General features: G+C 41.3%; 1 protein-coding gene and 1 long non-coding RNA gene across 3 annotated transcripts; one reads left to right on the forward strand and one right to left on the reverse strand.

The window, feature by feature from the left end:
• Window positions 1-30,079: 30,079 nt before the first annotated feature.
• Window positions 30,080-91,076, reverse strand: LY86 (lymphocyte antigen 86). Of its 2 annotated transcripts, XR_001509563.2 has the most exons (6): window positions 90,860-91,076; window positions 57,461-57,547; window positions 55,724-55,852; window positions 34,890-34,942; window positions 31,537-31,671; window positions 30,373-30,457 (listed from the first exon to the last, which is right to left on the reverse strand). XR_001509563.2 is itself a non-coding variant. In XM_007073129.3 (5 exons), the coding sequence occupies exons 1-5, from the start codon at window positions 90,984-90,986 to the stop codon at window positions 30,374-30,376; spliced, it is 480 nt and encodes a 159-aa protein (XP_007073191.1). In that variant the 5' UTR covers window positions 90,987-91,076; the 3' UTR covers window positions 30,080-30,373. The 2 variants fall into 2 exon arrangements, 1 of the variants encoding a protein (XP_007073191.1); XM_007073129.3 differs by lacking the exon at window positions 31,537-31,671 and having other exon boundaries at window positions 30,080-30,457.
• On the forward strand, window positions 35,521-68,285 carry LOC122238564. The gene is made up of 6 exons (XR_006217500.1): window positions 35,521-35,662; window positions 42,888-43,049; window positions 53,556-53,671; window positions 55,744-55,859; window positions 66,130-66,323; window positions 68,005-68,285. It is a non-coding gene; the product is annotated as an uncharacterized LOC122238564 (long non-coding RNA).
• Window positions 91,077-144,179: the final 53,103 nt, after the last annotated feature.

The raw sequence follows: 144,179 nt of genomic DNA on the forward strand, positions 1-144,179 counted from the left end.
TATTTGCAAATACCTTTTCCCATTCAGTTGTTGTCTTTTAGTTTTGTTGATTGTTTCCTTCACGGTGAAGAAGCTTTTGATGTAGTCCCAATAGTTTATTTTTGCTTTTGTTTCACTTGCCTCAGGGGACCTATCTAGAAAGTTGCTATGGCCCATGTCAGAGAAATTACTGCCTGTGCTCTTTTTAAAAATTTTTCTGGATTCAGGTCTCGTATTTAGGTCTTTAACCCATTTTGAATTTATTTTTGTGTATGGCATTAAAAAGTGATTCAGTTTCATTATTTTGCATGTTCCTGTCCAGTTTTCCCAACACTGTTTGTTGAAGAGACTGCCTTTTTTCCCATTGGATATTCTTTCCTACCTTGTAAAAGATTAATTTACCATATAATTATGAGTGTATTTCTGGGTTTTCCATTCTGTTATATTGATATATGTGTCTTTTTTTTTTTTTTTTTTTTGGTGCCAGTTCCATACTGTTTTGATTACTACAGCTTTGTAATATAACTTGAAGTCTGGAATTGTGATACCTTCAGCTTTACTTATCTTTTTCAGGATTTCTTTGGCTATTCAGGGTCTTTTTGGTTCCATACAAATTTTAGGATTGTTTGTTCTAGTTCTGTGAGAAGTGCTGTTGCTATTTTGATAGTAATTGCATTAAATGTGTAGATTGCTTTGGGTAGTATAGATATTTTAACAGTATTTGTTCTTCCAATCCATGAGCATGGAACATCTTTCCACTTCTTTGTGTCATCTTCAGTATCTTTCATCTGTGTTTTATAGTTTTGAGAACAGAGGTCTTTCACCTCTTCGAGTTCATTCCAAGGTATATTATTATTATTATTATTATTATTTAGTGCAATTGTAAATGAGATTGTTTTCTTAATTTCTCTTTCTACTGCTTCATTATTGGCATATAGAAATGCAACATATTTCTGTACATTGATTTTATATCCTGTGACTTCACTGATTTGTTTATCAGTTCTAGCAGTTTTTGGTGGAGTCTTTTGGGTTCTCCCTATATAAAATCATGTCATCTTCAAATAATGAAAGTTTTACTTCTTTACCAGTTTGGATGCCTTTTATTTCTTTCTGTTGCCTGATTGCTGTGGCTAGGACTTCCAGTACTATGTTGAATAAAAGTGGTGAGAGTGGACATCCTTGTCTTGTTCTTGACATTGGGGGAAAGACTTTCAGGTTTTTTTTTCCAATTGAAGATGATATTAGATATGAGTTTTTCATATATGGGCTTTATTATGTTGAAGTATGTTCCCTCTAAACCTACTTTGTTAAGGTGTTTTTTTTTAAAATCATGAATAGATGTTGTACTTTGTGAAATGCTTTTTTTGTGTCTATTGAAATGATCATATGGTTCTTATCCTATTTTTATTGATGTGATATATCACATTGATTGATTTATAAATATTGAACTACCTTTGAAACCCAGGAATAATTCCCACTTGAGTGTGGTGAATGATTTTTAAAAAATGTATTGTTGTGGTTTTGATATCAGGATAATGCTGGCTTCATTGAATGAATCTGGAAGTTTTCCTTCCTCTTCTATTTTTTTGGAATAGTTTGAGAAGAATAGATATTAACTCTTCTTCAAATGTTTGGTAGAATTTGCCTATGAAACCATCTTGTCCTGGACTTTTGTTTCTTGGGAGTTTTTTGACTGCTGATTCAATTTCTTTGCTGGTAATCAGCTGCCCAAATTTCATATTTCTTTCTATTTTACTTTTGTAGTTTAAATGTTTCTGGGGATTTATCCACTTCTTTCAGGTTGTCCAATTTGTTGTCATATAGTTTTCATAATATTCTCTTACAATTGTTTGTATTTCTGTGGTGTTGGTTGTTAGTTTTACTCTCTAATTTTTTATTTTATTTATTTGGGTCCTTTCTCTTTTCGTTTTGATAAATCTGGCTAGGAGTTTATCAATTTTGTTAATTTTTTCAAATACCTAGCTTCTGGTTTCATTGATATGTTCTTTTTGTTGTTGTTGTTGTTTGTTTCTATATCATTTATTTCTGCTCTAATCTTTATTATTCCTTCCTTCTTCTGGTTTTAGGATTTGTTTGTTTTCTTTTTCTAGTGTAAAGTTAAGTTGTTTATTTGAGATTTTTCTTGCTTCTTGAGGCAGAACTGTATTGCTATAAACTTCCCTGTTAGAACTGCTTTTGCTGCATCCCAAAGGTTTTGAATCATTGTGTTTTAATTTGCATTTGTTTCCATGTACTTTTTAATTTCTTCTTTTATTTCTTGGTTGACCCATTTATTGTTTAGTAGCATGTTTTTAAACCTCCATTTATTTGTGGTCTTTCCATATTTTGTTCTTGTAGCTGATTTCTAGTTTCACAGCATTGTGATAAAAAAAGAAGCATGGTATGATTTTGATCTTTTTTTTTATTTTCTGAGGCTTGTTTTGTGGCCTAAAATGTGATCTATTCTGGAGAATGTTCCATGTGCACTTGAAAAGAATGTGCATTCTGCTGTTTTAGGGTAGAATGTTCTTAATATATCTGTTCAGTCCATCTGGTCCAGTGTGTCATTCACAGCCTTTGTTTCCTTGTTGATTTTATGTTTAGAAGATCTGTCCATTGCTATAAGTGGGATGTTAAAGTCCCCTACTATTATTGTATTATTATCAATTTGTTCCTTTATGTTTGTTATTAACTGTTTTATGTATTTGGGTGCTTCATGTTGGATACATAAATATTTACAACTGTTATATCTTCTTGTTGGATTGATGTCTTTACTATTATATTGTGTCTTTATTTGTCTTTTGTTATAGTCTTTGTTTTAAAATGTATTCTGTCCAATATAAGTATTGCTACTCCAGCTTTCTTTTGACATTGATTTGTATGATACTTGTTTCTCCATGCCCTCATTTTCAATCTGCAGGTGATTTTAGGTCTAAAATGAATCTCTTGTAGGCAGCATCTAGATGGGTCTTGTTTTTTATCCAGCCTGTCACCCTATGTCTTTTGAAAGGAGTATTTAGTCCATTTACATTCAAAGTAATTATCAATAGATATGTATTTACTGCCATTTCATGACCTGTTTTGTGGATGTCTCTGAGCTTTTCTTGTCATCCTCTCTTTCATGGTTTGCTGTTTTTTTAGTGATCTATTTGGAATTATTTCTCTTTTTTCTTTGCATATTTATTAGTGGTTTTTTGATTTGTGGTTATCATTAGGTTTGTATATAACCTCTTGTGCATATAACAGCTATATTAAGTTGATGGTCATTTAAGTTTGAACCTATTCTTAACTCCTCTCCTCTCCACATTTATGTATATGGTGTCATATTTTATTTACATCCCTTTTTGTGTGTGTGAGTTTCTTGACTGGTTTTTTTTACAGAAATATTCATTTTTCCTGATTTTGTGTTTCCTACTTCATACTGTCATTTTTAGTCTTCTGTTCCACTTAAAGAGTCCCCTTTAATATTTCTTGTAGGGCTGATGAATGGTCATGAAGTCGTTTAGTTTTTGTTTGTCTGGGAAACTCTTTATCTCTTCTTCTATTCTGAATGATAGCCTTGCTGTGTACAGTATTCTTGGCTACAGATATTTCCCATTTAGCACTTTGAATATAACATGCCCCTCTTTTCTGGAATGGAAAGTTTCTGCTGAAAAATTCCCTGATAGCCTTATGGTTTTTCCTTTGTATGTTACTGTCTTCTTTTATTGCTTTTAATATTTTTCTTTATTACTATATTTTGCCATTTTAATTACAGTATACCTTGGTGTTGATCTCCTTTTGTTGATTTTATTGGGGGTTCTCTGTGCCTCCTGGATCTGGGTATCTGTTTCCTTCCCCTGATTAGGGAAATTTTCAGCTATTATTTCCTCAAAAAATTCTCTGCCCTTGTTTCTCTCTCTTCTCTTCTGGGCTCCTATGATCTAAATATTATTACATTTGATGGAGTCACTGAGTTCCTTAAATCTATTCTTATTTTACATAGTTCTTTTTTCTCTCTTTTGTTAGTTTGATTACTTTCCATTACTCTGTTTTCTAGGTCATTCATTTGTTCCTCTGCTTCTTCCAGTCTGCTGTTCATTACATCAAGTGTCTTTCTCATTTTGTTTACTGAGTCTTTTATCTCTGCTATGTTATTCCTAATCTCTGTGTTAATGGTCTCATTGACGTCTTCCACTCTTTTTTTGAATCCAGTGAGTATCCTTATGATCATTGCTTTAAATTCTTCATCAGACATGTTACTTAGATCTTTTTTGCTTAGGTTTCTGGCCATGGTCTTGCCCTGTTCGTCCTTTTGGGACAAATCCTCTGTCTTCTTATTTTGTCTAATTATCTGTGCCTGTTTCTCTGTGTTAGAAAAGTCAGCTACATCTCCTGTTCTCAAGGGTAACGGCTTTATGAAGAAGAGGTCCTGTAGTATCTTACTGTGTAGTGTCCCCTGTTCCCCAGGGCCTGGTGACTCTGGGAGTGTATCCAATATCTGCTGTTGTGTACTGGATACTTTGTCCTTTAGGCCAGTCTTCTGTAGAGGCTCTCTTTGCCTGTTGTGGGTAGTATTTGGTCTCTGGCCCGAATGTGGCATGTTTTAACTAGATATGGTCTGATCTGCTTGTGAAATGAGACCTTGTGTCTGATTTGCTTGTGAAATGCTGCACACTGAAACTGAGGCTGGTTTGGGAGACACAGTGTTGGCAGGGGTTTGGGCAGGTCCTCTGGAGGAAGGGGCCCACCACAATGGGACTGAGGCAAACATGACTGAGAAGAGTGGTTCCACTGGAGTGTGGGAGTGCAAGGCTTCATGTTGTCAAGTTAGGTAGTGAGTGTTGGTGTTGTGCTGGTTCCCACAGGTGGCCCAGTACTTATACTGAAGGCTGGGGGAGGGAAATGGCACCTCCCACTTCTTTTTTTGCCAGAGGGGTCTCTCTGTGAATGCTGCCTCTTTGAGCCATGCTCTGAGATGAACAACTACCTTCTCCACTGTGTGCCCCACATGCTCTTCACGTTGCTGTTTCCACATTTTATGTCTCAGGGGTGTCTCCCTGCTTTTTCTCCAAGAGCAGCCCCAATGTCCTCCAAGTTCTCCCAGAGCCAAGCATGCTGACCTTTTAAACTCTAGGCTTAAACTCTGCTAGTTGCAAGAACTCATGAAATTTAGGCATTCTCTTTTTCCAAGCCAATTGCCATGGAGATTCATTTTCTCTGTGTGCTCCCAGGTGTTAGTCTGTCTCTGACCCTTCTACACAACTGCAGCTCCCTCACTGCTATAGCAGCCATCATCCATTTCTCTCCAAGCCCTCTCTCTGCACTTCCTACCTTCTTCAGTGTGTCCTCTTCTCTACCTTTAGTTGTGGAGTTTGTTCTGCCAGTCTTCAGATTGATTTCTGGGGTCTTTAGGATAATTTGATAGTTATCTACTTATGTTCATGGGAAAGGCAAGCCTAGGGTTCTCCTACTCTGCTACCATCTTCCCCTCTCGCTATGCAATAACAAATACCAAATCTGATATCAGTCTTTATCATTATTTCATAGTGGTTTTATTATTAGGATCTTACTCTTTAGAAATTTAAGTTCTGTGTTAGGTAAAGGCTTATCATAGCACACACAATACATATATATTGTCAAAGGTAGAAATAAATTTTTCTGGTTATTTAAATTTTATTTCGGGGAGGGGGGAGGTTGTATTTTACCTTTAACATAGTATGTGTTGAGGTCCACAGGTCCATAAATACATTAAGTATGCTGGAAAAGACTTCTCATAATCTTTTCTCCCCTTCTTCCTCAACAACAGGAACAGCAGAATCCTATCTGGCTCATGGCCACTTTGTTATTCTGGGTGTTTTGAGAAGCAGATGCCAAGAGGGGATTTATTAAGGGGAATATCTGTTAAAGAAGATGGGAAGGGAGCTAGAGGAAGTCTGGAAGGACCACCGGACTGCAATGCAGGTCTGACCCGAAGTGCAGGAGAGATGGAAAGGAGGAAGGGGAAGGAAGGAAGCAGGCTGGATGGAAGCATATTAGACTACAGCGCAATTCTAAGGAAAGTTAGGCAAAGCTGTAGGGGATCCTGTGATAGGCAGATTCCAGAAATGATTCCAGAACCCCAATGACCTCTGTCTCCTGGTACATATGCCCTTGTGAAATCCTTTCCCTTTGAGGGTGGACTGGACCTAGTGACTAGTTTCTAATGAAGAAAATATGGCAAAGTGATGGGATGTCACTTCCATGATGCTGTTACAAAAGACTTTGATTTCCATCCTACTGGACTCTCTTGCTGATTTTGATGAAGCAAACTGCCATGTTGGAAAGTCCCATGTAACAAGTAACAGCTAAGAAAGAGCTGAGGCCCTCAGTCCAACAACCGATGAGATGCTGAATTCTGACCACAACTGCTAAGTGAGTTTGGGAGCAGATCTTCTTCAGCCAGGCCTCAGATGAGACCACAGCCCTGGCTGACACTTGGACTTCATTCTTGTGAGACTTCTTGAAGCAGAGTGTCTAGCTGAACTACATTTGAATTCCTGGCTCACAGAAGCTGTGAGATAAATATGTGTTGTTTGGATCCACTATGTTTTGGAGTAATTTGTTGTGCAGCAACAGATAATCAATACAGTTCTCAAGCCACTGTTGCCAATAGAGAATCTTAACGACTCCTACACATAAGCCTGCCTTGGTATCTCTGATGCACTCAGTCATTGGCTTGGAGCAACCTGTGGGAAGCACGGCCTCACTGCAAATGTGGTGATGGATTTCAGAGCACAGGAGCTGGGGCCCTCGGAAAATTATGCTTCCTGCCATTACAGATCCAAGAGGCACATTCTCATTGCTGCTGCGGACACCCAGAGCAAAGATTACACTTCTTGTCCTCTCTTGAAATTTGGATGGTCTTGTGTTGAATTCTGGTTCATATGGTATATGTATAAGATGCATAAACAACTTTCAGAAATGGCTCTTAAATGAAGGGGACTGTGCACTCTTTCTCTGCCCTTTCTCCTCTCTTGCTGGCTGGATTATGATGAGATGACTGGCTCTAAACAGCCATTTTGGACCATGAGTCAGAAGCCCTTTGTGGAGGATATGAAGCCACACAATAAAACAAACCCAAGCACCACTGATTTTAGACAGCCTACGTTCATGGGAGAGAAAAATAAACTTCCAACTTGTGTAACTCACTGCTTGATTTTCTGTTCTTCAAAACAGAACTTAATCCTGATTGAAAAAGATATACATTTTGTATATAAATCCTGAAGGTTAAAGAAGTAAATAATTCCCATGTAATGAATGATGGCAAAAAGAAAAGCTTAATCACCCAGGACTATTACTGGGAGATGATATTTATTCCATAGGCTGAGAGTACTAGTAGATCTCACATTCCTGTTTCTAGGACAGCGTCCCTCTTAGTTAGCAAGGACAAGAGAAGGAAACCACTGATGTTCATCATGGAGAGGTCTTTGAAAACAGCATGTGAGAAAGCAGCTTAAACAACCCCACTGTGTACCAGGCTAAAAACATTGGCCCCAGAGGCTAACAGTTTGTTGCATGAGGGGACCAAGAAGAAAACCAGCTTGATTTTAATTGTCTGTCAAATCTGTTGAAAATTAACTTTTTCTAAACTAATTCCTTTTGAAGCTTTCAAAGCTTTAGAACATAATAAACACTACCTTTCACTGGACTTGTCATTGATTCAACTATTCTTTGACCAGGCACATGAGCTATTTTCTAGAAGTATATGACTGTTGTCTCTGATGACTTTCAAAACATGAATTTACCCATCTAAACTTTCTGGCTATGCTATCCATAGAATTTTTAACCCTTATGTGTATTTTCAATGAATGGCATCTGAGGGTTAGCAAATTCCATGTTTATTAAGTGCCCCACAGGTTAGAAGGCAGTAGAAGAGGAGTAAGTACATGAGCCTGGAGATACTCCAGTCTGGTTCTAGCTTTGGCTCTGTCACTGAACCACTTGTGTCAAGAGCTTAATTTCTGAGATCGTTCCTCATTTGTGACAGTCCCTAGCTTGTGGGATTGCTGTGGGAATTAAATTTGATAATGCATAAAAAAAGTCTTAGAGGCTCAGTATGGAGTGCTGGTCATGTTGTAAGTACACATTCTCGTGGGTAAGTAACATTAGCTATTGCTAACAATTTAATACCCAGTCTCCAGTCACAGGTTGTTCAATATAGCATCCATTGGTCACATGTAGCCTTTGAGCACTTGAAATGAGGCTAGCCCAAATTGAGAAGTGTGTGAATATAAAATACAAACCGGATTTTGAAGTCTTGGTATGAACACAGGAATGTCAAATATTTCTTGGATAATTTTTAAAATATTATTTTGTTGAAATGATACATTTTGGATGTATTGTGTTAAATAAAATATATTATTAAAGGTAATTTCACCTGTTTCTTTTTCTTGCTTTAAAAATGTGACTACTAGAAAATTTTAAATTATACCTATGGCTTGCACATCGGATTTCTTTTGTACTCTGCAGGTCTAGGCAGGCAGATGGGGTGGGATGGTAAAGTGAACCCCCAAATCATGTTCCATGTGATTACTATCTGGTGGTTACCAGGGGCTTGGACAAAGGTCTGGGGGAGGAAATCTTCTTCCTAGGGCATGGTGAATACTTATATTATTCAATTCTACAGATAGTGACTGAGGTCAAGGGGTGGACATCTGAGGGAGCAGCACTCAGTCACCTGAGTCTAAAGATGGGACCAAAAATCTGGGGGTTCTGACAATGGAAGTTTGGAGAGGTGCAGACCAGGATCTGGGGTGGAGTCTAAGATCCAGGGTAGGGCATATTGTTGGCACAGAACCAAATGGCAAGGGAGGCAGCAGCTCAAGGGTGGAAAATCAATTTCTCAGGGGCACTGTTGATATGGATACAATTCAATTCCACAGGTACTGATTAGAACATACTATTCTCCAGATCCTTTATTAGAAACTCATGAAAGCACTGTGCCTGTTTTCAAAGTGCTCACACTCTAGCACAGAGTGATGAAGTGCTATGATAAACTACAATGGGAGCTCATTATAGGGAAAACTAATCCATTTTGTAGGTAAGGAACATTTTTCTAGAGAAAGCAATTCTCAACTAAGATCTCTGAGGAAGTAGCCAAGAAAGAAAGGGTAAGCACATTCTAGGTAAGGGAGCAGCATGGGCAAAAGCTTAGGTGGTCAAGAGAGTACTGTGTACTCCAGGAGCTTCAAGTGCTCAGTGTTGCTTCAGTGTAGATTGAAAGGTGGGAGTCGCTGGAAGCTGGAGAGAGGAGGAAAACCCAGATTATAGAGTGGATGGTACCACAGATGGAGGGCTTTGAGGGAACTTTACAGAACATTCAGCACAGGAGTGACCTGGGCATATTTGTGCTTTAGAAAGATTTCTCTGACTACATTGTGATGGTTCCAGTTCTAGATAAGATGAATTAAACATAGCTCATCCAGTTTCTCCCCTTAAATCAGTATAAAACTTGGACAGCTATTTAAGGACTCTGGAGGTAAATAGTAGCAAGTGAATCAGGGAAGAAGACTAGCATTTGAATTGCCACTAAGCCAGTTGTGAGTTTTTTTCCCTTCCAATGTTTCCTGGACTCAGCACAACCTGCAACCTGGAAAGTGGCACAAGCACAGAGAAAGATCTAGGAGAAACTCTCTGGGTCTGACTTGAGGAGTGGATAAGGGATCTCCTAATGCTAATAGAAAGTGGGAAATTCCCCATGTTTTCCCCCATTTCTCCATTCTCTTGCATCTCAGCCCCTAAGCAATTCTTTGGTGGCAGCAGGAATAGTGGCAGCAATGGGGGCCCCAAAACTCTGAGGGAGGAAGAACCCCAGTCAGAAGAGCTGTGGTCCAAGAAGGTGCACTGAACACTTGTTAATGTTTTTTAAACTTTTTTTCATTGCTTGGTCCCAAGCATGGACTCAGTTGCACCAAGTGTGTGTCATAGTGAGTAAATAAGCTCCAACATTCTGGCTGGAGACTGAAAAGACCAGAAAGTATTGGGGAGATCACAGAGAAAAAGGAACTCAGAAAAGCAATCTTGTAAAATTGTTTATGAATTGCTGGGCTCACCACTGGGCTGCAAATGCATGGATCTGACCCTAAACAGAACGGACTTTGAGACTTTGAGACACAGACTTTGAGCACTGACCCATTAGATAGACCACAGCCCAGCACCCAGACTGCCCACTGGGTGACAAACATGGGAGACACATCTGAATAACTCTGCAAAAGCTTTGAAAATGGTATTGATATTTAAACCACACGGACAGAAGGCTGTTCACAACTTGCAGCTGAACCCAACAGAGTCTGTTAAACAAAGCAGTTTCCCTGCCTAAACAAAACCATCAGCATTCCCCATAGGTTTGAAATAAGACCTGGAGTATTATAGCATAATATCCAAAATATCCTGGAAATAATCCAAAATTACTTAGCATTCTAAGAACCAGGAAAATTTTAATTTGCATGGAAGAATAACCAACAGATGCCAAAGTCATGATGTCACAGATGTTGGAATTATCTGGCAGACTTTAAAGCAGTAATATAACAATGCTTCAAGAAGTAATGGCAAACCCTCTTGAAAACAGTGGGAGGATAGAAAGTCTCAGTGAACAAACAAAAGATACTAAATGGTGAAAAGAACCAAACAGGAACTTTAGAAATGAAAAATACAGTAACCAACATTTTAAAACCTAAGTGGGCTTCATGGAAATGATAGAGAAAAGAATCAATGAACTTGATGATTGATAGAAACAATCTAATATGAATAACTGGATGTTCAGCTTCTGACATTCAAAATTGATTGTTCCAGCCTGACAACATGTTTTGGTAAAGGAAACCATTTTCTAATATTTTTATCTCTTATTTAGTATCTTGGGTGGAGGGGTTCTATTCATTCCATAGCATAGAGAAGATGCTTTAGTTGTGCAGCTTGCTGCTCTGGGTAGGAGAAAGAGGGAAAATCTATCCCTTTCCATCCTAGGAGATGATGAGAGAAAAAAATAGTGAAAAAGAGGTAGGAGAGGTTGGTTGGAAGTGTGTTGCAATTTTCTGTTTTTATGCTGAGGAGGATTGAGAGTGTCTGAGTATCAGAAGTGTGTTGGAGCTGGCTTGTACAAACTCTTAAAATTTGACATGGTGGGGATATTTGCACCATGATAATTGCAAACATTTCAAACTCTTGGAGAGTCTATTGCTAAATTATCAGCACAGTACTGGTGACAGATGGATCAAAGGGAACATGGGGAACAGAGGGTGGGATATGCTTCCCCTCTTTACCATTTGGCACCCTGAAGGACAATGCTATGCAGGGACCACACTAGCATGGTGTGATCCAGCATGGTGGTATGACATAGTTGGACAGAAAGCAAATTTGGTTAACATTCTCAACCTTACCTAGTTTCTCACATAGTGTAAATGTTGGGCTGAAAGCTATGGTCTGCTGTGGTAAGGTGGGGAACCCCACGACAGAGCCTGGTCAGGGAACTCAGACTCAGCTGTCAACCAGTAAGAGCTGAAAGAAGGCTAAGTCAGTGGGAGGATCCACCGGAAAGGAACGGGCCTCAGGGTCATGAGGCACAAATGTCATCAGCAGACTGGCAGATCCAACAGACAAAATCAGGCCACCTTTGTGCCAGATTGACCAGGACAAAATGGGGCTGAGGATAGTTCCTGGATCCCCAGACCCCTTTATTCCACCACCATGAGGTCATAGGAGGCCTCTACCCCCATATACCCAGTACATCTTGGAAGGGATGGACATGGAAGTGAGGGCACTGAGATATAATTTTCCCAAGAATGAGTATCAAAGGGATTGTTTAAGTTACTGCATCTAACTAAGGTCAGAAATCAGTCTATAATTAATTATCTTTCCTCTGCTACCTGATAGGTGGGAGATCAAGAGGAAAACAGAATCAGGTACAGGTCCAAACAAAACAGACCACATTCTTTCTTCCTATCTGTCTGGTAGTGTAAATTTGTCACCCAGCAACACTTGTAAAGTAAATGAAGAGCATAGCTTGTGTTTATTTAAATGTACAATTTATAATTCATGAGTTTTTAATTTTTTTTAATTTTTATTTTTAAATATAGGTTATTTTATTTTATTTTATTTTATTTTATTATTTATTTATTATTATTATTTTTTAATATCTTGAGACTTTATTTCAGAATACACTGTATTTCCAAAGTAATTTTCTAAGTAGTCTTTTCTTTGGTTACATTTTACTTATTTATTTATTTATTTATTTATTTATTTATTTAATTTACATCCAAGTTAGTTAACATATAGTGCAACAATGATTTCAGGAGTAGATTCCTTAATGACCCTTACACATTTAGCCCATCCCCCCTCCCACGAACCCTCCAGTAACCCTCAGTTGGTTCTCCATATTTAAGAGTCTCTTATGTTTTGTCCCCCTCTCTGTTTTTATATTATTTTTGTTTCCCTTCCCTTATGTTCATCTGTTTTGTCTCCCAAAGTCCTCATATGAGTGAAGTCACATGATATTTGTCTTTCTCTGACTGACTAATTTTGCTTAGCATAATACCCTCCAGTTCCAGCCATGTAGTTGCAAATGGCAAGATTTCATTCTTTTTGATTGCTGAGTAATACTCCTTTGAATATATGCACCACATCTTCTTTATCCATTCATCCATCGATGGACATTTGGGCTCTTTCCATACTTTGGCTATTGTTGATAGTGCTGCTATAAAAATTGGGGTGAATGTGCCCCTTTGAAACAGCACACTTGTATCCCTTGGATAAATACCTAGTAGTGCAATTGCTAGTACAATTCCTAACTAATCGTAGGGTAGTTCTATTTTTAATTTTTTGAGGAACCTCCATACTGTTTTCCAGAGTGGCTGCACCAGCTTGCATTCCCTAGAGTTTTTTTTTTTTTTTAAAGCTCAATCATACTTTGCAAATCAAGGTTTGACCTCACCTTTATTTTGCAGATGGAAAAGAAGCTGGGGCTATTGCAGTGGAAGACAGAAAGACTACATCTTGGGTGCCTCTCCATGATTAAGGCTTTGCTGTCAGACTGGTAATTCCAGAAACTAAATTTTTATCATTTATCCCTGGAATAACCAGGATCAGAGGAAGTGGTTCATTTTGAACTCAGAAGAGGTGACTTGATAAAGAATACTGAGTTTATTTAGTTGCTATGAAAAATATAATTGCCAGTGGACTAGAATGCTCAAAGATGTAGGATGTTAGGGCCAAAAAGATAGCTGAGATAATTTAGCCCATTGACTGAGACCTGAGGAGGCAAAAACACATACTCAAAGTTAGGCAACTCATTGTCCATGGCAGGATTGGAACTCAGACTCTGGCCCCACTCCCATTTTAGTGAGAACTCTAGGATTCTACCCCACTGCTACATTTGCAGAAGAGTCTATGTGAGGAACCATGTCACAGTTGGAAGGCAGCTTAACAATCATGCAGTTAGAACAAGAACTTCATTCCACTTGCCAAACACATGGGAATCTCCCATGGGCCCATTTTTCAGATACACAGTTGCTGATTCTCTGCTTCTTTTTTCTTTTTTTTTCTAAATTCCATGAAGAAAGACCACTGGGTCTCTCCTGAGGCCATAAATGCTTAGGGCATATTATCTCTGAGTGGCATGATAAGCCCAACACAGTTTTGATTGGATCAAAATGTGTCCCAAGTCATGTAGTAATAGCTAGTAGTGATAGGTCCCCATATTGGGCATTTGCTGTATATATGTCAGGTATTAGTGTTGAGTACTTTACATGTATTACTTTTTTATTGACAGACTTACAAAATATCCCTAAGGGTCTACTATTTTCTACCTCAGAACGTGTTTTTTTTCTCCACACCTGTGGGCCTCCATGGCCTGTGTGGAATAGCGTGGCTTATGGGTCACATCAGCAGCCATGTTTCATGTAGCTTTCTCAATATGCCAACTCTTCTCTCTCACCCCACAGGGATCCCACATGCCTGTGTCTTGGAGGGCTCTGAGAGCCCTGGGAATTCTTGGGGCCAACCCAGGCTCTGTCAGGCACACACTTTCTCTCTTACATGGGTTTGAAACTCCGTGTTGGGTTATGTGCAAAGCTGGTGAGCTTCTTGAGACAGACTTGTGTTATGTTTTCAACAAGAAAGGAAGAATAAAGGTACTGAATGAAAATTGGAAACATTTAAGAGAAACGTAATCTCCCAGAGAAACAAACATAATACAGAGAAGTGCACATAAATAGTTGAGATTTATGGTCTACACCTCAAGATTTGGAGCTCTGTGGGTCCCTTTGCAAGGACAAATGGTAGGCAAATCCCCTCGTGTTCCCCTGGACTCTGAGGCAGGCAGGTGGGTGGTGTGGAAAAGCTATTACTTCTCAGGTACTTGTGGAATAGCTGGCTGTCAAAGAGTTCCTGAAAAAACGGACTGAAATGGGGGATGTGGGGTGGGGGTGTGGCAAAATAAAAAAGAAGGACATCCTAGGTTGGACTCCAAGGCAGAGGACAGCATTCTGGGGACAGCCTGGCCCCTTTGCCGTCTCTACCTGGTCTGACCCTTTAGATCAATGTAAACTTTGGGAGTAGAAGGTCTGAAAAATACAAAGAATTGAGCAAAAGGCTGTATGTACACTTCATCAAAGCTTCTCTGCCTCATATTTCTTTCTTTCTCTCTCTCTTTTCTTAAGTAGGCTTCACACCCAGTGTGGAGTTGAATGCAGGGCTTGAACTCACCACCCTGAGATCAAGACCTGGGCTGAGATAAAAAGTTGGATGCTTAATTGACTGAGCCACCCAGGTTCCCCTCTGTTTGGTATTTCTATTTCATTTTTTAATGATCAAAACTCTATTAAAAATCCACAAAGACCTTTGTTTTATATTGTGGTAAAATATACATAACATAAAATGTATCATCTTAACCACTTGTTCAATGGCCTTAAGTACCTTTATACTGTTGTGCAACCATCACCACAATCTGTCCCCAAAACTTTTTCATCTTCCCAAACTGAAACTGTCCCCATTAGACACTAACTCCCCATTTCACCCACTGCCAGCCCATGGCAACCCCCACTCCACTTTCTTTCTCTATGAATTTGATGACTCTAAGTACTGGATAGAAGTGGAATCATACAGTATTCATCCCTTTTATGACTGGCTTATTTCAATTAGCACACCTTCAAGGTTCATCAGTGTTGTAACTCGTGTCAGAATTTCCTTCTTTTTAAGGCTGAATAATATTCCATTGTATGTACAGACCACATTTTAGATCCATTCATCCATCAATGGACACTTAAGTTTTTTCCACCTTTTGGCTATTGTGAATACTGCTGCTATGAACATGACCATACAAGTATCTGTTCCAGTCACTTCTTTCAATTTTTTTCCAGTTATTTAGGAAGGAAATTGCTTGATCATGTGTTAGTTCTGTTTTTAATTTTTTGAGAAACTGCTCTACCATGCACAAATAGTTTTACATTGATTCTGGCAGTTCAGACAAACACATTATCTCTCCATAACTATGAATGATTCAAGATTATCAGGGTTTTGCTGTTACTTGGTAGCACTGGGATTGAATATAATTTAACAAGGGGTTTATTTCATTTGTTAAAAAAATGGAAAGGGTCTTTCTGAAATCATCCTCTCCTTTGGGAGCCTAGGTATATCCCTCAGTCTGGTTTGTTGAGGAAGACAGAATATGAGCCCCCAAAGGTGTCTCTGTCTTTTTTTTTAAAGTTTATTTATTTATTTTTGAATGAGAGACACAGAGAGAGAGCAGGGGAGGGGCAGAGAGGGAGAGAGAGAGTGAGAGAATCCCAAGCAGGCTTTGCACTGTAAGCACAGAGCCAGATGCAGGGCTCGAGCTCACGAACTGTGAGATCATGACCTGAGCCAAAAGCAAGAATCGGATGCTCAACCGACTGAGCCACCCAGGCTCTCCAAGACGTCTCTGTCTCAATCCCTAGAACCTGTTATGTTATATGGAAAAAATAAAAACTTTGCAGGTGTGATTAGGGACCTTGAGATGTAGAAAGCCTCCTGGATTATCCAGGTGGGTCCAATGTAATCACAAGGGTCTCTAAGGTGGTCAGGGGAAGACACTCCAGGAAGGTGTGACTCTGGAAGAAAGACACAGAGGCAACATTTTGAAGACAGGGAAAGAGATCAGGAGTCAGGAAATGTGGGTGGCTGAAAAGCAAGGGAAAAGATTTTTCCCCAGGACCTGAAGAAGGAACACAGTCTTGTCTTCACCTTGGTATTAGACCTAGAGGCCTATTTCGGGCCTCAGACCTCCAGGCTGAAAGATAATACACTTGTGCAAACCAAGTTAGTGGTGATTTAACACAGCAATGGCAGGAGATTCACACAGGTGGGGACCGTAGGGTCCTGTGTTCACAGTTTGTACTTCCCCTGTTGCTATTGCCCATCAAATCAGAAGTGCCCTAAGAGCAAGTGCTGTGTCCACCTCGTTCACATGGTGACCTGGCCTCTATCCCAGGGCCTGGTGGGATAGACACGATGAACACTCTGTGAAGAGACATGGGTGACTAGGTTGCAAGTATGTCAGCAAAATGATGAGGAAGGGCAAGCCAGCACCAGGCAGGGCTCCGTGCTGCCCTAAAGCAGGAGGCTCTACCCTCGCATAGCTTCAAGAGTTTGGACAACAGTCCTGGTTGGGGGCTGATACTCTGCACAACTCCATATGCTTGGTTTCCATACTTTATCAAAAATGTAGTTCTGTAAGAATAGTTCTACTTTAATTACTGACCGTACTAGTTTCAGTCATGATAATTGGATAATTGATTTTAACCTCTTTGAACCTCATTAAAAAATCTTTTAAATGGGGATATTGGTTTACAGGATAGTGGTGACTTTTAAACTACCTCACTTGTGAGAAAGTATCTAGCACAGTGCTCTTCAAAGCAAGCCCATAATAAGGACTGAAAAAAAACATTGCAGGTAAATCCAAGGTCAAAGTGCTCAAGGCAACTGATTCTGAATGAAGTTTTCTCCCTTTTTCACTCTTTCTGGGATATTTAAACAGAATTGTTTGTTTGCATCAGAGACCTTCCTTTCTTTTCTTTCCTTTGGAAAAAGGGGGGGGGGGAGCATGGGGGCGGGGGAGAAGCTTCTTGAGAATATGGAACTCAATAGGGCCAAGATCTTCCCTCTCTGCACTTCCCTGATAAGAGATATTTTCCTGTTCCATTAAGAGAGTTTGAATCTGTTCCCAGCTTCAGTTGAAGGGATTACTACCCTTACAAAGAACAAAGCATTTTAAGAAAAATCTAAACAATGCCTTTGAACACGTTTTTATTATAGCGTTAATGTCTGCCAAAATTTCAGGATCAAAGAAATCTGAAAAGATTTATACAATAGTCAACACTTTGTGAAAAATGTTAGATTAATGGGGAGGCCATGTCAAGTATTAAACACTTATGGTTCCATTTTCTTTTTCTGGCCCAGTAAGGAATAGACTCAGAATGAACTCATTTTAATTTTTTCCAAATTAAAAAAAATTTTTGGTAAACTATACATAATGTGCACTTTTAGCCATTTTTTAAGTTTGCAGTGGCATTAAGTACATTCACTTGGTTGTTTAACCATCACTGCTATCTTCAAATTTTTTCACCAAACTAACCTTTGTATTTTAAGACACAAGTTGCATCAGTAGATTTAGAGTCTATATTATCTTCCAGTCAGTATTTAGAATTGTTCTGATGTTCTATATAAATATCATGCGTTTGCATATGAGCAATTATAGATGGCTCAAAGGAGGAAGGAAAGAGAAGAGAAAATATATATTGAGTGCCCACTAAGCCCTACATATTACATATTCCACACAAGGATCTGTGAAGCAGAAACTGTTATCCCATTTTACAGAAACCGAGGCATAGAAAAATTAAGTAGCTTGCCCAGGGGTCACATAACCCGGAAGTGATGTAGCTCATGCTCACCCCTGATCTGTTTTCAATGGCACCACGCTCTCAAGTTTAGACCACATTAAGCGCAAAGAAAAGAAGGAAAGGAATTTGGGTGAGATGAAGACATTAGGACTGTTAAGCTGCTGGTTAATGAAAAAACCTTTTAGAAAAGTATAGGTTTTGCTTTGTTGGAGATTTTTAAGGACTCAGGACTCAGGACTCAGGTCTTCTCCTGCCTCCTGTATCCTTTGACTGAAAGATTCTCTGGAGGATCCCCGTGGTTGCATTAAAGTACCCCATTGTTACAAGTCATTGTGAAGTGGTGACAGTAGGGACAAAGATAAGCAAGGAGCAGATTAGAAGGCTAGTGGCACAGCAAGCTGTGTCAGAGGGGAGGATGTCTGGGCTGGGCTGCTGTTCCTGGACATTCCTGTTTTGCTCAGAATACCATATCTGAGCTGGAGGAGGAGGTGCTGGAAAGGAAACAGATGGCTTCTCCGTGAATACAGGATGGGTGGACTTTGCTAGAAAAGTCTCACCCTTCACAGATGAACCGGAGACTCATGCTTCATTTCTAACTGAAATCTGGTGCTGTCTCTGAGGCTGCTTTTCCGGAAGATGCAGTTAGAGTGACATCATGATACAATATTAGCTAATTTTTTTGTCAATTTCTGTGCTAGACAATATATGGTGATTGTTTTACTTGCCCCGCATCTCCAAATGACGTGAACACTTTGGTTCTATTAGTGCCTCTATTTAACAAGTGGGGACATGGAGGCCACATGGCCCAGAGGTCCAGGGGCAGAATTTCCGCTAAGGACCATCTGTACCCCACGTTCATGCTCGTCTTCACCATGACATTCTGTCCAGTGTTAAGGCCACATACACATGGGCACAAAACCTGGCTGCACTAATTACTACCCTGTGCTCTCCCATGGAGTCTCAGTTTGCAATATTATGAATAGTGGGAATTATACTACCTACTACATGGGATTGCTATGAGTATTAAGTAAAATTACCCACGTGTTAAAGTTGGCCAAATAATAGGCACATTATTTGGCCTAGGATACAGATTGAATTGTATCCTCCCAAACAATATGTTGAAATCCTAACCACAGAAGCTTAGGATAACCTTATTTGGAAATAAGGTGTTTACATGGACAACCAAATTAAAATGAGATCATTAGAGGGGGCCCAAATCCAGTATGATTTGTGTCCTTATAAGAAGGGGAATTTGGACATAGAGACAGACATGTATGGAGGGAAGGTGATGGAAAGATACACAGGGAGAGGGCCATGTGAAGATAGGATTGAGGAGGTGTTAATAAGCCAAAGAATGCCTGGGGCTACCAGACTACCAGAAGCTAGGAGAAGCACGGAATGGTTCTTCCTTAGCACCTTCAGAGGGAGTATGGCCCTGCTGGTACCTTGATTTCAGACTTCTGCCCTCCAGAACTGTGAGACAATAAATTTCTGTTGCTCTAAGTCACTCAATTTGTGGTACTTTTGTTACAGCAAGCCTGGCAAACTAATACGGTGTGCAATCCAGATTACTTTTCTTCCTTAGACCATTCATTGATCAGACATTTTAAGCCAAGTGCGAAAGATTTGTTCAAAGGTGAATAAGTCCTTGTTTCTACTCTCAGGTTGCTTATGCCTCAGTATGGCAGACAGAAAGTAAACACGTAATTACAGGAGAATGTGGTTAGTGCAACCCCATGGTCAAGGCAAGGGGAGGGCACTACAGGAGCCCCTGTAACCCAGCCTGGGTATCAGAGATGGAAAGCTTCTTGGAGGGAGTGATACTCTAAAAATGGTGAAGTAGCAGTATTTTCTATAAGGACAAGGCTGTCATGGAACAAGGATGTTAACAACTTTTTTGTTGTTATAATAGAACAAGCTCAGTTCTGAGTTGGAATGAAAAATGACAGGAACAAGCAAGATTAGAGGGAAGCCTATGTATTTGTTTCATTTAGCAGTTTTACCTCCAGAATAACTTTTTAGCTAGGGTGGCTCATTATTAAGGTTGGTTATTGGTAGTGGTGAGTGGGGACTGGGGTAGGGTAGAGTAATTGATGATATCAGGGACCTTTAATCAATAGGCACAAAATGATGTCTCTTTGAGTCAGAATATTCCCTTTATTTGGCTCTTTTTCTTGAACATGTGCTATGTGGTGGGAGACAATTCCAAAGCTAGATATGGACAACTAGGTTAGGTTGTATAGGTTGTGGACTGCACAAACAGAGACAGAGGACTGAAATCCAGTGTGTGCCCACTTACAAAGCCATGTATCTGGGCATAGGCCCATGTCTGTCTACAAGACAAGTACTCTTCTGCTTGGCACAAAAGTGTCATCTTCTTGCCAAGTCATATGACACTGATTCTGGCTTCACCAGGGGTACCTTTTTATAATCACATATAATGTTTTATAATCACATATAATTGATGTTATCTATCCCAGTGGCAGTCCCAAGCATGGAATTTGATCTTGCCGCATGACAAGGCAGCTGCTCCTTTGAAACAAAGCCTATTTTACATGGTGGAAGTCTGCCCAAGGAGTCCTTGTGACACAGTTAGAGACTGGATCCACGACAACTAACTATATTCCCTTCTCATTAGCTAAATTAGCTGAAGTCTGAACCTTTATTATATGGATTCTGGCTCATGTTCCTGACTTTGAGACCATATCTGGTTTTTGTGGAGTCTAGAGGGGAAGGGACATAATAAAGCCCTAAGCCGTTGGCTAATAAATGTTCATTATAAATATTATCTGTGCAATTAGGACAATGTTCTCCACAAATTCCATTCTTGTCATGCACATATCTGTCTAGCACTTTGCAAATTTCCCTGACTTCGGAGTTTATTCTCCTGCAGACCCTACCACGTATTTTCTTTAGAAGTAAAGTAAATGAGTGCTGTGGGGGTTGAGGGGTGTGCTCCAGGCCAGAATATAAACAGACTATAGGCTCTGATGCTATTGTCAGGAGGATGGTGAAGAAGGAACTCTACTCACAATAGAAACAATACACCTGTCTTTCTTCCAGCAGAGGGAAAAACAATAGTATGGGGATGGTGCAAAAGTTATAAGTAGGTCCACATGCAGTTCCAGATGTAAGTGGGGAAACAGAAGGAGCTGGGGTGGGATCACACGATAAGGTAATGGGATTCCCTATTCCCATGTGGCTCTGGGGAAGGGAAATCCTGCCCACTAGTAAAATTGGAATTTCTGTGTTAGTCTGTGGATTCATATGAAGATGCTCTAACAATCACAACTTAAATAAATATCACTGACTTATCATTCCACATGCATGTTACAGAATCTTTCCAGACTCTCTTCTTATCTGAGGCTGGTTACTTCTGGGCACCTCGTGCCAGCTCAAGAGCAGCTCTTTCCTGTTTCATTCTTCACCACCCTCCCCTGGTGCTGTTGTCCAAGCTCTTAAAGCTACTGTTGTGTGTTTTGGAGAAGCATGGAGCCTGTGCCAGGCCTGATTCTCTCCTCCCCCACTTTGTGCTGGGTTCTTCCAAGTTTGTGGAACAAGCCATGCTGTGTTCTACCCACTTGCCCAGGTGCCACATGGTTATTGGACCCTACAAAATGCCACGGGATCCCTGACATTATAAAGTCAGCTTCTGGCTCAGCTTCTCTCTCCTTGAGGCTTTGCCACAAATCCAAGGGGCTGGGTGGGGAGATGGGATGCCTTTTGACTGTACATTTGTGCTCATGAGCTCAGCTACAACATGATGCCAACCTCATGGTTTCCACCCTGAAGATATCCAGCAGAGATGACATGGTGTCCTTTGCTAAGGTGAGAATTTATTTCTTTCCAAAGTTGTGTTGATTTTTAATTACTTTAAAAAATTTTAAATGTTTATTTATTTTTGAGAGACGGGGGGTGAGGGGAAGAGAGAGAGAGAGAGACCCAGAATCTGAAGTAGGCTCCAGGCTCTGAGCTGTCAGCACAGAGCCCAATGAAGGGCCCAAGCATACGAACTGCGAGATCATGACCTGAGCCGAAGCTGGACCTTTAAACAACTGAGCCACCCAGGGGCCCCACTATTATTTTATTTTATTTTATTTTATTTTATTTTATTATTTTATTTTATTTTTTTTAGAGCTGCTTCCCCAGCCTTGAAAGTCCTCTGGTAACAACTCCTCGAGGGTGAGAACAGGTGTGATGCAGCTCTCAGTGGATGACTTTAGTGGCTTGTTTCTGATTCTAAGACTCTGAGTGCACTGAACATGGTTATGAGATTATGATTATGGTGGAAGTTAAGAAGGAAGTCATCGAGAAGTATGAACAAGGTATGTGTGTGGTGGAAATTGCAAGATTTTATAAGAAGTCTACATCTGCATCTCATCTGCAGAGGAGGAGGAGGAAAAAAGCAGAGGAATCCCTCACTTTAAATGAGATTAGGAAGATATGTCAAATATGGGAAGCAGTGCAAAATTTTGTAGAAAAGCACCACCCAAATAAGGCTATAGCAGTGCGAGTGATGAATATGTTTAAAGAGAATGCAGTGTTGCATTTCCATGAAATCCTCAGGAGGCAAAAGCAAGTGTCAATGGATAGTTTCCTTGTTAAAGTTGCTCAAAAAGAAAAAGATTCCATTAAGCCAATAGATAACAGTGATTCCGTTAGTGATGGTGAAAGTTGTCCTACACAATAACCCTTCCTTTCTTGACTCCTTCACACCAGCCATGAAGTTTTTCAAAAGGTAAGTGCAATTTAATTTGTCTTTCTTTATTTTTTGTATTTTCTTTGTGACTTTGTATTATATTACAGTATTATAATTATTTATATATATATATTTTTGGGTTGTGGAACAAAGCATCTAAGTTTCCATTATTTCTTATGGGAAAATTTGCTTTGATAGACAAGTGCTTTGGATTATAAGCATGTTTCCGGAACGATTTATGCTCGCAAACCAAGGTTTTACTGTATTTCCGTTTTGTTACCAAAAATGAGATGAGGAAAGGAAAGAAGTGCTGTGGTCTGAGTGTCTGTGCCCCGCACCCCCCCTCCCCAATTCATATGTTGAAATCTACCTCCCAGGATGATGGTATTTGGAGGTGGGCACTTGGGAGATAATTAGGTCATGAAGGTGTAAATCTCAGGAGTGGGATTAGTGCCCTTAAAAAAGAGACCCCAGAGAATGCCCTCACCCGCCCCCGCCACCTCGGTGAGGATACACTGAGAAGACAGCTACCAACGATCCAGGAAGCAGGTTCTCAGCAGACACTGAATATGCCGGCACCTTGATCTTGGAATTCCCAGCCTCCAGAACTATGAGCGATACATTTCTGTTGTTTATACGCTCCTTATTCTATGGTATTTTTGTTACAGCAGTCCAAAGGGATGGGACCCAGGGGAGAACTTACAAAGACCATGATCTTGGCTCCAGTGAATATCGTGGTACATGAGTATGACTACGTGGGCTCTGGAAAACAAATGTGGGAAGAAGGTTGACGGGCACAGGGCCAGGTGCTATGGGTCTGCCCATCCAGGCCTCCTGGCTTCTGTGGGTACTATGTCTACCCTGAATTTCCTCACACCTGCTGCTTATTACCCTCAAAACAGCTGCTCTCTGCTCCCTGCCCCCCTGCATCTCCAGTCTCTGGTCCCCTCTCACTGCATTTGTTCAGGTTACCATGCTGTTTTCCAGGTGCTTCTCAGGCTGGCATCCCCTCTCTCTCCTTCATCCATCCCATCCTCAGGGAACCTACACAGGACCCTCACTTACTGGGTCAGACCCACACCTCTCAACACTCAGGGATGAAGACAACATGAGTTAAACATGACAGGGGTGAGGGTACACTTGGTGAAGAGAATACCTTCTCACCAGGGAGGGATGGAAAGGAGTTCCTCGAGAGGGAGGCAAGGGCACCCTTTGATGGGGAGATGGGCTCAGACTGAGATGTGGGTTCACAATAAGCTTCAAGAAACGCTTGCTGATTCTTTTAGTTCTGGGGATTGTAACTAAGCATTAACAGAAAAGCTTGTGCTTGGGTGAGAGTGTTTTATTATATACTTCATTTCATCTAAAATCAAATTCATTGCCTAATGATAGCAGAAATACAGTATGTGCCAGTCACTGGGAATGAAACACCAGATTGATAGCCAGGAAGCGAGAGCTGGGACTGCTTCCATCATGGGCACCAGGCTCTCTAATGTCATCCATCCTTCAAGGGCCAGCGTTAAGCCAACCCTGTACACCCTCCCCATGAAGCCAGAGTGTTCTGTATCTCTTTCTTGCTACCTACCATGGACTACCCATCCTATAAGATTTTTGATACTTTGCTTCTTTCCTTTGCCTAACATATAAGACAGGAATTATGTATTATTCATTTCTATATTCTATGTACTATCTTTAATACAGTGGTCAGCAAGTAGGTGGTGCTGGATAAAAAATCTACTGAAGAAAAGAAGGGAAGAAAGAAAACAAGATGGAAGGAAGGGAAGGGAGGCAGGAAGGGAGGGATGGAAGGAGGAAGGGAGAAAGTGAAAAAGCAAGGCTCTCCTGGACTATTCATCCAATTCATCCAGGCAGGTTTGACATGAATGACCAAGAGATTTTTGTTTTGTTTTGTGTGTTGGTTGTTGTTGAAGAGTGTAGCTCTTTCAAATCATGAAACTCAGTAGTTCAGTATATTCCTTAAACATTCATGGTCTTTTTTTTTTTCTTTTTTTCTTTTCTGCTCTCATCAATGGGTTAATAGAACTTTTTATTAGCCCACCTTTGTTTATAGCCTGGTTGCTTCTTGACTTAAATTCTGCAAGCCCACAGCTAAACCCATAAAGTGCTCCCTACTATATGACCTCCAACCAAGCAACCAGGGGCATCATCAGCCAGCAAGAACCTGAGTTTGCAGTCAGACCGATTTAAATCCCAGCCTGCTGGGCTCATGGGAAGCGGGAGTGGGGGAGGGGGGCGGGTGGTTACCTCCCTTCTGTAACACCAGCTTTCTCTTCTACAACTTGAATTACCTTATCACCTGCGCACCGGCTGTTATTGAGATAGGAAAAATATGTGTATATGTATCAATGTCTGGCACATAGCAAATGCTCAAATAATGGTTAGCTTTCAAGCCATGGTATTATTATTTTTATTATTGTTGTTGTTCTGACTTCTCAGATGCTATCTTTCTAAGCCCGCTCATTTAAAATCCTTTTAATTTCTCTTTATGCTGAAGCCTGGTCGTATCCCTTTGATCATTTCTATAATATTCTCTGGCCCCTTCTCAAATTCTCTTCCATTTCTGAATAGAAGAAGGGAAAGCCACAATAAAATGGTACAGCCTTCTGCGGCATGGATGTTTTCTTTTTTTCTAGACCTTGCTTGGGTTTCAGGGAATCCATAAAAATACCAGCTAAGGGAAGAAATCATTGTTTTCAGCTGAAATAACATCCATGCATAAATTCTTTTCCACAGGAGTGAGGAGACCAAGATACTGGGGGAAAGAATTTGGTTTTGTCACACATTTTAAAGGAAAGCTAGGTGAGAGGAGAGCGGAGGGGGGGGGTGGGAAGAAAGTTCAGTCTGGTGCATCCGAAGGTAGCTGAAGCCTTCAGTTCCAAATGGAGCCACTGAAGTTATTTACAAACTGGATGTAAACTAGCTCTTTCCCAATTCTCCTGGAGCCCCTGCCTGCCAGAGAAAATGATCAGGAAATTAGAGGAACTTGTTTTGCTGACTGACAAAAAATGCAGCGGATTCAAATCTGAACTTGAACTGCTGAGACCCGATGAACTGCCTCCCTCACAATTCGGGTTAAAATCAGGATGTGGCCCTTTCCCTTCTCTTGCTAGCTATTTTGGGTTATTTTCGCTGAAGGCAGATGTAATAGTTAAATGTGCAGATGTTACATTTAGTTCCTCCTTTTTGCATGTGTATCCTTTCTTTGCTTTTTTCCTTTTACAAGAAACAAATTTAATTAAGAATTATGCACATTTTCTTTCCTGGGCCTGTTTGGCCTGGTTAGAATGTTTCTGTTTAGGGAAGGGGCGCCTGGGTGGCTCAGTCCTTTAAGCTTCTGATTTAGATTCAGGTCACCATCTCACAATTTGTGGGTTCAAGCCCCACGTCAGGCTCTGTGCTGACAGCTTGGAGCCTGGAACCTGCTTCAGATTCTGGATTCTGTGTCTCCCTCTCTCTCTGCCCCTCCCCCACTTATGCTCTGTCTCTCTCTGTCTCTCAAAAGTAAATAAATGTAAAAAAAGAAAAAAAAAAGAATGTTTTTGTTTGGGGGAAATTTGGACCTGGATATTTCTCTTCAATCCTCTTTGGAGTTCATGGTTCCAGGACGAGGCTCAGTGGACATGCCCCATGCCAGGTCTGATAAAACTAGCTGCACTTAGAAGAAAGATATCTAGATGCCAAGGAATCATCTGAATACTTAAAAAGGAATGTGGGCTTATGGGCAAGGGCAGGGCTGGAAGACTGCCTCAATCACGTAGGAGTGACAGGAGAAGTAAATTAGGGAAAGGGGCTTTAGCTCCTTCCTACCTCTTATTGACAAATGGTTTGTGTCCTTCCTAAGTCACATGTTGAAATCCTAACTCCCAAGGAGATGGTATCTGGAGGTGGGGCCTTTGGGAGGAGATTAGGTGATGAGGGTCTAGCCCTCATGAATAGGCTTAGTGCCCTTAAGAAAAAAGTTCCAGAGAGCTGCCTTGCACTTCCCCCATGTTCAAGAACACAGCTCCTATAAACCGGGAAACAGCATCTCATCACACACTGAATCTGCCAGCACCTTGATCTTGGGCTTCCCAATCTCCAAAATTCTGTAAGAAATAAATGTCTATTGTTTACAAAACATTCGGGTTAAGGGACTCTTGTCATAGCAGCCCAAAGGGACGAGGCACCACCTTGACATAATAATAACTCCCTTTTATTGAGTCACCTGCCAAGCTCTAAGTGTCTGCCATGCATTCTTTCTTAAGTCTCAGTACTTCTATAAGGCAGGTGTCACCGCTGACACTTGCAGGTGAGCAAGCCAAGGTTAGAGAATTAAGTCACTCGGTTAGCAGCTAGGGGAGGGTTAGGACTGCAGTGCTGATCTAATTCCAGACATGCTAGGGCCTCCTGGCATCTTTCCCCCCTTTCTCCTTTTACCCCTGTCCAACTCCCCCAGTTTACACTTAGGGACAAGTGTGGTTCCAGCCGGGTTGAGGCTGATCCCGCACAGTACCGGGTCACATGACCTAGGTTAAGCCAATCAGTGCAGGGCCAAAGCAAAGGGCCCGGAGAGGTCATGTGACCCAAGCCTTTGCACGTAGAAGGAATGCAGGGCTTTGGGAGAAGGGTGTCTCTTTCCTTTTGTACACTGGACAAAATAGTGTGAAACTATTTGCTGTTATAGGAAAGACTGAGAGTGAAAGCAGTATTCAGAGGGCCAGAGGTGCAAGAACCATGGAGAAATAGAGGTGAAGCACCATGAGAAGTGTTAGTGTCTGCGGCAAATCAAAGCTGGTGCCAGAAACACGTGGGGGCTCAGCAATCAAGGGGCCAAGGAGGCCCCTGTATGTCTAAGACTGAGTTGAGTCTCTGTTCCTTATGCTCAAACATTCTAAGTGACCTGGTCACACTGCCCAAATGGATCTTCAGCTTTGTGCTTGAGTGCTGGCCTTGGGCCCTTCCCACCAAATATATAGATACACACCCTGGAACAGCATGCATATGTGTAATTGAAAACGGAACATGGGTTTGAACTGCCAGTGCCCATGTCTTTGCTGATTTTTTTTCAATAGAGTGCAGTATTGTAAGTGTATTTTTTTCCTTATGTTTTCTTAACATTTTCTTTTCTCTAGCTTACTCTGTTGTATGAATACAACATTTAATACATATAACATACAAAATATGTATTAACTTATTGTGTGGTAAGGCTTCTGATCAATAGTAGGCTCTTCGTAGTTGAGTTTTTGGAGAGTCAAAAGTTATATGTGGGTTTTTACTTGCATGAGGGGTTGGTGCCTCTAATCCCCATGTTGTTCAAGGGTTAACTGTATATGTAAACACAGAGATTTAAAATATAAGGAGAGGCCTGTGGGCACCAAAATGCCTAGAACTGTCTTGTTTCCACAAGAGTTCTTTGGAAACATAGCATCATCTTGAATCAAACTGATTTTTTTTTTCAGGGAATTTTATTGAGAAGTTTATTTAGGATGTTTTATAGTGATTTTGAAACAGCAGCAAACTCTGTGAGAAGATGAGACACAACTTAAGTTCTTTGTCAGTGTACCCCCCTCCCCACACGTGGGGGGGTTACCCCAAGAGAGCTTGCCTTGGTATTGCCCAGCCCCCTCCCTGAATAACTCTTGCTTCCTGCAGGGGCAGTTCCAAACTTCATCTTAGTTATTAATTTTCTGCCAGAGTGTTTAATAGTGATAATTATTCTGGCATTTCTCTGACCAAGATGGTTTGTATTTTATTTTACTATTTTTTTAAATGTTCATTTACTTATTTATTTTTGAGAGAGAGAGGGCGGGGAGGGGCGGAGAGAGAAGGAAAGACAGAGAATCCCAAGCAGGTTCCACTCTGTCAGCACAGAGCCCGACGTGGGGCTCAAATTCACAAACTGCGAGATCATGACCTGAGCCGAAGTTGGATGCTTAACTGATTTGAGCCACCCAGGCGGCCCCAGTTTGTGTTTTAATAGGAGACGCGGAACCAGTGAAAAACTTTCTCAGCTTGCAGGAATGAAACTCATGGTGAAATTTAAGGCCCGTGACAGGACACAGAAACATTTTGGTTTCCTCTCAAGTCAATCCTTTAGTGCAGCCTCTGTGTATTCATGTGTACTCAGTCATGGCTAGGGCCAGCCCCGTACACGGAAGCCCCCGTTTAACCCAAACCCAGAGATCTGAACCTCTCTCTCTTTCTCTCTCTGTCTCATGCTCACGCGCACGTGTGCACGTGCACGTACACACACATTGTCAATGAATTTTAAGAGGACAAAAGAATAGGAAGGGAAATTGCAGAAAAATAAGAAGTGAGATTGTTTCTACTTGTCCCTGCCTCTGGAAGGCTGTGACCACTGTCCTGAGCTGTTGGAACATGTGAGTGCCCAGAATCTCCACACGACTTTTACTGCGTGTTATGGGAAAGGAAACAGGGGCATGTCTCTCTTGAGGGAATGCCATCTGTGTACATAACAGGATCACCCCCTTGTGTGGATTCAGAGGTTTGCTCCCCAGCGGGGCATAACCACAGTATGTCTTTTCTCCCGAGCATTTATGGGTGTAGGTGAGGACACTGCTATAATTTTGTTTCTCCATAGCCAAAAAAACCTCAGATGCTGGTTTTAAAGTTTTAATTCCCCAGGCATTTACAGCCTGCTATCCTGGGTAGTTTAATTATGTGCGGATGGTAATTAATAGCAATGAACATTTTTAAACTCTGTAGTTTTCCTGTCTTAATCTCTAACATAGTGGCATTTGTGTGGATATCAAAGACCTACAAAGTCACCCAGTCACCCTATGCCAGTTCCCCAGTAGGAGCAAGAGGGCCAGATGCTGGGCTGAGGGACACTGGAAGGATTGGGGTAGGGGAGGAGGGCACAGGATGGTGTCAGGGATGTGGAGCCCACCGTGCGATTCTGCACATCCTGGGACAGAAAAACACAGGGCTGCCAAAACGGCTCTAACAGCAGACAGCAACCGGCTCCTTTGCAGAGGGCATTGAAGGAGAGGTTTCTGTGCGTGAATGGATGTGTCCACACCGATCAACATGACTTTTTAATATTTCAAGGGACCGCACACTTGACGAGGCAGGGACAGTGTCTGTTTTGCTCCCTGGAGAATCCTAAGTGCTGAGCACAGGGCCTGGTACTTAAGTGTTCAGTAGTTACACATGGAGAATGAATGAATGCATTACTGAGAGCCATGGTGTGCTGAGGCCAGGGGTAGCCAAGGCTTTTGGGGTGAAGATGTAATGAGGTTTGGTAGGTGGGACTTTGATGTCACTCTGTAGGGTTTCATCGGCTCCTCGGCCCTCGCGGCCAAAGGGCCTGGGACTTGCCTGGGAGAAGGAGGAGGAGAAGGGGCATATTTTCCCAATATCCTCAGGACGTCAGCTTCCTGAATCTCAGAACTACTTACGCTGCGCCAGCACCTGGCACCCTGTCTGGAGGAAATTACATTGTAACTCAAGTATGGCACTAAGATCCTTTGAACAGACCATCAGGAGCGACTGTGGGCCAGATTTCTTTATTCTGGGTAACTGAAGAAGTGCTCCCGAGGAGCTGAGAAGCAGGAGAGCCTGGCCGTTTGGAGGAGGGTGGACCCACAGGCTGGCGACCATCAGGAGGCTCCTTTAGAGGCACGTACACCTGTGGAGTCTGGGGACGTCTGACCCCCGGGGCTAAAATCTGCACCTGCACCTCTGGTGAGCCTCTCTGTCGTCGACTGGTGTTTCTTCCAGAGCAGGTTCAGTGTGGGCAGCCTGCAGTTCCCACGAGACAGAGTGTGCTCCGCGTCTTAGCTTCTCAGGAGCAAATGACCGTAGCATTGGCGCAGGCCACGGTGGAGCGCTTCTCATTATACAGTTCCAGCAAGACCTGGTATTCTCCCTGGAAGGGACACAGGGAAAGCATGACGTGTGTGACTCCCAGAGCAATCAGTCAATCATTCAACAGGTAGTCACTGAGCACCTTCTATGTGCAGGCAGTGTGTTAGACGCTGGGGATGAAGTAGAACCAAGGAAACCGAACTCACGTTGTGGAGCTTATGGGCCTCACCAGGACAGGCAGACAATGCATGAGATACTTCACTGTGCATGCATTGTGTGTGCTGATGCCACAGAGAGAATGCAGGCGGGGAAGGGGATGGACAGCAGGGCTGGGCCGGGTGGGGCTGGGCTTGTGCCGGTTGGCAGTTTTAAGTAGGGTAGTCAAGGCAGGCCTTGCTGCAAAGGTGACCTTTGGGCAAAGACCTGAAGTAGATGGAGAGCTACTTTGAGGGCTGGGCCCCACATTCCAGAAACTGCGAGGAAGCCCAAGGGGCTGTAGGGAGACAGAACCACAGGAAGTGGGGGAAGGACATGAATCGGGGATGGCCTCACAGGCCATGGTAGGGAGACACTGGCTTTCACTTGGAAAGGGTCGCAGGTCATGAGAGCCTCCTCCCCAGAGGAGTGGCCTGATCATGTGTACATGTTAAGAAGATCCTTCTGGCCGCCCTCTGAAAAAAGACTGTAGGGACAGAGAGTATAAGCAGTTAAGACCAGGTAGGAGACCACTTGGGCCTGTAGTGGATGGGGGAGGTGAGAAGAGAGATTGGATTCTGCATAGATTTTGAAAGAAGAGCTCATATGATTTACTGAGGAAACCCATGTGGGTGGCAGAGAAAGAGAGGAGCTGTGGGTGATTCTGAAGACTCTGGCCTGAGCAATTGGAAGATCCAGGGAAGACAGAGAAGACCTCCAGACACAAGATTCACCTGCACGAAACCACAGTGCTCTATCAGAAAAAGTACTACCACCTTTTAGGGTTCCTTTCTGGCAACCACACTCCACAGAGGACTCCCTTCGTCTGTGGTTAGCAGCTGGGCTATATATGGAATCGCAGAAAAACCCATGTGTTTGCTCAGTGGCTAAGCCCCGCCCCAAGCCCCCAGAGGCCACACGGTGGTGGCAGGTCTGCAGACTCACCCGTCTGGAGAAGAGGCACTCTGGGTGGCACGACTTAGTGGGAAGCAGGGCAAAGGGCCCAAGAGGGAAGGATCTCAAGAGATTCCTGGCACATCTTTGAAGTGCCTGTCATCCAGAGAAGGAAAGGGGTTTAATCTGTAGAAGCCAGAGGGAAGGAAGAAATCAGAACACTGGATGGAGTTTGCATGAGAGGTAGTTTTTGTTAGAAAAGAACAACTTTTGGGGCGCCTGGGTGGCTCATTCAGTTAAACGTCTGACTTCGGCTCAGTTCATGATATCAGGGTTCGTGAGTTCCAGCTCCAAGTTAGGCTGTCAGAGCACAGCCCGCTTCAGATGCTCTTGTCTCCTTCTCTCTCTGCCCCTCCCCCACTCATTCACACTCTCTCTCTCTCTCTCTCTCTCTCTCTCTCTCTCTCAAAAATAAATAAACATTAAAAAAAATAAAAAGAAAAGAACAACTATCTAGCAATGAGCAAAGGTCCAGGAGCGAGTGGATTCCCCAACAATGAAAATTGTGTTGGGCAGAGCCAGGCTGTGCACTGGATGGTGGCTGAGGGGGGAAGGCTGCTTACAGCCGTCCCGCAGGGCACCATTCAGCTGGAGGATCCTGCGACAGCGACAGCGGGGCTCCCTGAGGCTGATCACCCAAACAGGAGCAGCTGTGATTTCAGAAGCAGTTTAGGAATTTCACCAAAGCAGTGTAAAAGTTAGAGAATTAATTCTGAGTAAAGAGCAATGGGAACCTGCATCTGTTTGTGCCACCATCATTGCCATCATTCCTGTCCACTTTTCTTTTAGAGTCCCTGTGCCTTCAGGTACACACCCTACATAATTATTGAAAACCAAATGAATTTTTCATTATTGCTTTATAAGCCTAAGAAAAGATGTAGTGTTTGCAGGAAGGTTCTAGATGATGAATTACTGCTTACATTACATACGTGCATACCTACCTCCAAGATATGCATAGTCTGGTTTAGGAGGTAAGGGTATTTAGGCAACTGTGCTCATCCTCAGGCAGGTGGAGAGACATGCTAGGAGGACAGGAGGGGCAGAGTAGGGAGGGACAAGGGACAGAGAGCAGCAGCCTCTGTGCTGTTGAGAGCACTAAATTTGCGAGTCAGGAATTTATAGTTATATCCTTAGCACTTACGCAAATTAGAACATCCCTGTAAGCTGTCCACGTACTTTGGAACCCCAAAAGGCCTCTAAATTCTAATTCAGAAAACAGCAGTCCTGGAGATGCAGGGTTCCAGGCAGGACCTCAGTCTGGGCCAAAGGACTGGCTGTGTTGAAAAGCAAATAATACCAAGACACTGCAGATTGACTGCTGAGTGGAAAAGTTTTCAGCCGAACAGGGATAGAATTAGCACAGAGGCCCATCTCTGGGGGATTTGGTGGGAGGAGGGGATCCGGGGCAGGTCTTTTAAAACCAGAAGGCTTCACACTGTCTCTGTCCCATATTAGGAAGTAAAGTCTCTGAGCCTTGCTGGCTGGCTGGCTGCCAAGGAAGCCTGGGCTGGCTGCAGCTGGTCCCCCGCCAGCGTGGGAGCTCATGTTGAGATTAAGGCCTCCAGCTGCCTCTGCTGCATACGTGACAGGTTGCATGTGTCCCACTTGGGTGATGTCCCCTGTTGATTCTGGCCAGGTGTCAGCAGGCTGGGGCACAGTCAGGGCTGGCCAGGCTTCTGCTTCCTAGGCCCCAAAGATGAGGAAGAGGTGGGAGGACCAGCCAAAGGGGACCAGTAGATGCTTAAGCAGCCATGCCCATGGCCAGGACACCTGAGCCTGGCTTTGTCCTCACACCAGGTGACATGCCTGAGCACCGCTTATTGGTTGAGGAATGCAGATCCTGAGCTCACCCAAGCGTCCTAGGGGAATGCAGTAAAGCTTTTTTACATCTCTGCCAGATTTTTCTTTCAAAAGGATTCTGTGCCTCTAGGAAGTTCTTTTCCCCTCCTCCAGGTCATAGCAACTCTCGAGGGGAGCTGCTTTTTTTTTTTTTTAAAGTCAATAATGCAGGTGCACCTGGGTGGCTCAGTCGATTACGTGTCCCAGTCTTGATTTCGGCTCACGTTTCGTGAGTTCAAGCCCCGCATCGGGTTTTGTGCTGACAATGCAGAGCCTGCTTGGGATTCTGTCTCTCCCTCTCTCTCTGCCCCTCCCCTGCTCATGCTCTTTCTCTCAAAATAAATAAATAAATTGAAATAATATAAAATTAAAAAGCCAGGAATGCCAGATGAAAATCAATTGTTTGCAAATTTTAAGCCAATTGCCAGGGGAAGGGGGAAGGGAGGGGTTCAGGAGGAAATCGGGGAAGAAAAAAGAATTCAAGTAGCAAAGACTTAAAGAAAAAACTAACTGGGAGAATTTTGGTTCCACATCCTAGAAGTGAAGAGAGTTTGCAAGACTCTAATATTTCAATGAAATGCCAGCAGAGAAGACTCTGGAGAACCCCAGAGGGGAAGGTGAAGCCGCAGACTTCCCATCTGTGGGAGCAACAGCTAGAGAATGTTCTAGAGACAGTACAGCTTGCACCTTAGGAACCCAGAGCCTGGGACAGAAAGGAAACACACACAAGATAAATGAAAAGTTAAACAGATTCTTTACGCAGAAGGAAACCCTTTCCCAGAGCCATAGATGGGTTTTGGCATCTGGAAAGCAGAGAGGTTAAAGTTGAAACAAACAAACAAACAAAAAAAGAAAGTTATTACAACCTTGTGATTCTTTTTATGATGTCCCATAAGATTCTCTCAGGAGTAGCATATTGAAAATGTATTGCTCATGTCAGAGCTGCTTGAGTTCAGCCATTTAAGAAGGTCACATTATTTTGCGGAAAGGAATTTGTGGAAAACTGGACCCTTAGCTGTGAGCCCTGCCGGTGAATGCTCAGGGCGGGGGCATTTTATTCACCTGGTGACAGCCCACTAATAATAGTGTAAGGCTGGTACCTGTGGGCCTTTACCCTTCACGCTTGCGTGTGTGTGTGTGTGTGTGTGTGTTCCTCTCTCTGAACAGCCAGCCTCACAGACAGCTCACGCCCCAGCAGCTCTAGCCCATGCAGTACCCTCAGATACCAACCATCCTGCAGGACAGGATGAGGGCCTCCCTCTCCGTGGGAGCTGTCTGCCCAGGGGATCCCAGAGGGTCCAACAGACATAAAATGTTATAACCAAAAAGGTAAAACCAGTGTGTTAAGCGTTTGTGAGTACCCATCATGAGGTATCAACTTTACTGAAGAACGGTTTTCTTGGTAGGGGTCAGTGGAAAATGTTTAAACTATTGAAATTTAAACTCAAGAAACTGCTCGATACAATAATTAAGTAACAGAACAGAGCAGAAAACCAAAACCTTACCTCGAGAATTTCAAATCCAGGATTATTGATGGGGCCAGCATAATAAATCTGCTCTGAAACATATACAAAACAGACAAATGTTACTCAGTCATATTAAACAAAAATGATTTGCTCCTATTATCTGTGCTCGCTATTCAATAGGGATCTAAGATTGGGAAAGAAGGTCTCTGTTCACACAGTTGCTCATATTCTAGGAAGAACATCGACAACATGTAAATAACTAAACAAGGCAGTGTCTGGATTGTTGAAAGTGCTAGAAGGAGACATGTAGGTGGTGTAAGAGATGCAGATGGTGAGATGGTTAGGAGGCCAGGCTGGAGCTGGGCTGCCTGGGGTTAAATCCTGAGACCACCTGTGATAACTGTTTCATCTTGGACAGTCATTATCTCTGTGGGCTCAGTTTCCTTGTTTTCAGAATGGGTATAATAATGATAATAACAGTGTCCACTTCCCTGAGCTCTGAGGAACCAAAGGATTAATCAATGTAAAGCTCTAATACCGGTGTCTGGAAAGCACTCAATAAGTAATTTGCTAAAATAACAAACTAGGAGACGCCAAGTTTGGTTGGATGGCTGGTTATCTCTAAGGAGATGATATTTGAGCTAAGCCCTGGGGGAAGGGAATGAGACAACATTCAGTAGCTCTGATGCAATAATGGAGAGGGTAGATGGTTGGGTAGTTTTACCGAGCAAGAATGGTAAGGAGAGAAAGTCAAGACTGTTGGGAATAGATTGGGGAAAGCTTATAATAACAGACCATGGAATCTAAGGAAGGTAAGGAAGAAAATGGAGGTGGGGGTGGGGGTTGATAGTAGAAACAGTGGTAGAGTTCGTTGAATGGAGTTTCCATCATGGCTGTCAAGGTCCTAGAATGGGTGAGCTGGAAGGACATGGTGAAGGCAGATGGCAGAAGGCTTCACAATGAGATTTCAGAAGTGGTGCATTTTCTGATGATGACAACACACAGCATTGACGTGGGAGTCAGGGGTTGAGGTGGAATGATGGAAACAGTAGTTGGAAAATGGTAGTGGAGGTGAATCAGCTGAGACATTATGGTGGTGATGGGCTGTGACTGCCTCCTCTGTGACTCCCCAGCCCCATGCACTTAACACATTATAAGCGGTGCCTAAGAGCACAGGCTCTGGGGTCAGATTGTCTGTGCTGGGTTTGAATTTTGTCTTTTCTTATTACTAATTGGCCAAGTCACCTAATCTTTCTGGGCCTCAGTGTCCTCATCAGGAAACATGGGCAGGTTATAATAATATTCACCTCAGAGTTGTTGTGAGAATCAAATGAGTTAATACAAGTAAAACTCTTTTAATAGATCTGGCACATGGGGAGCAGTCAGTAAGTATTTGCCATTAATATACTCACTCACCAATCCACTCTACAGGGCATCTGCCCAATACAGGCCAGGCACTGTGCCAGGTGCTAGATACAACAGGAGACAAGAATATTATGTGAAACATTTGAATCATTGGCCACCCAGAATTGTAATCGTTTGTTTACAGGCTGTTTCCTGCAGTAGCCCGTGCCTTCTTGTTTGCATAGCTCCCGGTACATTGCAGAATCTAACACACAGCAGGGTGCAATATAGGGTTGTTGTAGAGGTTGTTGAATGAGCAGATACAGAGCCAGGACATGGGTTTGTCAAGCAACTTCATTCTTGCTCCTGCTATTGTAATCCTCTCCCTGCTGGAGGGCTCTGGACCTGGGCTGTTTACATGAGAGACCGGATTAGGGAATGAGCCAGCAGAGCAGCCAATATGGTGGTGAGGGTGGAGGGATGGTAGAGGAGAATGGAGGAGAAAAAAATGCTTATTAGTTTATTGATGGCATTATGTGTTTTTTAAATATATTCTTTAAAAGTTTACTTATTTATTTTGAGAGAGAGAGAGAATGTGTGGGGGACGGGAGAGAGAAAGGGGGACAGAGGATCTGAAACTGGCTCAGTGCTGACAGCAGAGAGCCCCATGCAGGGTTTGAACTCATGAACCATGAGATCATGATAGAAGTCAAAGTCAAACGCTTAACTGACTGAGCCACCCAGGTGACCCTTATTGGTGGCATTAGGTATTCAGCTCTTTTAATGGCACAGTGACTTCTGTCTCATATATCCCCTGGTGCCTAACCACTGCTCAGTAAATATTTGGAGACAGAACAAAATCTCCATGAAATGAGGTTTTGGGCCAAGGGCAGCATGGTTGGTGTGTGAACAGCTGCCCACACAGAATACTATCAGGGGCATGAGGGTAATCCTTTTTTGAAAAAGGCCTCTCCAGGCGATCTGAACCTCAACTTCTACCAGGAGACCCATTCTTTGCATAGACTTTGGCTTCTGTTAAATGCTCGTGCCCCCAACACATCCATCCTTCCTTCCCTTGGTCAATTTCTTGTACCTCACAAGGAGAACGCACAAACATGGTGGATGCCAGATGGACAGCCTTCCTATTTCATTGCACTAAACGAAGTGATCCATTTACTTTTGAAAGGAAACTGATACTTGGTTGTGGATATAAGCAAAACTTTAATTGGAAACTACTTTTCCATACAAGATGATTTTGGAAATAGAGATATTGAACTTCTGGATCTTATCCTTGAGAATCTTCCGGTGCAACTGAGAAAGATACAATGACTAGCTACACTGAATGTTAACTGTGTGAGGAGTGAGTTAACTGTGTGAGGAGAGCTGAATACCTATGTGGGTGGTGTATCTCACAAGTGCAGAGAGCTCAGGCTGCCTAGGATTGGATTGTAGTGCTGGCATACTGTACAACCTGAGGGCGTACCATTCACATTATAATTTATGTGAGTGGTGCCCCCTGGAGTTGTGCAATGCAGTGGCCCAACTACCAGTACACTGTTCCTTTTTAGGAAATTCTTTCTTCCCCAGGGGATGTTATTTTACCCAAGCCAGAATAATCTGAGCAAGAAGACAATGAGACCCAGGACCAATCTATTCTGTCAAAAGATGGTCGATTTCGACTCACTGGTATCTAGAGCTGTTCACTGTCTGCCTGGGGTTGCAGCCTTCTTACTGCGTCTGTGGCTCCTAGATAGCCTTTCAGAAAATCCCTTTGCTTTTGTTGTCTGCTTTTGTTTCTGCTACCCACAATTCAAGGACTGTGAATGCTGTGGGCATGAACCAGTCAAAATCATTCATGCTGGCCATCAAGGTATGGGAATGCAGTGCAGCCCAGGAGCAGAGCCCAAGAATGGAGAGAGGGAGTGTGCCTGTCTGTGTCTGGTCTGGTTGGGTTCCCCTGGAAACATTTTACCCCTGCTTTTTGCTTCTACTGATTGTTCTAAGGTGGCATAGTGCAAATTACTTGACCTTGGAAGCAGACAGACCTGGGTTTAGGACCCAGCTCTCCCATTCCTCACCTGAACATCCATTCTGGAACTCAATTTCTGCACTTGCAAGATAGAAATGGGACTGACTCTCCTGCAGGGCATTGAGAGGACCAGAGAACTTGTGTATAAACTTGATGAGAAGGGTGGGGTCCCCAGTAAGGGCAGAATCACTAGTTATTGTTACTGTTATTAGTTGTATTATTATTCACTGGATGTGAAGAAGGGTGACGTAATGAAAACTCACTTGGATGCTGAGGAACACACCAGGCCTAGGTTTTGGAACCTTTTGGCAGAGCTAACAACCAGTAAATTCTGTGGGTGCCTTTGTTTTAAAGAAATGCATGAGGACAACTCTTTGAAGGATAACATTAGAATGACATCTAACATTCTATTATGCTTATTTAATGCTCCAAGATTTGCGAATTTATGTTTCAAATAAAGGGGTTCTTTACTGGGCCAAGGGGGTTTTCATTAAATCTGTCTCTTACACTTTACGGTTTCAGTTAGAGCTTTTTGGGGGATCCATGAAGTTCCGGAGCATGGCTGCAGGTAGCTCATGAAACTGTCTTCTTTTTTTAACCTAATGAAACAACACCTAAAATTAAATTCTCGCCCCTTCCATTCTCAGATCCTCCCTGATTCTGAGATTCCTTTAATTAACATTCTCACACTCCCGTTCTATAAAAAGAGCCCCAGTATATCTGTACCCACTCCTTCCTTTCCTCCATTTGAAATCTTTATCAGTTTTTAGTGTGCTGTGGATTAAAGAAATCCACCTCCCCGGTTCTGAGCCCATGAAGTCATTTCTGCGAATTGGCTTTGTTTTTGACCCAAATCTTTGTGTGGTTGGCACAGAGTGTCTTTTTCAGAAAGGAAATTGATTTTTAAATTGTGGAAATAAAAGTTCCCAAAGGGTTTTGGATCAGATGGATGAGGGGCTCAGGGCTGCCTCCCACTCTATAGCCTTTTGTCCTCAGCCACCAGTGCGGGTGCTGGCCTGGAAGTGCTCCCTGCAGGCGTGGGTTCTGTGGGAGAAGTCCTCCCCGTTTCCTGGCCCTTGCTAGTGCCTTCTTGCAATTGCCTCCAGTCTTCCAAATTTATTACAAAAATGTCATCAATATTTCAGCATTATTAGGGTGCTCGACAGTGTAAAACTGCTTAGAGTTATAATTTATGATAAGTCGGCCCATTAGTATATTCTGACAAAGACTTAAAAAAATGATCATTTATTTATTTGCTCAGCTTTGAGCCTTTTCTCACCTGCCAGGCCCAGTCGGGGGAATCTTTGGGGGGTTGTGTTGAACTAGGAGGGCACAGCCCTCACCCTGTCCTCCAGGAGTGGGAGCACCTCAGGACCTGGGAAGGCCCCATACAAAGGCTCCTGTGGGCAGTGGTCCCACAGTGAAGAGAACATTCCAAACAGACCAAAAGCCTCGTCTCAGGAATGAGAGGGAGCGAGTATATTACTTCATTTTGGTGAGCTCTAAATATATTGTTCTTTCCTCTCTCTGCCTCTGGGCATTTCTTTAAAGAGGCCCAAGTCTGTAGGTGGCACAGGCCCAGGCACCAGTCCTCATCTCTTCCCTGGTTTTAGCTCTGCTTTTTTCAGTCTCTGACCTTGCAGGGTGTGGAACGTGTTTCTTGGTCCCACAGGGCACTAGCTGCTGGTTAGGGCACTCATTTAAATCGATAATGAGCCTGCCTGCGTGGGGATCTGGAACAGGGTCCCCTGCCTCCAGGTTGAGTGTGGCTGCAGATAGACTCCCTGGGGGCCTGAAAGCCTGGAGGTTTCATCCAGGTTTCAAGGGATGGATTCCAGATAGTTTGGGCAGATAACCCCAGGCTAGGCTCAGGCCCAGGCCCAATTTTTATTTACTATCATCATCATCATTATTATTATTATTAATTTATTTATTTATTTAGTGTGTGTGTGTGTGTGTGTGTGTGTGTGTGGTGTGGTACTTTGTCAGCTTCTCCATCTCCTGGGCCATTTCACCTATTAGTCTCTAGAGCCTCTGCAGTTCTTATGTCCCTCCTGAGGGCTTGCCACCAGGTAAGCATGCCTGTATCACCTCACAAGTGATCTCAGTCTCTGAGTATAGTTGCACAGGCAGCCCTGGCCGAGGGGGTGGGTGATTGGAAGCAGAAACACAGCTCCTACCCCACGGGGCCAGACTCTGCAGGCTGGGGCTGGGCTGGGCCCCACCTGCAGATACTTCTGGTGTCCCGGCCACATCCCCTAGCCAGTTTTGAAATCATGGCAGCCTTGGTGGCATCAGCCATGCCTCTGACATTATCCCAGGTCAAGAGCTCACACCTCTCTACACTTTCCCACTGCACAGCAGCCCATGTAGGACAACCAGGAAGTGCAGGGACGTTATCCTCTGCAGGCCTTCAACCCACAAGGACTGGAATCTGGGGATGTATTCCGCAGCCTCCTGACTTTCAGAGGGGCAATTCTGAGATGCACACCGCGGTTCCCGAAGGATCCCAGTGGGACTGAGCCCCAGTTCTCACACTGGAAATCAGCTTCCCATTTATCCCTTCCCGGCTTTTCCTCCTCTCTGGCATAACTACTCACCCCCAAGTCCTTGTCTCTGACTTTGCGGGGGGACCCCAAACTAGGAACGCTTCCTGGCAGAAGGTGAACCTTTTATTGAGGCCCCATAAAAGCTAGTCCTAGAAAGCTGGCTGCTGATATATTTGGGTCTGAGTCTAATGTTGGAGCCACCCAGCCTAGGAACAATGTGAACACCCTGAAAGCTGCTTTCTGACTGGCTTCTACGCCAAAGAGCAGGAAGAAGAATGAATGCCTTGGTTGTTCCTGAGACGGCTCGGAGCCTCGTGCTTTGGAGAGGATGGGAGTTGGGAGAAAGGGACAAGGAGGTGAAGACCTCCTTGGGTGTGTGGAGGTGAGGGAGCCGACAAGCTCAGGGAAGAGGGAGCAGAGAAGGAGAGGGAGAGGTGCACAGCTAGCCTCTTAGTTTCTGGTTTCTTCATTCAGTCACATGGACACTTCCTGTCGCTGAGCAGTGGAGCATTGTAATAAACAAAGTGTCTTCCATTCACTGATTCGAACTTTTGGGATTCCCTGGCATATCACATGACCCTTTTATTGGGATAATTTTTTCTGTTGCTACTAGGAGCTCAGTAGTTCGAACATGTTCAATTTTATTTCCAAACGTATCTTGAGATGTCCAGCATGTCATTTGGCCCCTTTGGCCCATTATTGTCACTCTGTCTGAGACCCCATAAAGCTCTGGGCATCATAGCTGTGGTTTTTTTCAGAATTAACAGCTGTACTTTGGAGCTCATAAGTATCTGATTAGAGTTTGGATTACTACATCTTAGCTTTGCTTATGCTACTTTGATATCTTTACCTGTTCCTTCAAATGGGCTTATGAGAACTTCCGTTTGGCCTTTTCCACTAGAGAAACTTATTATTATTTACAACTTGAAAACATTCACTGTGTACTTGCAATGGATCACTTATAAAACTATGAAGTGAGAAGCCTTCCAAGGTTTACTCGTTCATGGTCCTGTGATTTACGCTTCTCTGGTGATTCAGAGATGTGCCTGTTGTTATCCCTATTCTTTTTTTTTTTTCCTAATAGCACACTGGCTTCCTCTTAATAATACATTTTTATAAATGTCTCATTGCCATCTTATCTTCTTCCTCTGCCAGAATGATTCCAGCAAATGGGTCATGGAATTGACTTCTAGCCAAATAGCTTCTGTTGTGAGTAGGGTCCTATGACAGGTGGGGGCTTTATGGGGTCTTGGATAGGGTGACAATAATGGCTCAACAAGGCAAACCTTTTCTTAGCAATGATATGGTCCCCTAACAGAAAAACTCTTTATCTCTCCTCAGGTAAATCAGTGACTGTATCATCTGTGAAGTCTCCAAACTGTTTGACTTCTGTGAGGGTATTTTCATTGAAAACATATAGAGTTTGAGTTTTCCTTGGATTATACACAATTATTTGGCTTTTTTTAAAAAATAAAAAGTAAGGTTTTTTAAGATGTTTATTTTTGAGAGAGAGAGAGAGAGAGAGAGAGAGAGAGAATGAGCAGGGGAGGGGCAGAGAGAGAGAGGGAGGCAGAGGATCCAAAGTAGGCTCTGTGCTGACAGCAGTGAGCCCAGTGCGGGGCTCCAACTCACAAACCGTGAGATCATAACCTGAGCCAAGCCGGACACTCAACCACCTGAGCCTCCCAGGCACCCCAATTATTTGACCTTTTCACATGGTATACAGAGGTCAGACAGGATGGATTGGTTTTCCACTTGAAGTTGTGCAGGCTAGGAGTGCCGACTCTCAAGATGTCCCTATCCTAATCCCCAGAATATGTATGTTACCTTCCATGGCAAAAGGGACTTTCTAGATGCAATTACATTAAGGATTTTGAAATGGGGAGATTAACCTGGATTACCTGGATGAGTTCAGTGAGATCACAAAGATGGATAAATACCAAGGAATGCCAGCATCCTCTAGAAACTGAAAAAGTCAAGGAAATGGATTCTCCCCTAAAGCCTCCAGAAGAAACATGGCCCTAGTGACACTTTGAGTTTAGACTTCTGACATCCAGTAGTGTAAGAGAATAAATTTGTGTTGTAAATTACTAAATTTGTGGTCATTTGTTACAGTAGTAGGAAACTTACACAGTGGTCTTGGATAAAGAAAAGAGGCTCCAGGTGATCAACTTGAGAAGGGGTCAAGAGTGATGGCTTGTTTGGATTTGGGTCCCCGACAAAGGGCCCTTCAGAACCATGGCACCAGCATAACCCAGGATTTCAGCAAAAGAGAAGGTACTTGGTTGGGCTTATGTCTTGGGCTAGAGAGTGACATTTCCAACACAAATTCACACACTTGAATTCAGGATAGACTGTTAAAAAAAATTAAAGCAATGTAGAAACTACTAGATCAGTGATGTCTAATGATGTTCTGCAAAGATGGGAATGTTCTACATATGCATCATCAAATATGGTGGCCTCTAGCTAAATGTGGCTAGTGTGACTGATGACCTGAATTTTTAATTTAATTTAAATGTAAATGATTTAAATACAGACATGTGACAAGTGGTGATCATATTGGATAGCTTTAGGTCAGCACCGTCTAATAGAAATATAACGTGAGCCACATACATAATTCAAAATTTTCTAGTAGCCGCATTTGACAAAAAGGAAAAAGAAGCAAATGAAACTAATTTAGTAATGTATATATATTTTAACCCACACCTTAAACATGTAATTTCAATATGTAACCAATATAAAAAGTATTAATGAGATATTTAGAATTCCTTTTTTCATACTTTTTTTTTTTTTTTACAAAGTCTTCAAATTTAGTGTGTATTCCACACATAAAACACATCTCATTCCAGGGGTGCTTTGGTGGTTCAGTTGATTAAGTGTCCGACTTTGGCTCAGGTCATGACCTCATGGTTCGTGGGTTCAAGCCCCACATTGGGCTCTGTGCTGACAGCTCAGAGCCTGAAGCCTCCTTCAGATTCTGTGTCTCCCTCTCTGTCTGCCACTCCCCTGCTCATTCTCTGTCTCTTTGTCTCTCAAAAATAAACAAAAGTTAAAAACAAAGCCCACATCTCACTCTGGACTGGCCACATTTCTGGTGTTCAATAGCCACATGTGGCTAGTGGCTACTGCAGCAAACAATGCCAATATTAAGTCACTGATGAGGAATTGGGGCCCAAAAGGTGAAATGATTTGCTTCCAAGTTTATTTCTCCTGTAAGACCTTTTGGTCTTGGCTGCTTAGCTTCCCTCCAAGAGATACATAACTTCTGACAATCAGAAAGGAAAGAAAGTTTAAGTTTTTGTCCCTACCAACTTATTTCTGAATTCCTGCAGATAAATACTTAATGTAACTCTCAAAATATAGCCTGTGAATTGGCGGGCTGATTGGATTTCCAGAAATGGAAATGAAGAAGACGGTGCTGGGGAGAAAGAGAAGAAATTGAATTGATCTCCAGGAACCTGGGGCAGACTCAGGAAACAGCAGTGTGATGGGAAATAATGAAATAGACATTACAGAGGGTGGCCTCTCTCAGACTGGGGGTCTCCGGGGTCCACACAGATTGGAGCTCTCAGGATGTTTGCTAATATGCAAATGTCAGCCACCCGTGGGATCAGAGTTTTGGAGCAGTCCGGGGAGCTGGGAGAAGGCCTTCTTAATTGGGTTCTTAAATGATTATTACATGAAAGTGTGGGAGTCATTGAGCCAGGTTTATGCAAAATCTACAACAGGCTGAGAATTTGTAAAGGAGCTTGTATTGCCTTAGAAAATTAAAAATGCTTTGGTCCTGGGTCATCATTAGTCTAAATATGCTGGGCTCAACTGAAGGGAAAATGTGATGTCATAGGAGAGTTTCAAAACATTCTTGGCTCTTACAAATGGGCTTGAATTTGTGGATAGAGGGAAATCTCCCAGGCCTATGGGATTCCTTAATAGGCCGTAGGTTTCCTTTCTTTTCTTTTTTCTTTTTTCCTTTCTTTTCTTTTTTCTTTTCTTTTCTTTTCTTTTCTTTTCTTTTCTTTTCTTTTCTTTCTCTTTCTTCTTCTTCTTGTTCTTCTTCTTGTTCTTCTTCTTCTTCTTCTTCTTCTTCTCCTCCTCCTCCTCCTTCATGAAAAAGTCCTCTTTTGCTTGGTTTTTGCTGGTGCCCTCTCCAGGGTGATCATTGTTTCCACTTTGGTTTTTGCGGTGTTAAGAGGGGGTTTTTTTGCTATCACAGTAGCACACTCCAGCTTCTGCAGACTCCCCACCAGTCTGCAGCAGTGGTGGCTGCCCAGCAAATCCACAGCTGCTTGAAGGGTGCAGATGAGGAATACAACATGAAGAGAAGAAAGGCCGAAGGCTGAGGAGATGATGCTCCAAATGTCCAGTTCCATGAGAAATGCAAATGGGTCTGTCTCCCCAGGGGCACACAGGGGCCACGGAGACTCGGCTCTGTCAGCCACCAGAGAATACACAGCTCAGTCATGTTCTTGCCACCTCAGAGAGAAAGGGTCTTAAACTTCCAACCCTCGAAAGCTCTACTGCCTCTGCCTGCCTTGCTAAAACGCAGACTTCCATTCTGAGATGGATGACCTCAGGGGCCCAGAGCCCTGGCTTGAGAAACCCCTTATCAGCTGCATGAAGTAACTTCCATTTATCACTCCAAACTCCGTTCTAAGGGCTTTGTGTGGATCACCCCATCTTATCCTTGTAAGAATCCCATGAGGTGTCTCGTATTTTCCTTATTGTACACATGAGCAGAGTGAGGATCTGAGAGGTTGTGTAATTTGCCTGAAGTTGTATACAGGCAAGTGGCAGTGGTGGTCCAACTCCGTGCAGGTTTAGCTTCAAACTCTGGGCTTATCCCTATCTAGGCTAGTGGTTCTCAAAGTGTAGTCCCTGGACCAGCATCAGCAGCCTCCCCTGGGGACTTGTAAGAAATGCAAATGTTAAACCTCCTCTCTAGATGTACTGAATCGAAAATGGGGTGGACATGTCCAATAACCTGTGGTTGAAAAGTCCTCCAGGTGATGTGATGTATGTGTTAGCTTGAGGACCACTGTCCTGGGCTATGCCCCCCTGCCCCCCTCCAAGCTGGCTCTGCAGTGAGATAAGGTAGGCAGCAGTAAATTCCTGGAGAATAATATCAGGTTTGGTAGTGTGCTCCTGCAGCGAAAGAATGACAGTAGGGACGGCAATGACAGGCTCCCCACCTGGTACTGTCCCTGGTGGCCAAGAAGTATCACCCCTCCATGGGTCTATTGATTTATCCAAATGAAGTGGAACCAAGACACATGAGTTCCCATCTAAGCCAATTTGTCATCGAGGGAAAGAGGACAAAAACCTGGGATCATGAGAGTTTGAGAAGGAGGTACAGGGACAGCAGAGCAGAAAGCCTGAAGCAGGTGGCCTAAAATGACCCACATATCATGGGTAAGCAAATAGGTGGGACAGATGACCTAGAGAAGACATATCTTAAAAGTGAAGCCTCAGATAAAATTGCTTGTTCCCCTTCTCTTATAGCAGAAATCAATGACCGTGCTCCTGGGGCTCACATTCATTAATCCATGTGCAGAGAACCCCAAATGCTTGAGAAGTGAGGCTCATGGTAGGGGGGCCTGGTTGGGAGCATGCTTTATAGAGATTGTCGAGACCATTGGTGTAGATTAACCATGGAAGCACTTGCCTGGAAGGTGCTTTTGCGTCTTCTGCTACAGCAATGCAAGACATAAGGCATTTTGCAGAAAGCATTTGTGGGACTTTTTCCAAATCTAGTTAATTTCCGAATTTCCTCCATTTCATAGACCTGTGAAAAGGCACACATAGAGGGCTAGGGCAATAGAAATCTGATGGATGGAATCAGAATTGCTGATCTAGATAGAATGTTCAGACCGAGTTTTGCATTGTTACAGACAGTGAGATTGAGAAGATTCTGTAATTAATATTAATGATGCTCAGAGGATGGCCAAGTGCACTCATTTGGCATAAACCAGGACAGATGAAAGACACCCCAACTAACCAAAAGGAAGGAGGGCAGGTAGCCAACTTAAGCATCCCCTATGCTTCTGGCTTTGTCTTATTCGTACAAGTAAAATCAGGGACTATTATAACAGAATCCCTTAGCTGCTGTCAGAGATAATATCTACCTTGTGGGAAATGTCATGTCAGACTTTATATACAGTACTCAGGGGACCTACTCTGTGTTTATTGAAATTCATCTAATTACAATGCATTCCTCACTTTGGACAAATACTTAAAGCAGGAACCTTCAGATTTACATAAAAGATAAACCAGGGAGCAATTATGTCCTTGACTAAAGGGTTCTTCAGCTTATAAAAGGTGTCCCTGTAATATTTGTTTTAATTACAAGCTTTCCAAATGCATTTGAAATTAATCCCACAACTACTTTTTTTTATCTGTCTCTCACATATTGCATGAAGTATATCAATATCTGTTGTGTGTATTTCTTTTTTTTAAATATAACTTATTGTCAAATTGGTTAACATACAGTGTGTAAAGTGTGCTCTTGGTTTTTGGGGTAGATTCCTTGTTGTATGTATTTATTTAATAGATTTGCTCTTCCTGGAAGGTGCTAGCCTCCACATAGAGAGACGAGTGCACTGTGCAGATCTTCTGAAGACTGTTGAGTTCTGCCCCTCTCTGGGATTCTGACATGCATGTGACATCAAGTCCTCTCAGCTTTTCATTGTGTTTCAGCCATGTCAATCACAGCTGCCAAGGTCTCCTTCCCCTTGACCTAAGGTGTCCTACTTTATAATCATATATACCCGGTATACACACATGAGTGTGTGCACACACACATGTTGTTATTTAACTTCTTCAAGCTTTTATTTATTTATTTATTTATTTATCTATCTATCTACTTATCTATCTATCTTGAGAGAGAGGGAGAGAGAGAGCAAGGGAGGGGCAGAGTGAGAGAGGTAGAGAGAGAATCCTAAGCAGACTCCTCACTGTCAGAGCAGAGCCTGACATAGGGCCCAATCTCACGAACTGTGAGATCATGACCTGAGCCAAAACTGACTGGGCCACCCAGGTGCCCCAAACCTCTATCTTAATTTCAGTTGGTTTTGGCAAGAGCTTGGGTGCAACTGATATTCACAAGTTAATCCATGAAACAATAAACAAATTAGTTTTGAAGGCCAGTTAGTACTTAGCGCTGTGAAACCAATACCCTTTACCTGGGTTGACCCACCCTGACCAGAACTCATAGAAGTTTGGCCAGAGTCAAGTCTGACAGTTGATGTGTCTTTGTCATCAAGAATGAAAATCCTGTGTTCACTCTATTTACTTTATGGTCTTAATATAAGTTTTTGCCAAAGCTCCAGGTTCATTATCAGTTGAGAATCTTGTTTCTACATAGCCCTGCACACTATATTCTGGACAGTCAAAGCACAAGCCACTCTGTTCCTTTGAGTATCCCCACCTCACATTCTGTTTGGGTGGAGTGTGTCCGGCAGGGGATCCTTCCTACTTCCCAGATTGGTATTTCAGTTTCATGTTCAACAGTAAGTCCTACAATAAGTTTTATTCTCTTCTTTTCATTTTATGCTCATCTTCCTGAGACAGGATATTATAGGAAAGTTGCTGAACAAAGTGAACCCCAGTTTGTTGAGAATGGATATCAAAGTATGTTGACCTCATGATAAATCAGAAGGGGATGAAAGGGACTGAGATGAGCTCAACTCATTTCCAAGCTAGACAAAGCTGTGGGGTCTTGTTCATGGTGGAGATCAGTGCTGACAAATCCAAATTTTGGAAAAATTTTATATGTGAGACCATTGTGGGATAGTCTTGTTGGGGCCTTGGGGACAAACCATACCTCTGTGGGTAGATGTCATGTTTCCAGGAAGGAAGCAGACATTTCCACCACCACTCATTCTGGAAAGAAGTCAAGTCAGGGGCATAAAATGAGAACTTTAGAGACTGACTTTAGACTGACACAAGAAAAAACAAAACAAGACAAAACAAAACAAAACAGAGACACAAGAAGAGACTTCTTCATTTACTCCACAGGAAGTCCTGGGATCCTGAGCAGGTGGCAGAGTGTTAGGTCAATTGCTCCCAGCTTCTGGTGAGCTGATTTGAGTCAGGATTCTTACTAGGTTCATTCCTGTGGGAAACCCTAGCCTGGGTAAACCAGCCATGGGTCCCTCAAGCTGCTCCACCCCTGCCTCGAGGTCCCTCAGGTAGAGGAGGAGGCAGAGAGACATGTCATTGCCATGTTTATTGCTTTCCAATGTGCCAGACATGTTCTTTTTTTTAATATGCACTATTACCTGAAAAAGAATTATGGTTACTCCCATTGCATAGATGAAGTAACTGAGAACTAGAGAGATCAAATGATTCTCCAGAAAGAAGTGGCTTCTATCCCCAGCCTATAAATGGCAGCTGTGGAGAGAGGAGGAGACTATCAGTCCTACTCTATGACTTTTCTTTCCTCCTTTCCTTCCTTCCATTCTTCTTTCCTTCTTTCCTCTCTTTTTTTGTTTTAAAGATTTTATTTTTAAGTAATCTCTATACCCAATGTGGGGCTTGAGGTCACAACCCCAAGATAAAGAGTTACATGCTCCATTGACTGAGCCAGCCAGGTGCTCCTTTGGCTTTTTAAACAGTTCTCTTTCTTCTCTGCAATTGGCCTCTCTCATTTGTCTTCCTGTTATGCCCCTTTCTTTGCCCCAAATCTAATTTGTTGGCACTGGAAAAGCATAGTTTAAAGCAAAGTTGTTACATTTTCGAAAGTAACCTAATCTTAATTTATCCTGAACCTTAGGTGAGTGTTCACCACAGTGAAAGCTAGAGAATACCTGTGCTCGGCAATTCTGGCTAAGAGCCTTGAATCCTTATTTTCCTTACAGCTGTCATTCTCAAGACTTAGCATGCAACAGAACCATCTAGAGCAGGACTGGCAAGCTATAGTCTGTGGGCCAAATACCCCTAATGGCCTGTTTTTCAACAGACATGAGCTAGGATTGTTTTTATATTTTTAAATGATAGAAAAAAAATCAAAAGAAGAATAATATTTAACAACACAGGAAAGTTACATGAAATTTACATTTCAGTGTCCATAAATAAAGTTTTATTGGCACACAGCCATGTCCACTCATTTCCATATTGTCAATACTTTTATCCTGCAGAAGCCAGACGAACATATAGCCTGCAAAACCTAAAATATTACCCTTTACAGAAAGGGTAATTACTACCTCACCCTTGACAGAAAAACTTTGCTGACCTGTGACCCAAAGGGATTTTTAAAATACAGAGTGCTAAGCCCCGACCCTGGAGTTTCTAATTCAATAAGTCTGGGTGAGGCCAAAAATGTGTGTTTCTGATAATTTCCTACCTGATGCTGATGTTTCTGGTCTAGGGACCACACTTTGGGAACCACCACTGTATATAATGACTGGTTATGCCCAAAATGATTATTTGATTCCTATAATTTTGTTGTGCCTTTTAAATCTTGTTTCCAATTCTAGTGGAGGGCTGAAATGAGTCATACTTCTCTAGCAGAGTTTTCTTGATGTTCAAAAAGACTATGTAGCAGACAGGTTTAGAGCGAGTCCCTGGAGCCCAGCTTCTTGGAGAGAAGCCCAGCTCTACCACTTTCTGGCTTTGTGACCTTGGGTAAGTTTCTTAACCTCTCTGGGACTCAGTTTCCTTTTCTCTTAATATGAAGATAATAACAATAATAGCTTCTATACCTCACAAGGTTGATACAAACAGTAAATTGGTTAATATACATAACACATCTGCAAAGGTCCCTGGCATGTATTAAATGCTGTGATAATGCCAGATGTTATGGAGTCATCCCTGCCTGGGGCTAAGGTAGTACTCCTCAACCTTGGCGGAGTGTTGAAACCACCTGCTTTGGGTTGTACCTCTAGAGATTCTGATTTAACTAGTCTGTGGTGTGGGGTGTTGGGATCTTCAAAATTGTAAAGGTAAATTAAAATGGAGCACTGCCCAATAAAAATATAATGGCAGTTGCATGTGTAATTTTACATTTTTTAGTAGTCATGTTTAAGAAGGTGAAATTAATTTTAATAATGTCAATAACAATGTTTTATTGTTGATAAATAATAAGTAAAATAGTAATTATATATTTTATTTAACGTAGTATGTCTCAAATATTATTATTTCAACACATAACCAATATCACAATGATTGAGATATTTCACTTTCTTTGTTTTCGTATTATGTCTTTGAAATTAAGTGTGTACTTTACATTTATAGCACATCTCAATTAGCCTGGCTACATTTCCGTGGCTGGGTAGCCACAGCTTGTGGCTTGTGGCCACTGCATAGAACAGCATGGGTGTAGCTAATGTACAACCAAGATTGAGATCCACTGGGGTAAGGGCCCTTGCGGACCAGCCCAAAGCCATGGAGCTTCTTCTGACATTACTGTTCTTAACTTGAGTATAAAATTTACTGCAGCTTCTCTCTCTATGGTTAGTAATCAGGTGTGGCCATTAGGACATTCAATTTAATCCAAGTTTAGTCTTAAAAACTGATGTCAATTTGAAAGCAGCAAGATCAAGTAAAGCAAATGAATCTATATGACCTGATGCCACCAGAGGCGAGAAAGACACTATGGGAACATTAACAGAGGACAAAGTAAAACAGTGATCTGTTTTGGTTCCTTCTCAATGAACCCATAGCTGGGTAAAGGGGGAAGAGGTGTTGAGTATCCCAGAAAAAAAAATACAAAGCAGATATTAAGCAATCCCTTGACATTCTATGCCACATTTTGACTCAGAACTTTCTGACTCCAAATATCACTGAATATTAAGTAGGTCAAGATGCTTTTTGAAAAGAGGAAGAGGAAGAAGAAGAGAATTCACCCTCTCCGTTCTTTCCTACAGTGCTCAACTAACCTTCAAAAAGAATAACCTTGTAAATTTATTGTAAAAGCAAAAGAGATTTCCAAAAAGATAAGAACAAAGATCTGTAGTTCTACCACTTAGAGATAACCACTATTAGCACCCAAGTGTGTACTATTTCAGAGCTTTTTGGTGCATCCACTTACACATATTTTAATAAAAAGTGTCCAAGAGTTAGCACTCTTTTATAGCAAGATTCTTTGTCACTTAACAACATTTTTATATTTTCAAGTAACTTAATAATCTCCTGCAACAGCATATTGAACCTGTGTTTGGCTGGAAAACGATCTACTTAATCAATCCCCTATAACTGTATATATAGGCTGTTTCCCTCGAACTGCTAATCACACCACAAATGCTAATGCCAAAAGAAGAACATCCCTTGGTATTTATTTATTTATTTATTTATTTATTGTAAATGTTTATTTATTTATATTTGAGAGAAAAAGCATGCACAAGCAGGGGAGGGACAGAGAAAGAGAGAGAGACAGAATCAGAAGCACACTCCAGGCTCCGAGCTGTTTCCAGGTGCATAGCCTGTTGTGGGGCTCGAACCCATGAACTGTGAGATCATGACCTGAGCTGAAGTCTGATACCACCCGAAGACTGAGCCACCCAGGCACCCATCCCTTGGTCTTTAAATCTGACATCCTCTTGCCTTAGAGCTAGCTGGGCAGATGCAGAAGAAAAGGACACACTGTTTTATCCACACGGTCTCACTAAGCCTAACACATTAAGAAACACTTTTTTTCAGTTTATTTATTTTTTGCAAGAAAGGAAGGGTGTGGGGAGGGCAGAGAGAGAGAGAGAGGGAGAGAGAGAATCCTAAGCAGGCTCTAGCATTGTCAGTGCAGAGCCCGATGTGGGTCTCAAACTCACCAACTGAGCCAACATCAAGAGTTGTACACTTAACTGACTGAGCCACCCAAGTGCCCCAAAATCCCAAGCAGGCTCTGCACTATTAGCATGGAGCCTGATGCTGGGCTCGAACTCAGGAACTGCAAGATCATGACCTGAGCTAAAGTCAGACACTTAACCAACTGAGCCACCCAGGCGCCCCTCCCCCATTTTGTAGTTTTTCTGGCTCAGAGAACAGCCAGCAGGGTGCAGGGTGCAGAGGAATGCATAGTAATGCCGTGGAAATAATGACATCAAATGATACTGAACACCATTGTGCCACCTTCAGTAGACACCAAGTTTTCTCACTGCTCTGCTCAGAAGGACCTGCAAACCCCAGAGGGACTCTGCTGCCTCTTAATATGTCAACAGCAGCTTGTGCTTGGATTTGAATTGGCTTCTCTCTGGTCTTAGAATTAATCACTTCTTTCAATAGAATCATTCCTGCAATAGGTTTGTGGGCGTGTTGAAAAAAAAAGTAATAACCCAAGAAGCCTCAAAATTTAAGGTGTTAGTTTTTCTGGCTTATATAATTTACATAATTATTTGTTCATGCCGCATTTGTATATCACTTCTCTGATTGCTTTATACGATGTGAAATTTCCTGGCAATTCCCCAAATGCCAGCTTCTCAGACTGAGTATGCAGGTTTCAGCCCATGGCAATAAAGCAAATAAATGACTGCAGGACTGCCCGGCATTCAGATAAGGTAAACACCAGCCTTTTGAGCTCTTATACTGAATTGGACACCTCAGTTTGGGAGAACAATATCTTTTCTATTTTATTAATTCTATTAAAACTATTCATAGGAGGAAAAACCAGGTTTTATTAAACTTGGAGGATCAAGATAATTCACCCTTAGCTAAGATATGGTGCACCTGTATCTTTGTGGCACATATAAGCATTATTAGAGAGTCACTTTTAAGGGGAGCTGGTAAACTTACATTCAATCTGTCATATAAAAATTCAATAAAACAAGTATTTATCGCATCTTTATTCTGTGCCAGGCTCTCTTTGCCAAATCTCCAGAGAGAGGAGCAAGAAATATTCCTGCCTTCAAGGAGTTCATGGTTTAAGGAGGGAGATACACACACACATGCTATGGGATACGATTCTAGCTGAGGTAAGTAGAGTGTGATGCTCCAGGAACATCCAGAGGGAGTAATTCATCCGGCTGGTTCTAGCCTGCCTCTCAAGCCCCATCAGACCTTCTATTTGAGAAAAGACTGCCCTGGCTGCAGTAGGGAGGAGGGAAACCAGGTAGGACACCATTTCCATCATTCAGGAGGGAGTGAGGGAGTCTTGGTTCAGGGAATAGAAAGAAGTACGAGTGAAGGTTGGCCCAGTATGTGCTCTTTCTTACTAAGCTCATAGTGCTTCCGAGTGTACTTGTTTCCACATGTGGGTTCAAGAACACTTATTTTGGGGAAAAATTGGGAAGATAAGCAAAATACAGGCAATAAAATTGTAGATGCTGCCTATGGAAAAGGTTAAATAGGTATCAGCTAGTGAAGAAGAAGTACACGAATGCATCCGATCAATCAGAAATATTTCCAGCAAGTTCAGAGAGGAAAGCTGACTGGCCAGTCTATGGTAAGTTAGCCAGGAGGGAAAAAAAAATGTCCCCATTTAAAACAAAGTCAGATCACTGGCCAGAATGAGTTCTTAAATGATGATTTTAAATAAACTCCTGGCCAAAAGGCACAATTCCTTGTTTCTTCTTTTGTTTATTCACTAAGATTATGGGTCTCAGAGCCAGCTCACCTGGATTTGAGCCATGGCTCTCACACCGGCTCTGTGACTTGGCACAAGTTGCTGAAACTCTCTGTGCATTGGCGTATTAATAGTACTAAGGTTGTGCTCAAAAGGTTGGGGTAGTAAGTACATGTCTTACTGGATGTGAAGCTCCTAGAACAGTGCCCAGCACAGAATGCTTAACTGATGTGGGTTCCTTCTATCTGCACGCACGCTGTACTGAGCACTCCCATTGTAGCAGGTGCATTTGAAGTCCTGGCTTTAGAGACTAAGACGCTCCTACTCCAACCTCAAGAAGCCCATAGTCTATTGGGGATGATAAGTGGGAATAAATGATTGTAGGCCAATATGGCAAGTGCTACAATAGGAGTAAGCACCCCATACTTTGGAGAACAGAGAGGAGGATGATGAGGGAAGGCTGAGCTGAGGCCTGCCACCTACTCGTCACAGCAAAGCCCACTGGGCTTCAGTGGGCCTACACTCCCTTTAATCCCCTGTTTCCTTTTCCTGCACAAACTTCCTCTGTCAGCACCCTTTACTGTGGGAAGGGGACCCCAGTTTCTCCTAGATCCTTTGTTTAGAAAGCATAATTGGGTGATCTCACACTGCCCTATCTGAATGAGGAAATAAATAAATAAGCGGATGCTTCTGGCATAAGGGGTTAGGTGTGCGCTCCCCCTTGGGACTGGGAAGGAGGAGGAGAGTGGTTCTGGAGAGGACACTCACAGATCAGACCTAAGTTTTAGTTAAATAAACAGAGGCATCTCAAGGCCTTGGTGAAGATGCTGGGTGAGGACAAGACTCAGAGCGAGGTGAGGACAGGCTGGAGTAGAGTTTTTGTGTTCCTTAGGTACATATGGCACGGGGGTAGGCAGCTAGTGAATTGAAAAAGGAAGGAGGGGATGATGTAATGGTTTTACGCTTTGTACTTTAAGCCTAGCTACCGAATAGCCCTATCAGTCAATGACTCGAGTGGGCAAGACCACAATAAAATAGTGACATTTAGAAAGCTTCGTTTTTTTTTTCTTTTTCTCGGAGTCCATTGACCTATTGAGTAGACCCTGTTTACTGGGAGATCACTGAGCAGAAACCTGGAGATACTTTGAATCTCAGTGGATTTGGCAAAGCTATTGGCTCTTTCTGTTGCCAGCCCTTTTTTGATAAGGTGCCACCACTAACAGCAACGCTTTTCTGTTTGTAAAGTGCCTCAGAAGCATGTTGCATTTGATTTTCACATACACTGTATATGGTAGGTCCTGTGAAATGGGCTTTAGGGCTGTTTTCATATAACACATGCTGTTAAGCAAGGTTAAGCTGGTCCAAAAGTGAGGGGTGGAACCAGGGCCCCAGCCTCAACTGGAAGCCATTGTTCATCCCTCTCTAGACCCCAAGCAAGCAGTCGGCAAGACACACAGCTTACCCCCTTTCCTTCTCCCGCAGAAGGAAAACTTGGGTAGGTCCTCTTCACAGATGGGATAGGAGAAATTCAAAATGGACGATCCTTTAGTGAAGAGAGCTATGTCAAGAAACAGCTCTTTGATGTCCTCTCCTTAAAGGTAAGAGAAGACCAGCTTTATTGTTAGTGTGGGTTTCACTGTGTATCAAAGCATTCAACGTTTATAGAAGCATGAGCCTTTATTTCCAGAATGAGCAGAGGGCCTTTATTTCCAGAAGTCTGCTCTGTATGGGGAAAGTTTTCTTCCCTCCTTCCATTTTTCCTTCCTTCCTAACTTCCTTTTTCTTGCTTTCTTTGCCTTTCTTTCTTCTTTCTTTCTTTCTTTCTTTCTTTCTTTCTTTCTTTTTTCTTTCTTCTTTCCTTCCTTCCTCCCTTTCTTTCTATTTCTTTCTTTTCTTTCTTTTTCTTTCTTTCTTTCTTTCTTTCTTTCTTTCTTTCTTTCTTTCTTTCTTTTTTCCTTCCTTCTTTCCTTCCCCCCTTTCTTTCTTTTTCTTTTCTTTCTTTCTTTCTTTCTTTCTTTCTTTCTTTCTTTCTTTCTTCTCTCCTTCCTTCTTTCCTTCCTTCCTTCTTTCCTTCCTTCCTTCTTTCCTTCCTTCTTTCTCTCCTTCCATTTATTTATTTATCTATTCATTTATTTGTAAAACAACACTTAGGCAAAGCTACGGGGGATAATGGCAGAAGCCCTCGGTATGAACTGTGACCCTTTTATGAACGTTCTCTTTTTGGAGCAAGGTAGTCACTCTCTGTGCTCCCCAGCCCTGATGCTCTGGCTTCTACAACTTCTCAGCTGCATAGTATTGTGTGCCTCCCCTGAGGGAGGTGGGGTTTGGTCACCCCCCACAGTTGCTAGGTAAATACTATATCACAGTTATATAGGAAGCTTTAGGGTGCTTCTCAGTGCTGGCTTCTAATTCTCTGTGCCTTTTCCTCCATTTTTCCATTCTATGTTGCACCTACTTCTCATTCCATTTCTCTTTTACTCAGCTGCTGCTATAGAATCCAGATATTGTGCAAGTTTCCAGAAATGCAAAATGCATGAGAGTTCTTGGTCCCTAGCAATGTTCCCTCCATTTCTCTGGAATGGTTCCCCACATGAAGTTTATTGAATCCTTCTGTTCTGGCTTTGATAAAACCACTTTAGAAAGGAGATACTCTAGTAGCTATAGCAATATAATGATTAACTGTTAAAGGCATAGCTAAATAAAAACAAACAATCAGACAGCTACCTAGCTTATTGATTGGGGTGGAGGGAGAAGGTATTTACCTTTGTCACAAGTTTCAGGAATCACATTAACTCTTTGGGAAATGAAATAAAGCAAATTATAAGCTATGCTGCTGGAGGTTGACTTGTTTGCTGCTGGGATAACAAAGCAAAAGCTCTTTCCTGCATAGACATCAATATTTAGGCTTGACATGTTATCTTTTGTTGCTGTTGGATATACTGATTCCAGGTGCTTATATCATCCAAATGAATGCTTAGAGTCTTTTCAGTACAAAATCACAGCATTCAGTGAGAGTTCTACTGTGTCTGGATATCACTCAGGAAGAGAAGTGAAAATGGAGATGGAAATAGAGTTAATCCCACAGAATGGTGGGCAACAGTGGCTTAGCTAGCCACTAGAGTTAATGTAAGAAATGGGGGTGTGTGGAGCAGGAAGAGATGGTGAAATGTTTCATTTCATGTCAATAATCTTCACTTACTCAGAACGATTCCAAGCCTAATGTTGAGATTTGACTTCAAGTGTTTAGAACACTGGTCAACAGAAAAGCCAAAATCTTGTAGTGGATCTGCCAAGAAGAACACAACAGATTAGGTGTGAGTACATTGTATACTCTGCAAACTCACATTAAGAATTCACACGAATGATATTTTTTTTTCTCCTACGTGAATCACTAAAATGGATTCAACACCATGTTGCCCAGCACTTTTTTTTTTTTTTTTGCATAAATTCACAATGTCTTCAATAATCCCTCCAAGTCTCTCCAAAGCCAATATTGGTCAACGCGATGTTCACCAATGGAAGGCTGTCAATCTGAAATGAGCACGGTGTCTTGATGGGTGGGTGACAATCCGACTTGACATTTTTATCGTTACTTGAATTCTTTTAGTTCCTGAACCTTTGGCCTTAAAATTGCTTATTGGTTATTCTAAACATTTCACAAAGCATTATTATAATTAAAACAGAGGGAAATCTATACAAATTTTCAAAGTTAAGACCTGCTTTTGTAATTTCATGCCATCTCATATCATTCAATGTAATATTTTTTTCCCAAATATTCCATTATATGTGAGGTATTGTGCTAGATATGATAGGGACTGCAAAGATAATATCTTTTGCACTTCTGCTCATCAGAAATCTCCAGAAGTTCATTTATGCCTCAGAATAAAGTCAGGAAATGTCCTACTGGCCCCACCTTCCATACTCCATATCGTTAGTTCATCCTCCATGTTTTGAGATCAGGTAATCACCCAGCAAATTCCTGCCAAGTTACCTGCTAAGGTGCTTTCTCTAACATGTAATGGTCTCACCCTTTTGGCTGTTGTCTAATACTGAGGGCTTGCTCATTCCCATCTTTTTTGTGAGCGTTTCCCTGACTATCCCCCAAATATTTTTTGGCTTCTCCAAATTCTTAAAACAGTTGTCTGAAATATTATTTCAAAATGTACCAACACATATTACTTTGTAATCTGCTCTTGGATTCATCCTACAACACTCAATCTAAACTTGGAAGCTCCTGAAAGAAAGGAGCTGGGTTTTTGTTTTGTTTTGGTTTCTATGTCCTTTCTTTTTGTTTCCCACTGGGCCTGAGAGAGAGAACTGATTTTAACTGAGAGTCTAAGTTGTAATGGTCAATGAGTTGTGCACTTTATAAGAGTTTTCTGTTTCATCCTCCCGACTCCCTAGTGTGTAGAGCAGAGCCCTGCAGTCGGCTGTATGGAAAACACCCTGTACCTATAGGGAACAAATGGATTGAATGGGCCATGAGTTAAGCTGTTCTTCCTCAGCTCCAGATCCAGTCTTCCAAACTGTGCTGTGTAAACCAGGGCTCTCCGCAATTATGCTTTTCCTTTGCCACCCACCAGCAGAAGTGCCAGAGGAAGACTGAGGCTGAGTGAGGGAAGGAATCTGCTCCTTCTTGCATACTTGTTAGTTCCTAAGAGTGTCACCTGGAAAAGGCCTGTTACCCTGGCAGTGGCAATAGGTTCCAGTGTCCAGCTCTCTTCTACACCTTCCCAGAATGAGCTGAGGCTCATCTCTGTGGGCTCCTAAGCTTCTGCTACAATAGTTTCTGCTGCAGAAACTGTCTCCCTTTCCCCAGCAATCTGTGCCTCAACTTCACAGCGTCCTTCTTTGAAGCTTCCAGGTTCTGGTAACTCCAACTTCTGCCCCCTGCTCTCCCAACCCTCCTGGTGGTTTCTGCTTCCTCGCTGTCCCAGTGAAAATTACTGACATGATCTGTATTTTCCTGATAGGACTTAGACCAATTGAATAAACAACAATCTTGAGAGAGAACTATGATTTTCCTCATTTCACAGATGGGAAAATATAGACTCAGAGAGGTTCTATGAACTTATCCAGGTCCCACTCTATCATGTGGGTAGAGTCAAGATTCAAGCCCAGACTTAACAACAAACAAAAAATTACAGCCCAGTATTGTGCAGAAGTATTCATGAAGTAGAGCCTCAAAGATGTATGTTAATGATTTAATTTGTAAGATGGCCTGGAATATTTTGTGCGCAGGCATATGGCATGTGATAATTCTGTTTCATAACTGGTTTTAATTTCAGCTTAGCTATGAGCTCACATTTGTCAATGATGGTGTTCCAGACAGTTTTATCATCCACACTGCTGACCTGGAAGATATGTGATTGTCTGTGGTATCTGCTGTGGAAATGATCACTAGGCTATTTTGCCTTGCAAATCTAATCTAAGGTGCACTTCTGTTTGATCAAACCCTCTTTGATCTGGCCACTCATTTTCCTGAGGAAAGGCCATTCTGTCTTGCTCATTTTACTCCTTCATAAGCACCTTTGTGTGGTCCTGGGATTCTTTCAGCTTGGGGAATGGGAGAAGGAGGTATGGAGACAATCGTCCCTGCTCAGTATTTGGCACTCAGTATTGACAAAAAGTGGCCAATGAACAGACATTTAGGAAAGTGCACCTGAATGTTTACTGATGTTTTAAAAGTTTGGATAGAAAAAATAAACAAAGGGCAGGAGAAGGAAATAAAACATCTTGATACTGGAAAAATATTGTTAGAAAAATAATCTTAAAAAATTGTATTTCTTTGGGGGGTGAGGGGCAGAGAGAGAGAGAGAGAGAGAGAGAGAGGCCCAAGCAGATTCAGCACTGTAACCACAGAGCCTGATGCCAGGCTCAAACCCACGAACTGTGAGATCATGACCTGAGTCAAAACCAAGATCATGACGCTTAACCAACTAAGGCACCCAGGCACCCTCGCTTTAAGCTTTACACTTCCTTCTGGTGCCAGTTTCTCAGATGCCCTAGGGGCCAGGGCCATGGGGATCCATCCCACGAACTGTGAGATCATGATCTAAGCTGAAATCAAGAGTTGAACAACTTCACTGACTTAGCTATCTAGACATGCCCAGGAGAATAATCTTAATAGGGAACAAAGTCACAAAGAAAGCAGTAGATTGCTTCTCTCTGAGGCTGGATACACAAAACCATTAAAATAGATTGCTTTAGGGGCACCTGGATGGCTCAGTTGGTTAAGCTTTTGACTCTTTCAGCTCAGGTCATGTTCTCCTGATTTATGGGTTCAAGCCCTACATCCGGCTATGTGCTGATGGTGCAGAGCCTGCTTGGGATTCTCTCTCCTTCACTCTCTGCCCCTTCAGCTCTCTCTCTCTCTTTCAAAATAAATAAACTTAAAAAAAAAAAAAGACAGATTGCTTCAAAATCTCTTAAGGGTTTGGTGATCTTTCCTAGTGGTTATTTTTATCCTATATTTGTGATCAAATTTTATATTTGAGCGTGAACATGCAGTTTGTAGTTGTCTTGGGAAAAGTGACATCAATTCCTCCTGTCCCCCAGTCTCATCCTCAGAGGCTAGCCTTCCCTCTGCAGATTTGTGTTTTCACTCAGGCTCTATATTGCCTTGTATTTTCTTTATACCTTTGCCATCCCTCTACTAGATGCTGTAAGGCAGGCTTCCAGCCTCAGGGTCTAGCACAATGCTTTAAGATTATGCTAAGTTCCAAGTGATTGTTTGATGAATTGAATGATAAATGTTGTATATAGTAAACTTGTAGAGAACTCTAAGACAGGTTTTCTCAACCTTGGCACTACTGACTTTTTGGGTCAGGTAACCCTTTTTTGTGGGAGTTGTCCCGTGCATTGTAGGATGTTAGCCACATCTTTGGCCTTGACCCCCCAGATACCAGCAGCACCCCCTACCCCTAAATCCAATTGTGACATCCAAAGATGTCTCCAGACATTGCCAAAATGTGTCCTGGAGGACAAATCCGCCTGTGGTGGAGAACCTCTATTTTCAAGAACTTCTTTGTCGCTTACCAGGCAAGTGGCTCGGAATCGCCTACCAAAATAAAAGATGGCGGATTGCATTTTTTAAGTAGTTCTTCTTATGTAATTTGAAAACTGCTGGGAGCGGGGTGGTGGTGGTGAGAGGAGAGAGTCCCTTGGACACTTGCCTCAAGTAATTTTTAATACATATAAATTGGATTATCTGAACTTGGATCTTCTGAAAGAATGAAATTGGAAAGTTAATGAGAGTTGGTGTTCCCGGGCTATGAGGGCAGAGATAAATGTTTCTTCTAGACACTTCATTGTAGAATGGCAAATGAGCTGAGGAAAAAGCCAAAGCTTCATCGTGAAATATACAATCTTTTCATTTTGAATATTTTTTTCCTTAGCCTCTGTGTTATAACCCCCTTCTGTCTGTTCTGTTGACATCTATGGGTTCTGCCCAAGTTTCAGGGAGTGAGCCCGGGATGCCCCAAACTGCCTCTGCTGTTCCTGGCCTCTGGGACACGTGTGCATATGGAAGGCAGGCTCCTCTAAACAGCTGAAAGCAAATGGTGCTGGGGGTGAGGAAGAGGCTTTGGGAAAGCAGCTGGCTGCATCTGCCTTGCATATTAAGGGCAGTGGTCCTGGAGCTGTTTTCCTGCTCATCCATAGAGTAGAATAGAATTAGATAAACAGGTGGGACTAAGTGTGAGCAGGGTCTTAACAAATCTCAGCTCCAGAACAATTTTTGTGCCTTAATCTCTGTTGGTGGCCTGCGTTCGCCTGGTCTGGGCCAGAATTGGATGGTCCAGGAGAGGACAAGCTCACCTTGGTAGTTTCTCGTCAGTGCCAAGCCTCAGCTAGAATCAGGATAGAACACTAAACCCAACAGCACAGGCTCTGGAAATGTAGTTCCTTACTGGAGGGTGGTGGGGATGCAAGCTTGATGGGTCTGGGGGCGGGTAGTGCCCTCTGCTGGGTTCCTTGCTGCTTTGTTCTCAGGCATCGGTTGCTGAGTCCTGGAGTCCATGGGTGTCACCTGGCAGGCAGCAGCCGTATTGCTGGGTGCTTTGAGGGTTACCAGAGGGGCCAAATCTCATGCTACTATTTTTTAAATATCTCATAGCTCTGCTTGAGGGTTACTTTTTACTTTATATTTTGAATAATTATATTCTCACAAGATGTTGCAAAAAGATACTGAGAAGTTTCACTCACCCTTCATTCTGCTTTCCCCCATCACAACATCTTACATATAATAGAGTACAACATCAGAACCAGGACTCTGACACTGGTACCATGAACAGAGTTTATTCAGACTGTACCAGTTTTATACACATTTATGTGCGTGTGTTTGTGTGTGTGTGTGTGTGTGTGTGTGCATGTGTGTATGTGTATGCACACGTGCACATGGATGCCTTTACATTTTGATTGCTTAGGTTTTACAAACTGTTGCAAGATGGGTGAAGCACTGGGGCGTCTGGGTGGCTCAGTCGGCTGAGCATCAAACTTGGGCTCAGGTCATGATCTTGTGGTTTGTGAGTTCAAGCCCCATGTCAGGCTCTGGGCTGACAGCTCAGAGAGGCTGGAGCCTGCTTCAGATTCTGTGTCTGTCTCTCTGTCCCTTCCCCACTACTGCTCTCTCTCAAAAAGAATGAATAAACATTTTTAAAAAACTGGGTGAAGCACTGGCTCTTCTGCTCTTATGGCAGTGCCAGCTCAAGCCTCACCTCCACTGGCCTTCCCATGTCTCTGCCAAGTCGATCTCTAGGCTTATCCATGTTCTTCCTGCTGCACGAAGGTAATCTCTCTCTCTGTCTCTCTCTGTCTCTCTCTGTCTCTCTCTTCCTTGTGTGACTATGAGTGGATGTGGGCTAACAAGTCTGAAATCTGCAGGGCAGGACAGCAGGCTAGAAACTCAGGTTGCATTTCTGTGGTGGCAGCCTTGCAACTGAATTGCTGCTTCTTCTGGAAACTTCAGAATTTTCTCTTAAGGCCATCAAAGGATTGGATGAGTCTCACCCACATTAGCGAGGATAACCAGCGTTACTCAAAGCTTATTGATTATAAATGTTAATCACATCCATAAATACCTTCAAGGGAGCATCTTTTATTTTTTAAGTTTATTTTTTTATTTAGAGAGAGAGCACTTGCACACACACATGAACAAACAGAGGGAGGGGCAGAGGGAGAGGGAGAGAGAATCCCAAGCAGGCTCCATGCTCAGTGCAGAGCCTGATGTGGGGCTCGATCTCACAACCATGAGATCACGGCCTGAGCCGATATCAAGATTCGGATGCTTAACCGACTGAGCCACCCAGGTGCCCCGATCTTCACTGCAACACCTTGACCAAACAAATGGGCACCAGAGCCTAGCCAAGTGGATGCATAGAATTCATCATCATGGGGGGCCTTTTGTGTTGTATTGCTGGAACCCTCAATAGCTCTTCAAATTGTGCCTTCACAATCCTTCTTGTTCTTATATGGTCCAAAGTAACTTGGGATTCAAATATCTCTGACTGGCTCCATATGTTTCTGGGGTGGATATATTGAACTCCCTACCAGTGGCAGGCACTGTGCTTAATGCTTGGGATATAGAGATTCAAAGAAGCCATCTTAGTTTTCAGGAGTATATGAGTAGGGATGTCCTGGCCCATGGAAGCCCAAAGAGTGAGCCAGTAACTATGTTTGGGGAGCCATTGATGATTGTAGAAGGAGAGGGTGACATGATATGATCCGTGCTTTCCTTACCTGCAATGGTTTCTCTCCCTTCTATCCAAACCCTGACCTCTTTGGGAAATATATTACCTCATTCCACCAGCTTCTTTCTTTTTATTCCTATGAATTTATGATCTATGCTGATTATTTAGCATGTAACATGGGCTACATTGCATAGTTACTCAATGCTTTATATGATAATGTCTTGCTTCCTCAACCAATGTCAGATCTTCGAGGGCAGGACCTTTCTATTGTATATTATTGTATCATATTCGCCTCCCTTGTATTTTGATTACTCCTCCCCTTCCCGTCATATCTGATATGCACCTCCAATGGCAGGTGCTAAGTCAGTTTTTGCTGATAAATCAGTCTTACTTTTATTCTCTGGTTTCCAAAAGCATGTTTCCCTCTATCTGCAGTGTAAAAATCAATTTGGCCAATTTCCAGTAAATGTCTTGTGAGAAGTTTAGACCCCACATAGGAAAACTTTGATTGCCTCCCCTACTTTTTGTTTTGTTTTGTTTTGTTTTCTACACCTTCACAGTCCGGCTCAACTACCCCCTCCCCAGGATTCCAACTGGGGTTTTCTCACCTGTCCTTCCCCTGGTGTCTCATGGTACCCTGTGTATATTTTTATCATCGTGAGTGTGGGAATTATTACTAGTTTGCACTCTAGTAGATTGCACTAGGGTATAAGCTGTGAGTGGTCAGGAGCTAGGCTTTGTTTACTCATCACCACATAACCAGAATCTAGTCTAGTAGGCATATCTCAGAATATCAGTTGGTTGGATAAATAGATGGGAAGGACAGAAAGTCAGTTAGTCTGATGATAACAGAAGGGAAGTTGAGCATTTATTTCCAGGCTTGGTGGGTGCCAGCAATTACCGGGGAAGACTGAGTTGGAAGGCCAGTGATATCAAACCTCTCCCCATACCTGGAAGTTTCTCTTGGAAGGTGTTAGTACATTAACTTTATCATCATCATAATAAGAATTTTGCTTTGGCACTTAGGATGGAGTTTCAGAGTGTGGTCAAAAATCTAATCCCAGGCCAAATAGTAGAAGATACTCATTCCTCTGCCATCTTTCAGAATTCTTTTCCCCCCAAAAACTCCAAACAACAAATAGGCCTTGCTTTTGACTTCTTCCTTTAAGTTACATGATTACCAATTCTGCAAATTTGTATTCTGTATCTTATACAGGCCTAATTGTGCATGGATCTGGAAGTCTGCCTTTTTTGATTGGGGTATTTTAATTTGTTTGTGTGATTCGCAGGACAACTGTCAAGGGTCACTGTGGATCCCTAAAAAGAGGATGGTGTGTAAGGTTTCATGTGTAAGTGAGATGTCTTTGCTGGAAATTCATTACCATGGCAACATAAAATTAACTTTCCTCTTTTCGTCCTTGATGCCATTGTGGTACGTTCCTTCTACCCCTTCCCTCAGACTCCCTCTCTGCCTTTGAAGATAGAGAAGTGACTTATAATGTGGCAAACGTATTTTACCTATGTTGCTCTGTTATTTCCTGATATCTTTTTATTTCTGCCTTTCAAATCTTGTTACTCTAGGACAGCGCAGGGATGCCCCCCAATGGGCCATTAATTCAAATAATAGCAGTCCCACCATGTTCCAGTCTCTTTGGAGGTATTTCCTTGGGAATTGACTCACACAGCCAAAGTCAGATGTATGGTCTGACTTCTCGTTTTATCTTGGATAGGCAGATGGTGTATTCAAACTGTGTTTGACTAGGACAGTTTACCCAGAGCCCTACTGTTGATGTTGATTGAGTAGGCTCCCCCAAGTCTAGAAGCATCCAAGGAACTTGCCTATTCTGTTTAGTATTTAAAATTATTTAACTTTCTGTTGCTAATCTGTAGTTAATCCATACGGGATAGAAAAATGGAGAAAAGCTAAAATGTCTTTTTTTCCTTTTAATGGAAAATTAGACTTCAGAGCATGAGTCTCCACTACACTTTGAGGGTGGGGATTTACATTTCGCCAGCAGGTAAACTTCTTTCCCAGGAAGGAGCACACATGTGGTTTCATACTCTTTGGCTTAGGTATGTCAGAAACCATGGCAGTGTTTGGTGACACTGAGACACAATCAGGATATACCTGTCATATTTCACTTCTGCATTTCCTGCAAATCTTTCTATTTTCTGACAGGGCACAAGGACTGGGTTATGATGTACAGGTGGTGTACTTGATGGTGTGTGTGGCTTTGAAGATAAACTCTGGGACTATTCTTCAAATGCTGGGCACGCTGAAAAGGAATTCCCTCCTGCTTCTGGAAATCATGAACTGGGAAAAAGCTAAGGACTTTGTCCTTGGCATCTGATGCTGTGGAATATGAAGCATAAGTGAGTAGGGGCCAGTAAACTGGGTGAGAGGGAACATCTGACATCATCCCTGTCTGCTTATTTATAGAACTGGACTTGCACCCAAAGTACCAAGAGGTTCTAAGATATATATGAATCATTGACTCTGGCCCCTGTCTTGTGGGTGGCCAGGACATCAGGTATTAATATCTCCATTTTGTGATGAAGAGGCTGAGATCTAGGGCAGCAAAGTGATGGACTCCAGTCTCCAGACTCAGCCTGCTGTGGCTCTGCTCTCACACAGCTGTGTGTGATAGACAAACAGCAAGAGAGGTCAACTGACTCAGAGAAGGAAACAGAGCTCTGGACAGAAGTGGAATGAACCCAGATACATGCACCAAGACTGTTCCTCTTGTGTCTCAGATTGATCATGAGGAGGGACAAGGCAAGGCAGACCTGAGTCCTCAGTTTTGCTAGGCTTGCTGGCTAGACTTCCTTGCAAGGATTGTTTGCTAGGATTGCCTAGCTCACTGTTACTCTGCAAAGCTGGGTGGCTGTTTCCCAACCCAAAGGACTCTGGGAAAGCACAGATGAAAAAACAGAGGTGTTAGACGGTTTTTGTAGGAATTAAGCAATCCAAGGGGTGCCTTGATGGCTCAGTTGGTTGAAGGTCCACCTTCACCTCAGGTCATAATCTCATGGTTCATGGGTTCAAGCCCCAAGTCAGGCTCTGTGTTGACAGCATAGAGTCTGCTTGGGATTCTGTCTCCCTCTCTCTCTGCCCTTCTCCTGATCTCTCTCTCTCTCTCTCTCAAAATAAATAAATAAACATTTAAAAAACTAAAAATAATTCATGTAAAGCATCTAGGCCAGTGGTAACTACATAGTAGATTTTCAATCATTGGGCAAAAAAGGATGGATTCTGTTAGGGCAACATTGACTATACTTCTTGTGACCATTCAAAATGAAACTAACTTCTTTTTAAAATTTTCTTTGTCACATTAAGAGCACTCTAGGGTTTAAAATAATTTAGTAAAGTTCAATAGACATTTCTGAAACAAAACCTAGATGTCAGCTAGAGCCTCTCAGCCGTTGAGATATAAATAGGATCACATTGAACACGGTTAGAGGTTGGAGATGTTCTTTGTCCCTTGTTCTTAAACGTGGCTGCACATTGGAGTCACCTGGGGAGCTCTGTAAAATTACTGATGCCTGGGTCCTGCCTCAGATGTTCTGGATACTGTCTGGGCCTCAAGATTCGTATATACTCCGCAGGTGATTCTATTGTTCAGCGACTTGTGAAAACCATGGTCATAAGCCACACTAAGTTGTGTGCTCATTCCCTGAGCTTGGGTTGGCATGGGTGGGCTTCTAGATCTATTGTGCTATTATTCCAGGCTGAAAATTTAATCACTTCACAGATTTCCTAAGAAATCTCCTCACAAAACTTTTCACAAATTTATAGATTGTATGAAGAAACGGGGGGGAGGGTGAGGGTGTTTCACCATATTCCTGGCTCCCCCCTACCTGTCTTCCTCTCTCTAACTTCTTTCTCTAGACAAAATATTTCCCATTGTCTCCATGCTGAGGGTCTGGAAGCACACCAGGCGCTCCAGGGCTTCAGTAGCCACCCCAGTGGCTTGTAAAGGAATTAGTTCAAGAAAGGCTTAGTTAGAATTCTTGGAACAGCCCCTTAAGAGAATTTTTTTCTGCTTCATTTCAGGAACATGGACTCAATGCCAAACACTAACCCAGGCATGAAAAGGTTTGAGATGGGGTCCAGGGACCAAGAGGATAGAGGTAAAAAGGTGGACATTGAGGGCTGTTGGGAGAGAGTGGGCATAGGGTGGGGGGCATGTGAGGGGAAGAGAAAGTGTGGGCTCAGAGAAGCTGGCCATCCAGGACCAGTGGGCTGCCTACAGGGCTCACTCAGACCTCTGTGCTGAGGGGGGAGCAATCACTTTTGTGTAGGGATCCAAGCAATCCCTGAAATTAAAAAATACTAAAAACTTGGGGTGTCTGGATGGCTCAGTCGTTTAAGACTCCAACTCTTCATTTCTGCTCAGGTCATGATCTCATGGTTTGTGGGTTTGAGCCCTACATCAAGCTCTGCACTGACAGCTCAGAGCCTGCTTGGGACCCTCTCTTTGTCTCTCTCTCTGCTCTTCCCATAAGCACCCCACACCCTCTCAAAATAAATAAGTAAATAAACTTAAAAATACTAAAACTTTGTGATTGAAAATAAAAGACATTCTGGCCTTAATTAAGTATATAATTAAACGATTAGTTGTGTCTTTTGTGGCCTAATTGGCTTTACTTTCCTATACCCTTTGTGTCCACAAAGGTGACCAAGGTCCACCATGGTGGGGCTCAGAACCTTTGGGTGTCATTGTCGGCAGAATGTGTCATGTTGTATGTGTTTGGTATCTCTCCATAAACCTCCATGACCTTTGGGGATGGAATGTCAACATGTCCATCTACTTTTTTTTTTTAAGTTTATTTATCTATTTTGAGAGAGAAAGAGAGAGGGAGAGGGAGAGAGAGAGAGAGAGAGAGCAGGGTGAGTATGAGTGGGGGAGGGGCAGAGTGAGAGAGAGAGAATCCCAAGCAGGCTCTGCTCTGCCAGTGCAGAGCCCAATGCAGGGCTCGAACCCGCTAACCATGAGATCCATGACCTGAGCTGAAGTCAAGAGTCAGACACTTAACTGACTGAGCCACCAAAGTTCCTGGGTCCATCTACTTTTTATTGATTTTTTTTTCTTTTTAAGAGGCTGCCTCTGTTCCTGAACACAGGCACAAGTACAGGCTACCAAGAAATAAAAACTTTTTCATTTTCAGAAGAGAGGTAAGGTTTAAGCTATAAACTCTCCAGAAAATATTTCCATAAGAATTTGAGAATGAAAAACAACAACAACAACAACAACAACATACAGTCCCTTTACTATTTCTGAATTCCACACTCCGACAATATCTTGTTTGTCTGATTTGCACTATGTAATAGGTACTGGATAATTGTTGAGTGAATAAAGGAACGTTGAAAAACAACCAGACAGGGGTAAGTAAGGGATTGAAGTGATTTTGGAAATGGTCTGCCTGCTCCTTTATCTCCTCAGATGTTTTGCTAAAACATTTCTGTTTTAATAAGTCTCAATCTTAATTTGTCTTCTCCTAATACAAGTGGACATAAAGATCACTTCCCCCTATAGTTCTCAGTACTCAGACTGGGGAGGGAGGGGGGCGGTCAACGTTCTTCTGGTGAGATTGTGTTTGGGACACACACTTGAAGTCAGACCAACCAATCAGAGCCTGCCAGCATTTGGACTCTTCCTATTTTTTGTGGGTGACCAGAAAATAGAGTAGGAGATGCTACATCAACAGGGGAGACAAGAACTCTAATACCAGTCTATTGATCAAATCCCGAACATGTTTGAAGCTCCTACCATGGGCTGAACACTGTGCAAGATACAAAGATGAGTTAGTTTTAGGCATAACCCGTGACTTTCTGGAACACAGAGTGTAGAAGGAGAAAGGAAAGGTGAATAGACAATCTCCACACAGCATAGCTACAAGGTGCAACAAAGAAAAAGGGGGGTGTGCGTGATCCAGTATGAGTGGTCAGAGATGGCCACCAAATGGAGATGATGTCAGCGCTCAGACTTGCCAGCTGCAGGGGACGCAGGAGAATGAAATCAATGGTCACTTTTGTAGCTCTGACCACAGAAAGGTGCTATTCGAAGCACTATGTGTGTATTAGCTTGAATACTTTCAAAGCCTTAAGAGAGAAATAGTATTATTATCTGCATTTTAGAGTCTAGGAAACTGAGGCAAGGAGGGCTTAAGGAAAGTGTCTAGGGTCACACACCTGAAAGGGGCTGCAGTATGAACCCAGAGAGACTGTCTATACACAGGTACTCTTTTCCAAGAAACTTGGGCAGAGAGAACAACACATACAAAAACTCTGAAGGCATCAAGAGCATGTAATTTCTGGGAGCTTCACATTTGCCAACAAAGCCCTTTGTGAAATCAGGGAAGTTCTTCATTTGTGGCGTTCACCTTGAATGTTATATATGCAGTCAGTTCAGATTCTTCGAAGACTTGAGGTCAGAGGTGGGTGGTGTTTGTAGGAACATACACAGATCTTAAAGATCCTAGAGTCACCTCAGGAAGGATCCTGAAAAGGCCAGAATACTTAACTTTCTTTCTTCTCTTGTTTAGAAAGGCACTGGAAAGGTAGATTTCTGCTTTCTTCCTATGTATTTCCCAAGAAGGTGCCACCCTTAGTGAAGCACACATTTCTGTTTTTTTGTTTTTTGTTTTTTTTAATTTTGGGAGAGAGAGAGCATGAGCCAGGGAGGGGCAGAGAGAGAAGGAGAGAGAGAATCCCAAGCAGGCTCTACACTGTCAGCACAAGACCATGAGATCATGACCTGAGACAAAATCAAGAGTTAGACACTTAACTAACTGAGCCACTCAAGCGCCCCAGTGAAGCACATGCTTCTGTGGTTGTTGGGGTTAAGAAGACTGCACCGTCATCACTGGCCTGCATCTTGCATGTAAGCTCTGAGTTCTCACCCTTTCTCAGACTTTGCCAAACATCTTCCCATCATGTGGAATTGAATAACTGTACTGCTGATGTTCAGTTTGACCCAAAACCAGTTTGTCCTTTGCAGTCCTTAAATACTCTCCTCCCACCATCCCACACTCCACAAGAACAAAAACCACAACTGTGTGTCACTGTGGTCTTCTAGGCTAACCATTTTAGGGGGCTCTTTCTAGAAGTAATAGGAATAGCTACTTCTACTTAACTCAGAATTTAAGTCAAGGCGACAGCCAGCCATCACCCTACCTTACTGAGCCTCTCTTTCTTCATCTGTAGAAGGAAAAACTTGGCACCACTTAAAGCTTTCTTTTTAAAACATTTTTAAGTTTATTTATTTATTTTGAGAGGGAGAGAGAGAGAGAGAACGCCAGTGGGGGAGGAGCAGAGAGAGAAGGAGAGACAGAGAGACAGAGAATCCCAAGCAGGCTCAGCGTTGTCAGCACTGAGCCTGATGCGGGGCTGAAACCCATGAGCTATGAGATCATGACCTGAGCTGAAACCAAGAATCGGACACTTAACGGACTGAGCCACCCAGGTGCCCATGCTTTAAGCTTTACACTTCCTTCTGGTGCCAATTTCTCAGATGCCCTAGAGGCCAAGGCCGTGGAGCCTGCATGTGGGGCTCAGAGCCTGTGCTGTCGACAGAACTGCTGAAAGTGAGATGCAGGGACTTAGGCTCAAACCTAGAGCTGGGCCTTTTTTTTTTTTTTTTGACTTTTTATTTTACAATAATGATAGATTTACAGGAAGTTGCAAGAAGAGTACAGGGAGGTCCTGTGTATCCTTCACCTGGCTCCCTCCATGCTAACATTTTACATAATTGAATTTAACCAGTTTTTACATGCACTCGTGCATACACATGTGAACACATGTGCATGTGCAGTTTTACGTAATTTTATCGCGTGTAACCACCACCCCAATCAAGACATAGATACAAAGGATATTCCTCAGGCTCCCTTTGATAATTATCCCCTTCCTTACCCTTAGCAACCACCAATCTGCTCTCCATCAATATAATTTTGTCATCTTGAGAATGTCATACAAATGGATGCATATGGTGTGTAACCTTTTGAGATTGGTTGTTTTCACTTGGCATAGCATCCTTGAGATCCATCTAGGTTGTGGTGTGTACCAACAGCTAATTCGTGTTTATTGCTGAGCTCTATTCTACAGTATGGATGCACTATGGTTTGTTAACCATTTACCTACTGAAGGACATTTGGCCAATTTGAGGCTATGACAGATAAAGCTATTATGATCTGTCACATACAGGTTTATATGGACATAGTTTTCATTTCTCTGGGATATGTACCAGGAACTGAGATGGCTGAGTAATACGGTAAATGTATATTTAGTTTCCTAAGAAACAGCTTTGCTGTTTTCCGTACGGGCTGTACATTTTACATTCTCTCCAGCAATGTAAGCAGGTCTTGTTAAAGGAAAATTCTTGCTAGAGAAGCTTGTTCCCCAGGGAGAAATCAGAGAAGGAGCTTGTGGTCCAATATGGGGTTGATAGCTTCTATACCTGCTCAGCCTTGGAGATTGTGACAAGACTCCCTCTGTGACGTGAGAACAATTTCTCAGAAATGATTCAAATACAGTAAAACCTTGGTTTGCAAGCATAATTCGTTCCAGAAACATGCTTGTAATCCAAAGCACCTGTATATTGATATTTCCCCATGAGAAATAATGGAAACTCAGATGGTTCGTCCTACAACACCAAAATATTCATATAAAAATGATTACAATACTGTAATATAATGCAAAAAATACAAAATATAAAGAAAAATAAATTAACCTGCACTTAGCTTTGAAAACTTTCATGGCTGGTGTGAGGGACACAAGAGAGAGGAGGGTGATTGTGTAGGACAACTTTCACTATCACTAACAGAATCACTGCTGTCTATTGGCTCAATGGAATCTTTTTCTGCATGGGGCCATTGTATACACTCGCACAGATGTTGACTACAGTACAGTATGAATAAACTCTTGTCATCTACTGTATTTAATGTAACTGGCAATAAGGCAGCAGAGGAAAGCATCTCTATCTGCAGGCAGCCTGACCTAGAATGAAGCAAAGCATTCCTAAGCTTCCTCTTGTATGAAAAAGCAAAGGACTGTCCATAGGTGCTTTGAAGTGACAAAAAATACACTAGTGCCAGTTGTGGGCACCTTCCAACATTCTGAAAAATCACTGATTTCTGCCAAACACCGCAGCCTGAGACTGAGCATCAGAGCATGGGAGACAATCACCCACAATTCCATAGCAAGAGGGGGGTTGGGGAAGAAGAGCCATTTTCTCTGTTGTGACCATGTGATGTTTGGCGTCTCGTACTACTCGTATTGCAAGACATCACACGCACTTGTTTATCAAGTTAAAATTTGTTAGAAAAATGTGCTTATGTTGCAGAACACTCACAGAACAAGTTACTTGCAATCCAAGGTTTTACTGTACTAGGAGCCATGAAGTGCAGGGGGTAGCCGTGGTAATGGCTGGTAATAACGTGTGGGTTGGGAGGCTTAGATACTTGTGGCAGGGAGCTTCCTTACTTTGCCACCCGCCTTCCTTCCCGATGCTGCCCTCGGGGCCCCTGAAGCAATTTTGGCCACACTCCGTCCTATAGAGGCCTGCAGGGCAAGTGTTCATTCTTGAGATCTGTTTCCCTAATGCTGTCTGGTATGAGATCAACTTGATATATTTTTTGTCCCCCTTGGGTACTGCTCTCCCCACATGTGGTAATGAATTGTCCATGCTGCCTCCAATCAGTCCCACAAGAGGAAAAAATCAATTTACACTTTTTCAAGGAAGCAATCCTATTGACAGAGCTGACGTATTGTCTTAGTTTGCCAGGCTGCCATAACAAAATCCCACAGCTCGGGTGGCTTAAACAGCAGACATTTGTTTCTCACAGCTCTGGAGGCTGGAAGTCCAAGATCTAGGTGCTGGCTGATGTGGTTTGTGGTGAGGGCCCTCTTCCTGGATTACGGATGGCCACCTTCTCAATGTATGCTTGCATGGCAGAGAGGGAGACAGCAAGCTCTCTTTGGTCTCTTCCTCTTATAAGGACACTAGTCCTATCATGGAACCCCCTTCACATAATCTCATCCAACCTTCCCACAGGCTCCACCTCCTACTACCTTCACATTGTGGTTTAGGGCTTCAACATAAGAATTTTGTGGTGGACACAAACATTCAGTATATAATATGTGTAAAGACCCTCCTCTTCACTGTTAGCGGGTTGGTAAAGGGGTCACTCAGTGACACTGTCTCCAAATGTGACCACCTTGATTGAGAATGAAGAGAAGGGCTCACTCAAAGAAAGGCATTTGAAGGAAGAAGACATGTTCAAGGAGGATCACTGGCTCCTTCTTCAGAGAATAAGAGGCACAGTATCTCTAGGGCATGGAATCAACATTTCCTCAAGATGCCTTGGAGATTTCCTGAGAAGATGAAGTGGGTACCCAACCAGAGTTTCTTCCAGAGGGTCTTGTAGTGAAATCAAGGAAGTAGGATTCCTCATTCCCCAAACCAGTTCACCATTCCTTCCTGTGTCCCCCACATTGGGAGACAGAGCCAGAATAGGTCTGCTGGATGTCCCAGCTCTGCAATTGAGCTCTCCCTGATGGGAAGGATGGAGATGTTTCTGTGGGAAAACCCACACTTCTCCAGCACTTTGTCACTTGTGTTACACAGACCACCCTAGGAATAAGATCCCATGGCATGAATGATATAGGACTACGATCACTCACAGGTCAATGCTGGAGGAGAAAAGAACCAGCTGCCTTTGGCTTGACCCTTCTGCCAACAAAATTAACTCTTAAGCAAACAAAGGGCTTATCTCTCTGCTTCCCAAATCAACACAATCCTACGACTTCCCTCCTGGTTAAAGGATTAAAAATACATTTGCTAAAAATAAAATAAAAGAATTATATTGGAAGATAGCAAACTAACAGGAAAAATAAGATGGGAAACCTCACTTCAGATTAATCAATGAGGATAGAGTACCTGCTGTATACCCACAGCCTTCCTGCCCCCACCCACACTCAAGTTAAATGCAGCACGTTGATCACAGAGAAGTTTTTGTTGTTGTTGTTTTTAATGTTTATTTTTGAAAGAGAGAGAGAGAGAAAGAGAGAGAGAGAGACAGAAAGAGAGAGAGAGAGAAAGAGAGCAGGGGAGAGGCAGAGACAGAGGGAGTCACAGAATCCAAAGCAGGCTCCAGGCTCCAAGCTGTCAGCACAGAGCCCAACACAGGGGTTGAACTCACAAACTGGTGAGATCATGATCTGAGCCAAAGTCAGGGGCTTAACTCACTGAGTCACCCAGGTTTCCCTGATGGTAGCAAAGTTTTAAGTAGACCCCTGACTCAACACTTCACCTTTCTCTTTCACATCATTGCTGTAACCACTTAGATATTATTCAGCCTTTTCTTGCATCTGTTCATATGTTTTCAGAACATAACATTTGAAAGATGTTATTGTGGGGAAACATTTATAGATAAGAACCCTAGAGCAATTCTAAATACCTTTGCCTGGCCTTAAACCTGAGAGGTAGGAAAAAAAAAGTCCTGGGCTGGGAAACCTTTTCTGATACAAGGAGACATAAATCATAGATGCTGCCAACAGTTTATAATTATAAAAAATTGGAAGCCACCAAAAGATTAATCAAAAGGAGAGTGGATACAATTGCAGTCTACACAAATAATTATATACTCTACAGCTGTGAAAATGAATTAACCAAAGCTATGCATGCTAGCTATCTCCTGGAATAAATGTCATGCATAGGTCCCCAAAGAAATTGTTCAAGCAATGCTCTTATTAATTCCAATGATTTTTAGATTAGGTTTTTCTGCTTGGACAGTCCTATTGTATGCATATAATAACATCTTTGTTTCTTCTTTTCAAATGCTTAAATGTTTTATTTTTCTTGTCTCACTGCCTTCAGTGCAATGTGGAATAGAAATAATGATGGTAGGCATGCTTGCCTCATTTTTATATTTAAAGGAAATGCTTCCAATGTTTCACCATTAAATGTGATGTTCACTGTAGGTCTGTGTTTTAGGTGTGCTTTAGGATTGTAGTGTAGGTGTAAAATTCAGATAGCTGATTCTTAAAGTTCAAGCTAGTGTTCTTTTTTGTAAAACAAATCCGCTTACCTTAGTCAATTTATATATATTAGGACCTCTGATATATTTGTAATTATTTCTCATTTACATGTGGATTTTCTTAATGCCCTGATCCTTCCATGCTACTTTGTCTCCTTCATTCTGACATTCTTTTGGATTGATTGGAGTGTTTTTTTTTCTTTTACAAGTTTGAAAGTAATATACTATATGGCTAGTTTTTAAATAGTTGCCCTTGAATTTCTAACATGAACATTTCACTTAATAAAGCTTAAAATTAAATATTAGCTTTTTTTCCTTTTTCCTTTTACTCTTGGCATTATTTATTTATTTTATTGTGGTGAAAACCACATGATATTAGATTTATCATTTATCATTTAGATTTATTACATTTAATCATCTTCAAGCACACAGTTCAGTAGTGTTAAGTATATTCACATTGTTGTACTACCATAGGACAACAGAACTTTTTCATTTTGCAAAAGTAAACGTGGTCTTTACTCTCTGCCTGATAAATACAAGGATAAGGACATCAGAATGCTTTATGGCATCACCAGCCCCCTCCTCCATGTGCTATTATTTGTGCTGAATTATGGCTTTGTTGTAGGCAGCCTCTAATACCGCCCCCCAGTGGACCCTGCTCCTAATTCAAGCCCTTGTGTGAAGCTCTCCCCTGAGAGACCCAGTGACTTGCTTCTAAGCAGTAGAGCATCGCGAATGTGTTGGGAAGTTGCTTCTGAAATTAGGCTACAAAAAAATCTGCCTCTCTTGCCCTCTCTTACTCTCTTGCTTGGAGCCCTTGCTCTGTGGGAGCACAGCGCCATGTTGTGAGATGCCTGTGTGGCAAGCAACTGATGCCTCTGGCCAACAGCCACTGAGGACCTGAATCCAGCTAACAGCCATGTGAGTGAGCTTGGAGTGACCTTCTGGGGCCTGACTCTAGCCACACTCATATGAGTTTGGGAACAGATCTCTCAGTCAAGCCTTGAGACGGCTGCAGTCCAGACCAACACCTTGATCAGCCTTTTAAGACACCCTGTGTCAGAGACACCCAGTGAAACCATGCCTAAACTCCTGCAGAGAAAACCTGAGACAGTAATGTCTGTTGTTCAAAGCTGCTAAGTTTTAGACTAATTTGTGATGCAACAATGGAAAACAAATATATTCCCTTTTCAAACTAGACATAATTATCATCCTTATATACTCATCACTTATTTGAATTTGCCAACTCTTTTCTTGCTAGTCCATCTTGCATATCTGAACTTACTTCTTTTTTTAAAAGTATTTTTAGTATTTCTTTTTTTTTAAGTTTATTTATTTATTTTGAGAGAGACAGAGACAGTGTGAGCGGAGGAGGGGCAGAGAGAGAGAGGGAGAGAAAGAATCCCAAGCAGGCTCTGTGCCACCAGCAGAGATCCCAATGTGGGGCTCATACCCACGAACTGAGATGACCTGAGCTGAAACCAAATGTTACACACTTAACTGACTGAGCCACCTAGGTGCCCCTCCAAACTTACTTCTGAGAGATCATTGTGTTTCTTTCTGAAGTATCCCTTGGAAAGTTCCTTTACTGAGTCTTTTGGGGGAAATTCTAGATTTTGTTTGTTCAAAAAACATCTGAAATTTAATTTCTAGACTTGGGGTTTCCTGGATCATGAAGGTAATATACATTTGGACCCAGGCCTATAGGCTCTCTGGTCTGTAGCTACTAATTCTAAGGGAACACTTATTATTCCAGAGGCCAGGTAAGTTAGATAAGTTTCCTTGTCTTCCATATTTGCCAAATCATTTTTTTTCTTATCCACTTTTAAGATCGTGGATGTAATTTTTTGAGACTGAGCTTCATGGAGGGGTCAATTTTCCATCTTGTACAGCATAGGACTGTGTTGCCAGACTCCCACACAGCTACTGAAGCCTGAGTTCTAGTTCCTGGAGACAAATTTTCTGAGGGCGGATATGGCTTCAGTGTTGGCTTTCCTCTGCTTTTAGGCTTTCTCTTTGTTTTAGTTCCTAAAGACCTCCTCTATTTTCTTATAAGATCAGTTATGCATTAAAAATCAGGACACTTGATACTTGCTTGTAATCCTGTGCTTTGTTCAACCACTGGCTCAAATAAACCAAGAGCCACTGGCGATTTTTCTTCAGGTCTTTTTTTGTTTGTTTTTTAATGAATATATTCACATGAGAATTGCTCTTCAATTTAGCAAAAACCAAAGCCAAATGTGAGGCAGAAGGCTATTGTTCACCGTGGAAAAATTATATTCCTGCCCACTCTCCACACTACTTGTATCCCAAACAACTCAGTGTAAGTCAGGCTAGAAATTAGAGTGTCTGGGGAAACTGAGGCTCCTCGTACTTCCCTTTTGGAATAACCTCCACCTCAGATTCGGACCCAAGCCAGTCAACCCCAGTGGAGTGGGGGCAGAAGGATTTAGGCATTTGGGAATTTGCCTAATGGCTGAAGTTGGCTGCACTGAGGAAGCTTTTCTACATGTGGAGAAAAGAACAGAAGAAGCAGGCAGCTTGGCATGAAGCGTTAGGGCTTTAGGGTCCCAAGTGACCTGTCATATTTTCATCAGGTGTCCCCTGTCCTGGTTATTTGTTTACTAACTGTGATTAGATTACCTAACAAGGTTCACATCACAGTGCAAGGCATCTCTATTAGAAACATGTTCTTGCTTTTACTGCTTTATGAAACCATGTCATTTCTAGGTAAGGTCTGCAATCAGAGTACATTTATGGAGCCGTTGGTCTTCTCGATATTATAAATGAGCCCCCATAGGTTTTCTGTACATACAAAGGCTCTTGTTTTATAGGAGCTTGGACAAGAAAAGATATGGACAAATTGCATTAAGAGAAGGGCTGCATAGGAAGAGGATGTTTTGCACTTTGAGGTTATTGGTATAAAAGAGAGGTTCTGATCTTGTTGCGTGTGGTATCTTTTTTTTTATAAGTTTATTTATTTATTTTGAGAGAAAGAGACAGAGGGTGTGAGCAGGGGAGGGGCAGAGACAGAGGGAGAGAGACAGAATCCCAAGGTGTCTCTGCACTGGCAGCCTACAGCCCAGTGCAGGGCTCAAACCCACGAACTGTGAGATCATGACCTGAGCTGAAATCCAGGGTGGGACGCTTAACTGACTGAGCCACCCAGGCACCCCTGTATGTGGTATCTTTGACCTGAAGTTGGATGAGCTCACCCATCATGGTTTTCAGGCTAAAAGAGGAAGCAGAGCTGACCTGGGAGGTCCCGTTGGGTTCAACTGCCATGCAGTTTTGTGGCTGTGGTTAGGACACATTGCCTCTCTGGCTCAAGTTGCTCTGAACAAGGAGGCACTTGGTATTGAAGCCCTGAGGTTCTTTCTGGCCAGAATATTTACAATTCTGTGTGAGGTTCCAGTCTACCCTGAGCCTGTGGAAAGGGGTGGTAGAATTCTGACTCCTCTCTATGTGTCGTTCTCTCCATTCTTGTGGAGAAATAGATGGTCATGTGACATCCATGACCATAACAGGTGCCATGAGGCAATATGTCACAAACTGATCCTTGGCCCCACAGAACAGTAGAGCTGCACCAGGAACCTTACCCTATGCATCTTTCTCCTCAATTTGTTGCTATCCTACCACTGTGAACTACAATGGCTACATTGGCCACAGAACTATAAACAGATGGCAAGGAAGTGCTAGTGTGGCCTGTCCTTCTCATCCCTGACTGAGAGGCATTAGGGTGGGAGGACACCACTGGGAACTTCCTCCCTGCTGGTTGGGGAACCACAATCAGCAATTCCAGACAGTAGCTGGAAAGAGGCAGCAAAGACAGTGACTATCGTTTTGAGCTCTTGAAGACCTCATCTCTCATGACTCTATCTTTGAGAATGACTTAACAAGCATGTCTGGGAGCTGCAGCCCTAACAATAGCAGGAAGGAAGTCGGGTCACATCCCAAGGACTAGATGTGCACGTAGCCTCATTCTTAGTTATTTGGAGGTGCAGAATGTTTCTACCCCTATGGACAGACCACAGAGAACAAAACACTTTTCTCTCCCTTTGGAAGTAGGTAAGAGTAAGGACCAAGAGTTATGACTGAGCCAGAAAAAAAATGGGACAGTAGGATTGATGAACTTGAGGGGTCTCATATAAAATTTGGATGGAGAGCCAGACAACAACAGCAATCAAATTGGCACCAGCATTCACACAGAAGATAGAAGTAGAAAGACAATTCAGTGTATGTTCTGAGATGATGTGTCAGCTAACTGCTGTGCAGATTAGTCTCACCTGTACAGACAGAACCCATCATTTCTTCTATACAACCCTTCTAATTGTACATTTGACATTACCACGAAGTTTCCTGCAATGCTGACAGCCCAGGTTAATGTATAATAATGCTAGGACAGTAACAGCACAATGACCCTGCGAAACACATACCATTTGAGGAAAAAGCACTAGGATACAGGGAACTTTGTGCAAAGAAAGGCCTTAGGGTCTTCAGGACACAATAGGTCAAGTTTAAGTAAAGAGAGCTTGCTGACCAGCCATCAAACCCAGAATCAATTGACTGGTAACTCAGAACCTGTATCCTTGGCTAGTCTGAGGTCATAGTCTTTATCTTTGGTCTGGGACATCCCAGACACCTAGGAAGATACTGAACTAAGTATGGCTATAACCCCAGGAAGGTGTAAGAATACAGGTACGAATAAATATCAGTGTAACCATATTAGAGACATAAATGTAAACCCATGTTACCAATATTTGAAAAATACTGTAGTTTAAGAAAAAAGGGTAGTAAGTGGAAACATCATTGTGGTAATTTGTATCTGCTTTGCCTGTTTTTAAAGATTTTAAAGCATTTAAGGAAATCTGTTGTATTAGGTTAAATGTTCAAGATAATTCTATTAATAAATGGGTGACCAATGTATGTATGTCTGCAATAAAATTAGTGTTTAACTTACAAAATTCTGACTTAATTGTCCAAGTAGTATTTAATTGCTTAAGGGATTTTATTATATGGTGTAGGAAGATTGAATTGAGCATGGAAACATACGGAGGACCCTTGAATAGGAAAGATCCCAGCTATGGGAAAAGATTCTAATAGCTAACAGGCAGAGGGAACCCTGATCATTCTGTTGTGGATTTCTCCACAGCAGGATCTGGCACAGTTCCCACCTGGCCATAAGGGGATACACCAGGCTTCAAATAGTGGTGCCCATTGGCAGCTCTTCTTCGACTGTTAATTGTGCTTGGAAGCAGCATTTTCCAGGCTGAGGATATTTTCTTCCTCCTCCTAGCCATTGGGTTGGTCACCACTCACTTCTGTCCTGAAGGCGGAGAGGCATGGAGGGAACTGGTACAGAATTTCAAGAAGGGACACACAATGATGCCTTCTTGGATCCCACAAGGAGGCTGGCAGATGTGACTTGCACACTTCCTGCTGTGCATGAATCATCCCTTGACTGCACCCAGATGGATGGTCAAATAATTGTTTCTGGTGGACCCCAGAGAACCCCTTCCAATGCTTGGTTGGCTCCTCTAGGGTCCCAGAACAGAGCTACTGTACAGAGGCCTGGTATATCACTTTACAAGGTATCCCAGAAAGATACCAAACACCAACTCACATGACACAGAGTTCCTGGGTGGATCATCTTTCCCTTTCCATTAAAATACCAGCCCTGTTGTTTGGGTTTTAGAAGGAAGCATCTGCCCCCGCATATGTGTGACCAACATTGCTCCTGCATTGCGCCTTCCAGCTTGTTCTTATCAGCATTGCAGAGGACTCTGTTGGGCTCGGTACTCCTTCATCATTGGGAGCCTGGTGCCTGTCAGCCTCTGCCAGGTTCTGCAGCTGCATAATTTGGGGCTGGAAAGGGGCTCTTTCACCTTCACCTTCTTTGGCCTGGAGCAAGCAAGCTGCTTTGGTCCCCTGTGCTCCCTCTACCCGTAGTCCTGAGTTTGAAGCCTTGCCCGGGACCTTGCACTGGGGGCGGCTTGGGGGAATATATGGTTTATGTTGTTGTTTGCACAAAAATAGCCACAGAGCTCAACAACATCCTTCCCCCCATCTCTGCCCCTTCAAAGATTCTCCTCCAAAACATGAACAAGGCTGCTTATCACTATTTTGCTTGAGAATGGGAAGAGCAGTGAACAGCACCCTAGAAGACATTTCCTGCCTGTGCAGAAGAGCCTCTTAGACTCACAGGCTCTTGGCCTTTTCCCCTCTTTAAGTCCTCATTCACTAATGGACTCAGGATCTCTTTTGAAAAGTGCTTGGGAGAATTAACACTGCCTTGGAAGTCTGGCTCTAACAACCTCACAGAAATGGGGAGGAGCTCAGTGGCTTGGTAGCCGGAACCCACCTACACAGTTTGCTCTGGTCCAGCTCCTGTTCACAGTAAACTTTTTCTTGTTCCCATGTTTAATAATATATATTAATATATATAACATAATATATAACATATATATTTTATTTTAACTTAATATGCATATTCTAGTACATATATTTATTTACATAATATATATTATATATATTTATAAATTTATATATTCATTTTAATTTATGATATATTATATATTATTTATATATATAATTTTAATATATAATATATTACAAATATATACATTTTAAAAATAATTGCATATTTAAAAAAATTTTTTAAGTTTATTTATTTTTGACAGAGAGTGTGAGCATGAGCTGGGGAGGGGTAGAGAGAGAGAGGGAGACACAGAATTTGAAGCAGGCTCCAGGCTCCGAGCTGTCAGCACAGAGCCTGACGCATGGCTCAAACTCACAAACTGCAAGATCATGACCAGGGCTGAAGTCAGACGCTTAACCGACTGAGCCACCCAGGCACCCCAAATAATTGTATATTTTAAAATCAGCTTTCTGCCTTTAAATTTGAGCAGTAAGGCCTCGCTATGCTCCCAGAAGCTAGCTGTTTAATCTTGCATGCCCACTTATCCCTTTAAAATGGCATCATTGTCTCCCTGGCTGTTTGTCTACTTTTCTCTAATTGTACAATATTTATATCCCTATTAATCTAGGAACATAAACTAAGGGAGAAATGGCTTTCTGTGTGCAATATTTTAAAGTACTGTTAAGTGACTATGAGCCTGTGATATTTTCCAATATTATTATTCTTTTAATTGTGTTCCTTCTTTTGTGTTGTTTTATGCTTCATTTATTTCAGAATTATTAGGCTTTGAGGAAAGCAGATTTTTCCCCCCACTCCCTTTCCTTCCAGGGCAGTTTTAAAATAATTTTTCTACAAACACTTTACCAACATGCCCTCCTCTGCAGCCAGGTCATTTGGAGTTTACCCTTTATCTTGGAGAAGATGTTGCTAGCATTGCTTCGCATTTTTAAAATCTGATTAATTGTCCTCTTTGACTATCTTGATGGATTATTCAGATGCACGTGACCTGATTTTGACTTTGAAATTAAAGATTTTTTTGGAGGTCAGATAAAGTGCCTGCCCTACTGTAAACTCCAGCAGCATGCAAAACCTATTTAGGCAGAAATGGACAAAGCTGATTGCCTTCAAGGAGAGAAGAGTATGTGTTGATTAAGTGTGAAGCATGGTGACCAGTCACCCTAGAACCTCCCAGGTGACTGGCCCAGATCCCCTAGGGGCCACCCACACCCTTAACTTACTGCTGTAGATGAGGTTCCCCCTGCCCTGCTCTCCCCACTCACCAACTTCTCCACACTGAAAACTGCTGTCAGGTGCAGAGGAAATAGGGTTTCCCTATAAAATAAGCAAGCCAACTGCAAAGGAGGGCTATGATCAAAAAATTTGCTATTCTTACTGACAAGAGAATGGCCTTCCATTTGCTTGTCTTAAAAATTTGGTAGATGTTATTTCCAAACACCTTGCAACAAAAAAGAACTTGATACACGTGGCTGAAAAATGTAGATGTGAGTGTTCCTTCTCTTCTACGACTCTTACGGGTCTCTGATGGATACTTGGGAAGAGCCAAACTAGTCCAGCTCTGAATGCATGCAGAGAGGGGGAGGCTGGTGTAGGTAGCGATGGAACAATCCTTGAATCAGAAGACAAGTCTTTCTCCTCTTCCTCTTCCTCCTTCCTTTCTCGTTCACTTCCTCCTCTCTTCCTCCTCATACTCTTCCTCCTTCTTTTGCTAGTGTAGGGTTTTAACCTCCTCACCCAAAGACTTGGTCTTTGAGCTGCCTCTTCTCCCTGTCCCTATCCTACATCTTTGGGATCAGATGGCATAGGTTGTGCCATATTGGAATTCCATGATAAGGCTTTGAATCACTGGGCATGGAGTCAGACACTTAGGGTTGTATCATGACTCAGTATGTTACTAGATAAGATAGTTAATATGTAGGTGCTTCAATTTCTCTACCTGGAAAATGGAGACAAACATCTTATATACCTCATAGGACTCTTCATAAGGATTGAATGAGACCTTATAAATGGAGGGACTTTATAGATTATAAAACACTATGGAAAATCAGATTATTATGGAAATGATGATTCTCTCAAAGGTATCATGACTTCCTGCATTCATGGTGGTTTTGTGTCAAGATTACTTGGCCACATAGCCTCTCTATGGCTAAAATTATCCAGAAGATGCAGAACTTGAGGCTCTGAACTGGTGAAGAGTTTGAAAGATTCTTTCCTAACCTTGACCAGGGAACAGGAACGTTTTTCTATAAAGAGCCAAACAGTTAATATTTCAGGATCTGTGCCCATACAGTCACTATCACACTACTTATGGGAGAAGCCATAGACAAGGCGTAAACACATGAGCATGACTGTGTTCTAATAAAACTTTATGGAGACAGAAATTTGAATTTCATATAATTTTCACATGTCACAAATATTATTATTCTTTTGAATCTTCTAGCCATCTGAAAATGTAAAAACAATTCTTTGTTCACAGGCCATATAAAACCAGGCAGCATGTAGGGGTGCCTGGGTGGCTTCAGTGGGTTGAGCATCCCACTTCAGCTCAGGTCATGATCTTAAAGTTTGTGAGTGTGAGCCCCACATCAGGCTCTGTGCTGACAGCTCAGAGCCTGGAGCCTGCTTTGCATTCTGTGTGCGTCTCTCTCTCTCTGCTCCTTCCCTGCTCACACGCTCTCTCTCTCTCTCAAAAATAAATAAAGATTAAAAAAATTAAAAAAACAAAAACAAAAAACCAGGCAGCATGTAGGATTTAGTGTGTAGACTTCACTTGCCAACTGCTGCCCTAGACTCATCCCAGGAGCCACTTGCATGGCCAGGTTGACTGTGAGTATCAAACATATCAAAAGGGAGACATGAAGTCATTTAGGCAATGTATCATAGGTCTCTTACTTTTTATGATCCTCTTCTCTGCCTGTTTGATGTCAAAGCATCTTACAGCATGTTAAAGTCTGTTAAAGGACAACCCCGAGGTTCACACTCAAGGCCCTTGCCAAAAGATACAACCTAGACCTCTGCTTGCCAACCCTTATCAAAAAACCCAAAATAGCAGCAACAACAATGGCAACACTATTTATGGGTGGCTGCCTGGAGCACATGTGGCTCATCCATTCCTCTAGGTAGTCTAACTTTCCCTTGAGCAATTCAGACCTGCAAGTTCTTACATTTATGGAAGTTTCTACTGCAGCCCTTTGCAAAATTAACCCTGATCTGCATTTTTGTGATGAGCCCTTGTTTCCCACTGAAGCGCACCATGAGAAACAGTGGATGGGAGTCACATCTGTCCAGGGAGAGATTCCTCTCAGAGCTCATCCCAGTATCAGGAAAATGTAGACAGCTCCTTAAAAACTGGTTTTATTTTGCAAACAATGTAATCTCCTCATTTGATTTGGCTTCAAGGAAGCTATAGTCAAATATACCTATACTGACTGTAAAATATCTTACAAGCCATCAGCAGCAAAGATTTATTGAAGCACATAGTATGTACTAAGCACTTTGTATGTGGTGCTTTTTACTTAATCCTCACATAGCCTTTGAGAGGTAGGTAAAATTATTATCCCTATTGTCATGGGCTGAATGATGGCTCCCAAAGATACCCATGTCCTAATCCCAAGAACATGCAAATGCTGCCTAATGTGGCAAAAAGGAATTTACAGGTGTGATTAAATCTCCTTGAGACAGGAAGATAATGCTAATCCCAGTGTCCTAAAAAGGAGGCAGAGGGAAATCTTGCATAGATGAAAGCAATGTGACAACAAGATGTTACAGCAAGATGCGACACTGTTGGCTTTGAAGATGGAGGAAGGGGCTATGATTCAAGGAATGCAGCTGTAGAAGCTGGAAAAGACAAAGAAAGAGATCTCCCCTGGAGTTTCCAAAGGAGCGTGGCCCTTGACTAAGTGAAGTTGGCTTTGGACTTCTAACCTCTGGAACACTAAAAGAATATATGTATGTCATTTTGAGCCAGAAAGTGGTAACCATTAGTGCATCCATAGGAAACTCGTACTCCACTTTGCAATCAAGGACAGGAGGCAGAGAGTATTGCCCAAGGGGTGGAATGAGGTTTCCTGATCCCAGACCCCCATATTTTATCTTGGACATTGCCTCGTCTGTTGTATGTGTCCTGACCTCTCCTGGATTTATTATTCCCCTCCTGCCCCCCTCCTGATTCTCCCACTACCTCCATCCTCCAATCCTGTGGACTTTTGCAATCCACCTGATGCCATGGTGTGATAGAAGCAGCATATAAATAAATACATCAGTGGACATTTGTGGCATGTGAATGGAGTGAAGTCCCTGGGCTTTTGCTAGCTGTGGAGATTGTCTTATGATTTAACAAAAGAAAGGTCCCCAGCTGCTTCTCTTCCTCCTTCTGCTTTTGTAAAGACTGCCACTCTTTTCTTTACTATAGCATAAACAGTTGGACAGAGCAGGACTTCTGCTTTTTCAGAAAATCGTGCTCACTTCCTAATCAGTATTCAGAGCCCAGTAACTGCTTGTGAGCTTCTTTCTTTCTCCCAAAGGATTTTTGTCTTATTTAGAACAGTGTCCAGCCTAAAAGCTCTCCCTCCCACTAAAATTATAAAACAAAACAAGAAGGAAAATAATGAAGCACTAAACTCAGAAAACAGTAGATCCTTTATTTTTGTAGGATGACATCCCCACATCTGTGTGAATGTAGGGATTCTAGAAGCCCTGATATGCACTGAGGATGTCTGGATACCAGGGTTGGATACAGGGTCACAACACGTGGCCTTTGCTCTATGTTAACAATGTGAACGTCTTGGGGGTGAGGGGGCTGCCCTGTTATGAATCTAGCAGCTAAAGGGAGGAATATTTCCATCTGGGAGGGGTATGTGACCATTCAGTGCCTGAGAGCTCAATGGCTCTCAAGAGATGAGGCAGGACCCACCTTTGGAGAAGCCCCCAGGGCATTGCTTTCTTTTCTGCTGATCCTAAAGTATACCAAGAATCTTTCTGAAGTCGAGGCTGTTGATATGATACTAGTTTAGACTTTTATCATTTCTTTCCTGGGTTATTGATTCTATAGCCTACATATCCTGGCTGTGGCCTCAAACAGCTTTCAATCTAACATCCATGCTCCAACCCATTCCCCAAGGAAATCTTTCCAAAATGCAATCTCCTCATTGCCGAAGGGATGCAGCTCCACCATGTCTCTTGTATTAGGGTTCTCCTGTTTCTCTGGAGAAATATCTATATCTATCTATATCATCTATATCATCTATATCATCTATATCATCTATATCTATATCTATATCTATATCATCTATATCTATATCTATATCATCTATATCTATATCTATAAAATAGAAAAAGAATTATCATAAGGTGTTGACTCACATGATTATGGAGGCTGAGAAGCCCCATGATCTGCCATTTGCAAACCAGAGACCCAGGAAGGCTGGTGGTGTCTGAAGGCCTGAGAGAGAGGCAGAAAGCCAGAAGAGCTACATGCAGGAGGTCCAAGTCCCAGCTGACAGTCAGGCTGAGAGAGTGAGTCCTTCCTTCCTCCACCTTTTGTTTCTGTTCAGGCCTTCAACAGACTGGACAGTGCCCACTCATGCTGGGGAGGGTGATCTGCTTTTCTCAGGCCACTGATTCTGGTGCTAATCTCCCCTAGACATACTCTCACAGTCATACCCTGAAAGTGTTTAATCAGTTCCCTGGGTGTCCTATGGCCCAGGCAAGGTGACACATGAAATTCACCATCACTCTTGGGCTCTGCCCACATTCCCTACCTCATTTCTCATCCTCTCTTGTGTTCCAGTCCTTCTGCAGTCCCCTGAACTCTGCCTGCTGGCATCTCCCTGCTGTCACACACGTGCCAGAGTTATCCTTCCTACCCCTTACCTCTACCCCGCCTGCCTTCAGATAGCAGGAGATTAAAGCATACCAGAGTCAGCCAGGCCTGGGATCAACTCATTTTAATTCCACAGATATTGACTTCATGCCTTCTCTGTGCCCCCAAGATGTAATTCTGCCACTATTACCTGTGTGTCCTTGGAAGAGTCACCTGGCATTTCTAACTCTCACTTACACATCTGTAAAATATTAATGTGTAGGAAGAACTTAGCATGGTGCCTGGCATGTGTAAACCTTCCAAGGACATAAGGTGTTATAATTGCCATTTTTATCATTCTTTGAGGCTGAGGTCAAGCTTGATGACCCTTTCCCTGGTAGGTTAAGATCCTCAACCTCACCCTCTCCAACTACCATGACCCCGGTGCATGACGCACGCCTCTATTCTGGCGCTTCCCATAGAGCATTTCCCCTATTGTTTAGTTGTCTGATCTTCTCACTACCCTTTTATGAGAACTGTGTCTCTTTCATTCTTTTTCCCTGAGTGACCAGAGCAAGACTTGTGCCGACATTTGTTGACTCCATTGAGTAGCTACCCATAGGGAGGAGTTATCCCCAGAGGCGGGTGATATGCTTTTTTTTCTTTTCCTGGTGCATCCACTTCTCTTGCCTTTCTTGGCAATGACTTGAAAGGCTGTGCCAGGCTTGGCTGCCGGCTGCAGGCTGGTCTGGGGGAGGGATCAGCCATGGCAACCTTTTATGGGAGGATGAATTAGAAAAACAAATTCCGAGCAGCCCATTCATCTCAAGGCTCTCTTCTTATCCTGCACCTACAATGCATACATGCCAGCAGAAAGCATCTCATTCCCATGGGAAGAGCAAGAGTAATGAGATCAAGTCCTATAGCATTGAGCCATTCATTGTCTTTTACATTAGAAAAAAGAAATGTTTTTGTGTATTTCAATGTTCAATGTTCCTTCTTTTTAAAAGAGTGAAGTCAAGTTGGACAAATGGTCCTGGAGGCCAGCCTGACCATCCCAGCCTCTCCAAGGAAACTCCTGAGGTGGCAATTGTAGGATCAGCTATCTGCTCAAATGCAACATCTCCACTACTCCCCAGCTTATCATGGGGCCAATTTAAATACTTAAAGGGCATCTTTTTTCTAACTCCTCCAATCAGAACTGCCTTTTGCTTCCTGTCTACCTCCAAAGTGTCATATTTCATACTGGCATACTTTTCCATGAACCTGTCCCTCTAATGTTCATTCAAGGTGTGATCCTGAGGCTGAGTTCATTTTTCCCACTCAGGCCCCCTTTGTGGACTGAATTGTTCCCTGCTCCCCACCTGCCAATTCATATGTTGAAATCCTAACTCTTGGTACCTTAGAATGCGATTTTATTTGAAGATGGGGTCTTTAAAGAGGTGATTAAGGTTAAATGAAGTCCTGTGGGTGGGCCCCAATCCAATAGGATTGGTGTCTTTATAAGACAAGAAGGTACAGAGGAAAGACCACGTGAGGACATTGGGAGAAGATGACCATCTGCCAGCCAAAGAGAGAAGCCTCAGGAGAAACCGACCATGTTGACACCTTGACCTGGGACTTCCAGCCAAAGAGCTGTGAGAAAATAAATATCTGTTGTTTAAGACCCAGTCTGTGGTACTCTGCTCCAAAGTGTTGGTTCTGACTCTGACTGCAGCAGCTCCCTGCATTCTATTGATTAGATTGTGTTTTTTGTTAGCAAAGACATATGTCCCACTGGGGTAATAACCATGGCTCATTCTCATTGGTTATGTCTGGCTCTGGACAAAACCCTGGCATTGAGAGATCAGGTAAGTGTTGAATTCATGAGCAACACTGCCCTGGAGTGTCATACAAAGGGCAGGAATCTACTCTTTGGGCATATGCGATCTTTTCACTCAATTTGCAAACTAAATAAACTGGAAAGATAGCCCAGGTATACAGTTTGGGGTGGTGGTGACTATTGGAAGGATTTTTTATTTTTTTATATTAAAAAAAAATCTTTAATGTGTATTTATTTTTGAGAGAGGGAGGGAGGGAGAGAGAGAGAGAGAGAGAGAGAGAGAAAGAGAAAGGGAGCACAAGTTGGGGAGGGGCAGAGAGAGAGACACACACACACAGAATCCGAAGCAGGCTCCAGGCTGAGCTAACAGCACAAAGCCCAATGTGGGGCTTGAACCCACCAACTGTGAGATTATGACCTGAACCAAAGTGGCACACTTAACCAACTGAGCCACCCAGGTGCCCTGAAAACATCTTTTCTTAATTTTGAGCTGATGGGGTGTCAGGATTTGGTAGACTCCTTAGTCATTTTCGTTGTTTTCTGGCTCTGCAGTATTAATGAACTGCTCCATTTAGACTCAAGGCCTTTTTCATGTCCTTTTCGTGGCTCTCTTTGGGCTGTTTCCTACTCACACCTCCCACCCCTCCTTCCCCCAAGGGCTCTCGAATCACCTTGCAGACCCACTTCAAGTGGAGAAAGTGTTTAGCCCCTGGGCCCCTCATCCTTTCCCCACCCCAACTAAGCACTTCAGTGGCCCCCTCCATGGGCCTTCATTTTCCCATAAACACAAACAATGATGTTTTGAAAGACCTTACCACAACTCTGGTAGAACACTTCCAAGTTTCCATCCCGGCAGACCGTGTGTGGGGGCCAGGCTTTGCCGTTGCTGCTGGGAGATATCAGAGTCCAGATAAGGAGGAGGACCACCGTGACACCCTCCATGAGAGACCTTGCGTGTGACCCACAGAAAACTATCAGTCCCAACGCAAAGGGTCTTCCGGGTCCTCTCTGTCCTTTCACTACAGGAGTGAATGTTCAGTTTCACTTCTCATATTTTATTCTCCCAAGGAACCACTGTGAGATGCATTTGAATACTGTTCCCCCAGGACCTTTGACACTTGAATGAGCACGGTGAGGATAGCTTGTGTCTAAGGTAGCCTGGATGTTGATGTTCCACTTTCATGGGAAGGAGCCAGCAAGTGATGCATGACCTTATGCCATGGTCCCCCTCCAAACAGCCCCCTTAGAGTCCTGCACCCCCAGGTGGAGTGGTGAACTCAGGAAAGCAACACCACAGTACCCCCATGTCTCCATAGGCTCCTATGTGGGCTGTGGACCAGGGGCCTGGCGGGGGTGCCAGCAGGCAGCATTTGGCTTTTGGAGGGCTACAGAATAACATTTGGAATCTGGAATGAGGTTTTTGCCCTGTTGGCATTTTCTCCCATTTGGCTCCAGCCCACTCTCAGGATTAGGGTTTCAGCAGTGAATTGTGCAGCTGTGAGAGCAGAGTTTGTTCTGGGAGCAGCAGATGTGGCCTCTGGAGGTGTGGTGGAGGAAATGGCCCTGAGAGCTGAGCTGTGTTCTATTTCTAGGTTTGGCTTCGCAAAAGGGGTGGCGAAGGAGGGGGAAGTGAGGGCCTCCTTTTTAAGATGGTGTGGAGGAAGGTTAATTTCTTTGGTCATTGGAGGGATGATTAATGTCACATCCCACTTTCTCTTCAAAGCCAAGAGTCTGTCCCCCTCTTCCACTACCTCTGTTGTTCTGCATCACAACAGCAAAATTTATCAACCCTGGTTCCCCGCCTCCCACCTCAACTTAGTTTAAGAGAACCAGAGTAAGGCCAAGGCAAGCAGATTGGAGAAGTAACAGAGTACACTATTTCCCCTGGGAGGAAAAGCATTTCTCTGAGCTCACTAGATAAATTGACTGTTTCTGCTGATAGGTAACTTTAGTTACCTCAAACTTCTTTTGAAGTAAGTGGAACTTAATTACCAGTGAAAACAAAGACACTGACTTAATTGATGGGTATTTAGGATTTCATGGGAGACATCACAAAGTAGCCATTTGGGGAAGGGGGAGTTCTGGGTTGATTTTTTTGTTTTGTTTTGTTTTGTTTTTTAGGTACTCATCTGTAAATAAGTTTAGAGATGTTGGGTTTCAACAGTGATTACCAAAATGTGGTCCCCAGACAACAGCATCAACTTCAACTGGGAACTTGTTAGAAATGAAAATTCTTTGGGCTATATGCAAGACCAGGTGAATCAGAAACTCTGCAATGGGGGTGGGCACTGTGTTTTAATAAGCCCGCTGGTAGTTCTAGGATGGGAACATGGAGGCTGTCCCTAGGGACCTTTGAGTGCTCTAGAAGGTGTTGAGAGAACTCTGACCAGTGAATGAGGAGAGCAATTGAGGCTAAGCCCTTCCACTCATGCATAGCACTGCATAGCCAACACACCAGTGGAAGGTTCCGGGATGGCAGAGCAGGGAGCAGGTATCCTGACAGAGAGCTATAAGTGGCTGCCAACATGCCATCTGAGGATCCAGCTATAGATTGTGAAGCAAAGGACCTAGTGATGAAAAGAAGCATAACTCAGGAATTGTTCTGACATTTGGAAATGGCAGTGGGGGTTGGACTTGAGTGGGCATCAGCTTCAGGTGTAGGGTTTGTTAATACATAGATTGCCAGGCCCTAAACCCAGAGTTTCTAGGTTGTAGATTCAGGAAACCTGGGGTGGGCCCTGAGAGCCTGCATTTCTAACAAGTTCCCAGGTGATTCCATTGCTGCTGGTCTGGGGCCACAGTCCGAGAACCTCTGCTACTCTATAAGATTTGGTCCGTGGCATTCAGTTTTGTTTTGTTTTTAAGTCATCTTAGTTTTTCCCAAACATTCTTGTGCTAAATGATAGACATTTTATATAACACACAGTAGACCCACATAGGAATACAGAGTGAGCCACTTGTTCTACAGAGTTCTGCTTACTGAGGATGAGGATTTGCTTGAAATCATCAGCTATGGCTCAAGTTCAAGCAATCCAAAATGTCTTGAGGAGTTCTTTAACTAGAAGCTTTATAAAGACAACAAAAGAATTCATTAACAATGTCCTATTTCTGAACTATAAAATAGAATTAGAATCCATTTATTATAGTTATGTAAAATATGCTTTTATAGATGTAAATGGTAACTAAATATACCATCAGGCTCTCATATTGACTTCCAACACCTTACCAATCTTAGCCAAAGAAGCTGTACTTTTTATTTTGCTTTTTTTTTTTTTTTTTGTAATCCCCTTCTTCTGCGTTTCAAGCTGCTTTCTTTTCATAGGGGTTTGCTTATGGATGGTGCCTTTATTTTCTTGCAGGGTGAGATGTTATTATCAGGATGGCCATCACTGAAAGTGTCCTTTTTTAAATGTTTATTTATTTATTTTTGAAACAGAGAGAGAGGAAGAGAGAGAGTCCCAAGCAGGCTCCACTCTGTCAGCGCAGAACCTGATGCAAACCATGAGATCATGACCTGAGCCAAAATCAACAGATGGATGCTTTCCTGACTGAACCACCCAGGTGGCCCTGGAAGTGTTCTTAAGAAGACAACTCTTGATGCTTAAGCAGAGATTTTCAGAATAAAAGGTGAGACTCTGAGGACATGGGAATACAATTCCCTTGGGAAAGTGATTCAATCTTGGTGTGGGCACTGCACTTCTGCGTACATGGAAAGGGCTTCAGGCCAATTTTACCTACATCTCATGTGCCAGCAGGTGGCAGATAGCCCTAACTCTCCTTTATCACTGAGGGCTGATGATGTGGCATTGTCTCCAATGGCAAATGTGTCTTCATCAACCCTTGTCTTCAACTATGGCCACTCTTCCTTCAATGACCCTCAGATATTTATTCTATTAGCAACAATTTCCTGTTGTATTGCACTGCCACTTTGGTCTGTGTCTGTGTTTCTGCCACACTACAGCTGGATGAGTGAGGTTTGATCTCTTCATGCTTTTGGCTTCCAGATTGAGTGCAAACTAAAAATGACTCCCCAGTGTGTAGCAGTCAGGAAGTCATGCCACTTCCTGTGTTACATCATTCAGCAGCCCCCTGAGCTGCCTGCTGAGGTTTCACTATTTAACTATTTTCATGCCACTGTTATATGGGCTACATGTGCCAACTACTGAGTTTTTCCATAGTATCTCCCAGACTTTTGGAAGACTCATCCCAGGGAAAATGTGAGATCTAAGAAACCCCTTGGATTTTTATTACCATTACATTATGTGTATGTACCTGATAGAAAAGTATAGAAACAGCCTGCTTTCTACAGAAAACAAGGAAAAATCCAACTATTTGTCTACTTGCTTCAGATTCATTCACTTATTTATTCAGCAAGTATTTATTAAGCACTCTAGCACACCAGATATGGTCTCAAGCACTGGGAATGCAGCAAAGTCCCTATTATCAGTGAGCTTGCTTTCTAGTGGAAGGAGATGATGATCAACAAATTTGTTTAGTACTATCGTTTAATAAAAGAGACTTTGCTCCTTGAAAAATTGCTTGGGTTTCACGTAGAAAATGGGATTGAGTTTTCTGAAATATTTTCAACTGACTATTACATATGTATACTAAACTTTGTTTTACTCGCCCCAGACAAATGAGGCAGCTCATCAGGGCTTTCCAATAACTGTTTGTTTCAACAGATAAACTGTAGCAGGACTATCTGAAAAAAACCCTAACACTCTTACCCCCATTTCCTTATTATTGCCTCATGTAGTATCATATTAATATTCATTATCATTATTCTGGGGGGCTTAATATGCAAAGTACTTGGTTTCTAAATGGGTCTGGGGGCGCCTGGGTGGCTCAGTCGGTTGGGCGGCCGACTTCGGCTCAGGTCATGATCTTGCGGTCCGTGAGTTCTAGCCCCGCGTCGGGCTCTGTGCTGACAGCTCAGAGCCTGGAGCCTGCTTCATATTCTGTGTCTCTCTCTCTCTGACCCTCCCCTGTTCATGCTCTGTCTCTCCCTGTCTCAAAAATAAATAAACGTTAAAAAAAAAAAAAGCCTTCTTAAAAAAAAATAAAAAAAATAAATGGGTCTGTAAGTTCTATGACAAAGTACAAACAGAAATGGTTTTTATTTGTCTGAGGAATCTGTACCTTGGCCTGGGAAGACGTGGGTTCTCCAGGTCAATCTGATCAATTTCCAATAATGAAAGGGCAACAAATGGCATTTTCTGATTAAGGCAGAATATCGTGGTCCAAGATGCAGGTCTAGTCTGAAATCACTGATGCACATCGCCGCAAAATTCTCTATAGCATGGTATCAATGACCAACTTGTAGCTATAACTCTCCTCAAATTGAGAATGCTCTCAAGACTTCATCTGACTAAGATTGAAGTGATTTTTAAGAATTTTTTAAATGTTTATTTATTTTTGAGACAATACGAGAGACAGAGTGCAGGCAGTGGAGGGGCAGACAGAGGGAGACAAAGAATCTGAAGCAGGCTCCAGGCTCTGAGCTGTCAGCCCAGAGCCCAATGCGGGGCTCGAGCTCACAAACCATGACATCATGACCTGAGCCGAAGTCAGACGCTTAACCAACTGAGCCACTCAGGCGCCCCTAAGATTGAAGTGATTTTAATAGACTGAAGGAAAAGCATTAGAGAGGAAACCAGAAGTGGGGTGAAGAATGAAGAGAGTTCTTTTACCTGATTTGCTCCTATCTTGAGCAAAGCCCTAGGCTCAGGCTTCCATAGGTACATCCAACTGTGGTTGGTTCCTGAACTTTCTGCTGGCCATTATGGGATTTGCACTCATCACATTCAAGCCAAATTCTTTGAGAGCCCATATTGATGGACTGGCAGGTGGCAGCTGGAATAAAAAAAAATGTGTCTGTCTTTGCATCAGATCCCTGGAGATTTTCTTGACTTCTTTCTCCTGGCAGTGGTTGCTGAATACACCTATAATTCTTCTGGAGAGGTTATCATGGAGAGCTTTCTAGTCCCTGATGTAGTAAGCTTCCTCAGCAGTAACCTCAACATATAAATAAATAATCACAAATAATGATCTTTGAGATCTTTTTTCTCCTCTGCAATAAAAAAAATAGCCAAGTGGACACCTACTATGTGCCAGATACTCTTCTAAGCACCTCGATATATATTCCCTCACTTATTTCATCCTTATAACAGCTTTATGGGGTAGCTGTATCTCCATGATCCCCCATCTACAATGTGGAAATACCAAAGTCTTGAAAAAGGAAGACTTTTTTTTGAAACTCTTTTAGTAAAAAAAAGTATGATCTAAACTGAGAGTTCATAGTCTACTCAGTTTAATAGTCTGTTTAGTCTATTATATAGTCTTAATTTAACCCACCTAGGTTTCATTGCAGAAATATTAATGCGATTGATTAGTGGGTAATGGGTCTTGCACCAGACCCCACTGAAAGTGGTTATAAAATATAAAACTTATTATTTTTCTAAAGTCAAGAAATTTGAACAATTTATTTATTTTATTATTAATTTTTGTTGTTGTTGTTTGAGAGACAGAGAACCAGTGGGGGAGAGGGGCAGAGGGAGAGAGAGGGAGAATCTTCAACAGGTTCCATGCTCAGTGCAGAGCCTGACACAGGGCTTGATCCCATGACCCTGGGATCATGACCTGCCCTGAAATCAAGAGTTGGACACTCAACCAACTGAGCCATCCAGGCACCTCAAGAAATTCTGAATTTTAAAATACATCTGTACTGGGACGCCTGGGTGGCTCAGTTGGTTGAGCATCTAACTCTTGGTTTTGGCTCAGGTCATGATCTCATGATTCATGAGTTCGAGCCCTACATCAGGCTCTGCGGTGACAGTATGGAGACTGCTTGGGATTCTCTCTCTCCCTCTCTTTCTGCCCTTCCCCTGCTCACTCTGTCTCTCTCTCTCTCTCTCTCTCAAAATAAATAAACTTAAAAATTTTTAAATACATCTGTACTCAAAGATTTTAGTTTAGAGATTCTGGGCTTGTTCTATGATGGTCCTCGTTCTCTAAAGAAGAAACTGAGGCATAGTTAGTAACAAGTTCAAAATCACAGGTGGTAGGGCCAAGTTGAAAAGCAGACAGTTAGGCTTCAGACCCAAGTTCTTGACTCCTGAGAAAAAGGTGTCTTTATTACGGTGCCTTTATGCTTCCTTATCTTCCCCTCAGTGATGTCAAAGCAAATGACCCCACTACTTGGAAATTGCTTGTAGACTTTGCTCTTCAGCCAAAGCCAGGCCTATACCACAAGGCCAGTGACAAAATGGATGGACCTATGTGGGACATAAATATCTTATTAGAAGAATATCTTCCCGTTAGAAATGTGAAGTGACAATAGAAGAACAGGACCTTCAAAGTCCAGAAGAGAGAGGCCATGGAAGGCAGCCAGTAAAATGGCGAGCCCCTACAGGAGTCTAATGAATGGCACGTCTCCTATCTCCACTGGACACTGTTGAAACAAAGGGTCAGACAATTTCATGACAAGCTGCTTAATATTCAGAAATTGAGGTCTTTTCTATTTCTTTGAAGCCTGGATATGTCAGCTCCAATTGTAAGTTTATTGATGAATAAAGCAAGGGAAAAGGCACTTTGTACTTTTCAGGCAAAACAGTGCTTTCCATGGCTGTGGCCTCTGCTCACCTGGAATTTAATTGTGTTAAAAAGTCATGGCCCTGAGTTGTCACTTTTTGTTCAAAAAGCTGATCTTTCCTTTGCTCAAGCTTTTGAACTATAAGATTGGAGACTCCCCATCAGGGAGTCAAAGATGAAGTCACTTAAAAATAGTCTGTCCGTCACCAAGGGCTTTCCATTTGATTGCATGAGAGTCTTTCATCCCATCTGTGTCTGTCTGTCCCTACTGCTGCCACCCTAGACAGGTTCCTCTTGGTCTCCCAGGATCCACCCCAGGCCTCTCTGAAATCCACGCTCCAATTGGCACCCAGTCTTCCTGCTGAGATGCAAATCTGTGAAGGACCCTCCCCACCCTGACCAAGGCCCTTCAGTGGTGCCCCTTGTGTGTGTCCACAAGACCTTGTCTGATTTGGTTTTCCCTACTCCAATCCCTGCCAGCCCTCAGTTCCTATAGCAACCCGGCTCTTTCCTGCCCAGCATCTCCAGCACACGCTATTACTTTGCCCTGGAATTCTGTTATCCCCTTCCTTGTCTTAATGCCTATGTTTCCTTCAGAGCTTAGCTTAATGTTGGCTTCCTGGAGAAAGCTGCTCTGACCCTGGCAAGTCCCCTAAGTAGGCTTATGCAGCGGGTGGACCTCACCTCTTCACAGCACTGCTCATAAGCCATCATTCGATTGAGATCAGATTCCCTCATAATGTATCATCCTTCCTTCTATTTTTTTTTCTCTGTTTCCCCCTGATTCTAATATGCCTGCCTAGCACATAATTGGTACTCAGTAAAATATTTTAGACTTAATGGATGACACAGAGAATGAAGATGACCCAGAAAGCTTGTCTTTTTGGCCTTGGTGACTGGGCTTCTGTATTTCATGGGCCCTTACAAGTAAAACAAAGGAGCTTTGTCCCTCCTCTGAGAGTCTATGATGCTCAAAGAAGTTAGCAAAGTGTGATGTCATCTTTTTCCAAAAGTATATCACAATTTCCTTTTCTCTCTTTTTGCTTCTCATTCTTAAAGGAATATATTCTAATTGAAGGATTTGGAGATATTTAGAATAACCCTCTGTTGTAGGGAGGTAGGGCAGGGAAGCTAGGGAGAAAGGAAAAATAATCATCCATAATCTCAATACCCAGAGATAACCCCTCCTGAAATTTTGTGAAATCTTCTTTGAGTCCACAAACACACACACACACACACACATGCACACATACATGGTCATATTGTACAAACCATACATACTGTAACATACTACAGTATTTACACTGGTCATTTAGAATTCTTCTAAGACATAATCCTTAATAACTGTATCATATTCTAATCCATGGTCATATGGATTGACCATGATTTATTTAGTCAATTTAAGCTTTAGACATTTAGACTATTAATCACTAAATAATAGGAGATAATGCTATTTCCTTAGTGAATTTCCTTATTGTTATATTTTTGTGCATCCATAATTATTTCCCTAACATAAATTCCTAAAAGTGAAATGCTTGGTGAAAAGAATTACCAAATTTTTAAGGCTTTTGGTACATGCTACCATATTGTTTTCCAGATACTTTGAACAATATAACAGCAGCTAGGCATTATTATTTCAAAATTGTTTCCGTCAACTGAGTAGATAAATATTGGTTTCTCCTTGTCTTTATTTATATTTCTTTCTTATAGTTCATACAGTTGAGCTATTTTTTTGGTTATTTATATTTCACATTATTATTATTGGTCATTTGTATTTTATTTTATTATTTATTTTATTTTATTATGTATTTGTATTTCATTATGTATTATTTTATTATGTATTTCATTTATTATGTATTTTATCATTATTGGTAATTTGTATTTCTTCTTTTGTTAATGCCTGCAAATGACTATTGCCTATTTTTCTATCATGATTTCAAATTTAAATAGAAGAAATTGAAAGTGAGCGATGGCCGAATTTAGACCTTCATGAAAATCCAATCAACAAACATTTATCGTCACCTTTTTGCATGGTGCTCTTTATTCTTGGATAAACTGTGTCAGGAGATGGTACCAGTAAAGAAGATCCTGCCATGAGATTTGTTTGAGACTTAAATTTACTCAGAGGATGAGGCAGATTATTAATAAAATATACAGTGCTTATAATACAGAAATACAAATAAAGAGGAGTTTTGATATAAGACATTATATTAGCTCAGATAATTTCTTTATATTTGTAGATGATTAACTTAGAAGTCGTGTGGGAAAAGGGGAATTCTCAGCTACCTTGCTTGGCTGCCACTCTTGACAGTGAACGTGTGACTCCAGGTCGGCACTCCTGCTTGAAGTATATGGTCTCTCTGGAGAGCCTCTGAATGTTGTGTGAAAATGGAAGAGGTGTGACCAATTCCTTACACTTTGAACAGATTGGAAATACCGTTGCTTAGCAATTGCTCTCTCCTAAGTACCCACCGGAAGAGGAAACTATATAAGGGAGGGTTTGCATGATGTGGGTGGAGTCAGATTGATCTTCTGCATTCTGGCCTCAGCACTGACCACTATATGACCCTGGCAGATCACAGACTCTCATCTGTCAAAAGAAGCTTTCTGATGCCATGTTTCAGGCTTGGACACAAAACTAGATTAAATATGTATGGAAAGTGCTTGTTATACATTTGGCATTAAAAAACCTGGTAGTCCTCATTAGAGAATAACTCTCTGTGAATTAGGGGTTGGGTTGGGTTATATATGCCAACAAACACAATACTTTTGCAAAAAGAAGCTAATGGAGAAGACTATCAATAAAATACTAATTGGTTCCTAACAGTACTAAGATTAAAAAGATTCAAACTTTTTGGTGAACAAATAGAAACTCTTCTTTTAACTTAAACGTGAATAATTTATTTTCCATTCACTAGTAGAATAGATCTTGCTAATTTTTGGAAAGAATGATTGGAACAGAGCTATACTCATGATACTCATGGTTTTTCCAGGCTCCTTGGTTACTGAGTTTTGTCAAGGAAAACAGATTACACATCCTCCTGTGAACACTGACATAGTAACGTTTATATATTTACTCTACTGCTTCTCTCTACCTCTTACTTCCACCTAATGATGGCCATGTAAGTAGACAGTCAGATATTATGTGTCACACTTCTGTATTGAATAAAAGAATTTTGTCATTCACCCTTGAGTCTTTGCTGCCTTGAATGGTGTCTAGCCCATCGTTCATGGTCCTTAGAGTTAGATGGCTGGATAATGATAATAATAAACAAGTAATATTTTTGAGGGTTTCCAAGATGGCAGGCACTTTTGACACGGATTTAAGGTAGTTATAATATCAGTTATGCAGATAAAGAAACTGAAGCTTGGAGCAATGAGGGAATTTGTCCAAGGTTCACGTAATGGCAGAGCCAAAACTCAAATCTAGGGCTAATATCCAAATCCATCTTCTTAACTACAGCACTCTACTGCTCCAGCAAACAGATAAACAAGCTCTATAATAAAGGAATAAATTCACAGAGCTTTTTATAGGTGGGTTTGGGACTAAATATGTTAGGACTACTTGAGCTTTCTTGCCTACCTTTCCTGTGCTCTATTCTGTCTGGTGGTGAGGACAGACTGAACTGCCATACCTAGAAATCATTTTTGTTCTACCTATTCTTTGACTTTTTTTTTATTTTATGCCTTTTTCTGGCTTAAAACAGTATTTCTTTGGTATTCCATTTTATCTCCTCTGTTGGCTTTTCGGCTATCCCTTCTTTTTTATGTTGTTAGTGGTTGCTCTAGAGGTGTGTCATCCAACAGGCTAGCCATTAGCTCCATTAGCACCTGAAATGTGTTTACAATAACTGAGATGTGCTCATTGTTTAAAATATACACTATGGGGTGCCTGCATGGTTCAGTCAGTTGAGTGTCCAATTCTTGATTTTGGCTCAGGTCATGATCTTGTGGTATGTGGGCTTGAGTTCCACATAAGGCTCTGAGCTGACAGCCATGGAGCCTGCTTGTGATTCTCTTTCCTTTTCTCTCTGCCCCTTCCTCTTTCTCTGTCTCTCTGTCTCTCTCAAAAATAAATAAACATTAAAAAATAAAATACACACTAACTTCTCAAAAATTAGTATAAGCAAAGGATATAAAATATCTCACTAATAATTTTTATGTGACTACATGTTGAAATGATAGTATTTTGAAGATATTGACTTAAATAAAATATCAAAATAAACATTCTATTTATCATATGGTTTTAATGTGGCTTCCTGAAAATTTAAAATGACATAGGTGTCTTGTGCTTGTTTGTATTCTGTTTCTATTAGACAGTGTGCTGCTCTAGGGATTATAGCATGCATCTGTAAGAAGCTTGCACTAGTACATGTCCATTTAATCCCTTCCATTCTTTATTCTACAATATGCATTTAAAATCTACATATGTTATAAACCTCATAATACATTGTCATAATTTTTTGCTTAAACATATATTAAGACCTGTGAAGTTTCAGAGATATCACCCTCCTTGCAAGCTAATAAATTAACCTGTTATTATTTCATGAAAGCTGGCAGAAGACATGAAACTTCTGGGTCAGAGATACAGGGCTTTATTACTCACAGTATAATGAGCAGTATGAAAATCAGCATATTTACATTGATTCCTCCTACTCCCAAGTCTCACATGGGCAGTGTGGTGGGCCGAGATGGATGCAATACATATAAAGGGTTTGTGATGCAGCCAGGGAACCCATGGTCAAGGGCCTGGAACTTTTGGGACAAGAGGTAAACATTCTAAAAAACATAAAAAACAGAAAACAAAAGCCAGTCTTCCTACTGCTGGTAAATGAGCAGTTCTCCAGTATCCATGGCTATAGCCGTGACCTACTTACTGGCTGTTTTGCTTAGCAACATTAGTTATTCCTTATTAGATATTAGATATTAGGTATTATTAGATATTATTAGACAGATAAGCCTTGAAATCTGGTATATGCAGCAGGAACTTTCACAGACTTTCACAGCCTACCACAGATTGCCTCTTCCAATAACAGTCAATTGTCTTTGAAAGAAATGAAGAAATGAGAAAACAAATCTTTCCTATTTATCCACATATTTGACATTTTAGTTGTTCTTTCTTTTGTGAAAATCCTACATTCCATCTATTATTATTTCCTTTCAAACTGAAGAACTTTTAGTATTTCCTGAAATGCAGATCTTTTCTGGTAATGAATTCTCTCAGCTTTTATTTATCTGTAAATGTCTTTATTTCATCCTTTTTCTTTTAAGATTTTATTTTTAAGTAATCTCTGCATACAACATGGGGCTCAAACCCACAACCCCGAGACCAAGAGTTGTATTCTCTACCAACTGAGCCATCCAGATGCCCCTGTAATGTTTCTTTTACTCTGAATGCACTTAAGGCTTCCTATCTTTGATTCTCACCAATTTGACTTGTTATGGTTTTATCTATGTTTATCCTGGTTGGAGTTCTTTGAGCCTCTTGGAGCTTCAAGTTAGATTACTTAAAATTTGGAAAAAGTTAGGGCATTAGTTCTTTAAATTTGTTTTTTTCTCTCCTGTCTTTTTGGGACTTTGATCACTTACATGTTAGACCGTTTGGTATTATCACACAGATCAGTGAGGCTCTATTCATTTTTTCCATCTTATTTATCTCTGTTTCAGTTAAGAAAGTTTCTACTTGAAGTTCAAAATCTACTATTTTTTATTTTCAATAATATATTTTCCAGTTCTAAAATTTCCATGTGGCTTCTCAGTTCCATTTCTCAGCTGAGACTACCTTGTTACTCTCATTATGTTAATCTTCTCCTTAAAGTCCTTAATTATATTTATAATAGCTGTTTTTAAGTCCTTCTGAGCTACTTTTAGTATAGGAGTCATTTCTAAGTGTTTCTGTTAACTGATAATGAGTTACATTTTCCTGCTCCTTTACAGTTTTAAGTTACTTTCCAATCTATGCTGGACATTGTAGATACTATATGTTGAGAGTTTGAATTACATTGACTTCCTTCAAATAATATTGAAGCTGCTAACAAAAAATTATTGAGCAAGTAACCCACTGAAGCTCAGCTTGATCAAGTCAAAATCTGATTTTAGACTTTTTTAGGGTGGGCTTGGGTGGCTAGAGAGGTTCTATCTCTGGTACGTGTCTTCTTTTAGGATTTCAGTTGGATTCCAATAGTATCTCCATGCTGGCAGGTGAAACTCTATTATTTCCCAACACACTGAGACCTCCAGAATCTCTATCAGTTCTCAAACTCTTCTTAGTTTTTCTTTGTCAGGCTTTGTAAAATTTTGCCCTGTATGTGTACAATAGCATTCGGGCAAAAAGTTAAGAGGACCCCATGAAAATCTAGTTACCTCAGCATCCCCTGATTTCTGCTGTTCTGAGTATTGCTGTCTTGTGCCACAGTTTAGAAAGTACTCTGCTTCCTCCCCAACAGAAAACTAAGGCAATGGGATCATATCTGTGTTTCCCTTGTTTCAAGCACCATAGCCTCATGGTGCCTACTGTCCTATTCCTGAAGATAATTGTTTCATATATTTTATCTAGCTTTACAGTTGTTTAGGGAAGTGGGTAAATTTTATGCTTATTATTCCCTCCATGCAAAAAGTCCCTAGAAACTTTGGAAGGTTGGTTTATTTATATCTGAGTCTACCTGACATCCAAGCTGTTGCACTTTCCCCTATATATAAGTAGCTCCAGGATGGTAGGTTCCATATCTTAGTAAATTTTTAAAAACCAGGGGCCAATATATGAAAATTCCACAGGTAACATCATACTCAGAGGTGGAAGACAGCTTTTTACTGAAGATGAGGAACAAGACATGGATTCCCACTTTTAAACACTTCTATTCAACCAAGTACCAGAACTTCTAGCTATAGTAATTAGGCTAAATGATAAAAGTCATTTAAATTCAAAAGGTTGGAGTAAAATTATCTCTGTTCACAGGTGATATTCTTATATCTATAAAACTCTAAAAATTCCACACAAAAATATCCCCTTCAAATTGATACAGCTAATAAATGAATTCAGCAAAGTTACAGGATACAAATCAACACACAAATATCAGTTGCATTTCTAGACACTAACAGTAAATGATCTGAAAAGTAAATTAAAAATTAATTGCATTTACAGCAGTATAAAAAGAATGAAATACTTAGGAATAAATTTGACCAAGGAAATGAAAGACTTGTATGCGGAAAACTTCATAACATTTTCAAAAGAAATTAAAGAAAATGGAAAGAAATTAAATAAATGGAAAGACATCTTATGTTCATGTATTAAAAGACTTAATATTGCTAAAATGCCAATACAACCCAAAGGGAATTACAGATTTCATGCAATCCCTATAAAAATCCCAATGACACGTTTGGCAGAAATAGAAGGCCCATCCTAAAATTCATATGGAATCTCAAGAGATCTAAATAGCCCAAACAATCTTGAAAAGGAAGAACAAAGCTAAAGGAGTCATATTTTCTGGTTTTAAAATTTACTTTGAAGCTACAGTAATCAAAGCAATGTGATACTAGCATAAAGACAGACATATAGACCAATGGAATAGGATAGAGAGCACAGAAATAACACCTCATACATAGTGAATTTTGACAGGAGTGCCCAGATTGGTCATAGGGAAATGGCAGGGTTTTCAACCTGTGGTGCTGGAAAAAAACAGATATCTACATGCAAAAGAATGAAGGTGGACCCTTACCTTACAACCTATAGAAAAATCAAGTAACAGTGGATCAAAGACTTAAATGTAAGAACAGAAACTATAAAGCTCTTAGAAGAAAACATGAGGAGAATCTTCATGACATAGGATTTGGCAATGGTTTATTGGATATGCCACCAAAAACATGGGTAAGAAAATTAACGTTAGAAAAATAGAATTCATCAAAATTAAAAACATTGTGTATCAAAGTACAATAACAATAGAATGAAAAGACAACACAGAATGGGAGAAAATATTTTCAAATCATATATCTGGTAAGGGATTAATATCTAAAATATATAAAGAACTCCAAAAACTCAACACAAAACAAACACACCAATTTAAACAAGGACAAAGGACTTGAATTGGTGTTTCTCCAAAGAAGATCTATGCTACATGAGAAGATGCTCGTCATCGTTAGTCATCAGGAAAATTTAGGTCAAAACTACAGTGAGATACCACTTCACACATGTTAGGATGACTATTATATATATATATATAAAAGTGATACAATGGAAAATAACAAGTGTTGGTGAAGATATTCAGAAATTTGGACCCTTATGCATGCTGGTGGGAATGTAACACAATGCAGCTGCTGTGGAAAACAGTTTGGTAGTTCTTCAAAAAGTTAAACGTAGAGTTACCATATGATCCAGTGAAGCCACTCATAGGTATACAGCAAAGTTAATTGAAGGCAGGGATTGAAACAAATACTTGTACATCAATGTTTATAGCAGCATTATTCACAATAGCGGAAAGGTGGAAGCAACCCACATGTCTATTAACAAAAGAATAGCTAGACAAACAGGCATATACATGGAATAGAATGTGATTCAGCCTTAAAAATAAAGGAAATTCTGACACAAGCTACAACATGGATGAACCTTGAAAACATGCTGAGTGAAATAAGCCAGACACAAAAGGACAAATATATGATTTAACTTATATGGATCTCCTGGATAGGTAAATTCATAGAGACTGAACATAGAACAGAGGTTCCCAGTGGTCTGGGGAGGGAGAAATGGGAACCTACTGTTTAATGGGTACAGAATGTCTGTTTGGAGGGCTGAAAAATTCTGGAATAGTGGTTATTGTTGCATAACATTGTAAATGTACTTGATGCCACTTAATTGTACACTTAAAGATGTAAATGGTTTTAAAAAACTAGTGTTGATAGGTTTTTATTTTGTGATAAATGACATTAGAAAAAAACCCCAGGCACCTGGGTGGCTCAGTCTGTTAAGCATCCGACTTTGGCTCAGGTCATGACCTCATAGTTTGTGGGTTCAAGCCCTGCATTGGGCTCTGTACTGATAGCTCAGAGCCTAGAACCTGCTTCAGATTCTGTTTCTCCCTCTCTCTCTGCCCCTCCCCCATTTGCGCTCTGTCTCTCTCTCTCAAAAATAAATATTTAAAAATTTTTTTTAAAAAGAAAAAAACCTCAAATTATCCATTCTTGCTATAAATTATTTTTACAGAAAGGACATTTTAATACCAAAAAGAAAGAAAGAAGAAAGAAAGAAAGAAAGAAAGAAAGAAAGAAAGAAAGAAAGTCACATTCTCAGATTAAAACAAGAGTTCTTTACAATCAAGACAGTTGGTGACCTCACACTGACTTGATATTATTCTTATTCTGCTTGGGCCTAGAAAAAAAATGTTTCTTGTACTTCCTCATGCCTGTGGGTAGGTATATCAGCATCATTGCCCATCACCTCCAAAAGGGTTTTTGAGCTGAGTTGACAACACCAGGGTGATTTTATAGTGGCATAGAGCCAGAGTGATCCTGTACAACACCTGAATTCTTTACATTATTCCTGGAATATATACTATACACATTTTATGCTTAAATGTTTATATGTGATTTTCACAATACTGTAATCAGCTGTGATAGGCAGTGAAGGAAGGATATTCAAGAGGTATATTTCTATACCATTTGTGTGTTTTACGGTTAGCCCCATAGCACTGGTGCAATTTAAAAAGAACATTTGAAAACAGTGTTCAACTAGTCAGTGAAAGTTGAGATTGTTAACTTTCACTTTTAATATCATTTCCTCAACCTGTAAGAATATCTACAGGGGCTTCAAAGTCTGCTTCCTGTTGTAGGAGCGCCAGTTTTGGGTTTCTCTGATTTTGACACTTTCAGTAGCGAGAGGAACTTCTAAAGTGATCATCTCTTTTGATTTTTGTTAAGAGGGGGATGTTTTGCCTCTATAGTGAGTTGTCTTTGGAAGATGAACATAAGATGTTAAAACTGACCTGTCAGGAAATGAATAAGTCAACATGTCTTTGTTAAAATGTAAATTGTGGAAATACATAAATATCTACTCCTCTGTTGAACAGAAGAAATACAACTCTCATGAGCATACCTTAGCATTTGAATTTTCCTCAAGGACAGAGCTTCAGACAGAGAAAAGGAAGAACTCATACATGGAAGCAACATTCATACTTTATTAGCTTAACCTCAAGTGTGACCATGGTGTGGCCCTTTAGGAAGAAAGGCACAGATACGGAACTACTGAAATTTGGTTGGCTCTGGATCTTACCTCCTAGACTTTCCCTCCCTGGAGACAGAGAGGCCTGTTTGTATTGTGTATTTTTATTTAGAGGGTCAGTTGGAACAAGGAAGAGAAGCTCAAACAAACTGCTCTCTACTGCCTTTTTTTGCACTAGTTTTTATATCTGAGACTAAAGACTCCATTTAATTCAAAGTGGGAACAGATTTTCAAATGTCAGGGACAGCTGTGGAGTGATTCTCTCAAAGTCCCAGGGCTCAAAATACTTGTCAGGCCTGGAGAACAAGGAGAAAGAAACTGTCCTCCAGCTGTTCAAATAGAAATCATAAAAATTGTTGCCTACAAAAGATTCCCTTTAAAGCCAGCCATTCCTCTCCTCCCCACCAACCCTACCAACTCTCCGGTGGAGAGCTTCTTTATGCCTCTTTATTTCCACTCATCCCAGTTTTCATGCTGCACCCTTAGAACCTGTGCTTGACTCTTATCTCTCTCTTTCCTCCTTTGGCTGTGTGGTATGGGGAAAGAGCATGAGCTTGGAAAGGACATGTCGTGGCATACACAGCCTGATCTGCCTGCCTTGTGGTATCTTCACCTCACTGAGCCTCAGTGTCCTCACATGTGTCATGGGGATGATGGCTTTTATTTCCTGTAGTGTTGGTGATTAAATGAAGTCCATGAAAAAGCTTCTGCTGTAAATTGGACATTGAGTAAGTGTGAACAAAAAAACCCCAAATCAGAAACCCAAGCCTCCCCTCACCCTTTTCGCATCATTTCTCAGCCTCATCCCTCCTTTACTATGCTCACTCCTTAGCCAGGGACCTGTGTCCCCTCCCACCTGAGATAGTGGGATAGCTTCCCACCTGGTGTCCCTGCCTACAGTCTCTTTTTCCAAGCCCTCTTCTGTGTCATGGAGACAAGGAGTTCTGAACCCCACTAGACATTTGTCTTCTTATGCACAGAAACTTTTGTGTGTCCTTTTCTATCCTCAGGATGGTACCAAGTTTATTGGTCTAATATTATTGGCTCTTGTAGTTAATTTTCCCAAAGTAGCTTCAACTTCTCCTTTCTCCACTTTCCTGTCTAACCTCCCTATTCATGCCAACCATTTGTCTTCTGTCCCCTTCCATGTAGACCACGTAGGTTCCCACCTCCACCCCTTGTCCTTCCCAGTCTTTGACTTCATCTCCTTTTCTCTATTTCAAAGATACTTCTCCATGAACTTGTCTCAACTACCTGGGTGTTGGGTGATGTCTCTCCTCTGATGTCCGTTGCGCTATCTCACCATCCCAATGACATTTACTGAAGAGTGTGCTCTATTTTACATAGGGTCTGTCTCCTCATCTGGACTTAGAGCTCCTTGAGGAACTGTCAAATATAACATTAGACCTTTGAAATCTAGAAGAGTGCTCTTCACAAGACCAATAAATCTGAATTTCTGAAGAACATCAAAATAGGATGTACAGAAAGAAGTTTCCCCTGATCCCCCTGCCCTTAGCCCCCTTTCCATTCATGTATTTCTGTCTTGAATAATTGCTCACATTATTTGAGCATGAGCTTTAATATTCATTTATTCTTTAAAATTTTTATTTTATTAAGCATCTACTAAGTGTTAGGCACCATGGTAAGCACTGGAGGTACAATTGTGAAGAAAGCTTTTCCTAAGTCCGTTTGCTTATAGAAGCTTGATTTCAACTCACTTCTTAAGCATTTGGGGAAGGGCAGGGGTAAATTCAAGTTTTGTAGAGCCAAAAGCCCTTACCATCTTTGGATCCTCTTGAAGAAGAAGTAATAAAAAATTGCAAATACAAATGCATGTTTAAATTAAAGATTTAAAATGATAAAAGAAATAATATATTATTAAATTTAAAATCATTAAATTAAAATGTTGACAAGTATCACAAACATGGCAAAAATAAAAATAACATTTTAATTAATTAGCTCTCTGACTCTCCTTTAAGTACTTGTTTCTCCTAGAGTTTTTTGGTTTCAGTCTCCTCAGATGGCACTTTTGTAATATTTTCCTATAAAGAGATGAGGAGGATGATTCAGTCTTTCCTTTAGCGTTGTTGGTTGTTTTTTTTTTTTTTTTTAATTATTGATAGTTTACCAAAGAAAAGATTAGTTTCCAAGTTTGTTTTTTGGCTGATTTTTAGAATTAGTGTCATATTTGGAAAAGCATCTACTGAGTTTTTTTCATATAATACTGTAAGATTCAAGGACTTTTCAATGTTTTTAATATACTGATTAATCTCTAAAAATATCTGTGACTTAGCAACACTCATAAACTATTTTGTCACCACGGTTCTCATTCAGTGACTTCTTATAAGTTTTAGGTTATAGTTGGTCATATCCATGATTTGTGCCAAATCAGTAAGAGTTCATTCTTTTTCAATTTTTCTATGGGACTTATTCCTCTTCCTTAACTGGAATATCAAACAACCCAAAGAGCCCATTCTTTACTTTCACTCACAGTGTATTTCTTTCTCTTAATGAATTACTACTTTGGGTTTAATATAAAGAAATTTTTTTTTTTTTGCTACAGCTTGCTTTTCAATATTATAAGAAACCTTACTAAATACATTGCTCATTTTTATAACTTTTATATTTCATTCATTTTTGGTTGGATTTTTCTCTTAACATTTTAATATATAAATTTAATAATGACCAAAATAAATACCCCTTTTCTATATCCAAATTTGGACTTTGGTTTTTCACTTGTTTCATTGATATATTTTAAAACCTCTTGCCACTTTGCAAGTAAAACAGTGTCTTCAAGCTTTATCAAAACATTGTTTTCTTTTCAAAAAGAAAACAAAAGAGACTGATTTGTTTATAATTGTATTTGTCTAATCCTCCAGTATATATCTGTCCAAGAGAGCTTCCATTTTGACTAGGTGCCTATAAGAATTGAACCCTTCACTCACAGTTTTAAATGTCTGATGATTGGAAACATTTTCCACAGATTCCATTTCAAACCTTGTTTCTCTCCCATGACTCACATACTTCTATTTGGTGCTGGGGAGACTGCATAAGGCACCATCCTGTAGGCCTGAACCTTCTACTCAGTGCCAGCAGGTCAATAGAGTGGGTGGTGAGAGCATTCTTGATGCAGTTCCTACTCCAGGGCCATCCATAGTAACTCCATACATGCACATGACTGGAAACCACAAAAATATCCTGCTCGTGGCCAAAAAACAAAACAAAACAAAAACAAAATAGATGCTCAATTTAATCTCCCCTTAGCACCATTCCCCAAATGCCTTTGACCCCTTCACATGACCCATCAGGAAAGTAAGTGTAATGGAGAGTTGGTCAGAGTGGTTTTAACCAATCCCAGGCTGATAAATTTTACAAATTATTACCTGCAACACACACTGTGGAAGCCCCTCTTAGGTGTTGGAAGGGACCATGAAAGTGAGGGTCCTAGAGCCCATTTCATTGACTTCATGATAAGTCTATTTGGCAAAGGATAGGTGTTGCCCTCTGCTGACTTCCAGGAACTTGAGTCCTTTACAACAGTGCTTCTCAGATTGCGATCCATGGACCAGAAATATCAGAGTCACTTGGGCCTCTAGGAATGCAAATTCTTGCACTCCACCCTAGGCCTACCGAATTAGAATTGACGTCTTTGGGTGGTTCTGCTGCAGGCTAAAAGCTTGAGAACCATTGCTTTAGAATTATGCTATCTAATATGGTAGCCATATTACCATGGTAGATATGGTAGCTATATCTAATATGGTAGGTATGTGGCTATTAAAATCGGTAAAAACTAAATAAAACTAAAAATTTATAGCACTATTGGACAGTGCTGAAATCAAACATTTCCATCATCACAGAAGCTTCTATTGAACAGTGCTGCTTTAAATTTTACGTCATGTAGGTTTGCTCATATCCTGACTCCCACCCACATAGGGCACAATTGTATATCTCAACTGTAGCATTTACACACTGTATCAGCATTATTTATTTATGTGTGTACTTCTCCATCTGTAAAGTGAGTGAGTTCCAGGCCTCTGCATTATTCATCTTTATGTCCACAGAGCCTGGCCTGGAGTCTAGTACATACTGATTGCGAAACAAATGTTTGTATAATAAACAAATAAGTGAAATATACCAAGATAAACTATTCTTCTGGAAGGATGGAGACATTTTTCTATGTTTCTTCTGTAATTCTAATTTGTGTGTCTATCTTATTTTACATGAGAAAGCTCTAAATTTATTATGAGTACTTTGATTTGGAGAGGACTAAATCTACTTTCATTTGAGAAAGGGCACTGGCCTTAAGTTTACACTTTTACTCGAAGGGTAAATGGGAATGTCCTTTATTTGCTGAGTCTGACTAATTTGGAGACACACTCTTCAGTGAAATAATCTTCTTTTTTTCCCCCCAGAAATCCCAGGCTGTTCTTGAAATAAATAACACAGGATGGGAAAAACATTGATAATACTGCCATTCAGTCAATAACACTAAGATAAGAGCCAAATTATTCCACCTACTTAAATCATTTTTATCTAGCTCACGAAAGGAAGATAATTTAATTTCAGGAGATTGGAAACATTGATTGAGCTGTGAGTCCCTAAGGCATTTATTAGACAAATGAGACCAGTGAAAAAGAAATGTGTTTTTCATCTTTAATTTCCATAAGAGATTTATAGTCAAACTCGGGAGAGTTGATTTTTAAAACATAACATTTCCCCCCACAATTGACATCCACAGGACATTGTAGATGAAGATGTAGCAGAGGAGCTGATGGAAGGTGGCTCTTGGGTTTTATGCTGTATCATCTCCTCTCAAACCTGCAGTCTTTGTTCTGAAGCCAAAGGCTACAAAACCAAGGAGCAGCTATCACTCCCATCTATTGCTTTTTGAATTGCACAGACCTTCAACAGATTAATTATAACTATTATTACAGGGCACATCAGCTACACATGATTATTTCTATCTAGGATGAAACAGATGCAAAATTTTTAAAAATTCAGTTCTAATACCCATCTCAATTTGGGCTTAGTGGAGATGAGAACAGAGAAGAATTTGTTTCAGTGCACTCAGCCTTTTTCAGATCCTAACTGTAATAAATAAAACAAATGATCCTATAGAATCAGTCACCTCCTTCCTCCCCACGAGGTTGTATTCATGCCAATCTAGCCATTTCTTCACAGAAACCTCAGCCCATCCACCATTTTGACAATTCTAGCTGTGGTTGTCTATATTTGCTTGCACCAAAGGTGAGGCATCCTCATAAGGGTAAGGAAGATTGGCAGTGGGGGAGGGAAGAGAATCCCATGCAATTCCAGACTGGACCCAGCATGTGCTCTAAAGAGAGGAGGATGCATTGGCTGAGAGGGGGGGACCCCTGGCCATTACTGCTCAGGTGGGTCACTTCAGCCCTGCTCTTTAAAAGAAAGTTTAGGATTTTCTTCTTTTTTTATATGAATATTTTTCTTATTTTAATACATTTTTACTTATAGTATATAAGAAAATTAAGAAAATTGGAAAATATCTAAAGTATTCAGAATTGGTTTTCTTGTGCTTGGAGTCCTTGGTCAACACCTTCCCTGGTTTTCACTCAGATGTTTCACTGCTGCCAAGTGTGAACAGGGACAGAATAATGAAGTAAGAACCAAGTGTCATGTAGCTCCATTTCTAGGAAGTGAATTCTGACCCCAAAGACAGAGGTCTAGACCCATTCATAGGAGGTGGGAAGGTGTATTGGAAGAATACACATTTTAGAGACAGGTGGACCTGGCTTCAAAGCCCAGCTCTGCCTCTTTAGAAGGTATTAACTGACCTCTCTGAGCCTTAGTTTCACTAGTTATAAATGTTGAAGTAGTGTAATAATAGCTTTTAAAGTTTCTAACTCAAAATATCATACCCCTACTATCTCATTAAACTAAGTTTCCCCCACTGTTCTCTTTATGCACAAATATATCCCAGTAACCCATAGGTCGTGCTATGCTATTTGGCTATTGGTTCACATCTAATTTGTCTTTCTACCCAATCAGATTTTTTCCAAGTGTGGACATGATTTTGTACACAAACACAATTATAATGACTCTTCTGACCAACAGGCCCTCAATCTGGTCTCTGGGCATTCCTGCTTAGCCCTTCTTAGGTTTCTAAGGGGGGTGTCAAAGATGGTTGAATCCCTTTTATCTGCTCCTCCTCATTGAAGCACAATTACAAGCTCTGGAAATAATGCAAGAGATATCCAAAGAAAAACTTTGAATGAGAGAAAAAGATGAATTTGTTAGGGATCCCAGGACTGGAGGAACAACATAGAGGCAGGGTATCTTAAGTTCCCCAGCCAACAAAAGAAAGCCATCCAGACTTGGCATTTTCCATCTCCCATCCTACCAATGGAAAGCAGCCCCAGGAAGCTGATTCCTCCCCCACATTAAAGAGGAGTCCCTCTGACTACCTTCAGTGTGCTCAATACCACTAGCCATTGGGTATCCCACAAACAATAAGCAGACAGGCAAAATATTCTTCCTTGACAGAGAATAGAATCTATGAACTTGGAGACAGAACAATACAATTCACTCAATATGAACAACAGAGAGAAAAATAGCCTGGCATAAATGAACGGAGCACCAGGGAGTATGAGACTCTAAAAAAGATTCAACACTTGTACCATCAGAGTCTGAGAAGTCTGAGACAGTAGGCTGGAAGAGGATTTGAAGAAAAAATGGCTGAAAACTTCCCAAACTGGGCAAAGGGCACAAAGGAACAGATCCATGAAGATGAGAAAACCCCAAACAGGATAAGCCAAAAGAAAGCCATGTCAACATGCCATAATTAAACCTTTGAAAACGAAAGACAAAGAAAATATCTTGAAAGCACATCAAGCAACACATTATCTGTATGTGAACACCAATTCAAATGAGAGTGGACTTCTCTTCAGAGACCTTGGAGGCCAGAAGGAAGTGGCATAATATTTTTAAAGTGCTGAAATGAAAAGATGTCAATCACAAATTCTTTATCTGGTAAAAGTATCCTTCAGGAATAAAGAAGAAATAAAGACATTCTGAGACAAAAGAGGACTGAAGGAATGTGTTGTTACTGGACCCACCCCTAAAGACTGGTTGAAGGAAATTCTTCATGTAGAAATGATTTTTAAAAAAAATATGGATCACCAGGAAGGAAGAGGAAACAAAGGAAAAAGTAGAAATATAGGTACATGAAATAGATTATTCTTCTCTTCAGGAGTTTTGCAAATTGTGTAGTAAAGATTTTACCTTACCTAAAGAGAAGTCCGGCCTTTGTACTTGGCCCCTGGAGGTAATCTCTAAGTCTTTGGAATGTCCTACCTGACAAGAGTGCTTTTGTTTACCTGGGACCTTGGGTCACATCAGACAGCCTATGCTAAAGGTGATTTATGGCAGGGGGCCTTGGGAACTTGGTATCAGCTCAACTTCTGCAGGAGCTGGAGACTAAGGTCAGCCATCCGGCTTACATAACCAAGTCTCAATAAAATCTCTGGGCCCTAAAACTCAGATGAGCCTTCCTGATTGACAATACTCTGTGAATATTGACATACAACATCACTAGGAGAAGTTAGAGTTCTCCATGACTTCACTGGGAGATAACAACTGGATCCCACACTCACCTGGACACACCTGGACTCCACCCCAAGTACCTCTTTTCTTGGTTGAATTTAATTTGTATCATTTTGCTTCAATAACCACTAACTGTGAGTATAATAGTCTTTAGTATGTTCTGTGAGTCTTTCTAGCAAAATATCAGGTCTCCCACAGTCTTGGAAGTGCCCAAACTAGCAGTTAGTGTAATAAGGAAATGTGGTCTCAGGAACCGGCAAATCTGGAGTCAGTGTCAGAAGTTGGGGACTCCTGGCTGCACAAATCATAGTAGAGGATTGACACAAAAATTATAACACCATCTTATACTCAAGATAATAATATTTAAAAATGAGGAAGGCAGAGAGGCATAAATAGTGCTCAGGTTTCTAAATCTCACTCAAAGTGTCTATACTGCTAGCAATCGACTGCTATAAGCCACATATGTATGACACTCAGAGAAACACCACTATAAAAACAAGATAAAGAGATACACTCAAAGACATCAGAAATAAAGATGTAACCCTAACAAGTGTCCATGTAGCCCACAGGAAGAAGGTAAAAGAGAAATAGGAAAACAAGCAAAACAAAAAAGAGAAACAAAGAAAATAAGCAAATAATTAAATGGCAAACTTAAACACTAACATATAAGCATTTACTTTAAGTATATTTTTTTGATAGAGACAGAGCATGAGCAGGGGAGGGGCAGAGAGAGAGGGAGACACAGAATCCAAAGCAGGCTCCAGGCTCTGAGCCATCAGCACAGAGCTCGACACAGGGCTCAAACTCACAAACCATAAGATCATGACCTGAGCTGAAGTCGGACGCCCAACCGACTGAGCCACCCAGGTGTCCCTGCATTTACTTTAAGTACAAACGGTCTAAATATATCAGTTAAAAGACAGAGATTGGCAGAGTAGATTAAAGAAAAAAAATAATGACCAATTTATATGTTGATTCCAAGAAACTCACTTCAAATTCAATGACATAAGTTGAAAATAAAAGGATCGGAAAAATATATTTCATTAAAACATTAATATAGAAATCAGGAGTGGCTACATTACTGTTTGAGAAAGTGGACTTCAGAGCAAAAAAAAATTACCGGAGAAGGAGACATTACAAAATAATCTACCAAGAAGACATAATGATAGTAAATATATATGCACCAAAATCAAAGTCTCAAAATACATGAATCAAAACTGATAAAGCTGACAAGAGACATAGAAAATTCATAGTTGCAGACCTCAACATCACCTTCTCAGCAACTGACAGAACTAGTGGACAGAAAATCAGTATGGATATAAAATATCTGGACCACACTATCTAATCTACAGAATCTAGTTGCCATATATAGAACATTCCATCCGACAAATAGAAAATACACATTTTTTAAAACTCTTATAGAATATTTACCAAGATATATCATAAAAACGGGCCGTGAAATAAAACTCAGCAAATTTAAAAGAAACTGTACAGTTCTCTAACCATAATGGAATCAAACTACAAATCAATAACATAACGACAGCAGGAAAATCCTTAAAATTGGAAAATGGAAATTAAACAAAATGCTTTTAAATAATCCATAGATCAAAGAAGATGTCTCAAAGGAAAAATTTAAAGACACAGAATTGAATGGAAATGAAAATACAAAATACAAAATACAAAAAAAAAAAAGTGAAATGCAGTTAAAGCAGTACTGTGAGGGAAATTATAGCACTAAAAGTTTTCATTAGAAATGAGGAGAGGGGTGCCTGGGTGGCTCAGTCAGTTAAGCAACTGGCTTTGGCTCAGGTCATGATCTCATGGTTTGTAAGTTAGATCCCCATGTCCAGCTCTGTGCTGACAGCTCAGAGTCTGGAGCCTGCTTCAGATTCTGTGTCTTCCTTTATCTCTGTCCCTTCCCCACTCATGCTCTGTCTCTCTCTGTCTCTCAAAAAATGACTAAATATTAAAAAAAGTTAAAAACAAAGAAAAAAGAGAAAGAAATGAGAAGAGGTCTTGAAACAATAATCTACATCCCTACTATAAACAAACTAGAAGAAGAATAGCAAGATAAAGCCAAAACAAACAAAGTGTAGGAAATAATAAAAAACAGGTATCAATGAAATGAAAAATAGGAAAATAATAGAGAAAATCTATGAAATAAAAAACTGATTCTTTGGAAAAAAATCAATAATATTTAAAAAATCTCTAGCAAGATTGATGAAAATAAAAAGTGTGAAGATATCAATTACCAATATCAAGAATGAAATGGGATACATCACTACAAATCCTGCAACCATGGTAAAGATAACAAGGGAATGCTATGAACACTTTGTGCTCATAAATTGAAAACCTTCCATAAATGTCCTTTCCTTGAAAATAACAAACTACCAAAATTCAACTAAGGTAAAACAGCTAATTTGAATATACCTCTCACTTTTAAAGAAATAGAATTTGCTATTAAAAGCATCCTGAAAAAGAAATCCTTAGGCTCAGATGTATTTAGGGTCCTCAAGACCACACCGAGGATAACGAGTGGGACTCATGGGACCCAGCATATTGTACTCATGGTTAAGATTTATTACAGCAAAAGGATACAGAGTAAAATCAACAAAGGGACAAGTAGTTGGGGTGAATTCTAAGGAAACCAAGTATAGGCTTCCAAGAGTCACTTCCCAGTGGAGTCAAACAGTTCTTAATTCCTCCAGCAAAGAGTTATGATACCACATGTGAAGTTCACCTGAGCCTAGATCGCCAGGATTTTTTTTATCAGAGTTGCTCATCTAGGTACATAGTGCCCGTGTGACTGACCATAGTCACTAAAATTCCAGATGCCCGGAAGGAAAGTAGTAGTTTAACACAAACCACACCACACTGTTTAGGGAGTGCTCTTAGCAGTTAGGGAAAGGGGTACATAACTTTGGGGAACTATTTACCACCCAGATTTCCAGACACCAGCCAAGAGTCAACCTTGCAAGCAGGTCTTACAAGGATCACAGCCTTAGGTCTGCAATGTTAACTATTTTCTGCACACTGGAGAATTCCAAAAAACAACTAAAGGAAAATTAAAACCAACTTTACACCATCTCTTCCAGAAAATACAAGAGAAGGGAACACTTCCTGGTTCATTTTTTGAGGCCAGTATTATCTTGATACCAAAACCAGGGACATAGTACAAAAGAAAGAAAACTATATAGAACAGTATTTCTCATGAACTTAGATACAAAATCCTCAACAAAATATTAGCAAACTGAATCCAATAATGTATAAAAGTAATTGTATATCAGGACCAAGTGGGATTTATTACAGCTATGCAAAGGCTGGTTCAACATTTGAAAATCAATGAAGGAGTCTATCATACCATAATCAAAAATCATATGATCATATCAATTGATGTAGGAAAAAAATAACCCCCTTTTATGATAAAACCTTTTAGCAAGATAAAAAATGAAGGTGAATTATAGCAACTTAATAAAGAGCATCTACAAAAAACGTATGGCCTGAAACATACTTAATGGTAAAACACTGGATGCTCTCCCTCCAAGATCAGAAATAAGGCAAAGATGTCTGCTCTTACTATGCTTATTCAGCACAGTACTGGGAGTTCTAGCCTCTGGAATTAGGCAAGAAAAAAAGGGAGAGGAGTAAAGATTGAAAAAAAGAAGCTATTTGCAGATGACCTAATTGTCTCTGTAAGAAATCCCAGAGAGTCATGTATAAACTGAACATAGAAACACAGTATCATTTACAATCATTTGGAAGAAGATGAAATGCTTAACAATAAGTGTAAAAATTACATATACAGTCTGTAGGCTGAAAAAGATTTTTAAATGTTTTATTTATTTTTGAGATAGAAAGAGACCGAGTGTGAGTGGGGGAGGGGCAGAGAGAGAGGGAGACACAGAATCCGAAGAGGCTCCAGGCTCTGAGCTGTCAGCACAGAGCCTGACACGGGGCTTGAACTCACAAACCATGAGATCATGACCTGAGCTGAAGTCTGATACTTAACTGCTGAGCCACCCAGGTGCCCCTGTAGACTGAAAAATTTTTAAATGCTGATAAAAGGAAGTGAAGAAGTTCATAAACTGGAAGACTCAACATAGCAAAGATGTTAATTCTACCTAAACTGACCTATGGTTTTAAGAGAATATCTATCAAAATCAGCAAGGCAACTCTAAAAAAATTATTTATTTATTTTGAGAGAGAGAGAGAGAGAGAGAGAGAGAGAGAGGTGGAGGGAATGCGTGCATACAGGGAGGGGCAGAGAGAGTGAGGGAGAAAGGAGAATCACAAGCAGGCTCTGCACCGACAGCCAAAATCGAGTTAGATGCTTAACCAACTGAGACACCCAGAGGTCCTGACAATGTAATTTTTTATAGAAATAAAGAAGTTTACTCTAAAATTTATATGGAAAGGCACAGACCTTAGAAAACTAGGTAAAACAATCCTGACAAAGAATAGAGAGGGGAGGCGGGAATCAATCTTTCTGATAGTAAGTCCTACTCTCTAGCTATGCTAATCAAGACTTGTGAGGAATGGGTGGGAGTTAAACATATAGATCAAAGGAAAAGAGTACAGAGCCTGGAAACAGACCCACAGAAATACTCCCGAGTGGTCTTAGAAAAGGTACAATGGCCATTCGATGGAGGAAGGATAGCTTTCCAACAAGTGGTATTGAACAAACGGACATCAATAGTCAGGAATACACACACAGACTGACCTAAATCTGGGATCATAAAAAATAACCAAAATGGATCATGGATTTAAAGGTAAAAATAACCACGGGGCACCAGGTGGCTCAGTTAGTTAAGTGTCAGACTTTGGCTCAGACCAAAGTTCAAGCCCTGAGTCACTGTAAGTGCAGAGCCTGCTTCCAGTCCTCTGCCTTCCTCTCCCTCTGCCCCTCCCATGTGCGTTCGTTCACTCTCTCTCAAAATAAATAAACATTAAAAAAAATAAAGGTAAAAAAAGATAAAACCTGTAGAGAAAATTGGATAAAATGTTCAGGATCTAGGGCTAGGCAAATAATTTTTAGGCTTGAGGTCAAAAGCCCAAATCATGAACATATTGATAAATCATGGACATATTGATAAATTGGGCCTTATGGAGCTTAATAACCTTTTGTTATAGAAAATTTTCTATAAAGAGGATGAAAATACAAACTACAGATGGAGAGAAAATATTTGCAAACAACATATCTGGCAAATGATTAGTATCTAGAATATATACAAAGAACTCTCAAAACCTGACAGTAAGAAAAAGAACAATCCAATTAGTCCTAGGACATGAAGAGATATTTCACTGAAAAGGATATGCAGAAGATATGCATTTAAAAAGTAAGAATGTTCAATACCATTAGCTAGCATGCTCTGCTAAAAACACTAATGTTCATAGCAGTTTTACTTAACAGCCAAATCTTGGATCAGCCCAGATGCACTTCAACAGGTGAATGGTTAAGCTTCCTGGAGTACTTACAAACTCTGGCTTGGATGAATCTCCAAGGGAATTATTCTGGGTAAAAAAGAAAATCCATCCTGAAAAATCACAAACTGTATTATTCCATTCATATAATATTTTTGAAATGACAAATTTTTAGAAATAGAGGCAGATTAGTGGTTGTCAGGGGCTTGGAGAGATGTGGGTGTGGTCATAAAAGGGCAACAATAGGGAACCTTGAGGTGGTGGAAATGCTCAGTGTCTTGACTGGGGTGGTGGATGGATGAACCTACAGGTGATAAATTGCATGAAATTAAACACATGCTATGCCACTGACATGCACATTCACACACACTCACAGGAGTGCAAGTAAAATTGGAGAAATGTAAATAAGATCAGTGGGTTCTATCAATGTCAGTATACTGGTTGTTGTATTATACTACAGTTTTGAAAAATGTTGTCATGGGGGGGAAACTGAGTAAAACATGCATTAAGTCTCTTAACACACATGAAGTCACAACTGCATGTGAATCTACAATCATCCCAATAAAAATTTCAATTAAAAAAAAAGAATACATAGCCTTCCCTACTAAAATATTGTGTTTGGGTAGCTCTAACAAGATCCCTGTGTCTTCAAAGACAGAGAATTTCCTGTACCCTACACTTCTACAATTAGAGGGCCATTCTGGTGGCTTTCTTGCTTAATACTGCTGGCCAAAGTTAAATTCAGGTTTTTTTTCCAAAAGCAAATGAAAGTAAAACAATTGAAGTTCCTCTCCACTTGGCATCTGCACATTACTATTGCTTTCTAAATCTTAATGGAAGAAGAGAATAGCAGTTTGATAAATCATGCCTAATATACCAGAAAACTCTAGGGGACCAAGCCCTCTGGCTCTGGCAAGTGCTAGTCGGGAACCCCCTAGTGGCTATCTGGCTGGTCTGCAGTTTCTCACAAGGCTCCTGGAAGCGCAGCAACTCCAATATCTGGAGGGCCACATAATGAATGATTTAGAGACTTTTTTTAATGGAGGCCCTACTTGAGTCCAAATTTAATGTAGTAGTGTGGGGCAACCAGGGTGAACCAAGAGGCATGTTTGGCTGGCTTGGCTTAGCTGATGTTGTGAGGCAGGAGCTTGCTCTGTTCTGCATCTGGGTCAGTGGGAGCTGCTGTGGCATGTCAGGGCTGGCACTTTCAGACCCTGGGCTCTAGTATAATTTTCCTCAATCAGGCAACATGTGGAAATTAGAATTGATGAAATTGTGTTGTAGCCTAGGCAAGCGGAGGTATCTAATACCTTCACCAAGCTGCACTGTGGCAATCCATTCAACCTCAGAGAGGAACATCTGAAGAGACAAATTGAAGTTCTTGACCAATACATTTAGTGGACATTGAATAGAGTTTACTGTTACTGGAAAATAATGAAGTGGAAAGGACATGGCGGGGGCAGTAGGGAAACTTTAGGACACGGTGTCAAACAAAAGATTCTGTTCCAGGAAGTCACCCAAGTGCCTCTGAAGAGCCTTCACCATTCTGTCTATCCACCCATTTTGGTGCATTCATCCCAGGATGCTATTTTGACCATAGGAAGCCAGATGGATCTGGCACAGGATGGAGAGGTGGAGGTGTTGGAAGGCAGCGGATGAGTCACTTAACACTTCCTCAGAAATAGTTAGAAGTGCTCAAATAAAGGAACCCCCCCCCCCCCCGAGATGGTGTTTTGAGCAGCTTTGGTAGTAGTGCTGTCTAGTGCTGTGTGTGTGGGCCAGTGTCTGGCATTATTATGCTGAATGAATCATAATTAGTGTACTATAAATTAAAGTTGAGACCAAATAGCCCATGAACTATAATGCAAAAGTCCTCTGGGATTACATTTTTACAAGATTTTAAACAAGCTTCCCACTCCTGCCCTCACCCTCCACACTGCTTAAACAAGGATAAAGTTGCCTTTCTAACCCAGAATTTCATAAAAAGGGAAACACTCAGTAGGAACCAAGTTCTACTAAGTGCAAAGTTCAAAAAAAAAGTCTAAAAAAAATCCAAAAAGTGGAAGTCCAAAAATATCCTGAAGAAACAATGGGTAAGACATAATCTCTGTCATCAAAATGTTATAATGCAGTTGGGAAGATGCATCACATACACAAGAAAAGTTAACTAGAAATACAGGGAAGTGGAAATGCTCCACATATGCCATAACCAGCAAACAGGTACACAGGGAGATGAGGTAGGGATCATTCCTTCACAGAAGGCCAGGGAGGGAGGTGGGTTTGTGGAGGGATATAAAGGAGTCATCAGTTAAGAAGAAGAAATAGAGCAGTACAGAGAGTAACCGCTTGAGCAAAGAGGCAAAGGCAGTGATCAGTTAGGAACGGTGGTGTTGGCCGTGTGTGGCAGAAACCCAGCACGTGGCTTAATCTGATTGGAGTATTAATTTTCTTATATAATTAGTCTCAAGGTGGGCAACTCCAGCTCAGCTTGGGTACCTACATTCAGTGCAAGAAAGGGTGCAGTGCAGAGGCGGGTCCCAGTGGAGTCTGCCCCCTTTCATGAAGCTGCTAAGGAAACATTACCCAGAGACCTCTGCATCCTCCCAGAAATGTGTTCATGTGGTCTTACCCACCCACACAAGCTGGAAGCACTAGCTGTGCACACTATCACCCAGAAGCTCTATTGGTAAAGAAGATGCAGAGACTGGATGGTGGGCAGACACAGGTAGAAAAGGTCAAGGCATGTTGCGATGTTAACACTGGAGTGGAGTAAAAGTCTGTACAATGGTTTCTGTGTGGTGCAGTCCATTGTTTTCCAATTCTTCATACATTTCCTTTCATTATGGCAAGAGATTGGTGTGTAACATACGGGGTACATTTTATCGATCAGAAGCTTCACGTGGTTATTGATTGTCCCTTCTCCTTTTCCAGGTCAGAAGGGGCCCCTCTTGTCTAGAATGTACCTTCAAGTGTTTCCACTGCACACCTTTACAGTCTCAAGAACTTTGGCCAAAGGCTCTGATTATGTCCTGACTTTGTCAATATGGCCTCAGTTTACTGATACTTGCGCCTCTGTTCCCTGCAATATCTCCCACTTCTTCAAGTACTTCTGGGAGGTGTCAGGAGAATTTTAAGATGAACTTATGAATCCTCCCACGGTTTCCATGTTGCTCTCCCAAGTGACCAGCATGTTTTCACTCATCACTGCCCTTCTAGGTACTGTAGTTTCTCATGCTTTCATGATAGCCAACCCAGGACACACAGCTGTACTTATGCTCTATTGTGGCGGGGGGGAAGCAGCCCTTTCATTCTTACAGCCCCTTTCAGTCTATATGTCTGGTGATGGATTTATGATGGTAGATTAATAAGTGATTTTTTTAATGTTTATTTATATTGGAAGAGAGAGAGTGTGCATGCCCTCATGAGTAGGGGAGGGGCAGAGAGAGAAAGAGAGAGAAAATCTCAAGCAGGCTTTGCACTGTCATTGCAGGGCCTGATGCAGGGCTCGATCTCACAAACTATCAGATCATAACTTGAACAAAAATCAGGAGTCAGAACTTAACCGAGGCACCCAGGCCCCTAGTAAGTGATTTCTTATAAATAGCACATATCAAAATTATATAGTAAGTGAAACAATACAAGAGAACATCGTGTCAGGATGAGTTGGGTTATGTTTCAATAACACATTTGCCAAAAATCTCATGGGTTTGAAACAGTAAGAGTTTATTTATCAACTACTCAAACTACTCAACTCAAAGTGGAGGAGGATTCAGAGTTGTGCTCAGTTAATTGTACAGAAACAATTTAACCATCTACCCTGAATCATAACTTCCCTTTAATGACTCAGGTTTTGTTATGAGCTCAGTCTTGGTAAACCTGGCTTATTTCCCACTGAGAGTTAGTTTCTCATAAGAAATCCTTTGGTAACTCCTGAATAGAGACCTCAACACTGCAGTGTGTAGTGAAAGGTTAGAGATCATGCTGACATGTCTGGTATACAGATAAGCTAAATCATTTTAAACCAATCTATTCTTTCACTCAATAACTAGTCTTTATTTGGTTCCAGGTGCTGGCCTTTGTAATAAATACACAAAGAAGATCCTAAGAAAACATGATCATTGACCCCAAAAAGCTAACAGATTGGGGTCCACTTCCTCCCCACCTGCTCTTTTCCATCTATCCCTTGGATCTAATTTTTCTCCCTGAGATTATACGAAAATACTAGTGTAGAATTTGGAGGCTCCTTATTTGCCCCAAAGCAGACACCCTTCCGTTTCCCCAAACCTGAAACCTTGGATTAGTCATATTGCCCCTGTTTCTCTAACTTTCACATCTAATCTTCAAATCCTTCTGAGTTTTTTTTTGGGGGGGTGATTTTTTCTATTCTTTCCAAACCCCAAACCATTAACTCATAATTTCATAGTTGACTCATTGCATTAAATTCTAACAGGTCTTCTCTCCTCAGTCTATAGTGTTTCTCTTTTCCAGATCATTTAATATAAAGCCCCCAAACAATTATTTTTAATGCTTTACACCACTGGCTTTCAAAGTCCCTCACTAATGTCTCCTTACCACGTATCATTTTCTTATCCCCTTAGGGGAACGCTCCCTCTGTCCACACTGATCTTCTTGTCTTCTGCACATTCCTTGCTCTTTCCTACACTTCCTCATGTGCCAATATTTTCATCTAGTGTATATTCTTTTCACTTTTCTACTAATCCTTGTCTTTGTTTCCTATGAAGCCCAGCTGGAAACACCATCCTCCACTGATTGATTTCTCCCATCTCCTTATTCCTTGGCCACAGCACGAGCATGCAATTTGAAGTATATTATTGTGCATTTGTTGAGATGCCATTTTATATAAATATTTAACATTGGTTTCCCATGGTGTTTTTTCTTTCCTGTGTTGGGGAAATAAATATGTCTCCCATTAATTTTTAGTCTCATGTTATACTTGGTGCAACACAGTTAACTCAGCAGGCTTTGAATTAGTGTTATTGACTGATTGATTGAAACATTTGACTCAGTCTACAGTCTAACCCCTTTTGTTCTGTTTTCTTAGTGAGTCCTCAGTTAGCTAGAACATGATGGCCCTTCAGTTGTGACTTCAGTTCCCTCAAAGGTGAGTTAACTTCACACAGAGAAAAGGTCTGTTATGTGCCCACCTGGTGTGCTTCCCTTTTCCAACAATCGCTATAAAGAAAGTCATCTTAGAAACCTTGTGTAAGGGAGTGTATGAGAGTCAGCATAAGTCCATTGCTCCTATTAGATGTATGGTTTGAATACATCTTGTGATGGATTTATGATGATGGATTAGTAAGTGATGTCTATAAATAGCACATTTTAAAATTATATAGTGAGTAAGACAATACAAGAGAACATGGTGTCAGGATAGGTTGGGTTATGTCTCATTGACACATATGCCAAAAATCTCAGAGGTTTAAAACGGTAAGGGTTTACTTTTCAACCACACAACTTCCACTGAATGATGTGTGACTCTTAGAGCAACCATCCTCTACGTCGTGACTCAGTAACTCAAGATGCTGCCACCATCTTGTAATGCTTTTCCCAACAATCGCCAAAGCTAAGGAAGAGAGGGCTGGAATGTTAAGCACTGGCTTCTAAGTGCTTTGACTCAGAAGGGACACAAATCAATTCCATTCATAGCCTATTGGCTAACATGTCACATGGCTCTACCTAATAATAAGAATGTGGATATTTGGTGCAAGTAAATATCTCTCTCCAGATACAATTTTGCTTCAAAGAACTGACACAGATGTCAAAGTTATCTAATAATCTTGGCTTGGCTGAAGACTAGAACAATATGCTCCATATATCCTTCCAAAATAGTACAGCTGGCCCTTGAGCAATGTGGGGGTAAGGCGATCTGACCCCTTGCATAGTTGAAAATCTGTGTATAACATTTTACTTTTCCCAAATTTAACTACTAATACACTGGTGTTGACCAGAAGCCTTGCCAATAACATAAACAGTCAATAAACACGTATGTTGTATGTAATATGTATTACATACTGTAGTCTTTCAATGAAGTAAGCTAAAGAAACTGTTATTAAGAAAATCATGAGAAAATACATGTACAGTATTGTATTTATTGAAAAATATGCATGTTTATAAGTGGATCAACACAATTCAAACCCATGTTGCTCAAGGATCTACTGTACTTGTAACCACAATTGCTCCCCCAAAGAATAACAAAACTTATGTGGAGTTATGGTAAAGAATACTGGCTAAAGATAATAATTAATTCTTGCTTGATCAACTTTTTGTTCCCTAAATAAATCATGACACTCAGTGCTGTCAAGCATGGCCTTACTCTGACAGTAATGACATTTTCTTTTCATCATTCTTTGTGTCCACAATAAATGCTCTATGAGAAGTGGGAGTGTTTTTTTTTTATGGTGCAGAGGGTTTTCTTATTTATGAAATTAAAAACTTCTTATTGAATTTTATCTCTTTCAAAGGAATATATATACATATATATCTATCTCTATCTCTATCTCTATCATCTATCTATATCTATCTATCTATCTATCTATCTATCATCTATCTATCTAGCTAGCTATCTAGCTATCTATATATCTGGAAGGCTTATTGTTCCATATCCCCCATTCAGATTCCTACTCCCTATTTTAACTGTTCAGTTGTGGTTTTTTTTGAGGATATATTTTCAAACATATAAACAGCCAACTTATACTTCTATTTCTTGATTGTCTCCCCTAGGTTTGAATGTATGCATTAAATTACTATCATTGGAGATGAAGACTGGGAGCTCAAAGTCACCTACTTTTTTCACATGTACTGTCTTGCTTGCCCCTACATCCCAATAAAATTATAAATAGTGCTTAGTAAATTATCAGAATTTGTATTATTATGACCACAGAAACACTGTTTATAACCAAACCAAGTAGTACGGTCTAATATTTCTTTTAATGTCCAACTTTATTTTTTCCCGGAGTTTGTAATTGACTTACTTTTAATTATTTTTGCCCCTCTGGTTTTCTGTTTCACTATCAATAATTCATTCCCATTCAACCAAAGACTTCCCTTTCATCCCTTCAACAACCTTTACCGGATTCATTTTCTAGAAGAGAACCTACAGAAGATCTCTGTGCCTCATCCTACTATCCTCTCTTTCTTACCTCCAGGGCTGGGAGCTTACAAACTACATTTTTCCAACTCCTTTGCTAGCTGAATTCTACTGAAGTCCGCCAACTGGAGCCATTCACAGAAATTAGAAGGTGTGAAAAGCTAGAAGTCATTATGTTTATGGCAGGCCCTCTCTCGGCAACAGTGTCAGAGATTCCAACTCAGTGACAGCAGAGGATGACTGTTGGCTCCTCCAATACTGCCAACAGTTCCAATACTACTACCAGCAGCTATAGATGAGTAGGTTCCTGTTGGGAGTAGCCAGCAGCTTGTGGAGCTGCCCACAACAGCATAGGGTGAGGGGTGTGGGCTACATGCACACTGGCTCCTACAGAGGGTGGTAGCAGCCTTCTGCAGTCCTGGATTTCTGGAAAAACCACTTTCCTCTTTTGCTCTTCCAGTCTTTATAACAATTTGGTAACCTAATTCCCCATATTAAATCTCCTTCATTTTGAAATACCTACAGTTGTTTCTGTTTTCTTCTTTAAATTTTTAAAAAAATTTTTTTAACGTTTTATTTATTTTTGAGACAGAGAGAGACAGAGCATGAACGGGGGATGGTCAGAGAGAGAGGGAAACACAGAATCTGAAACAGGCTCCAGGCTCTGAGCTGTCAGCACAGAGCCCGACGTGGGGCTTGAACTCATGGACCGCGAGATCATGACCTGAGCCGAAGTCGGATGCTTAACTGACTGAGCCACCCAGCCGCCCCTAAATTTTTTTTTTAATATTTACTTATTTTTGAGCAAGAGAGAGAGCACAAGTGGGGGAGAGGCACAGTGAGCCAGAGAAACAGAATCTGAAGGAGACTCCAGGCTCTGAACTGTCAGCACAGAGCCTGATATGGGGCTTGAACCCATGAGCTGTGAGATCATGATCTGAGCTGAAGTCGTTCACTTAACCAACTGAGCCACCCAAGTACCCCTCTGTTTTCTTTAGAAGCTGATGGATATAGCCGTGACTGTAAGAGCATAAGAGAGCAGGAAATAAAACACACAAGTAACTAGGTTTGTGAGTGTGCTTTGGTAATAAGCCTCTTTAGACCAGTACTATCCAACAGAAATACAGCATAAGACATATTAAAATTTTTTTCTAGCAGACACGTTTTTTAAAAATAAAAAGAATCAAGTGAAATTAATGATATATTTTATTTAACCCAACATACCCAAAACATTACCACTTCCACATGTAATATTAACAAGATATTTGACATTCCTTTTTTTCTTTCCTATAAATCTTTGAAATCCAGTGGGGTTTTTTTGCACTTAGAGCACATCTCCAGCAGACTAGCCACACCTGAATCTCAATATCTATGTGTGGGTAAGGCTCCTGTACTAGACTGTGCAATTTCACATCCATAGAGCTGATATGGCACCCTCACCTCCCATCAACCCCAAAACAGTCTGAAATGCAGTGATCTTGTGCCTCAAAACTCCGACCAGGAGGATTCCTCACACTGTGGGTTGCTGAGATCCCTGAACTGTGAGGAATGAGCAAGGACCAGACAGCAGTGCCCAGTGCCCCAGCCCTTTGCTTGGGTTGACGCTTTACTATCACCATCTTGAAATTCTTAACGATTTGTAAACAAGAGACCTCATGTTATCCTTTAGCACCAAGCCCCTCAAATTACATTGCTGCTCTGTCTTTTGGACAGATCTTGCAGTTTTCTTTCTATTTTAAAACAATTTTAATCTTTTGGTCTTTGTGTTTGACTTTCTGGGGGCTTCCCTATTCTAAACTTTCTATTCTAACTCTGCCTTTGAACCTTTCATCATTGATATCATATACATATTTTTTAATCTCCAAGAAGTCCTTTCAAACTTCTGAATATTCCTTTCTTCGTGGTATCTTCTCTTCAGGTATGTAGTATACACTTATTTCTCATTCTCCTGAGAGTATTATTGGTATTTTCTTGAAGTTTCCTTTTGTTTATTATATTTTCTCTAAGCTCCTTCTTCTTTCTGTTTTGTTTGGGCTCAATATTTTATAGTAGCAGTAAAAGTAGATGCATTTGGTTTGGAAAAGACTAAGGACTTTTATCCCCTGAGGTAAGTGAGAATGACAAGGTAGGAGATGATGCAAACATTTTAAGTGAGAAAGAGGCAACATTGGGGACACTCACATGAGGCAAACTTCATCTCCGGAAAGAAGAATTTGTCTTGCAAACTGTGAGGTATTGTAAGGGCAAGAGCTGAAGACAGGAAGGAAACATTTGGAATATCTGCAATGCAGGAGTCAACAAACGTTGAAAGCACTGAGTGGTAGTGAGGGCTCTTCTAAAGTCCAATAGGCGCAATTTGCTGCTGGCCCGGTCCCCAGCGTGGTGACCTCCCGTTAGTCTTGGCTCGATGAGGTGCTGGAAAAGAACACGCAGCTCGGGATGTCAGCCAAGATTAGGGTGAGGGGTAAAGAGGGGAGGAACGGAGGAGGGGTCAGAGTGTGAGACAGAAAGGGAGCCGGGGAGGATGAGGCACTGTGGGAGACCCTAGATGGAATCGTGTACCCCAGTTTTTTCAGGGAGTGAGGGGTCTGTTCTTCAAGCCCAAGGGATGATGAGCTGGTTGTGGTCAAGAGCATAGGAAAGTGAAACATTTCCCCGGTATGGAATCAGGAGGCATGGCTTCATATCCTGGCTTGGCTGGACATGGGAGAGGTCACTAGCACCCCGCTTCATGGCTGTGAATCCTGGAAGTTGGATTTTAATCTCCATGTCCCCGTCAGTTTCAAACCTGATAGTTCTAGAAGAGATTACAGCCAAGGAGGGAAATTTCAGTTACAACATATAACACTGGCCCTTTGGAGAGACCCCTTGGCTCATTTACAAGAAAAACTGAAGTATAAAACGCCTGGCAGCGCAGGGCCTGCTGCAGAGGCCTCTCCAACGGACAAATGTGGACCATTACATCACTCTCCCCGTCTCCCCACACAAGGCCCGCACCTGTTGACCACAACCACCAGATGGCGCTGTTGCTCTAAAATCTAGCGCATTCCCAAGCCTGGAGGTCCAGGGAAAACCTGACCTGAATCTAAAACTTCCTAATCACCACATTTGATTCAAAAGCAAAACAGCAGAAAAATGCTGTGCATCACAGAGAGGTCGGAGTATAGCCCCTCTTGGTATTCCGTGGCCCGTAGGCAAGTCATCGTGGTTATTTAAAGTTTGATTTTAGGAAAATGACTTCAAAATGCAAAGACTTTGGGGAGCAGGCGAGCCTGGGCCGGCGTTCCTCCCCGCAGTCCCCGACGTGGAGCTTTCCTGAAGCTGCAGCGGCGTGGCTGGCAGCGCTACGCGGAGGTGGCGAGCTCCGGGGACCCACGCAGCGTCTGTCTGCGCAGTGCCCAGATGGCAGGAGCTGCAGAGGCCTCCAGAAACCTGCGGCACTGTTGCATTTCTCCAACTCTGGACCGCCACCCTCCGTCACCGCCCAGCTCCTGGTCTGAAGCACATCTGGGGTCCGGCCACCCTGCACCCCGAGGGGCAATGCGCGGTGGCCTCGGGAGCTTGTGGCAAGGGAGGAGGTCCCTGTTGGGAGGCTCAGTCACCCGGGCGGGCCTAATCATACATACATTCGAGGGGTCCGGGGAGCCGAGGACGTGCTTCCCGTTGGTATTTTGGAGAATTACCAAGGCTCTTGGCCCCGCGGGCCAAGTCGCCTGCTCCTCCCAGGAGGCGTGTGCGCTTCTGGGCAGGTGGACGCGGCGGCCCTGCAGGCTGCGGCCTGAGCTGGGCCCTCCGGCTCTCAGGAGGCCTGAGCCGGCTCCGCGGCCCCTGCGCGTCCATCTGCGGGCTCAGGGTTCCCTCCCGGCGTGCGCCCTTTTCTACCTGCGAGCGCAGTGCTCGGCCTCCCCTCTGCGGCGGCGACTGCTTTAATGGCCCTTGCTCCTGCCGGGATCGTGTGCTCCGCCCGGATCTGGGCCGCGGACCTGCAAAGGCTGATGAATTTTTCATGGCGATTCACTCCGCTGTCGATCTGAAGGCAGTCTCTGGGGCAGGAGCCATTAAGGACCGACTGTGCGCGGGCAGCCCCTCCCCCAACCTCACTAATTACTGACCTGGGGGAGGGCCAGTGTTGGTCACACCCGTGCGCTTCTCTGTCCCTTTTGGCCTTGTTTGATTTTCCAAAGAAAGCTGGGGCTGGGGATTCCATGGAATGGGGCGTGGTGCAAGCGGTAAAAGGCTGAGTAGAGGCACCTGTTCAATTTAATCGCTTCAGTGGAGAGCCCCACCTGAGCTCGGCCCAGAAAAGGCACCTGTGGCTGCCCTCCGGGGAGAGATTCCCGAACGGGGGGAAATAGGACTTACAAAATAAGGGTGAAACCGTTGAATGAAACGTTGGAGGATATGTACCAAGGGCCTGTTAAGTAGGACTGACCATGAACAGCACAGGGTCCAGAGGAGGGAGGGGGAGGGACTAGGAGAGGTTGTGAAGGGAAGGGAAAAGAGCCCAGCACGGGGCCAAGTAAAGAGACAGGACTAGGACTGACTGGGTCCAATTTTGGGTGTGGGGTGGGAGAGAACACCAGTCAGACTATCCGAGGCACAGATGGGCCTTTCATGCCTCCGAAACTGGTATTTTCTTAAAGCCCCGCCTCCCCTGATTATATAACAGTTTGAAAATACAGATAGAGGAAAATCACTACCCAGAGAAAAACACTGCTTTTTGTTTTGTTTTGTGATGGTGGTGGTGGGGAGGTTTATTCAAGTTTTTTGCCTAGTTGTATGTTTAACAATACATATGTATATAACATACATAGTGTATATTAAAATTTTTACACTTAAGTACTAATAAACCACTTTCTGATTATATAAAGTAATACATATCTTTGTAAATTTTTGGAAAATAAGGGACCATATAAAGACAAAATTAAAAATCACCCAGATCCCAAGTACATTGTAATTCTTTTGTTGTGATTCCTTAAAATATTTTTTTCTGTGCATGTTTAGTTTAGTTGAGACCATATGATATTTATTAATTTTTACACATGGTTAATATATATGAGCATTACTAGAAGGCTCTGTGAAAAGGGTCTCCTTGAGGTTAGGAGCATCTCAAGGTTTCTGAGTGGTCCACTGAGCATCGCCCCCCCCCCCCCCCCCCCCCCCCCCCCCCCGCAAACACTTGAGGTGAGACAACCAGTGAGAGTTTGAGACTCACAGCATTCCAAAGTGTCAGGGAAGGTCTTCCTTCGTCGTCACAAATCATCCCAACTTCCCATCCCCCTGTGCTCTGGTTGTGGAGAGGGTTCAAACTGTGAAATCCCTTCTCAACCACCTACTCAGAAAAACTATGTAGACATTGCTTTGTAGATATCATTCTTTTTGGTGTCTTGCCCAAAATATTAATTTAATTAATTTTAACACCTGTTACAACGAAACAAAAATCCATCTCACATAAGAGTTTTCCTCTGAAACATTAAATGCAAAAGGAGGATGGACCAACATCCACAGAATTTTGAGGAAAAGGTGTTTGTGAACCAAGAATTTTGCTCTGTGTCAAATTTCTTCCACATTTAAAGCCAACTGAAAGACATTTTTATTAAATAAGAAAATACACCCCCAGGTCCATTTCCTGGGGAAAAAATCTTGAAGGGGATTTCCATTTCTATCTATGAAGGAGTAGTTTGTATCAGAATAACCCTCATGCTGAAGACTGAAAGCAGAATAAGATAAATGTAAAATAGTCTGAAAGCATCAAGGAGCAATCAAGGTTGCCAGGATTCAAAGGATCAAGATGCTAGACAAGAGACAAATGCATTGAAGTGAGTGAATCCTTTCTTTACAGTTGTTTTGTCCCCTTGGAGCATTTGCTGATTCAGGTCCTGTCGTGGGTACAGAACCCAGACAGAAAGTGGCAGCTCATAGCTTGCCACAGACAAAAAAAAAAAAAAAAAAAAAAATGGAGTTTAGAGTATAAGGTTGCCAGGACTTGATGGGCCATGAACACAGAGTAAAGGGAACCAAAGAGAGTTGAGTCTGCAGGCAATTTCTCTTCAAGGCATTTCCTGATTTCCAAGCTGTGCATGTGAAAAAATGAAAGGCCAAGAAACCAAACAAAAGCAGCTGCTAAGAGGCTTAAAAGCTGAGCAAAGATGCTGGTATGCTCCTGGGGTTGGGTGGACATAACTTTCAGTTCAGACCACCAAAGAGGAGGAGTCTTGTAAACACTTTGGACTGTCAGTTGAGACCCCAAAGATTAAGCCACGGGAGTAAGGGCAAACAGCCAGCGGGCAGCCTTCACAGAACATCCAACATGGGTTCAAAAGGGCCCAGTTCTTGCCAGGATGCAGGCAGATTGCTTTCATGTATTTTATCTTCTGCCACAAGCCAAGCAAAGCCTTTCTGGAGAAAGATAGCCTATTGCAGTGCAACAGTGTTTTGGTTCAACCCATATTTACAGCAAGAACTGGGAGACACAGAGACACTGGCTGGAAGGGTGGAGCAAAGGGGAGCTGCTGCATGGGGAAAGTCACCCTGATTCCCTGGAGGGTCATAAGATGCTCCTTCATGGCTGAGATGCGGTCTGTGTGGGAGGAAGAGCTGGCTGGCAGCCATTTTAAGGTCTGCTTCAGAGGGCTGGGTGGAGGAAATAAAGGACTCCAACTGTGAGAGTCTGTGCAAGGCAAACTTGCCAGAGGACCCAGGGCTGAGGGGAAGCAGCCAGTTGAGTTGGGAAGAAAGATCCATGTGCTGGGAGTTGTTATTGGAAAAATCCAATGGGAGAATCTTTCAAGCGCCCACGAAAGTGCCTATGAGAGAAAGAAGCAGCCAGCCACACATCCAGCACAAAAATGGCTCTGATGCTGCATGATTCCTTTTCTCTAATCCCTCCCCCTTGGTCCTAATCCAGGGAGATCAAAGACTGAAGTTGGCAAACTGCGCAAGAGGAGGATGCCTTGGGTGGGGGTGGAGGAGAAGAGGGACAATACTCAGATCCAGCTTTCCTTCTCAGGTAGCTAGAGGAGACGAGATCTGACATTAAATGAAAGGGTTTTGATAATTGTCAGCGATGGAGTATTTTAGTTCCTGAATTGCAACTGTGTTTTCAACTTAAAGTGAAAGTGGGATCTAAGAGTGAGTGGAGATGTCATGGACACTGGCATGTGTTCATCTGAGGGCCTCCCAGCACCTTGGAAAAGTACCCATAAGTCATTCCTGGAGAACAACTTTCCCCTGCAAGCCCCTCTGAATTCCCATGGTGTAAATATAAGCTCAAAATTAAAATTACCAGCACTCCAGACAGCAAGCCATAGCTAATAAGAATTAGTGGAAGTAAACAACAGATTTAGACCCCAATTACTTTAGCTATTAGATTGCTCAAAGACAGAAAATAAAATATGAAATTTTTGAGGAAATAAAAAAAAAATGGAATCCCAAAAATGAGTTAAGAAAAAAAAAGGCAATCAACAACGACTAGAAAGATTTGAAAAGTAGCAAATAGAACCTAGAAATAAAGAAGAGAATAAGTGAAATTAGAGCTCAGTGTGTATTTCTAGCATGTTATATACACACTAACGGAATTCATTAACTGGAGGAGTGTTTCTGATATACTACCCACACAGAGCAAAGAAAGGAAAAAATATAGAAAAGAGGTATGTAATCATGGAGGATAAAATGAAAAGTTCTAACATATGTCTAATCAAAGTTCAAATGATAATAGAGAGGATGGGAGGCAATACTTGAAAATATAGTGTCTAAAAGTTTTCCAGAATGATAAAAGCTATTCTTCCATGAATATAGGAGTAACAAACAGGGTAAAATATGTTTTATTATAGTACTTCATTGATAGATTATAATATAAAACACAAAAGGAAGATCTTAGAAGATCATAAAGGATTTCAGAAAGAAAAGATAAGTCATCTACAAAATACAGAAAATTATTAACATTAGAATTCTCATCAGCAGCAATGGAAGTCAGAGGACAGTAAACTTACAATCAAAATCTCCAAAATGACAGGAACAAATAACTACCTAAAATTCTAATCCCAATAAAACTATGTCTGGTGGTGGCTCAGTCAGTTAAGCATCCTACTCTTGGTCTCAACTCAGGTCATGATCTCATGGTTCGTGAGTTTGAGTCCTGAGTTGGGTTACACACCGACAATGCAGAGCCTGCTTGGGATTCTCTCTCTGTCCATCTCTCTCTGTCCCTCCCCTGCTTGCACTCTCTCTCTCAAAATAAATAAATAAACTTAAAAAAAAACTACATCTGAAAATGGGCAAAATAATGTCATTTTATTATACAAACAAGAATAGAGAAAGTTTAGCTTTAGGAAACTCACACTAAATGTCTGAAGGATGCTTTAGAAAGAAGGAAAATGATACCAGAAGAATACCAATAATTAACTGTTTAAAGTAATGATGTTAGTGATGTCTTATTTGTGAGGCTTTAAAAACTGGATAAATTAAAATAATGGAAAACAATAGCATATAACTGGTGAGGGAGGAGATTGAAGTTAAGGTTTTTATATTTCTCAGGAGGAGGTAGAATTTTTTTCCTCCAAATTTACTGAGATATAAAGACATACAACATTGTGTAAGTTTAAAGTATAAGTGTGATTATTCGATATATGTATATTTTTCAAAATGATAATCACAGTGAAGTTGGTTAACACTTCCATTTCCTCACATAATTATAATTTTTGTGTGTGGGCTGTGAATATTTAGAATTTACTCTCAGCAACTTTCAAGTTTATAATACGGTATTATTAGCTATAATCCATACTGTGTATTAGATCCCCAGAACTTATGGATCTTATATAACTGGAAGTTTGTACCCTTCACCAACACTTCCTTTTTTTTTTTTTTTTTTTTTGCTAGCTCCAGGTGACTACTATTTACTCTGTTTTTATGAGTTTGGATCTTTTTATTTTAATTAATTAATTTATTTATTTATGTATTTTTAATGTTTATTTATTTTTGAGACATAGGGAGACAGAACCTGACCAGGGGAGGGGCAGAGAGAGAGGGAGACACAGAATCTGAAGCAGGCGCCAGGCTCTGAGCTGTCAGCACAGAGCCTGACATGGGGCATGAAGGATCAGGACCTGAGCTGAAGTTGGAGGCTTAACCAACTGAGCCACCCAGGCACCCTGAGTTTGGCTCCTTTTGGAGTCCAAATATAAGTGAAATGATACAGTTTTTTTCTTTTTTCTGACTTATTTCACTTAGCATAATGCTCTTAAGGTCCATCCCATTCAAATGGCAGAATTCTTTTTTTTTTTTTTTTTGTGGATAAAAATAGTCCAATGAATTTATATGTATACATACTAATATCACATTTTCTTTATTCATTTACTCATCCACAACTTAGGTTGTTTCTGTGTCTTGGATGTTATCAATAATCCTGCAATGAAGATGGGTATACAGGTATTTCTTTTTGATAGTCATTTCAATTCTTTTGAATATATACCTAGAAGTGGGATTACTGGATCATATAGTAGTTCTATTTTTAATTTTTAAAGGAATCTCCATACTCTTTTCCATAGTGGCTGTACCAATTTACTTCCTACCAACACTGTGCAAAATTGGTTCCCTTCTTTCCACATCTTTACCAATACTTGTCTCTTATATTTTTTATGGGAGCCATTTGAATAGTTGTGAAGTGATATCTCATTGTACTTTTAATGGGCATTTCCTCTATGATTAGTGATGTTGAGTGCCTTTCCATGTACCTGTTGTTTCTTTATATGTCTTTGGAAAATTGTCCATTCAGGTAGGAGGGTAGAGATTTGATTAACTTTTTTTTTTTTTTTTTTAATTTTTTTTTTTCAACATTTTTTATTTATTTTTGGGACAGAGAGAGACAGAGCATGAACGGGGGAGGGGCAGAGAGAGAGGGAGACACAGAATCGGAAACAGGCTCCAGGCTCCGAGCCATCAGCCCAGAGCCTGACGCGGGGCTCGAACTCACGGACCGCGAGATCGTGACCTGGCTGAAGTCGGACGCTTAACCGACTGCGCCACCCAGGCGCCCCTAGATTTGATTAACTTTTGATGTAAAGTTTACATGATAAAATTTAAGGAGTGAGCACTGAAAAATTGAAGATAAAGTTTATAATTTTAAAATTAGCAGAGGGAGAAGATTGACTAAGGAAAAAAACAAAGCTCAATCAATCTAAATGTATAAAAGGAGAGAAAAAAAAAGCATGAGGAATTCAGAATAACCAAAAAGCACAAGGCAGTATGCTTGAAATGGTTGGAATAAGTCCAAATATTTCCATAATTACAATGAATATAAAGGACTAAACTTATCAATTAAAAGGCAGAGCTTAATCAGATTGGGTGGAATAAAAATCCACTTATATGAGTTTTGGAAATAATACATTTACAAATTAAGGACATTTAAAGGTTAAAAAGAAAAGAATAAAGCAGACCAAAAAACAAAACAAACAGAAGTCCAAAACTTCATTAATAAGAACAAAACAAAACATCTCAGCATCCTTTTGTTTATGTCAAACAAAAGACAAATTATTAAGGCTATAGAGGTTAATTACGAAATGTTAAAAGAGTCAATTTGCTAGTAATACATAACAATTCTAAGTATATGGACTAATAAAGTGGATATAAAATACACAAAGCAAAAATCCACACAAGTTCAAGAAGAAATACAAAAATCTTCCGCCAGAGTGAGAGATTTCAAACTACCTCTCTTATATTTGATTGGTTAAGAATATATAAAAAAGGATAGAGAAGATTAGAAAACACAGTTAAGAACTTGATTTAATGAATACATATTGAGTCCTGTATCCAATAACTGGAGAATACATCTTCTCAAGAGTACATGTAGCATTTGCAAAAATTGACATTTAATAGTCCTTAAAGCAAGTCTAGAAAAACTTCAAAGAAGAACTATCAGAGAGACATAAAACAGATTTATAATAAAAATATTAAATACCAAAACCTGAGGATGAAGCTAAAAGAATAATTTGAGGACATTCCAAGTGATTATACAAGAATTATTGATAAGTGTTTGCTTATTGTCATTTTGTTCATTGTTTTCTGTCGTGTGTGTGTGTGTGTGTGTGTGTGTGTAGTTTCTCTCCATTCCTTTCTTCTTTTTCTCTCTTCTCTGTGGTTTGATGACTTTCACTAGTTTATGTTTAGATTCCTTTCTCATTTTCTTTTGTGTATTTACTATAATTCTTTGCTTTGTGGTTCCTGTGAGGTTTACATGTATCATCCTATGTTTATAACAGACTATTTTAAACTTATAGCAACTTATATTTGAATGAATTCTAAAACTTAACATTTTAACACCCTGCCAAATTTTGTTTTTATGTCATTTTTATATCATTTTATTTTATGTATCCTTTAACTAATTATTATAGTTATAGTTAATTTTAGTACTTTTTTCTTTTAACCTTCTTAGTAGCCTCATAAGTGATTAATCACTATCTTTACTATATATTTACCTTTTCCAGTAAGACTTTTACCTTCATATGTTTTCATGTTATTAATTAGTGCCATTTCTTTTCAGCTTAAACAAGTCTTTAATATTCCCTTTAATATTTCCTGTGTGGCTGGCTTATTTTCTTGATCTCTCCTGCAAATCTGAATGATGGTCTTTCTGGGTAGAGTATTCTTGGTTGGAATTTTTTTTTCCTTGCAGCACTTTGAATATGTCATGGCACTCCCTTCTGGCCTGTAAAATTTCTGTTGAGAAATATGCTGATATCCTATAGGATTTCCCTTGTATAGAACCAATTTTTTTTCCTATGGGTGATTTTAGGATTATCTCTTTATCTTTAATTTTTGACATTTTAATTATAATGTGTCTTGGTGTGGCTTTGTTTTGGTTCATCTTCTTTTAGGAATTCATTCTGGGTGAGGATGTCTGTTTCCTTCTCTAGGTTAGAGAAGTTTTCAGCCATTACTTTTTTTTCAAATAAGTTTTCTTTCCCTTTCTCTCTCTCTTCTTCTGGGGCACCTTTAATACAAATGTTATTCCACTTGATATTATCCTGGAGGTCTCTTAAGTTATTGTCATTTTTTAAAAATTCTTTTTTCTTTTTGTTGTTCTGCCGTGGGGTGAGTTCTATTGCTTTATCTGTCAGCTCACTGCTCCATTCTTCTGCTTCACCCACTCTGCTGCTGAACCCCTCCAGTGTATTTTTCAGTTAAGGTATTGTACTCCTTAGCTCTGTGTCTTCTGCTTGGTATTTTATTATAATTTCTCTCATTGTTGTAGTTCCCACTGTGTTCATGCATTCTTCCTCTGAGTTTGGGGAGCACCTTTATGACTGTTACTTAGAGTTATTTATCAGGTAGATTACTTATCTTCATATTATTAAGGCCATTTTCTGAGTTTTGTCGTCTTATTTCATCTGGAACATATTTCTCCATTTTCTCATTTTGCGTGATTCTCTCTGTTTGTATGTATTAGGCAAAAACAGTTACTTCTCTCAGTCTTGAAGGAGTAGCCTTAGGTGGTGATGATTCTTTTCATTTAACCTTGCCTTAGCTCTTGGTTGTCTCTCAATTTTTGTGGTTGTCTAAACTGTTTGGTTTATTCTTGATATGCTGCCATTGTTGAGAGTATGCAAAGACCTGTCAGTGAAGTGACCTGGGGGTGGTGGCCTACCAAGAACTGCCTATCTGATGTGGAATGCCAGCCCCTCTTGGTCACAGGGCCTGCTTATCAAGCATTGTGTCCTGTGTGGATTGCTCATGCCAGCTTGCTTTAGCAAGGCAGTGGGAGGTTGTAGAGGACAGACCATGCTAGCTAGTTTCAGAAAGGCAATGGGAAAATGTCTTGATTTGTGTGTGCTGCTTGATGGCCTCAGTAATGCCATGAGAGAGTAGCAAGTCTGTGTGCCTCTGCTGTCTTCAGGCTGGGAGTGGGAGAAAGCACTACTATAGTGTTTTCCATCTCCAGCCAAGAGGTAGGGGAGCACTACAACTTCCTGCATTCTCTGACATCAACAAGTGCTGGGATCACTAACCCTTACTTTGGAAGGGTTCTGTGACCGAGCTCATCCCCCTGTGCTAGCCTGCTATGTGTAGAGTGCAACAATGGTCTCCACCAGTCCCTCCATCTCCAAGGAGCATTTCATCCACCCTCTACCCCTCCAGCCATTGCTCTCAGATCAGCAAAGAAATCTTCTTCAAGTATAATCTGGGTACTATTTCAAGCTAGGTACTTTTCAAACTGTTGGCTCTCAGGGTAGCAAGACAACATTTGAACCCTCCAAGAGGAGTTCTTATAGCATTTTGGGACCCCAGTATCCAGCCCCAAATCATTAGTTTTCCAGGCCAGTCATTCTGGGACTCATCTCTCTGATGCAGATTCCAGGGGCTAGGGTGCCCAAACCCTCATTCTTCCTGGAGAACCACTTGTCTGGAGAGATCCCTCCTTATTGTATGTTGCAACACCAGGGGTTGGGTGTTTTATGAGACCATTTCTCTGCTTCTTCTACTGATCTCAATGTGACCTTTTATCCTTTGTTGTGGTTAAAAGTTCATCAACTTTTCAGATCTTTTTTTCAGAAGGAAGTGATCTATATGTAGCTATAGATTTGGTGTGTTTATGGGAGAAGGTGAGTTCAGAATCTTCCTATGCTGTCATCTTGGAGCCCTCCTTCACCCCTCACCCAGGATTCTTAAGATATAAAATAAAACTCAGAAAGAAAGAAGTTGATATATTTAACCACAAAGAGGAAGGGAGAGCCAGATCAAGAAGGGCATTGTAGGCTCTAGAAAAGAACTTGATTATTATACTGAATGTCATGGGAAGAGATTGGAGGATTTTGAGTAGAAGATTATTATAACATGATTTATATTTTTAAAAAATCTCTTTGTCTACCTTATAGATAACAGAAAAGGGTTAGCAATGAAGGAAAAATTATAAGGAGTAGTAGTAGTCTAGTCACAAGATCATTGAGCTTGGACAGGGATGGTTATAGAGGAGACAGAAGAGAATGGATTCAGTGTGTATTTTGGAAGAGGAGCTGATAGAGTAGGCATAGGTTATAATTGAATGAGCCAAATCAAAGATAATTCAGAAGATTTTTGGCATGAGTAACTGGGCAGCTATGATGCTATTTACAGAAATGGAGAATTCAAAAGAGGAACTATTTAAGGAGAGAGTGAGAAAAGGTTCAAGAATTCTATTTTGCCTATCAGTCAACCAGTTGGCTTGGTAAAGAAGGCATTTAGGGGTACAAGTATGGAGTTTTCTTCTGAGGTCAGGAGTGGAGATACCTGAAGTTGGATAGTTACCAACCTATAGATGGTATTTATAGTCATAAATTAGGAAAGGAAGTTTGGGGTCATGATCCGGAGGATCTATATGCCAAAGACATTTTGCTCAACTTTAAGGCCTTAGTGTCTACACTGACATTTAGCACAACTATATGCTCAAAAGTATTTGATGATTAAAAGTTCCTGGGACTAGCTGAACATTAAATAAATGTACTACTTTCTTACAATGTATTAGATAGATGATAGATAGATGGATAGATAGATAGATAAAAGAATTTAAAATTTTCTTCCACTGGTTAGTATTAGTAAATATTAAGATGTCTTAGTGTTTGTATTTAGTGATGGAAAACACACCAGACAGAATCAGAAGAACATGTTTTTGTTTTGGTTTGTTTTGGTTGTTTTCTGTTAACTCTGCCACTACTAAGGTATAGACCTTGGAGTAAGTCAGTTGGTTTTTCTTTTAGGGATTTCTCATCTGTAAGTTTACGGGCTGAGCCCAAATAACTTCTAAGATTCTATGATTATGACTGAAGTAACATAATAAAAGCTTATTAATAGCAACATTATCATTCCTGTAGAAGGAAATTCCTTTGTTAAAAAAATAATATAATAAGTCACATGGGGTTAGTAGGAGAAAAGGAAATGAAAGAGCTAAGTTTTCTGTGCTAGAAATAACCCATTTTTGGTATAACACTGATGCTGCTGTGAGAGAGGGTTTGGGAAAAGAGGTAGAGGAGAAGAGAATTAGCAAGATGTCGACAAGCAGAAGTTTTGTGTTGGTGAACAGTTCATGACCAGATGACCAAAAGTGGTTTGGAAAAAAGATTATACTCTACTCAGTTTCTGTTGTTTGCATTGCTGTGATCTAAATTTCTTTGATATTTCTCAACTTCTAATAAAATCTGTCATGTCATGCATTGGCATGAGCATGGTTGTACTTGCTTGTTTGGTGAATTTTGTTTGTTTTTGTGAAAATGAAGGAAAGCACCATTTCCACATGTGGATTGATTTGGTACAGAACAGAAGGGCATGTAGGGAATTATGATATGATTCACATTTGCAACTAGTTCTGTAGAAATAAGGGCCTGACAGCCAGGAGTAACCATGAGAATGGAAGACTCTCCTGGGAAGTCACATAAGTCTTTGGCAGGACATCAGACTGTCCACAAATCTAGATATTGTTCAAGCCAAAGGAATTAAAAGATCAGACAACTCCTGGCTCTCACCAGCTCTTGCAGACTATTCATCAAACTTGTAGATTTTGGAGAAATACTGAGTAAGCAGAACAGTTCTTGACATGATACTTACTTTGCTATAACAAACTAATTTGCATTATTCAAAGCAATTCCTCCTCTATATTTTTTCTGCTTCTGATTGGTATTAATAAAGAGATTTATAAAACCCTCCGTCTGGTCATTTATGCTTTTATGTAGCCCTTAATGGGAATTGGTGGAGAAAAATTGCGTGAGTTTAAAACATGCGCTTGTATTTACAAGTAAGTCAAAAATTAAACCAAGATATTTTCCAATACAAAAGAAATAGCAATTGTATTTGTGGTTTTTGTCATCCAAGGTGTTTCTTATTTGTCTCTGCAGCATAACAAGGAACAACTCAGCTTGAAGAGGAAAAATGCACAGACTGTGACCTCATTTGAAAGGTGTTTGACATTGACTTAAGTTGTTTTAAAATTTCTTCTTGGTAAGTGCACCCACCATCTAATTTCTTTTTCCTCATTACTTCAAAATGAAAAGAAAAAAATTACCCATGATTAATTTCTTATGTTTGAATTTTCCTGAAAACATTTTTGTTTTGAACAAACAGTGACTTGTGTCCACTGATCCAGTGGAACAATAGCACTTGAAAGAGAAAAGTAAAAGCCAGAGACTGTGAGCAAACTCTTACTCCAATGGGCTGACCCTCTGGCCTGGAAGAATTTCATCTCAAGGAATTGGAAGGGTATTGGGGTGAG

Source organism: Panthera tigris, chromosome B2 (genome assembly GCF_018350195.1).
Source record: "Panthera tigris isolate Pti1 chromosome B2, P.tigris_Pti1_mat1.1, whole genome shotgun sequence".
NCBI lineage: Eukaryota > Metazoa > Chordata > Mammalia > Carnivora > Felidae > Panthera > Panthera tigris.

What these genes read in the sequence shown, in the direction of transcription:
- LY86 (XM_007073129.3), bottom strand. Translation starts at nt 90,986, where the DNA reads ATGGAGGGTGTCACGGTGGTCCTCCTCCTTATCTGGACTCTGATATCT. An exon ending in AGTGTTCTACCAGAGTTGTG is followed by an intron (nt 57,548 to 90,859) that starts GTAAGGTCTTTC and finishes TCTTCTTGGCAG; the next exon opens with ATCCACTACAAGATTTTGGC. An exon ending in TAGGCTTGGAATCGTTCTGA is followed by an intron (nt 55,853 to 57,460) that starts GTAAGTGAAGAT and finishes CTTACCTTTAAG; the next exon opens with GAGAGGACATCAAAGAGCTG.